Source organism: Sorex fumeus, unplaced genomic scaffold (genome assembly GCF_029834395.1).
Source record: "Sorex fumeus unplaced genomic scaffold, SorFum_2.1 ptg000010l, whole genome shotgun sequence".
NCBI classification, from domain to species: domain Eukaryota; kingdom Metazoa; phylum Chordata; class Mammalia; order Eulipotyphla; family Soricidae; genus Sorex; species Sorex fumeus.
The window spans coordinates 9,946,703-10,090,881 of record NW_026606067.1 but is presented as its reverse complement, the minus strand read 5'-3'; positions in this window follow the sequence as shown (position 1 = coordinate 10,090,881).

Here is a 144,179-nt window from a genome sequence, read left to right as displayed (position 1 = left end):
TTTGTAGGGCCTAGGTCTCTGAGGCATATGTTAATGCAGGAAGAACAGTGGAATCAAAGAGATGTGCTTGTAGCTGGAGGTTCTTTTTCCTCTTAGTTATTTCTTCAGCGCTCTTGAAGGCATTCCAAGCCGCTCTCTTCCTCCTGCATAACTCAGGTGTCAGGTCATTCATCATGTTGATTTCTCGACCTAGGTATATATAACTGTTGCATTTGGAGATGGTGGTTCCGTTGAGAGTGAATGGAATATCAGGAACAAGACTGTTTCTCATGAACATTGTCTTTGTGAGATTCAGTTGTAATCCGATCTTTCCACACTCACGGTCGAAGTTGGTTAGCATTTGTGCTGCTTGGCTGATGTTTGGTGTTATTAAAACAATGTCATTAGCAAAGTGGAGGTGGTGTAGTTGCCAACCATCTATCTTCACTCTCATTCCTTACCATTCCAGTTGTTGCATGATGTTCTTGAGGGTGGCACTGAAGAGTTTCGGTGAAATGGTATCACCCTGCCGAACCCCTCTCTTGACATGGATGATTACTTCTTTGTAGAATGGTGAGATCCTGGTAGTGAACCCATAATAGAGCTCACGGAGGATCCTGATGATCCTCCTGTATTGAGTTCGTACACCCTGATTGGCTAGGGCTTCGATGACCACTTCCATCTCAACAGAATCAAAGGCTTTCTTTAAATCAATGAACGTTAGACACAGCAGCATCTTGAACTCCTGAGAAATCTCAATGAGCTTGGTTATCGTGTGGATATGGTCGATGGTGCTGAATCCTTTTTGGAACCCAGCTTGTTCGCATGGTTGTCCTTCATCTAGTGTTTTGCCAATCCTATTCATGATGACTTGAGTGAACAGTTTGTAGATGACAGATAATAGGCACATTGGGCGATAGTTGCCAATGTCATGGATGTCTCTCTTCTTGTATAGTAGTACAGTCTTGCTGGTTTTCCGTTGGGATGGAACCTTGCATTCAGACAGGTAGCGAGCCAGTGTATTGATGAGTACTGATGGTAAGTTCTTCAGATGTTCAGATGTCTGGGCCAGGTGCTCTTTGTTTCTTTACCGACGAAATGGTGTGTTGGATTTCGGAAGGGTGAACATTGGGAATGACATATCCATCCTGCGGAATTTGGTACGTGGGTAAGTGGACATGGCTATTAAAGAGATCTGAGTAGAAGTCATGAATAGTCTTCTCCATTGCCCTTCTGGAAGATGTGATAGATCCATCAGGATGTCAGAGGGCAGTCATCTTGGTCTTGTAGTTGGTGAAGGACAGGCGGGCATTACGAATGCTTTTCCCGGCTTCTGCCTCATCTACCAGCACTGCTGCTCTCCTGTCTTTGAGGTCATTCTTGATTGCTTTTCTGCACTGTTTTGCCAGCTCGGACATTCGCTTGCGGTTGCCTGAGGCATGTGCCAACCCATGTTGGCGAATAAGTTCAAGAGTGTTTGAAGAAAGGCCTTTTTTTTTGTGGTTATCTCTCTCTTGGCATTCCTTGCACAATCATGGAGGTGCTGAATCATTTGATAGTATTCCTCATCAACGTTGTCAGTGACAGCATCTTCCCATGTTGCCTCAACAGAGCCAAAGAGCTCCTAGTTGGTGCTCATTGTGGGACTTCTCTTCTTAAACTTTGCATTCTTTTCTCCCCGTTCTGTGAGGTAGAATTTTGCATGAAGGAGACAGTGGTCTGATCCCGTTTAGAATTTTGGGACAACAGCAACTTTGGTTAGGCAAAACCGTCGATTGAATATGATGTGGTTTATTTCATTGTGGAACCATCCACCGGGAGACTCCCATGTCCAACATTTAGATTCAGCCTTTTGGAACTGTGAGTTACCATGGATGGTCTTGGTTGACATGATGAACTCAGACAGTCTGTCACCCTGTTCATTCTATTCTAGGCCATGGGTCCTGATGTGGAGTTCGTCGGCTGATCTTCTTGGTCCTATCTTGGCATTAAAATCACCAACAATGATCTTGTAGAAGGTGTGGTCTTCTTTATAGAACTGCTCCAGCTCCATGTAGAACTTCTCAATTTCTCCTTCACCATAATTGGATGTTGGTGCATAGACAACAAAGAGAGACTGCCAGCAGTGAGCCACATCTATTCAAGTGTAATTGTCCGATTTGGGTTGTTAGGCATTCAAATGAATCAATGCTCATGGCTAAGTTTGTGTTGACAAGGATACCGACACCACCGACGTCTCTTTTGTCACATGTTCCAAGGAACAGTTCTTCTCCAGTTTCGAAAATGGCGTGATGTGATTGATGTCTTTTCATTTCAGTCAAACCAATGATGTCTTTTCATTTCAGTCAAACCAATGATGTCATACTTGATCTTTCGTGTTTGTACCATCAAGTCCTCGATGGATGCATCAGATGCCAGCGTACATGCATTGAAGGTACAGACAATCAATTTTGTCTTTCTTCATTTTGGCAGCCTAGTTCAGCCTTGAGATTTTATCTGCCTCTCCTTCCACATCCTTCTCGACTCTGCCATATTCAGGGCAGAGTATAATATATTATATAATATATTATATTATATATAAATATAATATATTTATTATGTTAAATAATTAATTTTCTCATTTTTTCAATGTAGGAGTACTTCTATTTATTCAGCCACTGATTAGCTGATTGAATTGGGCATGAACTCCACCTTACTTTATTTTCATAATTTTATTGATTTTTTCTTCTTATATTTATTTATTGAATCACTGTGGAAAAAGTTACAAAGTTTTCAGGTTTAAGTCTCGGTCATACAATTATCAAATGCCTTTCCCATCACCAGTACTCATTTTTACCACCAAGAACCCCAATATACCCCCCTCTCCCACCCCTCCAGTGTCTGTGAGGCAGATGATTTCTACTTAACTTTACATTGATTACATTCATTATTTTGACAAAAGATGCACCACTATTGTTTAGAATTTCCCCCCCAACAATCAGAATTACTGAAAAGGCATTGTGAAATACTTTGTTTTCTATAGCTGGTTGTGAGAATCATATAATGATTTTGGATTTCTGAAAAGAGCCAGATAATTACGAGATTGGTTTCTGTGTGTTTGGTGTTATGGCTGTGCCGTAGAGCCACTTGTGGGGGGCAACTCGTGAATCAGTAGGGCATGAAGAAAGAGCAGGTACCGCCCACCTTCCCATGAGACTGCAGTTGCCCCATCACCACCGGCTCATACCTGGCTCATACCTGGCTCATCCAATAAGCTCTGAGGCCATGGCCACCTTGCTGCCGGGTGGGGGTGGAGGGGAGGCAGAAGCGAGCAACACCCTTTCCCTCCCCGGGAGGCATGATGCTATAGTTTAAACGCATGGTCCATTCACTTTTCTGCCGCAAGCTGCCAGGCTCTGGATTAAGTCCTTTTGCCTCTGGAGACATGGCCGTGCTGGAGAGCCACTTGTGGCGGGCAACTTGTGACCTTGGTAGGGCATAAAGGACAAGCTGGTACCATCCCCCTTCCCATGAGACTGCAGTTGCCCCATCATCATCGGCTCACACCTGGCTTTCCTATAAGCTCTGAGGTGGTAGCCACCTTGTATGTGATCCAGATTCATTTCTGCCAAAAGCCACTGGGTTTCAAGACTTGTTTCTGAGTCTCTGGGATCATGGCAGTTAATCTGCTTGATCAGGAGCCAGAGAGTCCGCTAGTAGGTGGTGACTCGGGGTCTCATTGGGATGGGGAGGAAAGGGCTGGTTCCACCCCCATCTGGTGAGGCCCTATGTGTCTCGTCACTGTGGGCCCAAACCTGACTGTCCAGTGGCCTCTGGAGGATGGTGGTCACTGGGCCGCTAGGGGAAATAGGCCAAGGCATGAAACCTCCTATTCCCACCTGGAGTGGGCCAGCACTTGTAACCTACTGCAGGAACAGGACGCATTTCTGCCAAGTCTTTGGGTTCCGAGATTTGCTTCTGAGTCTCTGGGATCATGGCCATTAAGCAGTTTGATCAGGAACCAGAGAGGCCATGCCTCCAATTATATAGCTGAGCCAGAGGTGACTTGTGTGTGTGTCTCCCACATACCTAACTTTTGACCGTTTACTTTCTTGGTAAACTTTGCCCCAAGTTTTTGGGGTCTGGCCAAAGGTGCAGCAGCAATTTTGGGGTATCTGAAAGCCTGACAGTGCCATTAGGCTACTGATGCGCTCACCTTACAGGTACAGATTAACCTGCCAGCAGCATCATACCCCTGATTAATTTTCTCATCTACATAAATATTTTCATAATGCAATTGACAGGAAGGTGGCATGTGGGGCCAGTAGGTCAGTTGTCATGATGACTTCCCTGGAAACATGGCTTCAAAGTAAAAGCAAAAATGATTTGGATAAGATGAACAATTGTTCCACCCCCAGACCTCGAAATCAAAGCTTAGGAAAAAAATGCCACAACATTTGGGATTCAACGCCTGTACCTTGTTTCTGTGTCCTGTACTTCAGATTCTCCTGACAGTGTCTAGCCTATATCCCTTCCTGGGTTTTGGTAAGGTCAGGAGCATGCTGAGAATTTTGATGCCACGGACGCCACCTGGAGCTTCAGTATTCCAAGACATTGTCAGGTACCAAAGAGCATATTTTGAGAATTACTTGCTTTTATTTTTGGATTCACCTCTTCCTTGTCACTCTTTTTTTCTTCTTCTACCCAATGATACTATCAAGAGGGAGGATAGGCAAGACACACAACTAGGTTTGCAGAAAAAAGGCTAATCTTGACTCAGCTTAAGAGAATTGCTAAGCAATCAGAAGTTAGCTAATGAGCACAAATAGACCATCTATTCTGAAGATGCAGGAAGGAAAAAAAAAACAACCCTAAAATAAACTCTTGGGGGAGGTGGAGAAAAGAAACAAAAAATTCACACTTCCCCATACTCTTGATTGCCAAAATGTTAAGAAGAAAGTGAATGATTTCTTGAAAAATGGATATTAAGGTTTGAATAAATTTCTTCAAATGGAAGGGAGACTATGGGTTAAACGAAAACCTGGCAAAATATAGAAGATTTCAGGAATACAAGGTTTGTGCTTTATATAAATGTCCCAGTCATCTGAAGCTTCAAACTCAGATACCACTTGACAGAATTTTTTTAATAAGTTTTATTGGATAACTGTGAGATACAGTTATAAATTTTCATGATTACATTTCAGTCATACAATGCTCAAGCACCCATTCCTCCACCAGTGCACATTTTCCACCGCCATTGTTCCCACTGTCCTTCCTATCACCCCTACCCTATCTCACTCCCTGTCTCTGTGGCAGGTATTTCCTTCTTATTCTTTCTCTAATTTATGGCATTATGATTTGCAATACAGATACTAAGAGGCCATCATGGTTGGTCCTTGGTATCTCCCATCCCAAGCGATCCCTCCAATCATCATTTATTTAGTGGTCCCTTCTCCATCCCAACTTTTACACAGCACATAGGCCTGGCTTTCAAACCTTGGCATGATCTTTCTGACCCTTCCTCTACTGTCCTTAGGTGTTAGACTCCTATTATGTTACTTTATATTCCACAAATGAGTATAGTTATTCTATGTCTGTCCTTCTATTTCTGACTCATTTCACTTAGCATGATACTTCCCATCTCCATCCACTGTTATGCAAAGTTCATGATTTCATCTCTTCTAACAGCTACATAGTATTCCATTGTGTAGATATACCAGAGTTTCTTTAATCAGTCATCTGTTCTTGGGCACTCAGGTTTTTTTCCCTGATTCTGGCTATTGTGAAGAATGCTGCAGTAAACATATAAGTGAAGATGTCATTTCTACTGTTTTTTTTTTCATCTATAGAATATATTCCCCATAGTGATATTGCTGGGTCATATAGGAGCTCAATTTATAGTTTTTGGAGGAATGTCAGCAATATTTTCTAAAAAGGCTGGACCAGTTGGTATTCCCACGAACTATGAATGAGATTCCCTTTCTCCCCGCTTCCGAGCCAGCACTGGTTGTTCTTGTTCTTATTGACTTGTGCCAGTTTCTTTGGTGTAAGACTATACCTCATTGTTGTTTTGATTTGCATCTGCCTTATGATTAGTGATGTAGAGCATTTTTTCATGTGCCTTTTGGCCATTTGAATTTCTTTTTAAAGGTAGTTTCTCTTCATTTCTTCTCCCCGTTTTTTGATGGGTTAGAGGTTGTTTTCTTGTAAAGTTCTACCAGTGTCTTGTATATCCTGGATAGTAAGCCCCTATCTGATGAGTATTTTGTAAATAATTTTTTTCCAATTCTGTGGGCTCTTTCTGTATTTTACTCACTGTTTCTTTTCAGGTGCAGAAGCTTCTTAGTTTAATGTAGTCACATTTGTTTATATTTGTTTCCATTTGCTCAGTCAGTGGTGTTTCATTCATGAAGATGCCTTAAACTTCAATATCATGGAGGGTTCTGCCTACATTTTCCTACATGTACCTTTGGATTCAGGTCTTATATTGAGGTCTTTAATCCATTTTGATCTGATTTTTATGCTTAGCATTAGAAAGAAGTCTGAGTTTTCAGTTCATTCTCTTGCATGTAGCTGTCCAGTTTCCCCAGCACCACTTGTTGAAGAGGCTTTCCTTGTTCCACTTCACATTTCTTGCTCCTTTATCAAAGATTAATTGATCGTATACTTGAGAAGCTGTGTCAGAATATTCCACTCTGTTCCATTGGTATATGGGTCTGTTTCTATTTCCAATACCATGCTGTTTTAATTACTACTGCTTTGTAGTAGTTTGAGATTGGGAGAGGTGATGCCGTCCAACTTCTTTTTCACAAGGATTGCATTAGCTATTCATAGGGTTTATTACTTCATATGAATTTCAGGAGTGTTTTGCCTATATCTTTGAAAAATGTCATGGTTATCTTGGATAGGGACTGTATTGAATATGCACAATGCTTCAAGGAATATTGCCATTTTGATTATGTTAATCCTCCTGATTCATGAGCAGGAGATGTGTCTCTATATCATAGTGTCCTCTTATTTTTTGAAGTATTTTATAGTTTTCTTTGTATAGGTCCTTCACCTGTTTAGTTAAGCTGATTCCAAATACTTAATTTTCAGAGGCATTATTGTGAATGGGATTTTTAAAAATATCTCTTCCTTCTTTCTCATTTTTTACATACAGGAAAGCCATGGACTTTTGGGTACTATTTTGTAACCTGTCTCTCTACTCTACAAGCCTATTATTTCTAGGAGCTTTTCTGTTTTTTTCTTTTTCGGTTCTCTAAGTATAGTATCATGTCATCTGCAAATAGTGATAGCTTGACTTCTTCCTTTCCTATCTGGATGCCCTTGATATTCTTTACTTCCCTAAGTGCTATGGCGAGTATTTCCAGTACTATGTTGAATAAAAGTGGCAAGAGTGGGCAAACTTGTCTTGTTCCCAGTCTCAGAGGGAAGGCTCTTAGTTTTTCCCCATTGAGAATAATGCTTGTGGTGGGCTTGTGGTAGATGGCTTTGACTATATTGAGGAATCCTCCTTCACTTCCCATTTTGCTGAGAGTTTTTCTTTATCATAAATGGGAGCTGGATCTTGTCAAATGCCTTCCCTGCATTTATTGATATGATCATATGGCTTTTATCTTTCCTTGCATTTATATGGTGTATTATGTTAATTGACTTACAAATGTTAAACCATCCTTGCATCCCTGGGATGAATCCCACTTCGTCATGGTGTATGACTTTTTGATGCTTTTTGATGAGTTGTTGGGTTGTATTTGCTAGTATTTTGCTGGAGTGATAGCACAGTGGGTAGGGTGTTTGCCTTTCATGCGGCCAACCTGGGTTTGATTCCTCCAACCCTCTTGGAGAGTCCAGCAAGCTGCGAAGAGTATCCCGCCTGCACAGCAGAGCCTGGCAAAGTTACCTCTGGAGTATTCAATATGCCAAAAACAGTAACAATAACGGGCCTCACTTCATGTTCCTGGAGTGAGCAGATGCCATTGGGCTATACTAGCACACAACAGGGACGAATGGAGACGTTACTGGCACCTGCTCGAGCAAATCGATGAGCAAAGGGATGACAAGTGATACAAGTGTGTATTTTGTTGATGATCTTTGCATCTGTTTTCATCAGGAGTATTGACCTGTATTTCTGGGTTTTTTTGTGGTGTCTGTCTGATTTTGGTATATACAATGTTTCTGTTTCTTCAATTTCTTGGAAAATCTTGAAGAGGATTCTGAGTAGGTCCTCTTTGAAGATTTGGAAGAATTCACTAGTGAATCTATCTGGGCCAGGGCTTTTGTATTTTGGGAGACTTTTGATTACTATTTCAATTTCCTCAATAGTGATAGGTCTGTTCAGGTATTCCAAGTCTTCTTGCATCAGCTTTGGGAGATTATAGTAGTCTAGGAATTTAAACATGTCTCCAAGGTTGTCTAGTTTCTTGGCATAAAGCTTTACATGGTAATCTTTGATAATCCTTTGAATTTCTGTGGTTTCTACTGTGATGTCTCCCTTTTCATTTCTGATTCTGTTCATTATGGGTCTTTCTCTTTCCTTGTTAGTCCTGCTAGTGGTTAACCCATCTTGTTTATTTTCTCAAAGAACAAGATCTTGGTTTCACTGTTCTTTTGAATTGATTTTTGGGTTTCCATGTCATTAATTTCTGCTCTAAGTTTTATTATTTCTTTCCTCCTATCTGGTTTGGGCTCCTTTTGTTGGTCATTCTCCAAGATCTTAAGCTGTGAGGTTGTTACTTATGTGGGCTTGCTCTTCCTTCCTGAAGAATTCTTGTAGATCTTTAAACTTTCCTCTTAACACTGCTTTTGCCATGTCCTATAGGTCCTGGTAATTTCTATCTCCATTCTCGTTCATTTCCAGGAATCTTTTCATTTTGTCTTTGATTTCTTTTCTAATTCTTCTTGGCTTCATCCTGATTTTGTCTTGACTTCTGTTGGTTTATTTTGAGTCTCTTTTCCGTTTCTACCATTGTATGAAGAGTCTCTGCACCTCATCTTGGAGCTCGTTGCTGAGGCTTTCCACTGAGTTTTTCATTTTACCTACCAATTTTTTTTTTAGGTCTGTCATTTCTGCTTGTATTTTTGTTTGAATTTTCCTCACCTCTGCTTTCATATCCTCTTGTATTTTGTCAGCAGTTTGTTCCATTGCTTCGTTGAGCTCCTATACATCCTTAAAAGCTCCATTTTAAATTCCTTATCTGAGAGGTTATAGAGTTCATTGTTACTGTTTGATTCATCTGAGTTATCAGCTTCAATCATTAGGCTTGGTGAATTTTTACATTGTTTTCATGGCTTATTAATAGCTGTGTGTGAAGCCTGAGTTAACTATTACCTCAAATGTGGGGTGCACAGAAAATCACTTCTTCACTTGGACATGTCTTAAAGTGTATGCTGGATGGTAAAATGGGGGAGGGGGAAAACTCGCACAACTGATGGAGTAAGTAGGGTCAATGCTGGAGGGGTGGTGACTTGTGGGAGGTGTGTTCTGTTAAGATGATGGGAGGTGCTTGTCTTGGGGTACAGGGCTGGGGTGCAGATGCGGGGAATGGGTCACCAGCCAGGGCGATTCACACACCTGATGAACATAGTAGGGTCTGTGCTGGAGGGTGGTGATTGGTAGGGGTTTGGGTCTGGACAGATGCTGGGAGGATCTTCCCTTGGGTTACAGGGCTGGGGTGCAGATGCGAGGGGTGGAGGGGTGTTGGTCACTGGCCAGGGGAATTCACACACCTCATGGAGGTAGTAGGGTCGGTGCTGGAGGAGCTGTGACTGGCAGGGGGGTGGGGTCCTGCGAGATGCTGGGAGGAGCTTTACTTGGGGTACAGGGCTGGGGTGCAGATGTGGGGTATGGATCACTGGCCAGGGCAATTCACACACCTACTGGAGGAAGTAGGATCCATGTGGAGGGGCGATGACTGGCAGGGGTTGTGTGGGTCATTGACAGAAAATTCTTGTAGTAGAAAATTCTGAAACTCTAAGCCAAGAGGAAAGTCATTCATATGATTGTACTCAACATAAAACTTGACTTTTAGTCTTCCAGGTCTATTGAGCAATTCACTCGGATCAATTTGAAGTCAAAGTTTGAAACTTTTGATACTCATTTATCAAAATTTGGAGGAATGGCACTGATCAGTATTAAGCGCAAACTTTGGAAATAATTTTTCGCGCTTTTCAAATTCCTGTGTGTTGGGGGGGGAGTGGGGTGTGGGTGGAATTCCTGTTGCCTGGTCAGTTTCTAGGCTTTTCCTTTCTGAACAACTTTGATGACAGCTGAGGTAGAATGCTGAGGGAAGGAACAGAGAAGCCCTGGATCTACTTGCATCATTGAGAAGAACCAGACCCTGTAGTGCCCAAGTAGGAAGGAGAGGTTTGGATAGGTCAAAGAGTTTGGGGTTATGAGAGAAGTGGGAGATGGAAAAGGATCTTAAAAAAGTTGTTGTGAGTTTTAAATCAAATTCTCTTTGAAAGACTTAGAGGTAGATCAGTTAGCATTAAAACCCAGTTTCCATATTCTTCTTGCAATTTCTTGTATGTTGTGGAGGGGCCTTGATATTATATTAGGTGCTTCTCCCACCCCCTTCAAGTTTGAGTTATTTCCATTGTGGACTGTAGTAATGAGCATATTTGACAGTGCTGTCACGCTTTTTCTGAAAATTCATCACTAAGTTACTTAAACATCCAGAATGGCCAATGATAATTTGCAAATGATTGCTTCTATCTCCTAGTCCTCCTGGCCATAAACATAGTTAAATGAGGTTAAATGAATTGGCTTTTGTAATTATTTGTTGGATGCTGAGTGGAGGAGAGTGAATTATTTTTGTATCGTTCAGTATCTTACTAGTGTAATTCTATGAATTATATTGAGGGCTAAAAAGCACAGAGGGCGTAAATTTGGGAATATGACTATTACAATTCTGTTCAAGTGTTTTTCTGGGTTCTTCGGGCCTCTGGGCTCTATATTTCTTAGGCTCTGAAAATTATGCACCTTAAGCAATTCTTTGGGAATGTCTGGGCATCAGTCCAGCCACCTGCAGGGCTGGTTCATGCAAAACAGAGAAATGCAGGCGATTTATCTTTGGCACTTTCCTGTTCTGTGCCTCTGGTTTCTTGCTGTGCCTCAACCTTCAAGGATTATCGTGCCATTTGTAAATTGTCCTCCGTGCTCATTAGGGGTGAGTGAATGTGACCCTATAGGAATGGGGTTTCTTCAGAGGGGAGATCCTGTAAGATTAAAAAGCCCTTCCCAAGGACCCTCCTTTTATCCCAGTCTCCCTCCTCTTTCCTTCATGCATGTTCTGTATAATCACCAGGTAATGAGTGCATATTTTCAAGCACTTGGCCAATTCCAGAAATGGTCCTAGGCACTTCCCATGTATTTAAAACTTATTTCACTTCCACATCCACGGCAGACAGGAATTATTATTAACCTCATTTTCTAGCTGGGTTCCCAGGAAGAAGCATGATGCCCTTTCCAGAGGTCCCTCTGTAAGTGATGGCAGTGGAACTGGCCAGGCAGTCTCTCTCCCAGCTTCTGTCAGGCAGTGCAATAGCTTCTCGAGGCTTGCTGTGATGAGTCAAAAGTAACTCATTTCTATGAGACCCTGTCTTAGCTCTTGACAGGCTATTTCCATGTCATCTTTTGCAGAAGAAAGCCTGGAGTCAGCACAAGATGAGATGGATTGGTGCAAGTGGGGCATTCTGATGGGGAGGGCTCTTTATGCAGAGCTTAAGTGCATCACAGAACCCTGGCTTCTTAGCGGCTTTCCCAGCTCTTTTAAAGTGTTACTATTAATGGCATGCAGGCCAGAGGGAAAATTCAGTTGTTCAAAGTTGTTTTGTGTACATACTTTCCTATGTCCAGTTTTGAAATCTCAGTGAAACATCTGAAGTTGTGCTCAAATGTTTATGCAGCAGATGATGAGAATCGCTGCACACAGATCAATATCTATGAGCACAAGGATCAGATGCATTAATTTTTTTTCCAACGTTGCACTTAGAATCACTCAGACAACTATAAAAGAACAAAACAATAAAACCAGCATGGGCCAGAAAGGTAGTACAATGAATAGGACATTTGCTTTGTCTGTGCTCGACCTGGATTCAATCCTCAGGACCCCATATTGTTTCCAAGCCCTGCCAGAAGAGATCCCTGAGTGCAGAGATAGGAGGATTCTGGGTGTAACCCCAAACCGTTCAAAAGCCCACCATGTGTGCATGTGATAGGAAGGCTAAGGAGGCGTTTTTTGGATCTCCTTTTGTTGCTCAAGACAGATTTGGTATGACACACGTGGTTGGCAGAATTTCCTCAGTCCCGGTTTCTGTAGGATTTTGTTTCCTGAAGAATCATAAAAAATCAAACCGTTTGCCTGTGTCCATCAAGAGTTTCTGACTGAATTAGTCACGAGGGGGAAAGAGAGCACAATCATATACTGTGGAATGCTGCTTGCCTAGGGTAGGAAATGGTCTCATTTTTCTATCTGTGTCTTTTCCTCTTAGAGTCCCTTTAATTGATAGTTGTATTTTTTTTAAAAAGTAAAAAAAATAAAAATAAAAATGGGTCATAAGTGCACCCCAGTGTAGAATTAATGATATAATTTTGAATAATGATCAATAATTTTGTACTTATTTTTGCCATTCAAGGCATAGCTAAATGATATTAGAGTAAAAATAAAATTATAGCACAAGCTGTATTAACTAAGAAAACAGATTAGTTTCCATCCTTCTCATTTGGGTTACTTACTTTGAGCCAGACTTTTTGTCTCCCCCATCCCCACCACCTTTTTAGTCCACTGCCTTTCTCTCGCCATCTACTTTTCCTCTCACTCCATTTAACATGTTATTGGTATACAAGAAGCTGACATTAGTGTGATTTCCTCAAGGTCTTAGCCGGGTGCCACTGGACACACTTTGCATTCTTCATCTGCAATAAGGCAGAGCGTGAGCATGAGAGATTGAAAGCAAATTCTGATATGTACCTTCACTTTTGGATTTAATCTGTGCCTGAAGATATTGTGACCTAAATTACAAAATACATTATAGTTTCAGAAGAGGCAGCTGTTCATGCTCACTCGTAGCAGGTTGAAATTGAACTCCATGGAATATGGAACAGGAGAAATTATTTATAATCTGTTTCATTGCCAACCCTTCCTTTGGGCTGAAAGAATATACATTTGTATTCCTGTTAGAGTGTATTTTACGCTTCCATCTTTCACCATCCCTTAGGACAGAGAAAGCATTGGAAGGAAGAAGCAAAGATGTTTGTTAAGTTCCTGGCTTTCAGAAAGAATGAATACTGTAAAAAATATGTTCAATGAATACTGTGAATGTATATTCAATATCCACATATATATGCATCATCCAACAATCCTTTATTAGGGAGCCATTGTGGGGAGTTGGGTCACTTATGATAATGCTCTAGGATCATATGCAGTAGGGTAGACCTGATCTAAGGTAAAAGATTAGATGCCATTATTAGTGTTTCTCCTGCTGTATCTTTAACCAACACCCAGGACTTCTCAGTAAATAACGGGGTACCCCAAATGGAGAGTTCTCCAATCTTGCTGTGTTTATGCAAGAGAACAAGCCAGGTTTGTTAAGATGTCTGGCAAATTTGAAATGAAAGTGGGGGGAAAACCATGTTTCCGTAATTTACCTTTTTTGTGAAAATCAGATTCTAGTTTTACAAAGGTGATTGAATAATTGGGTAATTCAGTAAGTATGCTGACTAGTCTATAAAGAAACTCAATGTTGTACATGCTGTCACCAGTCTGGCCAGAAAAGCAGAATCCAGAGCTTAACCAGGGGGAACCTCAGCTAAAAGGGCAGGGTCAATTGCTTTCCCCCAGTCTGTCAATTGGCTAAAGTACTGAGGGTGGACATCTGAACTGGTTCTAAGTATTCATTCTTAGTTCTATGATTACATATAGTCATTTGGAGAGAAGAGACTTTTTTAACAGCTCTTTATTCTTGATCCATCATGAGATTAATACCCCATTTAGAGAATATTTCTAAGGAAGTAAGGTAGCTTGAGATTTCACCCCTTGTGCAGGCAGGGTCAGAACCCCTGTGTCAGCAGGAAGCAGCTATAGAAGACAGAACTTCGACCATTTTCCCTTTAAAGATTTAAGGTGGTGAAATCTCTAAGGAATACGATTTAGGTATATAGATTAAGGAAGTCCCTCCTTCCCTGAAAAATCCCTTCAATTGCTCTGTTGTGAGTGTGATCCCGCTTTACGAAGGACCTCTGCTTGCTTTAAATTTTTTTTAATAAATCTTATTGGATCACTCTGAGATACAGTTACAAACATTCATGATTATATTTCAATCATACAATGCTCAAGAGCCCATCCATCTACCAGTGCACATTTTCCACCACCATTGTTCCCAGTGTCCCTCCATGCCTCTGTGGCAGGTACTTTCTTCTTACTCTCTCTAATTTTGGGCATTATAATATGCAATACAGAGAGTGAGAGGCCATCATGGTTGGTCCTTGGTCTACTTTTAACACATAACTCTCATCCTGAGAGATCCATCCAATCATCAATTACTTAGTGGTCTGTTCTCCATCCCAACTGCCTTTTCCCCCAGCATGTGGGGCTGGCTTCCAACCGTGGTGTGATCCTCCTGACCCTTACTTCCACTGTCCTTAGGTGTTAGTCTCACAGAAACTGTTTGGAAGTGTTTGTTTCTTCAATTTCTTGGAAAAGCTTGAGAGGATTGGGAGTTGGTCCTCTTTGTAGGGTAGGAAGAATTCACTAGTGAATCCATCTGGGCCAGGGCTTTTGTTTTTGGGGAGATTTTTGATTACTATTTCAATTTCCTTGATAGTAATAGGTCTTTTAAGGTATTCAAAGTCTTCTTGGATCATCTTTGGGAGATTATAGCAATTCAGGAATTCAAACATGTCTTCGAGGTTGTCTAGTTTTATAGCATAAAGCTTTTCAAAGTAATCCCTGATTATCCTTTGAATTTCTGTGGGTTTAGTTGTGATGTCTCCCTTTTTGTTTCTGATTCTGTTTACTATGGGTCTCTCTTTCTCTTTCCTTGTTACTCTTGCTAGTGGTTAACCGATTTTATTTTCTCAAAGAACCAGCTCTTGGTTTCACTAATCTTTTGAATTTTTTTTGACCTCCATGTCATTAATTTCTGCTCTAAGTTTTATTATTTCTTTCCTCCTGTCTGGTTTGGGCTCCTTTTGCTGGTCATTCTCCAAGATTTTAAGCAATGTGGTTAAGTTACTTATGTACTTAATCTTCCTGAGGAATTCTTGTAGAGCAATAAACTTTCCTTTTAACGCTGCTTTTGCTGTGTCTCATAAGTTCTGGTAACTAGTGTCTTCATTCTCTTTCATTTCCAGGAAGCTTTTGATTTTTGTCTTTGATTTCTTTTTTTAATTTACTCACTATTCATTAGTGAGCTCTTTAATTTTCAGGTGTTTGGTTTGAATTTCTGTTTCTGGGTGTGATTCATTTTGATTTTCAGTGCCTCATGTTCTGAAATGATCGTTGATAAAATTTCTATCTCAGTTTTATGGAGGTATATTTCATGGCCCAGTATGTGGTCTATCTTGAAAATGTCCCATGTGCACTTGAAAAGAACGTGTATTCAACTTTTATGAGTTGAAATGTTTTATATATATATATGTATATATATATATATTAGACCCCTGTATTCCATCTCTTCCCTTAGATAAAATATACCCTTGCTGAGCTTGAATCTGGTTGATCTATCAAGAGGTGATAAAACGGTGTTGAAATCTCCAACTATTATTGTGTTTCTATCAATGTCTTTCTTCAAGTCTATGAGCAATTCTTTTAAGTATTTAGCTGGTTCCTTGTTAGGTGCACATACATTAGGAGTTTGAGTTTTTTTCTGGTGTACAGATCTTTTAATCATTAAGCAATGACGTTTACTGTCCCTTATAATCTTCAGTCTAAGTCTATGCGGTCAGATACTAGTATGGCCACTCCCATTTTTTTGAGGGTGTTGTTTGCTTGTAGGATTGTTTTCCATCCTTTCACGTTGAGTCTGTGTTTGCTCTGTCTGTTCAGATGTTTTTCTTTCATTCAGCAGAGTATTGGATTCAATTTTAGAATACATCCTATCACTCTCTTTTAATTGGTGAATTTAGCCTATGACATTGAGAGAAATTATTGTTATGGGCTCTTTTTCCATATTTCTGCCAAAGTTTGGTGTATTTGAGGGGCTTGTCTTATGTTAAAGTCATTCATTTAGTTACTCTTGTAGCCATGATTTTGAGGTTACGAAGTTTCTGAGTTGTTGTTTTTCTGTGAAAGTGTGTGTCAGTCCTGCTATGAATATGAGTCTAGATTGGTAAAGTATTTTAGGTGAGGAATTTATTTCATTGAGATTGTTCACTATATCCCACCACTATCTTCGGGCCCTTAGGGTTTCATTGGATATAGGTATGCTGTGAAACTTAAGGATGCTCCTTTATAAGCAATTTCTTTGATGTTGCTGTTTTCAGAATTTTATCTATTATTTTTCGTCATTCTGATCAGGATGTGTCTTGCATTATTTTTATTTGGATTTGTTTTAGCTGGTACCCTTTGAACCTCCTGAATCTGATTGCATGTGATCTTCAGCTCTGGGAATGTCTGAGCAATGATGTCTTTAACGGTTTCTTCTTCATTAGGGTTTTCTTCCTGTCCCTCTGGGACTTCAGTGATTGTTATGCCATTCCTATTGGCTTCATCCCGATTTTCTCTTGACATCTATTGGTTTATTTTGAGGCTCTTTTCCATTTTCTGCTGTTTGGAGATTCTCTGCATCTCATCTTGGAGCTCACTGATTCTATCCTCAGCAGCTGTTACTCTGTTGCTGAGGCCTTCAGCTGCGATTTTCATTTCACCCACCATTTTTTTCAGGTCTGTCATTTCTCCTTGTATTTTTGTTTGCATTTTCCTCACCTCCACTTTCACATTTTCTAGTATTTTATCAGCAGTTTTTTCCATTGCTGCTTTGAGCTCCTTATGCATTCTTCAGTGCTCCATTTTAAATTCCTTATCTTTGAGCTTGTAGAGGTTGTACTGTTTGATTCATCTGGGCTAGCAACTTCAATCATTAGGCTTGTTGAGTTTCTGAATTATTTTCCATATTGACCTTTGCGTTTTGGAGTTTTTTTTTCTCGTGTTGTATATTTTGGTCCCTTGCAAATGGGCTATCTTTGTGTGTTGCCCTGGCTTTTTTTTTTTTTTGCATTTTGTGTCACACCCGGCAATGCACAGGGGTTACTCCTGGCTCATACACTTAGGAATTACTCCTGGCAGTGCTCAGGGAACCATATGGGATGCTGGGAATCGAACCCGGTTTGGCTGCATGCAAGGCAAACACTCTACCCGTTGTGCTATCACTCCAGTCCCTGCCATGGCTTATTGATAGGTATATATGAGGCCTGGAATAATTAGCATTTCAAATATGTAAAGGCCCTCCCGTTGATCGTCGATTTGCTCGAGCGGGCCCAGTAACGTCTCCATTGGAGACTTTGTTGTTACTGTGTCTGGCATATTGAATACTCTCGGTAGCTTGCCGGGCTCTCCGAGAGGGGCGGAGGAATCGAACTCGGGTCGGCCATGTTGGCCGCTTGTAAGGCGAACGCCCTACCCGCTGTGCTATCGCTCCAGCTGCACTAGCTTCCTCGCAGTTTTTAAGTTGGGGGTTTTATAAGTATGCCAGATGGGTAGATCCGGGAAGTGACTCTAGGGGTCCACACACCTGATGGACAATTTAAGTATGGCACTGACGGGCCGGCAGCTGACAGGGGACTGAGGATCCAGTTGTGATTCTGGGAGAAGCTTGCCTTGGGGTTCATGGCTGGGGTGATGGTTCACCAGCCAGGGTGATTCACACACCTGCTGGAGGAAGTAAGTTTGGCACTGGAGCAGCAGGGACTGACAGGGGGGTTTAGGTCTGGTGAGATGCTGGAAAAAGCTTGCCTTGTAGTACAGGACTGGGGGTCTCTTTTACTTTCCAATAAAATTTTCTACCTTCCAACTCTGAGTCTGAGCATCTTTATGATTCAGCATTTTCATTCTTGAAAATATTGAAGAACCTTGGAACTGTGAACAGACACAGAGACCCGCCATAGCCTCTTCTGCCTTGCCTGCATCACTACCACATATGAATGAGATTAACCAGAATCTTTTACTTTCTCCTCTGGCTTACTTTGCTTCATGTGTTGCCCTTCGGTTCATATATATTGCAAAAGGCCACTCTCTTTGTCTGGGTGCCATGTTCCAATGGACCTGTGCAGTGGGCAGTGTTCAGGACTGCAAATGGGTGGTTGGGACTGTGGCAGGGAATCTGGAAGAAGTTGGGTGACCGCCAGGAGTTCAAGGTCACAAGTGCTCTGCAGTTGCCATTGCTATAAGCTTGAGAGGAGCTGGACTGAAACCAGGACGGAATTGCTGGAGCCTGACAGCAACTGTGGTATGAATCACATGGGCCTGGGAAGTGGCCAAGCCTCATGCTCACAAGTGGCTTCTAATCGTTCTCTCATTCTGTGGCCTACTTGGTACTTGGAGGTTTGCCAATCATGAATGACGGCAGCAGTGCTGGTGCTGAGGTCATGGGAACCTGGGCCAGCACACTGTGGTGTGTCATCCTGGGTGCTTGGCAAGGTCTTTAGTGCCAAGTGTGTACCTGTATGCCCGATCTGAGTATACAGCTCTGGGCTGGGACCTCAAGGTGGAGTTTGTAAGTGACCTGAGCCCACTATTCCCACCAATTGGGAACAGGACTGGGAGGCGGATGCCTGTACTTCCAGCTTGGGAGGGACCAGGATGTGTGTTCACCAGGCCCAGCAGTGGCTCTGCACCAATTGTGTAAAGGCATGTTGTGACCCAGCATGCAAGGGTTCAAGTGCCTGGAAGCATCTGTCCCCAATCTGAGTTCCAGGGCACTAGTTCTTGGCAGCTCCTGGACTTCCGTGGTAGGTGCAGCCCTGGCTATAGCTGGGCAAACCTCTGCTAAGGTGTCCTTAGAAGGAGTGGCCGCTGTCAAGTGCCCCCTTGGGGCTGGCAAAGGTGTTGGGGAGAAGGGAAGAAGAAGTATTCATACTTTGCTTTGGGATATTTCTGACTGCAAAGGTGGATGAGAAGGGGTCAGATCTATTGAATGGTAGAGAGTCATGCTCACTGGCTCTCAACACCTGCCCTCCCCCCAGAACCACTCTTTGTTTGTGGGGCTGGGATACCAGGCATTATAAAATGGCCTTAGACATCTGAAAAATAGCAAGGAAATGTCTTATGCTCTTTTTTTGGTTCCTTTTTCTGAGAACTCAAGGTGTTCACATTAGCACTCATGTCAGCAGGGATGGGGATGTGGAAGGTGACCGAGATAGTATGTCCTGGCATTTCCTGCCCACCTTTTTTCCCTCAACTTTCTTGCCTACCTCTTGAGTTTTGTGATCTATAGGCTAGTGGGCTTGGAAAGCTGTGTGTTCAGCATACAGCGCTCATACCCCAGGGCAAAGTTCCATACCTTAGAAATCTCTTTGTAGTTGCACCTTCTTGCTACATGGTGAGAGCCTGTCTTGGTGAGAGTATTTCTCTGGGTGACTTCTGTTGGATCTTCACAGCGGTAGGGCATTCGCCTTACAAGCGGCCAACAAGGCCGACCCAGGTTCGATTCCTCCGCCCCTCTCGGAGAGCCCGGCAAGCTACCGAGAGTATTCGATATGCCAGACACAGTAACAACAAAGCCTCCAATGGAGACGTTACTGGGCCCGCTCGAGCAAATCGACGATCAACGGGAGGGCCTTTACCTTTTTACCTTTACTTGAGGTTTCAGGCCTGTTTTTGAGTATTGGTGTAAAGATTGTGATCACCAAAAAATGCAAACATGAGTTCATTCTATTTGACCCCATTGGTCCTGTTCTGTAAATTATATTATATATATTAGATTTTTGGGCCACACATGCTTGAGTGCTCAGGTTATACCCACTTCTGTGCTTTGGGCTTGTTGAATGGCACTCAGGGAACTGTGAGGTTCTGGGCATCAACCCAGGCCTCCCAGATATGTAGTCAAATCATTCAAATATTTTTTTTCCAGCCTGTTAAACATTTGATATTGAAAAATTTAATTGGGTGATCCCTGAGCACAGGGTCACGAGTAAGACCTATAAGGGCACAGTTAGGTGTAGCTTAAAATCAAAAAAAGAAAGAAAAACCAAATGAGAACAGACTTTAAAATTCAAGATTTCCCATTATGCTTTTTTATTACAGATTGTGAGTAGTTGTACATTTTAATTTCCTGATAATTTAAAGCAAACTTTAATTTTTTATTAAGCAAAAATTTAAAATGTTGTTACTTGAACTTTTATAGTTTAAGTTTCTGCAGTTCTACAGTTCTTACATACTGGCTGTAGTCATAATGACATGGCTATTTAATCTCATCCCAAAACAAGTAAGACACTTGTTAAAGTTTTTTTTTTACTAAAAACACCTGCTCCTTTTTGTTGGAATGTTGTCAATTTGAAATTCCCGTAAGACTTTGATAGTAAATTAAAAGGACTCTAACAATGAAATTACTAGACAGTTACTGTGTTATGCAGTTAGAGCTAAATAAGTACAGAAATTGGTGTGGGACTAGAAAACAGCATTTCCTTAGTGATACTAATTATATACATAGCTTTTCTGAGCCTGAAATACAGCTTGATTGAACAGACTGAAATGAGGAAAAGTTGTTAGTTTGAGTCTTCTTAAGGCATTATAAAATGGCCATAGGTATTTGAGAAATAACAGATGCATCATGCTCTATGTAAAGGGCTAAATAATATGGGAAACAATTTAGAAGTCCACATGAGTTTTGATTGGGCAAGAGTCCTTTGGGTAAAGACATCTTAACGGGTCATTCTTTTATGTTGGTTGAGTTAAAACATTCTTTTATGTTGGTTGAGTTATCAGAGAGAAAAGCATAAGATTTGCAATTTGAAATGGTAAATATGAATTACATGCAAAATTTTACTTTTGACTAAACAGTTAAAAATGTTGATGCTTAATTGAATTCCATAGTCACTAATGATATTTTAGGTATTTTCTACCTCCTCTGAGTTTGATATAACTGAACCCCAGATTGCTAATTGTAGATTCATAGTTTACCAAAAGAATATACTAGATCCAATTGGGTTCTATTTTCTACTAAACATAATAAATATGTTCTTAATTGCACAATTTTTACAAATGTTAACTGAACCCATTTAATATTTTGTGTTTACAACCAAGAGTGAAAAGCTACATATATGGAATAGAAGACATAGACCATAGAAGATAAATGCAAACCTTATTGTTTAGATAACAGATCTGTAAGAATTGATATGATTTAGTAGCACATCAAGTGATCAAAGCGTAAAAATAATTTTAATTAGTTCGAGATGAAACAATTGACAAAAAATACAGCCAGAACTAGTTAAAGTGCGTGCCTTGCATACAACTCTGATGCCTTGTTCTCTCCTAGGCACCATAGTCCCCAAACACAGCTGAGTGTAACCCTAGATACTTGAATAGTCTGCATAAAGGGCCTAATATTTGAGATAGAAATTTAGAGATAGGATTCTGGGGAGGTAGTACAATGGTTAGGGCACTAACTTCATATACATCTGATCCAGGTTTAATTCCTGGTACCCTTATGGTCCCCTGTGATGTGCCCCCCAAACAAAGTCCAGACACTTTAGAGATAATTGTGTACCCCTTTCTTTAATTTAGAACCTTCCTCTTTATAAAAGCCCTTTATGCAATATTGATTAAATATTGGTCTTAAAATTTTATCTTAAAAGCAAATAGATTTCTGTTTAAATTTTATATGAATATAGATGTAGATTCTGAAGCAGAGATTTGTCACAAAAACATCCTAAATGTTCACTTTTTGGGTACCTACAAAGTCTTCATCTTCAGGGAAATATTTCCTAAGTTGGCTTACTGTTGAAATGATTCACTGTCTCACATTAAAATTTCCTGTTACAATAAAATGGCCTGTTCCATTGAAAAGTGAAGATCACAGGGAGATGATTCTTTCATAATCTCACAGAAGTGATGTAATCATCGCTTTTCTAATTCTGTTCCGCCATAAGCGCCATTAGCCACATTTCATCCTCCCAGACCCCAACCTTAAAATATCCCTCCTATCTCACATCTGCCAGCATCCCTGGGCTTCGGCACCAGCTGCTGTTATGACGGTAAAACCAGACGTTAGGGAGATTTGTTTAGGTCACATAAATAGACCTTTAGCCATCCTTACCCCGGAACAAAATCCAGTAAAAGTTTCCACTCAGTGAGAATCTGTTGTATCAGAGCTTTGATGCCTTCCCCTTGGCATTTCTGTCTAGACATCTCTTCTTATTTTCATTTAACTTTTCTTGCCTCTATCGTGTCAGCAATTACTGACTACTGTTGAGTGAGGGAGGAAAAGGACAAATTCTCAGGGTGAAATAGCTGGATACTTATTCATTTTTTTAAATAAAACTAGCCATTTTTCTTTGTGACAAAAAGGATCTGCCTACCTACAACTGTCATCTCGCACAGGCTGTGTAGAATGAATGAGAGATGCAAAAGCTAGGCAGGGTTGGGGGACAGGTCTGGTTCTCCACTACTGCCCTTTCAAAGGGTTTCTGCAAATTAATTTATAATTTTGATCAGAGAAGAATGTACCTGACACCTGGGTCTCTGGGAGAATATTTTATAAAAATGAGTGAACATATATTTGAGTAGGTAATATAAACCAACTTGACTCAAGTAAATCAAGCAAGAATACTGACGGTTGGATTTATGATGTTTTAGGAGGATTTTTAAGAGCATTTTTTCCCTTATTCCAGTCTTTTAAAAAACATAACCCCATAGATTTAAAGGGATTCAGTGCTGCTTCAAAGGGGGCTGGTGAGTCTGAACTATTAAGGGTCTCTTGGGCACCTAAAGTGCTCAAATCTCTAAGTGACTATGCGAATCAGCAAGATAGATTCCCCTCTCTTCCTTTTATTTCAGTGCTGTGGGATTGGGATCTTGCTGATTTGAGTCCAAAGAAAGAGAAAATGGGAGATGAACCCTGCTTCTGTGTAAAGATGAAAAATATGAAGAGTTGTTAGCCTTTTTTGCCTTGTAGAGCAGGAAACAATTGCAATACTAATAAAGTCCCCTTATTTTTTTCTCTTTTTCTCATACCTGGTGATGCTCAGGGGTTACTCCTGCCTCTGTACTCAGGAATTACTCCTGGTGGTGTGTGTGGGACCATATGGGATGTCGTGGATTGAACCGGGATCAGCTGCATGCAAGGCAAACATCCTATCCACTGCATTATCGCTCTGTCCTATCCCCTTAATGCTTGACTGATTCAAAATACAAGAGAGTTTTGCTACCACTAGGAGTTAGTACCAAACTATGGTCACTAACCTTGGGTGGAGAACCATTTTTGAGTGGAGAGTCTCATGGTGTCAACTTTTAGCTGGGGAAAAACAAAATGTCTTTGCTATGTCTACAAATGATTTGAATCAAAGATTATTCTAATGTGTTTACTTAAGTGATTCTTCTGGATAATACGTATTCTTTCCTGGGTAGAAGTGTTCATTTTGTCAGCTTCTTTTTGCATCTATGAGGTGGGGATACAAGTTATGGAACATCACAGCAAGGTAGGAATGGAGCCCATGGGTAAAATATCTTTGGTTTCTGCTGGTGGATGCCAGAGTATTGCTTTCTATGAGACCAGAGTTGGGGAAATAGCATTACATTTATGGTGCTTGCCTTACACAGTCCCTGGCTGCACATATGGCCCACCAAGCCCCATCATGAGTGATCCCTGAATACATCTGGGTATGTCCTTACCTTCTCAAAAAGAAAAAAAGAACAAATAAAAATATAGAAATACAATGATCTGCCTTTTTTCAGTTGGTTTTACTGGCTGGCTACAGGTTTGAATTTCTTACATAAAGAATAGTCACTGTCTCCTCTTTTTCATCCCAGACCTTGCAGGAGGCCCATTTGGAGGAAGACTCATACTAAACTTAGAACCTCTTACTTAGGAAAATGAAACTGGAGAAAGTGGTCCAAAGCAAAGTTATCCCTGACCATGAGACCCACTATACAAAATATGGTATGTCTTCTAGAGTTGAAAGTTTCAATTCTGTTACTCTCCTTCCCTTAACTTTTTAATGTATGAAATAAGCAATTACATTAGGTGGGTTCACCTATTTGATGCATTAAATTAGGCAAGTAAAACATACACAACTACATCAGATCCCATTCTAATATTGAGAAGATATCAATGGTAAAAAAAGTAACAAATTGTGGAATGGATCCTTGATCATAAAAATACTGATTACACCCAGAGAATAGGGAAGAGAAGGAAAGAGTGGCGGGGAGAAGTAGAAGAGACAGATGAGAAGCAACTCGGGTCAGGTCATGGGAGTCAGGTACAGAGAAGGTGTTCAGGAATGTTAGAATCAAATATCCGAACAAGAGTTAACAACACTGAAATCAAGAGACCCAAATTTCAATTACTGAACTTAGAAAGGTACCTGTCAAGAAGGCAAGATTGAGGGGGCAGAGAATGGAGAGAACCTGGAAAAATTGGTTGAAGGAAGTTGACAATGGTGGTGGGATTGGTGCTGTATTATTTATGTCTAAAACTCATCTATGAATAACTGTAAATTACAGTGCTTTAATTAAAAGAGTGGGAAAGAGTACACTTTACAGAAAATCTTCATGCTTCTGATTTCACAGAATGTACTACTGGCCATGCTTCTGTATTTTTCTTCTTTCAAGTCTTCAGTTTTATCTTAGGCACTGTCATTTTCAGTCTTGATAATGCAGGGTCCTATGCAGAAACTATCACAGTATCAAGCTCTCCATCAGTGTCCACTTTCTCCACCATTTCCCTAATGTCCTCCCACAATCCACCCATCCTTTTCCTCTGCCTGCCCATCCCGTCCTCAGTGATATGCTTCCACTAGAAACCAGGTCTCAATTTCTGTTGTTTTTTGTCATTTGTCATTTCTTACTATGTTTCTTTATATACCACAATGAGGGAGATTATTCTGTATCCATCCCTCTCCTTCTGACTACTCTCAGGTGTTTTTGTGTTCCTAATTTAATGCACCAAATAAGTGAACTCATCTAATGTAACTGCTCATTTTATACATTAAAAAATTAAAAAAGGCAACATAGAAACAAATATTTTCTAACCTAGAAGACACACCATATTTTGTACAGTGGGCCTTGTGGGCAGGGCTGGATGAACTTGGACTAATTTCTCTGGTTTAATTTCCCTGTATAATGGATTCTGAGTTTATTATGAGTCTCCTACTGAATAGCCCTCCTGTGGGGTCTGGAATAAAAAAGAGGAGACAGCGATTATTAGTCATGACTGTCTGTGTATCTAGTCACATACCAGCAAGCTTTCCATATATATTTTTTTAAATTTGTTTTTTGGCCCAACAGTGGTATTCAGGGCTTACTCCTGGTTCTGTGCTCAGGGATGACAATATGGGGCTCCAGAGATTGAACTGGGTCAATAGTGTGCAGGGCAGTGCCATAGCCACTTTACTCTCTGGCCCCATGACTCCAGCCTCTGTCCTTTGCCAAGGCCTTCTTTGGGCATCTGTTCTGGATTGATATCTTCCTTGGATTCTTGTATATTTTCTGATATTTAACATTTTAACAAATAAGAAATTATATATAATATGCATCTTGACCTGTGTTTTTCATGTATGGAATCTTGCTACTTTAGAAACACTTCATCCCAGGATATTATACCTAATAATTCTTCCTGACTTACTAATTTATCAGAGGCCTAGCTGGAAATTTTAATCATACAAAAAATATTAGTTTAAAGTCCCTTTTTCTGGTTATCTGAAAAAATCAACTTGTATGGATATACTAATTTATACGAAGTCAAGGTAGAAACTTATGTAATGTGGTGCTGGAGAGATAGTACAATGGAGAGACCTTACACATCACTAACTTGGAACCCTATGTGGTCCCTCAAGTACCCTATGTGGTCCCTCAAGCTTTGACAGGGGTGATTTCTGAGGACAGAGTCAGGCGCAAACCCAGAGAACTGCCAGGTTTGTCCCATACCCCAACCCAAACAACAACAACAAAAAAGTGTATGTAGCATGTGTGGGTGATATCTGCCTTCAGTCATATATGGAATTAGCTACTAATAGTGATAGCTAATGGAGCTTCCAAAGTTTTAGAATTAGTAGATAATCTTAGCAGACTTCTTCTAATGGTGTCATTTTCTTTGCACTGCTTAAGTGTCTTAAAACTTGTTGTTTTTGTTGCCTCTTGAAAGGTATTTTGTGGAGTTATTCCTAACAAGTTTTGCTTTGAGCAGGGATTTGTCCTTCCTCAATCATCCATCACTAATACATATTTCCTTCTTTGCCCCATCCTGGCTGCCACGTTTATATTCTTACAGCCTCTATCTCTTTTATTTCATGCCTTTGCCTCAGTTTGTGTGCCAGTACAGGAAGCTGGCACTATTTGGTTTCTGTGGCAGACTGCCTTATGGTGTTCCTAAATATTTTTGATTTTTTACTTTCCTGTTTTTCATCACACTTTGTATCTGGAGTATGGGTCTTCCTCCTCCTCTTACCTAGCAACTGTCAAACACTTTTTCAGTCTTCGAGGTGTATCTTAGGAAAACTAGTTTCCTGGACTACTGCTGATTTTTCTGCTGTGTGACCATTCTCACTTTTCTAGGCCTTGTAGTATCACCACTTATTGACCTGAATATTCCTATTTAACATCTTAACTGCCTCTGTGCCAGGTGCCATTTTATATATGTATAAATAAATATCTGTTCACATAAACTGGCAGAGTTAAAATTTGACCAACTGTGATTATTAATTGCAATGTGATTTTGGTGGTCTTCAGTCACCCTGTTGCTCCTATGCGGTGTCATGAAAGTTGGCAATGAAGATGAAGCTGTTTGGTTTATTTCTGAAAGGCACAGTAATTTTTCTTGGACGGACTTTAATTATAATCTTAAAACAAACAATCTCACTTTTGTTTTACCCACAGTGTGGTAACTTTCCTAATTCCTAGACTGGATTTTCTAGAATTCTTTAATTTTCTTGTATACTTGATCTTTTATGGTTTACACAAAATCAGCATTTTACACACACAGTGACAATAGCAGCATTTGTTATGATAGGTAAAATTTTAGTTTAAGGGCTTGGTAACTGTTAGTTTGATTCTGACCAGGTGACAATTTTTTTCTGTAAGAAGATGGAAGCAAAGGAGTTGGGGACATTCTTCTATAACTGTTGCTGACAGTAAAGGGTGATAGAAAGTTTAAAAAAGGTAAATCTGCAGAGAGTTTTCATATTGAATCAAGTATACATACTATATGTATATATCAAAAGCCTAAATACCATAAGCCTGAGGCTCATGCCACAATTATTAAACTAAAGAATGTGTCAGGGGGTATGGTGCTGCCAGCAGGTCAATCTGTATCTGTGAGGCGAGTGCATCAGCAGCCTGATGGCACTGTCAGGCTTTCAGATACCCCAAAATTGCTGCTGTGCCTTTGGCCAGACCCCAAAAACTTGGGTCCAAGTTTACTAAGAAAGTAAACGCCAAAAGTTAAGTGGGAGACACACCTACAAACCACCTCCAGCTCAGCTATATAAATGGAGGCATGGCCTCTCTGGTTCCTGATCAAACTGCTTAATGGCCATGATCCTAGAGACTCAGAAGCGAATCTCGGAACCCAAAGGCTTTTGGCAGAAATGCATCCTGTTCCTGCAGTAGGTTACTGGCACTGGGACAATCCAGGTGGGAATAGGTTTCGTGCATTAGCCTGTTCTCCCTGGCGGCCCAGTGACCGCCATCCTCCAGAGACCACAGGACAGTCAGGTTTGGGCCTGCAGTGATGAGACATGTGGGGCCTCACCAGTTGGGGGTGGAACCGGCCCTTTTCCTCCCCATCCCAATGAGACCCGGAGTCGCTGCCTACAAACGGCTTCTCTGGCTCTTTATCAAGCAGATTAACGGCCATGATCCCAGAGACTCAGAAATAAATCTCGAAACCCAGTGGCTTTTGGCAGAAATGCATCTGGACTGCATACAAGGTGGCTGCTGCCTCAGAGCTTATTGGAAAGCCAGGTATGAGCCAGTGGTGACGAGGCAACTGCAGTCTCATGGGAAGGGGGGGGCGGTACCAGCTCGTCCTTCACAACCTACCGAGGTCATGGGTTGCCCTCCATGAGCACAGCCATAACACCAGATGCACAGAAACCAATCTCATATTTATCTGGCTCTTTGCAGAAATCCAAAATTGCGAGGCCGCTATTACGGCCATTAAACAATAATGGTGCATCTTTTGTTGAAATAATGAATGTAATCAATGTAGAAAATAGTTAAGTGGAAATCATCTGCCTCACAGGCATTGGGAGGGATGGGAAGAGGTGTATATTGGGGTTCTTGGTGGTGAAAAATGAGTACTGGTGAAGGGAGAGGTGTTTGATTATTGTGTCACCTAGACTTAAACCTGAAAGCTTAGTAACTTTCCCCACAGTGATTCAGTAAATAAATATAAGAAGGAAAAAAAAAAGAATGTGTCCCAAGATAGGCTTGAGTGGGAGAGAACAGGGATCCTGTGGGTGTGTGACTGGGCATTGGTGGTGTCACTGGAGTTGGAGCATTGTATGTCTGAAATTCTGATTATTGATAGCTTTGTAACTAACTATGTCTAAATAAAAAAACTTAAATACATATCAACATAACAAATAACTAATATAAAAAGCAAAAAAATTTAAATAAAGATTTAAACTTACAATAAAACAAAACAATTACTAGCATCATTGCAACATAAGAACTTGGAACTCATTTCTGGAGGAAATCTGATTCACTAAGGCTCATGGGTCTTCTGAGACCTCAAACATGAATGAATAATCATTAAATTTGTAATATAATTTTTATGTAAAAATTCAAGGAAATTGCATTAAGTAATAACTTTAAGTCATTTTTGCCTAATTTCGTTTGTGGAGAGTGTGTGAAGGGTCAGCTGAAGATCCAGAAGATTGAGTTGACCTGACCCTCATTGGGCACCTGGGTCCAACCTTGCATCACATAAAAGTGCGAATGAGCCCCATGTGGCAGTGTTCAGGGGTCCTGTTTGCTTTTCTGCATTCCTTCCAGGTCCCAAAAAGTCTTTTACTCATAATTTTTTAAAGAAACTTTAGCTTTTTTCACTTTACTTTCCTGTTCATATTACCTCCTCTCTCTAAGTCCACCCCCAAGATTCACAAAGCACTTTAGTAGTTCTCAGTTCAGATGTGTGTGTGTGTGTGTGTGTGTGTGTGTGTGTATAAAAATGATGCCAGCAAATGCTTTGATGCTTAAACCCTACTTACCTTTTGGCACCATTCCAAGGCTTATGTAGCTTTTAGGGCCTATTTTCACCTTAAGATTTATAATTTGGTCGTGTGTATTTGTTTTCCTCAAAATCCAGTCTGGTAGACATTAAATCCCCATATGGTGAGACTGTAACAATGAAAAATAAACATCAGTGATGTTTTCCTTGTAGTTATTGATGAAGGACTAATCATCAAAGTGTGACTTCAGGAAGCTTGATAAATTGGATTGTCATTAAATCACCTCTTTAGAAGGAATCTGTTCCTTCTGAAGGAAAGTTGAGACTAGGGGCAACAGCATTGGTTATGACAGGTAAGTTTTATTTAAGGGCTTGGTAACTGTTAATTTGTTTCTGGCCAGGTGACATTTGTTATATAAGATGATGGAAGCAAAGGAGTTGGGACATTCTTTTTTATAACTGCTGATCACAGTGAAAGGTCATAGAGAGTTTAAAAAGGTAAATCTGCAGAGAGCCTGTATATTGAATCAAGTATACAATTCTAATACATTGAACTCGATAGATGGACCCATTTAATTCAGAAACCCTTTTGCTTCCTGATTGTTGGGCAGTATTCACCAACAGTGCTAATAAAGCCCAGGGAAGAACTAAACACTGTGTGTCTGGAGCATTGAATTTTTTTTTCATTTTGGGTCACCCCCGCCAATGCACGGGGGTTACTCCTGGCTCTGCACTCAGGAATTACTCCTGGTAGTGCTTGGGGGGACCATATGAGATACTGGGAATCAAACCTGGTTAGCCGCATGCAAGGCAAATACACTACTCGCTGTGCTATGACTTCAGCCCCTGGAGCATTGAATTTTTGATCTGGCTGTGGATGGCCCTTTGTAGATACAGGAAGATGTGAGAATTGAGAAACAGATACAGCAAGTCTGTTTGCCTCCAGACTCAACCCTTGGTTCAGTGCTTCTCCATGAGTGGAGAAAACGCACATTAGAATCATCTCCAGTTTGTTTCGTCTGTATTCCTGGGCCAACCTGGAGTGCACTGAACTACAGTCTGTGGGATTTATGATCGAAGACAGTCAGAAGTAAGAAAGAGGAACACAACCACTGTTTAGCTTCCATTTGAAGAGAGGATCCTGACTCCTCCAAGGGCAAGAGAGAGGAATTCAGTCTTAAATCTATCAGGTGTAAAAATTGTTAGGAATAACCCAAGCCATTTAACGGTTTACATGGTTAGGAGCTAGAACTTATTTATTTTAGTATTCACTTGATCAAGTATTATTTGACCAAAGAAGTACAGGTCACACTCTGTGGTAGGCCTCTGTGGGTGAGGGACTTTGTGAAGGTTCTAGAACAGTCTAGAAAGTCTATCATAGTTTTGCCTAACCATGGTTAGGGACACTGTATGGCATGGAGAATATGGAGCTATGATTAGGTGTCATTTTGAGCCCTGACTTAATCACTTACTAGACTTAGATACTGAACCTATGTGTGGCTTGTGTTTCAGTAAACTGTGGGTGATAAATTTCTCTGAGAATTGAGATATGTTTAAAGAAGCTTCATATTAAGCCCTGAATCTTTGGAAAGGAGTGCAAAAGACTAGGAAATTATGATAGTGTAAGACTTGTCATGAGCCTGATACGCATTGGTGAACACAACGGTGAGAATACTGTTGGCAGCCCCTGACTGGCCCTTAGTCTAGCATTTCTGCTCAGGTTAATATCCTGAACAAACTGCTTCTACTTCATTGAAACAGTGCTAAGGCCAGCAGGTGGTCAGCTAGGAGAGTGAATCCCTGAGTATTCATTTTGAGCTCAATTCAGAAGGGTATGCTTTAGTGAGTCACATGAGCCATACTACCTTCTTAGAGGATTCTCCTATCACTTGACAAAAAGCATTCTCTGAACACTGGGCAGTTCCTCAGATTCCATTTTTCCTGACATACTGCCATAGACACATCCTCTGATGTTCCCAGTATGACATGAAGTAAATCTCAGAGTTACAGAAGAATACGAGGTACATTACACTGACATGTTTTCCACTCTGTTAGCATAGTATATATTACTAGTATGCTTTTGTATTTCTCATGTTAGACATTGATAGACATTTATAGATTTCTGTGTTGCTTTTGGGACATACTTGGCACTACTTAGGGATCGCTCCTAGACCTGCACTCAGGGATTACTCTTTGTGGGATTTAGATTGGATGGGATGCCAGGGATTAGACCCAGGTTGGTCACTTGCAAGGTAAGTGCCCTACCTCCTCTACTACTGCATTGACCCCAACTCTCACTAAAAAGCTCTCACTAAAAGAGCTATTTTTTAAAAAGAACTAACTGGTAGTTTTACTGGTAGTTTTCTATCATTTCTAAGTTAGAAATTAGCTTTTCTTTTCTCTCTACTTTGTTTATTCTTCTTGATTTTCCAAGTTTAACACTTGTTTTAGATTTTAACCTTTTTAGTTTTCTATATTGCTCTAAATTTTGCTTTATGTATCATGATTTCAAATTCTAGTGCTTTTCTTTTCATCCAGTCTTAAAATTTCAATTTTATTTTTGTCTTTTTAATGAATATTTTTAGCTTAGCAGTATTCATCATTTAAATTATTATTTTATGATTTTGATTTTTAATTTTGCCTTTTGACTAGATTGTGCTCTGTAAGCCATTTTTGATTGCATATGATTTTTAAAGACTTGCTGGTCACATCCATTGTCAAAATTTGAGAGCACTGCATTTGTCTTGAAGACAATGCAAATTCTTTATTGTAAATACACATATACAATTTTCAAATGATAAAAACCATGAATTATTATTTAAAAACCTTTAGTATTGATTTTTCTGTTTATTTTGTTAACCTGAGAAGTCTAATATCTCTCAATAATTGGAGAACTATCAGACTATCTACAATTTTGACAAATTTTTACTTTAGATGCCTTATTTTTTTTTCATTTTTGTTTTTCCAGAAAATGAGACCTGCATGTCATGTGCTAATGTTGCCCAATGGTATCTGCTTTCTAGGAACACGAAGAGCCTCAAACTGATAGTTCAGGGTCTTGACAAAGAAGTCTGACCATCTCATAGGTAAGGGGCCACACGATCATTTGATGTCCCGTGGAATCCAGTCAGTAATGGCTCTAGTCCAGCGGTCGTCTCCAAATCTCATATGTCCAGCCCATCTGATTTTCAATGCCTTGATAAATGAGACAGCATCCCTGATTCTTACCTGTCAATGGAGGTTGGAACTCTGGATTCTTTGTCTCATTTGAGTGAAGCGTGATACTTCAAGCTTAGCTCTTTCAATTCCTCTTTGGGAGCCCCAAATAGCATTCTCATCCTGTTTTTGTAGGGCTCAGGTCTCTGAGGTGTATGTTAATGCAGAAAGAACAGTGGAATCGAAGAGATGTGCCCAGAGCCGGAGGTTTTTTGTTCTCTTAGCCATTTCTTTGATGTTCTTGAAGGCGTTCCAAGCTGATCTCTTCCTCCTGTGCAACTCAGGTGCCAGGTCATTTGTCATGTTGACTTCTCGACCTAGGTACACATAACTGTTGCATTCAGAGATGTTCATCCCATTGAGGGTGAATGGAATGTCAGGAACGAGACTGTTTCTCATAAACATTGTCTTTGTGAGATTCAGCTGTAGTCTGACCTTTCCACACTCATGGTCAAAATCAGCCAGCATTTGTGCCACTTGGCTGATGTTTGATGTTATAAGAACGATGTCATCAGCGAAGCAGAAGTGGTGTGGTTGCCGACTGTCTATTTTCACTCCTATTTTTTCCCATTCCAGTCATCGCATGATGTTCTCAAGGGTGGCACTGAAGAGTTTTGGTGAAATGGTATCACCCTGCTGAACCCCTCTCTTGACATCACCTCCCTTTAGAATGGTGAGATCCTGGTAGTGAATCCGCAATACAACTTATGGAGGATCCTGATATTTTGACATTGAACGCCTGGCAAGCTCCCCGTGACGTATTCAGTATGCCAAACACAGTAATAACAATCCTCAAAATGGAGACGTTACTGGACCTGCTTGAGCAAATGGATGAACAATGGGAGGATAGTGTTTGCTTTGTTTGTTTGAGTCCTGCCAGGAATGATCCCTGAGCACAGAGCCAGGAATAAGCCCTGAACACCTGGTGTGGCTCCAAAAATTTAGATAGAATTTTGTGCTTCCACATTCAGATTAACTTTTGATAACTCTTACTCTTATACTTTTACTCAAGAAGTATATGTTCTTAATTTATCAAGCTTATAAAATTTATCCCTCCAAACTAGCCTATCTGCCTTTTTAAATTTAGATCTTGCTCTTCCTTTATGCCTGATTTGAATCTTTTATTATTTTTTTTCTTTTTGTTCTTCCCATAAGATATTGTAATGTGGATATCATCCAGGCAATTTTGTTTTGATTTATTCATTTATATTAAGGTAAAGGCCCTCCCCTTGATCGTCAATTTGCTCGAGCGGGCCCAGTAACGTCTCCATTGGAGACTTTGGTGTTACTGTGTCTGGCATATCGAATACTCTCGGTAGCTTGCCGGGCTCTCCGAGAGGGGCGGAGGAATCGAACTCGGGTCGGCCATGTTGGCCGCTTGTAAGGCGAACGCCCTACCCGCTGTGCTATTCTAACATTCGATTTATATACCAATTTATTCTTCATTCCCTCATACATCTTAGACGTCTTTAGTTTGCATTTGTGAGTTTTTTTTTTTTGCAGAGAGCTATTGGTAGTCAACATTTGGGGCCCTTGAAGCAGTAAGGTGCTTCTGCTTAAATCCTGTTTGGTCTCTTTGTTTTGGCTAAGACTTTTGTTTGTTGTTGTTATTAAACTGAAAATTCAGTTTGAACTTGTAATGTGTTTGAGATTCACATTTTCTCTTTGATGACAAGGTTAGCCTCTGAAAATTTTTTTCCCCATAGTAACTCAATATATTTGCTGTATTGATGATAAGAAAAAAGATATCCCTTAAAATATCCAGGAACATGGCCGACCCGAGTTCGATTCCTCCACCCCTCTCGGAGAGCCCGGCAAGCTACCGAGAGTATTGGATATGCCAGACACAGTAACAACAAAGTCTCCAATGGAGACGTTACTGGGCCCGCTCGAGCAAATCGATGATCAACGGGAGGGCCTTTACCTTTACCTTATGTGTGTGTGTGTGTGTGTGTGTGTGTGTGTGTGGTGTGTGCGTGCACATGCATGCTATTTACTCTCTCCTATTTATTCTATCACTGCTCTGATCTTAATTTTTCCCAACTCCAGATAGAAGGGGTTGGTCTTTATAGTGAGAGCTATTCAAATTCTGAAAATAATTCCCTGATTTCCTCTTACAATGCTCCTTAGAGGTAAAATTCAACCAACTCACCTGCCTGCCAGTACTTAACTGCTCCTTCTAGTCTCACCAACCTTTGCATTTCATGCAGTAGTGTTTCTAAAATGATTTTTTACCACTGATAAGTTTTTAATTACACAATTATTTGCTTGGAATACCCTTCCTGCTCCTTTGCATTTGCTAAGTCTCATGGTAAGTCTCTTCATCAAGCATTCTGTTGAGATGATCTATTTGCATGTCCTTTTCTCCCTCCAGACAACAAGCTATACTAACACCAAAATTGTTCCTTTTGTATATCCAATCTTTAATGCATTCCAGAAATAGCTAATTGCTTAATTCTTCACATAGCTCTAAATAGAATCTTAAGACTCAAATATTATCACCAACAGAATCTTCAAATTTATTCATAGGTACCATCAAAAGATGAAAATTTGTGCTCACTGAGGATATTACACAAAATGTGCTTTAGAGGCAGTGGCAGAGGATGATTTTAAAGAATTTTTAATACTGTTTGCATTGTTATAGTAAGCACCCTCACATGACAAATTTGAACAAGTAAACAACCATTTAGTTATGTTGATAAAAGACAATAAAGATTTTGTTTTAATATTCAATTTAAAAAACATGTTGCCTTTGTTTGGAGTGCATGAACAATGTAGTTTAAATGAATGTGGCTATCAGGGAGAAAACAGTAATGATTTAAAAAAGTAGTGAATAATTAACATAATGAAAACTATACATTTCCTTTAGGTCATAATCATAGTCTAAGATTCCTTGTCAATCTTTCTTCCCTTCTGTCCTTTTTTTGTTCTTTGTAATTAGTCCTTTTTTTCTCATATATTTGTATTATAGTTGTATGCACATATACATTTGTAAATGGATACACATAAAGATAACCATCCACACAGGATAAATAATTATCTCCTATTCAAAGGTCTTGTAGGTCTCACATCTGGGCAGGTGTGACACTCCCTCCAGCATTTGGTAAGACAGGTTGTATTTAAGAGGACAGGCCCATCTGCAGCATGTTATTAAATGAAGATTTGAACCAGTGAGGATGTAAATCATGCAGCAAATTGTGCATCATTAATCCTTGAAGCCTTTTGGAGGGAGGAGGATAAAATCTTTACCTCCTACCAAGCGCACTGTAAAAATGTGCACATTTTTTTTTGATCTATGTTGTGGTAAATCACACAGGACCCCCAAACTCTTATAAATTAAACAAAAGCATTTCCGAGGCTGGACTTAATGATAGCATAAGACGTAATTAGTTTGCTTTTACATTTAGCCACAGTACATAAATTTGATGGTAGATGACATGGTTCTCAATTATCTAGAGAAAGGAAGCAGGGGCGATTATTTGGTGAAAGTAAAATTCTCACACACCTGTTTTTTTTGCTGACTTCTAGAATCTTCCCCTGTTGCGAGTTCCTGGATGTTGCCAGGGTTGTGGGTTTCCAGATTTGGTTGCCAGATTTGTGGGTTTCTGCTGAATGTTGATTGGGAGGGCATGTTGAGATCAAATGATAGACTCTTGGACAGGGTGGGGGTGCATTTGTATTATTTTTTTTCCACATCCGGAGAACACAAACTCTCAGGCATTTATTGTCTAGTTCCCTTCTGGGTTCACTATGAATACAAACACCTTTGGCCATCAGCAATTCAGGCTGACCATCTCAGCCCTTTCCAACCCCTCACCCCAACTACCCACAACCAATGAAACAAAGCAGGAACACAGTGAAGGGGGGGTGGCGGGAGAGGAGGTGGGGAGCCAGGGCACAGTGCCTGAGGCAGATGGCTAGAAAGACATACCAGTTACTTCCTTATACCCTTTGTAAAGTTTGTCAATTGATAAGATCCCAATTTCCACTGAAAAGCATCTATAGGAAGAGCCTTACTGGTAGCTTCCTTGCATCCTTTGTGACTTTTGCCAATTGATAAGAAATTCAGTTGACCAGAGAGCCTTTAAAAGGGGTTACACAAAACTCCCCTTTAACTTAGTCCTGTACTAAGTTCTTTCCCACTTGGGAAGCTCTTTTTCCTTTCTACTTCCCAAAAAAAAAGTTTCTACTTTCCAACTCTGAATCTGAGCATCGTTATCACTCAATATTTTCATTCTTGAAAATATTGAAGTGAAGAACCTGGCAATCGCAGACACAAAGATTCCCCCTCCCCGCCCCCACCCCCCCCCCCCCACACACCACTCTGCCTGATCTGTGTCAATAGTGAGAAAAAATATCACTTCTTTGGTTATTTTATGTCAGTCAAACAAACTGTAAAGGAAACAGTTCTCTCTTTTAAACCTGTTAACTTGTGGCATTGATTAGAATTGATAACATTTTTTTTTTTTTTGCAAAAGATACCCCCTGTACATGATCCCTTGTTATAAAGCTATCATATTAAGCAAAGCACTTGAACTCAAGGAAAACTTTGAAACCTCTCATTGACTTCAGATCTGTTGAAGAAATAAACACTGGTGCTTCAGTTTCCTTAAACATGAGCTTTTCATTTTTAGTGTATTTAAAATTTTTATGGCATTCTGTTCAGGGATCTGAATAAACTCTCCTCAAATGAGAAAGCTGAAATGCAAATGGTAATTGCAAATTTTCTTTGAACAGAAAATAAAGCACGTGCACTTTGAGGAAAGCATGTTAAGCAAAGCAAATCCCATGCTTTTCTGCACGGACACGGGCTGGCTGAGCTGGCAGTAGAGTGTCTGCTACATGGTGGGGTGATCCTTGGAGCCCATGATGAGGAGACAGTTTTTCTGAGCCACATCACAGCATTTAATGCTGGAGGACCTGGGCACCCAGAGCTGCATGGTCCCTGCAGGCAAGTGGTAGATATGGAGCAGGTTATCCACCTCCACACTCACCTGCCACTGGTCCAAGATGATATGCACCCCACTGTCTGTTTCAAGCCCCCAGTGTGGGATGATATGCACCCCACTGTCTGTTTCCAGCCCCCAGTGTGGGATGCAGCCACTGCTGGCTGCCACCCAGACCCACCAGTTTGAAGTCCTCCTAGGGGTGGGAGACAGAACCATTATCTGAGAACCAAACTGGTATTCTTGGGACTTGCTGGGGCTCTACAGGTTCCAGCACTGCAGGGACCAGCACTCCAGATTTCCTGCCCAAACCAACTGTTCCGTCACCACTATCTTGGTGGCTGGGCTGTGGGGGCTCACCAGGTTCCTGACCTCTTGCCCATTCTGCAGGTCCCAGATCCTGATACTGCCAGGTCTTCCTGGTAGGAGAGGCCTTGCTCTTCATGGACCAGGTGGGCACCTTCAGGGCCACCCTCTCAGGTTGTTGCCAGACTTCAGCAAGTTTGTGCTCTCTGCTGTCAGGTGACAGGTGCCATATGATTTTCTGGGACCTTGTTCTCCACTGCCTGGCTTCCAGGCTCCACACCTTGATGCCATCCCTGCTACAGATGAGTGCATGGTGCATGAAGTCATGGTCAGCCCAAGTGTCCTGTGTTTCAGCTTCCAAATCTTCTCCAGCTTCTAGGGCATTTGTCCTTTGTGGACAATGAGGACAGAGCATTGGCCTTTCCCACACGTCGTGGGCGTCTTCCGGCATATGGACTTCAGGAAGTGTTTGGGTGTGCTCCCAGGTGCAGGGTCCTTTGCAGGAACTCTGGGTGGAGCTGGGCAGGATAGGGGCGTGTTGCTGCATGGCTCTTACCCTGAGCAGGAGGGTCCAGGGGCTTGGCCTTTGTTCCATTGGGAGACATGCCAGGCGCCTGTTCTGACACAGAGGAGGGGCTGTCTTCTGGCAAATCCCCGTTAGAAATTTCAGCAACATTTGGCAGCGGTTGCTCCTTTACCTCAGGCTTCGCCTCAGGCGACTGGGGGTTCACAGCCCCAACCTTTCTGGATCGGCGTATGTCTACATATTGGCAAAAGGTATTCAAGATTTGCACAAAGTTTTCTGCCTGTGAATAATAGTCATCCAGGCCCTGTAGAAACTTCTGGAGAAAGTTCTCAATCTCCTGGATCTCTAGGATCAACCAGGAGAACTTTTTTTGTTCACTTCACAATGAACTCCTACTTCGGGTTTGCCATATTAGTGCCAGGTAGAACTGTCATTTTGGAGTGCTCTGGTAGCCCCCGCGAGGTCACCTTTGTGGCAGGAGTCTTTACCTTTCTGCGTGCAGGGCCAGGAGAGAGCCCCAAACTTTCTGAGCATGCAGGCCCCAGGAGGGGCCAGGAGGGAGTGGCCAGGGTCTGGAAGTTCAGGCTCAAAGGTGGCTCCTCCTCTAGTAGTGCTGTTTAAAGTGCCTGGACCAGGCCACAGTCATGCCCAGTAAACAGAGGTTGGTTATTTTGGGGCTCAGCTGTGGCTCAAGTGGTAGAACATTCGCCTTGCACAAGTAAAGCCCTGGATTTGAGTCCAGAACCATAAGGCCCTCTGAGTCCTGCTGGATGGAACCCTAGTGGCTCTTGAGCAGTACCTGGTCTGGCCACTTCAGGGGCGCTTCACTCCTCCACCCCCTACCACTCCACCCAAACATAATTAAATGTCGGGTGCTTGTGCACCAAGGGTAACCTGCACAGGCAATTTTCCCCTTGTGATATAGTCGTGGTTTTGTGCAGCAGGGTCTTTGGGTGGGTGGGTGAGTTTGGAGATCAAATGCAAACAGCAGTGTGAACCCCACAGCCATCATCTTCTGCCCAAAGGGACCAAACTTGGAGATGAAATAATGAGCCATTGGGAAGCTCAGCCAAGGGAGTGGGATCAAATTCTTCCTGTGGAAAGTGATGTTTCCTGTAAGTTATTAACGTTTTGAGACTCTTACACTTTTTTTTTTTGAGATGGGCTTATTTAAAAATCTATGGGGTAAAATAATTAGCTTAAAGTGCTGACAGATTAAAAATCAGTGAGAAATACTGGGTTCCTTAAGGATTCCTTCCCTCTGCCCCACCCCCCACTCCTTCAAGAATCTGATTTTCTTGTTTATCTTTGTCTTTTGCTAAAGAAGAGAACCCTTTGAGAGCACACTTTTGAGGTCTTAATCCACACTTTCCAGTTTATCTCTTACATTCCAAACAAACACCTTAAAAAGGATCCCTTTCAGTCCTGGAGCGCTCCATGCTAAGCTTAGGTCTCAGCGGCTAATTAGCTTCCCATCTGGAGGGATTGCCAGTGTTCACCAGCTACTGAATATTTATTAAAGGATTTGTAAAGAACAAGTTAGTGTCTGAAAGCTGAAGCCATGGAAGTGTTACAGGGAAGAGCATATATTGGTCCATCCCAAACCCGCCTTGGTGGGGCTGCCATGAAACTTAGCCAGCATCGTGATGAGGGGCCGTGCCCCTTCCATCTCTCAGTGCTGCTTCTCATATCCACGTCTTCACTGACTCCTGCATGTCAGTCTGCACCTTGGCAGTTCTCTGCCAGCTCTTGTGTTCTCGACTCTCTGATGTGGACATCTGGTTGCTGGCTCTCTGGGGCCAGGAAAGTGTCCTTCCAGCCTGTGTTTTAGAATGCCCCAGAGATGATTTGGTCCCATTCACCACACATGGGCGTACTATTTCACACCTTGCTACTGCATGGCATTGCTTTGGCCTGCTCTCTCCCCTCCCCTCCCTCCTTCTTTCTCTTCCCTTCCCCTTGCTCTCTCTCCTCCCCTTCCCTCCCCCTATTCACTTCCCTCCCCTCCCTTTCCCTGCTCCATCTGCTGACTCCACCCCTGTCTTCCATCTGCCATCTCCCCCCTCTGTCTGCCGACTCTCCTCTTCCTGTGATTGCTCCTTCCATCTCTGCTTCTCCTAGGCCCGCATTTCACACTGTTGCTTTGCCAGAAGCCCTGTCTCCTGTGCCAGTCCATCCAGTATATCCCCGCGCTGATGCTCTGCAGCTGCCTCCTCAGCATGTGGTGGCTTCAGCCTCAGTGCCAGGGCCACCCCTGTCCAGGCCCCGTCCTGTGCTGTCTCCCCACCCTGCCTCTGGTCCAGGCACACTCTTATTTGTCAGCTGAAAGCTAAAACTTCAGGGAGGCAGAGTTCCACCAATCCTCCTTGTGGGGTCAACTCTGCTTTCTCATCTGTGTGGAGTGTGGAGGAATTAGACGGGCACACAGGAGGGGCTTTAGGAATCCTGAGAAAATTGGAGTTCTGGGTTATTGGGAGGAAGGCAAGTCCAGATGAACGTGCCACATGCCAAGGTGCGGGGAAGTCCTTATCATCATGGGGCAGGGGCACGGGACCAGGAGAGGCTGGGGAATGGTTTGGGAAAACTAAGTTTTGGTTTGGGGGCCACAACTGGCAATGCTCCTGTCCTGATGGTGCTTGGGAATTATGGGATTCCAGGAATTAAATGGGTATTGGCAGCATGCAAGACAAGAATTCTACCTGCTGTGCTAACTCCAAGTCCAGTCTGAGCAAATGTTTAGGTCAAGTTCCCAATTTATGTTGCAAGAGGGAATCCAGAGAGAGGAACAAGTGGGTAGAATTGTGTTTAAACCTGATATATAAGATGAGCAATGGGACTTAGGGGTGAGTTTCTCTCTTGAATGAAGCCAGAGATTTGGAGAGCAACTAGATTGAAGGTACAGTAAAAGCTTGGAGACAGAGAAATGACTACTTTCATCAAAAGTGGGTGAGATGATCAGTTTAGAGAGAATAAAATGAGAAACTCCGAGGAGTGAACTAGAATCATATTTATGTGTAATACGTGTGGGTATGAGGAAATGACAGAAAGAAAAATGAGAACAAATGCCATAGAAGTTATTAGCGGAAGTTTCAAAGGCAGGGTGTGATCATTTCGTGATCAGGGTATCAAATCATGTGTAGACATCAGGAGCAATGGAAACTGCATTGGATAATTAAAATGTCACAATTCATTTTGAAATTAATAGTACTAAAGAGTAGAAACAAAGCCTATCACAGTTGAAGATCCTAATTGATACAAGGGCAAGTTGAACCCATTCACGAGTAATTTACTATTCTTTCAAAAATGTTTGAAATATCAAAGATTATAGTCACCCATGAATTCAAAGATTCAGGCAGCAAAATTTATTGAAGTTTTATTTATAAAAGAGAAAAATTACATACCTAATGTCATGGATTTGATGAATTATCCTGTGCAAATAAACAAAATGCAAACATTTAAGGATGGAGATTTACTTTTAGGAAATGCTTTTTTTTTTCTTCTCCTAATTTCCTATCGTGATACATAGTTACTACTTTTGTAATACAAAATAGGAATGTATACCAAAATTAATGACAAAAGAATTTAAAGAGAAGAAACTCTATTTAAGTTAAATTCTTTGACACTTGGGCCTGTGAGATTGAGCATGGAGCTGGTCAGGAAATGTAAGGAGAAATAAAATATAGGAGAGGAATAACTTGACGCAAGAATTTAAAAAAAATGTAAACAGGGCAGGGATAGATGGGGATTTAATTTAAGAAAGAAGTGAGGGGCTGCAGAGATAGTACATCAGCCTTGTGTGACTGATCTGGATTCAATCCTTGGTACCACATGGTACCCCAAGTCATACCTGGGATAATCCCTGAGCACTACTGGTGTGACCCCCAAATTAAAACAAAAATTTTGGAACCTAGAAATTCAGTAAAGAGGGAAGAAAATCTTGAGTAGTGTCTGTAATCCAGCTGACAGAAATATTGTTTCAGACTCTGTTAGTAGGGTTAGTGTTAACCTTGCTTACGTCAGCTTTCATATCCATAAAAAGTGAAAGAACATTTCTGCAATAATCATGATTAATACTGCACTGCTATTGATTGAGTCAGTGTTTGAGAATATAAAGTTCATTGACAAAGCTTGGTGGAAGCAGAGATAGTTACTCTTGTGCAAAAACTATGGGTGTCATCACAAAATACCTTTTCCAGGATATAAACACATCTGTCTTGGTGGCAGGTGGTTTATTTGGCCACTGAGTTCTTCAGATTTCTCACAGCCTTTAAACTCAAACTTGGTTGAGTTTTTCCCTGATCACTTCTGACTTCACACACAGACTTGCAGTATTTTTATTGGCATGAATTAAAGGGGTGGGTTTGCCTTTTGAAACCAGGAAGAACTGTTAGGAAGAAGTTTCTCTGCCTTTCATTCAGGGATGTGAATTCTGAACATCAGCCGAAGGCATTTTCAATTTTTCTGGATTCTATGGGGAAAAAATTAAGTCGATCTAAATATGATAGGAAGTTAATCAGCTGCTGGGACACATTTTCATTTCCTCTCCATTGGTGATGTACCGAATTACCTTGGAAGAATTACTGCATTATAGACGAGCTAAGACTGATAGTCTGAGGTCCATTCTGTGTTGCAAATGGAAAGGGGGCAAAGAAGGAAGCATAAAGATTAAAGAGGCGAGGGAATGACTTTTCTCATCCTGCCAAATGGCTGTTTATATTGGGTGATACTGTAAGGCTTGTAGGTTTGGCTTGAAAGTTCTTCAAATCAGAGGGACCATTTAATAAATAATAGAGGAGAACTGTACAGGCAAGTCATTTATAAAAATGAAAACATTTCATATCTGCTTTCTGCAGAACACCTTTCTCGTTTCTCAGACATAGCTTTTTTTTTTGACTCAGATCAGGGAAATAGGAACTAGCGGAGCTCCACATCACTAAATTAGACAGTAGAAGTGAGGCTGTCAGCTTAGCTTATCCTAAATGCTACAAATGGGTTGTAAAATTAAAATTTGGTTGCAAACAATTCATTTAATACTGTCACTGTCACTGTCCTTCCATTTTTGATGAAAAATTTGGTAGATTGGGCCCAGTAATGTCTCCATGCTCTGGTTTCTCTTCAGATCATATAACTCTTTCATTTATAACAAATGGTTAAAATAAGGAGATGAGACAATAAAAACTAAAACACAAACTCAAACACAGTTCCATGCAACCATTTTTGGTGAATTGGAATGCAGTTTGGTATTGGGGTCTCAACTGTGTCCCTTGGGAGTTCTGCTGGCTTCAATCTCAGGGGTCACTGCTGGTTTTCAGAGAGACACGTGATGCTGGGGATGGAATTGGAGTTGGCCCCCAGCAAGGTTGATCGCCTTCACCTCTGCACTACCTCTTCAGCTCCCAAACAGCCATTTTGAAAATACTTGTTTATATATGATGAACCCTTAAAATGCATTGATGAAGTTGTATGGTGATAATTGCTTCTGTGAGTTTTAGTCAGTTGCTGCCCAGAGAAAATGAACTTTCACATGTTTTCAAATGAGTCTGTGGAACTAAAATCAGCAACCCCTTTTGGCATGGCAGCCTATCTAGAAACACAGCCTGGGGCATTTCCTGCCAACTCTGTGTTTAGCTGGATATAGACTGTTGTGGGAGAAAAGAGCAGTTAAAGGAACTGGATGCAGAAAGGTGCAGTACACAAAGAAGGTAACACTGCAGATTGTGAGCACGTTCAGGGCAGAATAATCTTGAGTACATTGACTTTTCTTGGCTTCTAAAATTGGGCAACCATCTCTGAATTCGTGTTAGAATTTTTGTCATTTCATTGATTTTTCCTTCTGCCCAACCTTCTTTACCTCCTACACATGCACAAACACAATGTTTTAGAGCGAGTTATTATTAGGAAAATTATTTGGTATAATTGCAGAACAGTAGCTGTTATTAAAGATGACATTTTTGGTTGTCATGTTAAGTGTTAAGTGGAATCCATTTCTTACCATGGAGTCCACCAGACTATGTAATTACACTTAACAAATTTTAAGTATAATTAATGTTAACTAGCAATTGATAAGCTGCCATATGTTTAGTTGAATCTTGCTTCCCCTCCAGCCAGGAAATAATGTTTTGGGAGTTTGATCTGCAGTCTTAGAAAAAATTAAAAACATCAGTATTGAATGTGAGGCATATTAATTTGAATGCTATTAGTTTGCAAATTGCAGAGGTAGAGCTTACCTGGTAGATGCTGAAGTTAGACTTACTCATTAGTATGGTACGTTCATCACTCTCAGTTTGAAAATCCGTTCATGGGAGCTTCAGGCTTTGTCCCTAGCGTGTGGCCAGAGGCTTAGTCTCTTCACATCTGTGAGTGGTAGATTGAATTTTAGCTCAGCTATTTTGACTTGAATATTCATCCGTGGCTGGCTTGCACTGGCTTGTGAAAGCTGCTTGAGGAGTTTCTCTCCCTAGTTCCATGCTTAGTGATGTCATGTCAGTAAGTTGAATTTGGGCACAGTGGGGATATTTACACCACCGAAATGATCAAATCTTACAAATCAGTGCTGCCCAATCACCCTTGCCCCACCCCCTGCACAGCAAGCTAATTTATACACAACCTTTTGTATTTGTGAGCTTATCCATAATTAAATGTTCAAATTATAATCAACAAAGAAACAGGCAAAAGGAAACTGACTCAAACCTGAAGTTTCATGGCATTGTTGTTTACCAGTACTGATGTAGCTGTGAGTTGAATTTTTCCTTTACGTGACATTGAGTTTTATGATCACAGCTTCAGTGTGTCAAAAGTGTACTTAATAGGCAAGGGTTTGTCTGTTCAGGTGATATTTTCACTAGGGATTGTTTGCTTGCAAAAGAAATTAATACTCTTTCTGACTTATAAGAGGAAAATCTGTTGGAGAATAAGAGACGGGGGGATGGGGTAGAAGCTTTAAGAGGATCAGGTCCATATGTACTCTAAATATGCAGGATAGAGTATGAGGGTAGCTGTGGATATAAAGGGAATAGCTTATTCCTCAAATCCTTCTGATGTGCTGTTCTAGCTCACTCTTCCACAGGGTGTGTTTTCCAGACAAGTGCTCATCTATTAAGATCAAGATGATCCTTCTATATCTCTTTGTTTCTGACTGTGCTCTGGGCTTATTCCTGGCTCTGCTATGGTATCATTGCTGGCAGGACTCAGGATACCATATGTAGAGTCAGGGATTGAACTAGGTTGGCCACATGCAAGGCAAACAGATGAATCCCTCTCCAGTCCTGCATTATTATTTTATTCTCTTTCGGTTATATCTGGTAGTGCTGCTGTGGATGGGAGGGGGGTTTCTAATACTAGGGATTTCAACCAGTCAGTGATTTAAGCACTGTACTATCTCTCTGGCCCCTTCTTGTTGATTGACCTTCTCTGTTTATTCACCAGAAGTCACATGACCCACTCACAATGTCATCTGCGATCTAAACTATGAATGTTTCTGCCCAAAGTGGTCCCTGGATCTCTCTATATTGAAATTCTTGTGTGATTTGGTTAATGCAGACCAGCTTAAAGCTGGGTCTTGGGTCTCAGGGATCCTGTGAGAGAGATCCATTCAGACACCCACAGTCACACTTTTAGCAAGATTTGACAGTGACAATGGTTTGCAGAGTCAGGGTCAGGGTTGAGATAGATATTCCAGATGTGTTCATTTTAAATTTTAACTAATATTCTTACTAGAATCATTGCAATTCTAATTTCTCAGAGAAAACCAATGGATTGGTGTGTTGTAGTTCTTTCTATATTTTGAAACCTATCCAAGTATGAAATGTGTAGTAACCAATGCCGCTTTGCATTCTCTCCAACAAATGATGAAATGATTTACTTTTATTATCATTACACATTAGGAAATCCTTCCCTTTATTGTTTTCAAAATGCCTTTTATATTCTGGCATTGCAAAGTGACCTAATTAACTGAAAAACTATATAATCAGCTCTTTAAAAATCCATAAAGAACGATATAATAAACATGGTAACCCAAGACATAATAAAATCTAAATTAATAATGCAGAGCAGTGGGCGACATCTAATAATAATTACTAGTTTAAAAATAGAAATCTCCCATTCCTGGTACTAACACATTGTTGTTTCAAATAATTTCTTCCTTTCTTTGACTGATGGAGCCCAGTATGAATTTCTCCATTAAAGTAAATTGACAATCTGTCCAAACTGTTGAAAGGTTCTCAGTTTTTGTCATCGACATTATGAAAACACCATTTTCTTCTCCTGTTGGAACTCTGTGTGGAGCATCACAAAATGGCTCAGGAGACTGTTTGCAGGTGCTGCCAGAGGAGCTGTTGCAAGCAGGAGACCAGTGAGTCAGTTGAGTTTCATTAGAGCTTTAGTTCAGAATAAATGTCTCTTAATCATTGGATCTTGTTATTTTTTTTCTTTTTTGGGTTACACCTGGCGATGCACAGGGGTTACTCCTGGCTCTGCACTCAGGAATTACCCCTGGCAGTGCTCAGGGGACCATATGGGATGCTGGGAATCGAACCCACGTCAGTCTCATACAAGGCAAATGCCCTACCCAGTGTTCTATTGCTCCAGCCCCAGATTTTTTTAAAATATAGATTCCCCAAACAGAAAAAAAGTCCCCCAAAATACAAACAAAACTAACCATTGGAAATAATCTGTGGTTCAAGAAGCAATGCTGAGAGAGCTGGCTGAATGGCAGATTCCAGGGCTGGCCCATTGCAGCACCTGGTGAGTGCCCCTGGGTTCCCAAATGCAAGTGGACCTGAGATGAAGTGGGCCCTGGCACAGGCTGTTGGCTTCCTGTCCCCCTCATGTACATGTCATTATGCCTGAGGGAGCATCTTGATGTCTCTGCTCCTTCAAGCCAAGGACAGCTATTCCTTGGCTTGAAGGAGTAGATGAGGTTTCCTCAAGCCACGTGCTCCCTCCACAGGGAAACATGAAATGATGGTGATGATGTTTGACTTGTACCTTCTCCCTCTAGGAGAAGGGCTTGGAGCCTGGCATTGAGGGAGCGAGGAGAGGGGAGAGAAGCTGCCAGGCAGCGCAGTGGAGCAAGCCTCATGTGTCCCAAGGGGATGTTGATATGCATTTTCCAGAGATGGCTTTTAGCTAGGATGACACAGATGGCTGCCTTGTGCCCTTGGCATGCTCCTCCTGTCACACTCCTGGGAATTCAGTGCTCAGGTGCCAGGTGGTGACGGCAGAGATTTCTTCTCCTGACCCAATGTTGGGGGGATGGGTGGGTTGCAGAAGGGTGTGGTGTTTGCTGCTGTGGAGAAGAGGTTTGCCTTTGAGCTGAAGGAACACTGTTCATCGTTATTTCTCATTATCATCTTGAAGTTACCACTAATTGAAACCTGTGTAAAGAAACTGTGGAAGTGTGATTCGTGAGATAGAAAGAAAAGGTCTCAAAATAGAATCTTTCCCTCTGTTGGCTTCTTGCAAAGAGAGAAACACAATGAAAGTGCTTTTCAATTTCTGTTTCTTCCCTCGGAAGTAGTCAAACACATAACCCTGTGACAGTCTGGATTGTGAATCTCTGTGTCCCTTACATGTGCCTTAGAACATGTGTCAAGAAGGTGGAAAGAGTAAAGGAACCACTGGCTGGCCTGGTGAGAGAAAAGGAAGCATGTGCAGTGTGCTGAAATTTGTGTGGTGGGAGTTGAGGTGCCAACCTGGAGTTCATGGGGGAAGACGCTCCCACTTCGTCAGGGCTAGTGTCCCTGAGGCAGTGGTACCTCAGCCGAAACTAGGATGCTTCCTCAGTGAGCTGAAGAAGATAGTTTCTCTCTGAAAGAGCATGTGTGAAATTTGGAGCAAGGAAGTAAAGCATGGAGAATTGCTGGCAATCAGCCCACATGGGGAAGTATGAGAGAGACACAAGAAGCTGTTGGAGGACCCCTGAAAAGGGAATCCCCAGGATGCGCAGAACCACTGAAAGAATCTCACAAGGGATATGGCAAACCAGATTTTTCTTCAGAATGTCATTCTGAGTGCCTGGCAGGAGTCAGAGCAGCTGCTTGGGTGTCTGAGGGAGAGCATGCCAGGGGTTGGGCCAGGTAACTGTGACAGCCATGAGGAGGCAGACAGACATTTTTATCTAGGCAGAATTCACATAACTCAGTGATGCAGCAGGTAGGAAGACAGACCACATAGTCATTTTCTAGTGAGGCCCATAGCTGGAGAGAAGGAAAGAAGTTGGCAGGATTGTTCCTTGTATTATCTGAGCCCAGTGCAGTGGTGAGATCATTTTAGACATGTTCTGATTTCTTGTGGAGACTTAATGAATCATGTCGACCAAGACCATCCATGGTAACTCACAGTTCCAGAAGGCCAAATCTAAATGTTGGACATGGGAGTCTCCCGGTGGACGGTTCCACAACAAAATAGACCACATCATATTTAATCAACAGTTTTGCCTGACCGATGTCGCTGTTGTCCCAAAATTCCAAATGGAATTGGACCACCGTCTCCTTCGTGCAAAATTCTCAAAATTCTACTTCACAGAGCTGGGAGAAAGGGCTTCAAAGTTTAAGAAGAGAACTCCCAGAATGAACACCAACTGGGAGCTCTTTGGCACTATTACTGCAACATGGGAAGATGCCGTTGTTGACAACATCGATGAGGAATACGATCAACTGGTTCAGCACCTCCATGATTGTGTGAGGAATGCCAAGAGAGAGATAGACACAGAAAAATGCCTGTCTTTGAAAACTCTTGAGCTTATTCGCCAACGTGGTTTGGCACATGCCTCAGGCAACCGCAAGCAAACGTCCAAGCTTGCAAAGCAGTACAGAGATGCGATCAAGGAAGACCTCAAAGAGAGAAGAGCAGAAGTGCTGGTAGATGTGGCAGAAGCCAGGAAAAGTATTCGTAATGCCTGCCTGTCCTTTGCCAACTACAAGACCAAGATGACTGCCCTCCAATGTCCTGATGGATTTATCACATCTTCCAGAAGGGCAATGGGGAAGATTATCCATGACTTCTACTCAGATCTCTTCGATAGCCATGTCCAGCTGCCCACATACCAAATTCCACAGGATCGATATGTAGTTCCCAATGTTCTCCCTTCTGAAATCTGACACACCATTTCATTGATTAAGCACTCGGCCCAGACAAGGACAGACCTGAACACCTGAAGAACCTGCCATCAGCACTCATCAATACACTGGCTCGGCTCTTAACATGCTACCTGTCTGAACGCAAGGTTCCGTCCCAATGGAAAACTCGCAGGACTGTACTACTGTACAAGAAGGGAGACATCCACGACATTGGCAACTGTTGCCCAATCTGCCTGTTGTCTGTCATCTACAAGCTGTTCACAAGAGTCATCCTGAATAGGATTGGCAGAGCACTAGATGAAGGACAACCATGCGAGCAAGTTGGGTGTGGCAAAGGATTCAACATCATAGACCATATCCACACAATAACCAAGCTCATTGAGGTTTCTCGGGAGTTCAAGATGCCACTCTGTCTAATGTTCATTGATTTAAAGAAGGCCTTTGATTCTGTTGAGATGGAAGCGGTCATTGAAGCCCTAGCCAATCAGGGCATTCAAACTCAATACATCAGGATCCTCCGTGAGCTGTATTACGGATTCACTACCAGGATCTCACCATTCTACAAAGAAGTAATCATTGATGTCAAGAGAGGGGTTCAGCAGGGTGATACCATTTCACCGAAACTCTTTAGTACCACCCTCGAGAACATTGTGCGACGACTGGAATGGGGAGGAATGGGAGTGAAGATAGACGGTTGGCAACTACACCACCTCCGCTTTGCTGATGACATTGTTCTAATAACACCAAAAATTAGTCAAGCAGCACAAATGCTGGCCGACTTCAACCGTGAGTGTGGAAAGGTCGGACTACAGCTGAATCTTACAAAGACAATGTTTATGAGAAACAGCCTTGTCCCTGATGCTCCATTCGCTCTCAATGGAACGGACATCTCTGAATGCAACAGTTATGTGTACCTAGGTCGGGAAATCAACGTGATGAATGACCTGGCACCTGAGTTGTGCAGGAGGAAGAGAGCGGCTTGGAACGCCTTCAAGAGCGTCAAAGCAATAGCTAAGAGGACGAAGAATCTCCAGCTCCGGGCACATCTCTTCGATTTCACTGTTCTTCTTGCATTAACATACTCCTCAGAGACCAGGGCCCTACATAAACAGGATGAGAACGCTATTCTGGTCTCCCAAAGAGGAATTGAAAGAACTATGCTTGGAGTATCACGTTTCACTCAAATGAGAGAAAGAATTCGGAGTTCCGACCTCAGTCGACGATCAAGAATCAGGGACGCTGACTCATTTGCCAAGGCGTCAAAAATCAGATGGACTGGATACATAATGAGATTTGGAGACAACCACTGGACTAGAGCCGTTACCAACTGGATTCCATGGGATGTCAAACGATTGCATGGCCGCCCACCTACCAGATGGTCAGACTTCTTCATCAAGATCCTGAACGATCGGTTTGAGGCTCTTCGTGTTCCTAGAATGAACAGACGCCATTGGGCTACACTAGCACGCGGCAGGGTCAAATGGAGACGTTACTGGCACCCACTCGAGCAAATCAACGATTAATGGGAAGTCAAGTGATCATGTGAACATGGTCCTTTATGTATTTTACATTACCTGTATGTCTCACCTTTATATCATCTCTATTGGTGCTTATTTTTTATTGAAGTAACTTTGACTTATAAATTGCTAGAAAATTCAGATATACAGACACCTATACCATTTTATGCTCATCACCTAAGGCCTCATTTCCTTGTGCTGCTGTACAGTGGATCCCTTCTGCCTGATTTATGTACTTCACCTCCTTCTTCCCTTCTAATATCTGATTTTATTCTTTATTTAAAAAATTCTACCACATATGCATGAAATAATGTATTTTACCCCATCTGTCTAACTCAGTTCCCTAAACTTAATACCCTCTTGGCCCATCCAGGATTTCTTTATAGTGGCATAATATTTCACTGGGCATACACTGTATCTTCTTTTTCCACTCATCTATTGTTGTGTACTTGGGTTGTCTCCAGCTCTTGGGTGTTGTGTCTAATGCTACAGTGAATGTGGGGTGTGTATGTGTGTGTGTATGTGTGTATTTGCGTACATTGTTTTTGAATTATTTTGTGTGCAGAACTTGGATAACTGCATCATAAGAAATTTCTAGTAGTATTTTTGAGGAATGATCACATTAAGTTTTATGAGGACTGTACCAGTTTAGGCTCATGTAAAAGCATCTGAAATGTAAGAAACTTCCTTTCTTGGAGAATCCTTTTTAACTTGTTGTCTTTTGCTTTTTTTGATGAGTCATTCTCATAAATCAGTGTTACAGCTCTGCATTTCCCTAATGATAATTGCAGAACCCTTTGCCAGGGTGTAGGCCTGTTGGAGAGATAAGGAAGCTGCTCTTACGTAATTTGATCAAGGTCATGTAAGTGGTTGGTGCTGGAGCTGAGAATGAAGTTCACAAATACTGTTACAGGTTTTCTTCTTTCCACTGCAGCTATGTTCTTACAAACAGTTCATGTTTTTAAGGACCCAGTATAAGACCAAATCCCTGAAAATATTAGTAGGAATCATATCTTTTGGTCTTGAAATCACCAACCAAATAGATATTGCAATATTCCCCAATATATCACTGTCACTGTCATCCTGTTGGTCATCGATTGCCTCGAGCAGGCCTCAGTAATGTCTCCTTCGTCCTAGCCCTGAGATTTTAAAGAGTGCCACATTCGAGGCTCTTTCAGGGTCAGGAAAATGAGACCCATCATATATAGATTATGATATTACCCCCAATATATAGATTATGCAAAAAAACGGGTCAAAGAACATTCATTTCCTGCTCAGGTATCTATAGTGTTAGAAGTTTCTGGTGTTCTGATATTCTAAACTTGGTCTCAACAACTACCTACGCAGTATAATATCCAGTAAAGGGATTTTACTTACTTAAATGTGAATTGTAACAAGAGTGATTTTTGTCCTAAATCAACGAAATAAGCTGTGTGTTTGAATATGTGGGGGTGTTTGTTCCAGAGACATATGAGTAGAATCTTGAAGTGTAACTCTCAAGAGTCCACCTTATTTTCCTCTGGCAGGAGGGAATCTCTTGGTAGTTATATGTAGTGGTTCTTCTTCCCTTTACCATTTCTTCTTATTTGTATCCCTATTGAGTCCATACAAATATAAATTGATGTGTTGATTTACTTATAAACACCATCCACACTGTTAGTCTCTGGTGTATGCCAATCAGTTATTGAAAAATCTACTCTTTTTGAGTGTTGGGATGCTGGTGGCCCTCAGGGGTTGTACAAGGTTCTTTGCACTGAGGGTTACTTCTAGTGGTGTTGGGATGGGCTACATGATGTAGAAGATTGAACCTTGGCCCCATCTATGCAAAGCATGTGAGCAGTCTGTTGAGCTAGCCCAGCTGAAATAGTTACTTTATAACTCCTGAGTATGAGAAGGAAGAATCATCACTAACTCCTCTGCCATATCTGGCTAATTTTCCTCTTTGTTTTCTGGTTGTCCTATTATTTCTCTTTTATTTTCACACTGGAAAAGCAAATTATAAATTCTTTAGTAAGTTCATTGGAAATACCAGCATTGAATTAGCAATATCTTCATTTTAGCCCAAGTGAAAGCAATGTAGAATGAAAATTTGAAGGGGAAAACATTAAATATAAATATATTTTCCATCTTTTAATTATCCCTCTTTTTTAAATCTATCTTTAACACACAAACAGCCATACTCATTGGAAGTGTTTTACTCTAGAAGCTACTTTTTAGGAGTGTGAAAAATTGCTGAAGCAAGAGAAAAACTTTAGCAAATCTATGCTCTGATTAATGTCACAAATGATGGGTTACATTTCTTTTTAAAGGAATAGTGAGAATCTCAAGTGAACCAGTTAGAAACTCATAGCTTCTTTGTTTTGCAGAGAAAAGAAACATTTTTTTTAATGTCCACATGTATGATCATTTACTTTCCCTCTTTGTAATTACTGACATTAAGAACATCCTTAAATGATGTAAAAATTGAGACTTGCTTTATATTAGCATTGAAGGAATAATGTGTGTAAATCCAAAAATTTGGACTACTATAATACAGTGATGCATGTTGTTGCTTGTTATTTAAGAATATATAATGCAATCTTTTCACAGGGGAGAAAAATTTTTTCTCAATTTATCAACAGTTTTCTTATTTGACTATGAATTTAAACATGGAGAAGAAATGAGTAGCTTTTGCAAGAGTTGCAGAAATTGTTTCGTAAAGCTCAGAATAATTGTGGTTTGCTGGTTACTAATGCTAAACCTGTGTTTCCTAAAACAATGGGTTTACCACAAATTTCAAGGATCCTCACAACCAGAGAAAGTTTTTTATTTTCCAGTTTGGATTTTGACTTCTATTTTTTTGCTGAGCAGAGCTTTCTGAATATCGGAATTATAGCTGTACTAGGAAGGAAAACAAATTTCTTCTCCTGAATGTGCAGTAAGAATCAACCACAAAGAGAAAACATCAATCAAGTATTAAGCCATTAAACTATACCTAATAGGCATTTATTCAATGGGCCTTATGAATGCAAGTTGTGCCCCATTTAAAATCTAACTAAAATGATTGCACATTTCATTAGTGAAGATAATTACCAATTTGTTTCTTCCTTAAAAATATCATGTATGTATGAAAAATACTGCTGAAAGGTAAATAGTATTACCTTCAGAATATAAAGTAAAGGTAAAGGTAAAGGCCCTCCCATTGATCGTCGATTTGCTCGAGTGGGCCCAGTAACGTCTCCATTGGAGACTTTGTTGTTACTGTGTTTGGCATATCAAATACTCTCGGTAGCTTGCCGGGCTCTCCAAGAGGGGTGGAGGAATCGAACTCAGGTTGGCCATGTTAGCCGCTTGTAAGGCGAACGCCCTACCACTGTGCTATCAAAGTAAAGATGGCTTATTTGAATAAGCTCTGTAATGTAACATATTTTTCACTATTATAATCATTAGATCAGAAAAATAAAGAATATGCTACAATTCAGTGAAAAATTATGTACCCTACTTCTAAAAGCTTTGAATGTTTTTACTCTTCATTTCTTAATGTTAAAGCAAACTGGAAGTCAAATGACATGAATGAGGGCATAAAGTTTCTTCATTTGCCAGAAATAATACATATTAAATCCCTAAAACTAGCTGAATAATGAGAAGGACCAGAGTTTTTAAGGTTTGCCAAAATTGCTTGTGAAAATTGAATAAATAGCTAAATCAATTTGAGCTCCAGTGGTTTCTTCCTTATGTATTTTAAGCTCTTTCAGCTTAAAACAATATCATTCTTTTATAAAAGACTTATATTTCTTTTTCTTTATTTTTGCTTTAGTTTGAAAGCAGTGTTTCTCAACCATTGTCTGACTGTCATGCTCTTCCCACCTTGTTTTCAGCCTGTGACCCACTGTCCTATAAGTAAACCTCTTGGTCTTGTCCTATGCCTACTCCCCCCCCCCCCCCATAACCACTAGTAGGACTTTCACCTGTGACTTCCTTGGAATATCTTGGGAGCCTACATGGGTCCCATATAGAGCCTGCTCCCCTCCTCATCCCAGATACACTGTTCTAAAGTCATGCATAGACCAGGCTTACACTCACTGGCTTTTATTTTCTTGTATGAAAGGCAATATCAATTTTCAAACTAGATGACATTTGTATAACAGGCTGGTAGGAGGGAATTGCTCTAATCTGCGTATAATTCCATTTGCTTTTTAATAACTAAATGTGATTATCTCCATGTGCCTATTGTATGTCTGTAATAAAGCTATGTAGTAAGATAAAATGCTGAGTGATAACTAACTGAACAGTCCCTTACAGTGCACATGTGCTGAGGCGGGAAGTAGTAATCAAGTGTAACCCTGTCATTAAGCCATGTGGTGGCTGGAAAAACCCAATTTAGCCTATCACCAGCAAACCTCAAAACAAAAACAAAAACAAAACATAAAAATAAACAACCCAGAAGCTTTTCACAGAATTAGAAATGTCACCAGGATTCAGAAAGTGGAGCAAATATTTTAGGAGCCCGGACTAGTCTATAGTATTTAAAAAGTTATTTTAAATTAAATTTTTAGGTTTTAATTAAAGCATTGTATGTAATGTGCAAAGTTATTCATAGTTGAATTTTAGGCATACTAGGTTTCAGCATCAATCCTGCCACCAGTGTCAAATTCCCTCTCCCATTGTCCCCAGGTTCCCTCCCATACCCCACTCCCCACAGCCTACCTCCTTGATGGTATATTCTTTATAATCATCCCCAGTTCTTGATCTTTCCAAAATTCCTAGGCTACAACCTGTCTGAGTAAGAAGTGTTGTTTCAACTAAGTCCCAAGTCCCTTTTATTTTCTCTATGATGCAGTACTATTTTATGTGGGGTCCTCCAATTTTTCTGCATGCAAGCCATTCATTGGACCAGCCAACATGTCAATGAGAATAGCTTTAAACAGTGTATTTTTGACACAGCTTTTTCCAGGTATTATTGAAACACAACATTATTAATGCCAGGTATCCAATATATGATTTGACTTTCGTATCCAATACGAAATAGTCAAAAGTCTATTTGTGTCATAGCCTCCAAAACGTCAATACCATATTGATCAGAACATCCCTGTTGTATTATAGCCATCGACTGACTTTGTAAGTGTAATGTCGTACCTATTGGTCCCATTCAACCATTTTGTCTATCCACTAACATTTGATGTCTTTGATAACCACTGATGTTTTATGTTCCTGATTTTAGTTTTATTATTTAAGATGTTTATAAGTGAAATTATCTGAAATTTGTCTTCTGACTTATTTCACTTGGCATAATAACCTCATAGTTTACCCATAATTTACCTTTGTGGATGTAAATGACATGATTTCATTCATTTTATGTTGTGAGTAGTGTTCTCTGTTATGTATTCCACATGTTCTTCATCCATACATCAGTGAATAATTAGATTATTTACATACAATGTAGGGGGAGCCTGGCAAGCTACCCATGATGTATTCAATATGCCAGACACAGTAACAACAAGTCTCACAATGGAGACATTACTGGTCCCGCTGGAGCAAATCGATGAACAACGGGAGGACAGTGACACTGACATACATTGGATATTAAAATGTTTCAGTGAACTTATGTGTAAATACATTTTCTGTCTAGTATTTTGTCATATTTGTTTTAAAGCCCAGAAGTGGAATTTCTGGATCACATAGGTTTATTATTTTAAGGACTCTCCATTTTTGACCACAGTGGCTAGCAAGAGGATTCTATTTTCTCTGCAGCATTGCAACAACTTTTTTACTAACCATTTGTCCCCCTCCCACCCGGGCATTTGCTCATTTGTTTGTGTTTGGGTCACACACATTGGTGCTCTGGTCCTAATTCTGGCTCTGTGCTCAGAGATCATTCCCTGGCAGCACTTGGGGAATCATATGTAGTGATGGGGATCAAAACAGAATTGACTTTATGCAAAGCAAGCACCTTAACTCTTGTACTATCTCCCCAGAACTGATAATAACTTGTTATAGGAGTGAGGCAATAATTCATTTTGGTTTGTATTTACATTTACATAATAATGAAGTTGATCATTCTGCCATATGTTTCTTTTAGTCAGATCTATAATCTCATCAAAAAGAATAAAACAGGAGTAGCTTTAGTCAAGAAACCATGAGTCATACAGTAAAAAGCAGTAAGACTGAAAGAAATTGAAGGCAGTGAAATTGAAAGACTTTCCAAGCTCCTACTTTACAGGTGTTAATGCTAAAATCTGTTACTAAAATCAGTCTATCAATTAAATTCAATCTTTATAGAAATTCCAGTGTCATTTTTCCCCCACAGATATAGAACATAAAAATCCCAAATTTGAATGGAAGCACAAAAGATCCAACACCATTGCAGAACAAAGCCTAAAACATCATATGTCCCAAGTTGGAACTACAGAACAAAGCTTTTATAATCAAGAAAGGTGATATTAGTGTAAAGTCAGACATAGAGGAAGTTAAAGAGAACAGAAACTGAGCTCCGGTTTTCAGTGGGAAGCTTACCATGGCAGGGGGATGGAAAGGGTTAATTTAGGAGTTGAGGGAGATGGACAGTGGGACAGAGGTGTAGGGAAGCAGATATTCTGGTAGAAGGGATGGTGCCAGAACATTTTATGCATGAAGCCATACCGTTAATGCTATGTAAATCATTGTGTCTCAACTAACATTTGAAACAGAAAATACACAGATCAATAGAACAGCAGAGCCCTAAGAAATAGTCTTAATCATGCCTTTTTTTAAAAAAAAAACTTATCATAAAGGAGACAAGAAAATAAAAGAGTCTTTGTAACTAATGTAATGGGAAAAGTGGGCAGCCATATGCAAAGAAATAATACTGGAGCCCAATCTTACAAACTGAACAAAAATTAGCTCAATTTTGGACACAGAATTGAACTTGATACGTAAACCATCATAGGAAAACATAGGCAAAAACTTCATTGACATTGGTCTTAGTTATGGCTCTTGATTTTTATGCCAGAGGCAAGAGTAGCAAAAACAGCAGGACTTCATCAAATGGAAACATACACAGTGAGGGGGACCATTGATCAAAAGGCATCCTAGGAATGTGAGATGATAGCTACAAATTATTTATCTGATGAATTGTTATGGTACTATTAAGAAACAATATTCTCTTTGTGGATAGACCATAACAGGAAGGCAGGGCTGTCTGGGGGTGGGTGGGAGTCATTCAAACCACTGGTAACCATAATGATGAATTTGCATTTATAAATGTTAAATACACGGGAATTAATTCTTGACAAAAAGTTTCAGGATTGGATTAGCTCAGGAATGGACTGTGGGGTAATTGGAAATTTGTGAGACATGCTCCAACATGTGAATAGAGGTAGAGGAAAGGCACATCTGAGAACATTTTCCTTAGAAAAAAATAATGTAGCAAATATAGATGGTAGCACACAAAAGAAGGTCTTTCTTGTTAAAATTAAAAGATATATTTACTCTTGTGAAAACTGTCTTTGAAGACTTCAATGCATAGAAGTGGTTGTAGAATACGTGCCTGGAAGTATATACATAAGTCCAATAACAAATTTTGTGTACAGTTCTGAATTGGAAGTGATTATGGAGAAAATCCAAAGATCAAACAGTAAGTGTAAAGTGTTCTTTTTGTAAACCTGCAGTTTTTTTAAAAAAAATGCTAGTTACCTGTAAAGTTTTATTTAAATTTTAATTGAATATTGACAAAAAATGTTAACATGCTTTTAGTCATATAGTACTAAAAACTGCAGGTAGTTACAAGTCTTTTCTAGTAATATTTTATCTTTATTTCCATTATAATATCATTTTCACATTTTGCATGCTTGGGCCTGGCCTTCTCCCCGATCGATCTGTAAGATGCCTTGAATGGCTTGGAGTAAAAGTACTTAATTAATATTGGAAGAGCTCTAAAGATAACCAAACTATATATTTTCTTTTTTGCTCATTCTAGAACTCTAAGGTTCTTATAGTTTTAGTTAAATGACTACCATGAGATATAAACTCTCAATTTCTATTTTTACTACAGTTTCCTTAAGGTTAATAAACAATTTTTCCCCACTGTTGTAACACTGGTTTATGATATCATTTCTTTAAGGTATATAATTTTGCACCTTTTCAAAATGTCTATTGCCACATGAGAATCACAACAAAAGTGCCCAGATTCTGTCACAGACTATTGGACAACTCGGTACTCTCAAGTCACTCCTTATGCCCATATGTGCATCTGCTCTCCTCAGGTCTGTCCGGAGTCTATGGCTTTTATTTTGTTTCTTTGTTTTTTTTTTTATTTATGAGTTCAGACTATTGTTTAGCGAATTTATTGATATACTTTGTATGTGTGTGTGTGTGTGTGTGTGTGTGTGTGTGTGAATTCTGGTTGCCAGGCAGTTTGTCTCTAATATTTTCTTCCCTGGTAACTGTTGCTGTCTTTTGTGACTTAAGCTTATAGTCTACTGAAGTAGACTATATTTGAAAGTAAGTGTTAGAGGCCCAGAAGTGAAAGGTGATTGGGACTGTAGTCCCAGGTGGTGCTGTTGGAATATGCATCTGAGGCAGTAGGAATCAGTGTGTGACTGCCAGGCAGTATGGAAGCAAAGCAGGTAGGGGGAACACTTTCTAACTGGCCATGCTTTGGGAGATTTGGGGAGTGTTTGCCAGTGAACTGGCTCAGACTGTCAGGTGCCTAGTCTAGCTGCCTTAAGTAAGCACTCTAAGTTGTTGTTTCTGAGCACTCAATGAGCTCATTTACCTGGTAGGTAGCTGGAGCTACCACTATGGGTTTCCTTTCAGGTCTGCTATTATGGAGAGTGAGGTATAATATGGTCTTAATCTGTGTTGAAACCAATGGAGTTGCAAGAAGGCACCAAGATTGAATCTGTTAGTGACTCAGGCCCCTGTTTATACCTGTATTTTCCTGCTTATCTTTACAGTGGCATAATGATAGGATCACAGGATTTGTAGTACTGAATGTTTGATAACTGCCCCCCTAGGATTAAGTTCCCTAATATTGATATTTTCCCCATCCCCATTTTTTTGAGGCCCCCTGATTTTCAATACTATTAACGACAGTTTCATGTCTGCAACATTCCAACAGCACTCTTATCACCAGTGCCGATCTCACTCCACCAATCTAATGACTGCTTGTTCTGTGAAGGGGTTCTATAGGAGGGGGCCATGGCTCTGTTCCATATCTGTCTTAGCACTCTCTTGCCCCTTATCATGGAAGCTCTTACACTCTGGTTTTTGGGTCAGCTCCTGCATAGATTAATTTAAAAGTTGTCATCATCTTACCGTGATCAAGGAGTTAAATACAAGTTCTTCCCACCAATCATCTTGGCTCCCTCTCCCTTTAAAAACTTGAACCTAGTTTTGACAGTTTTTTTTTTCTCATGAATATTTTGCATCCATAATCAGTAGCATATCAATCGTTGAACAATGTATAAAGCTAATTAACCTGTCAGAATATTGTTTCTTGATGATGATTTTGTGAATTAACCTATTCAGAATATTGTTTCTTGATATTAACTTCTGTGTTCAGACACTTAACATGAAAGAACATAAATCAGCCATTGTCTGGAGCAATCCTTTGGACATATGTGCTAGAGGTTCTCGGAGCTTATATAGAAATGTACCCTTTAAATTAATTTAATGATGATTTTAATGTAAATAAGTGTAAGCTCTGAAAACACATACACATAATAATGATGGTAAAAATAAAAGTAATTTGGAGCTGTTGAATTTGGAGATTTAAGAGCCCATCAATGGAAAATTTGAAACACATTAGCAAAAGTAGTAAAAGAAATTAAGATTTGGATAATTTAGTCAACTTATTAAACTTTAGTTATTGTGATGATTTTCTTCTGAATATATAAGAGTAAGAATTAGACTGAGTTTTTTGTTTGTTTTGGGTCAACAACCAGCAGTGCTCAGGAGTTACTCCTGGATCTGCACTTAGGGATCACTCCTGTCAGTGCTCATGCGACCATATGGGATGCTGGGGATTGAACTCTGGTTGGTTGCATGCAAGGCGAATGCCATTCCCACTCTAATGTTGATCTGACTCTTAGAATGGGATGTTTAAATATTTGACGAAATGATTCAAAAATAACTGTGGCCTTAACATGCTGTAACCTAATATATTGAGAAAATAATCTAAGTAGTAAACCCTTGTGTTATTTTCTAACTTTGGGCTTTTGGAAATAGAAATAGGGAGATGGTATGCTTTCTGTAAGGACACAAAGGAAATAATTCAAAATTAAAAAGTAATGTTCTTGACCAATTTCTAAAATTAAAATTAAACTTGGACTTTCAATTTAGAACACTCTTAATAGGAGGCAAAAATATCATGGGAAACTTGTTATAATAAAGGCCCCACCCCTAAGGAGGCAAACCAGGCAGTAGAATTAAATTACATGGCACATGCTTGTGGAGTCAAATGTTTCTCCCTTTGATTGAGTGTGTGTAAGGAGAGCAGACTTGATTTCAAATGAAGGAAACTCAACGTAGCTACTAGTCTCAGATTCCTACATCAACTTTTGGCAGTTAGGAAGGATCCAGTAAATATTCGTTGAGGAATTGAAAACTACATATATTTTCTTATTTTCTTTTAAAACTGATTGTGCATTTGTTATACAAGAATTCTGATGTCATTAGGGATATTTGTCAAGTTGCATACGTCTTGATTTCCTAGTTTATTTTATGGAGTTTCTAAATGAAAATAACATATATGGTGGTCAATATTTGCTGAAAACAATGGAACACTTTCAGTGGAATTAGTGTTAAAGATGGGTTCCTTAAGGGGCGGGAACAAGAAACATGATGGCTAGCAAGTTCTTGGAGCTATGGACTGTGAACCAACAAGTTCTGGGTGGTGTTCTGCAAGCAAGTGATTAGACTTCAATGGATTCAATGGATTACTTAGAAACTGGTGTTTGATTCTCCTATGATATTTTAACTTTCAGGGAGTGGTTTTCAAATCTTTAGAAGTCAATTTCTAAAGGTACTCTGGAAACCTGCATTCCTCTTATTTCTTTACAAGTTTAGTACTTCAAATTTCCTTTATAAATTGGACAGAAGATACAAGGGCCAGGAAGATTGCTCCATAACTGGAAGCCTGCCTCATGAGCAAAGGGGAGAAGGCAGCTGGAATAGAGAAGGGATCACTAAGAAAATGATGGTTGAAGGAATTGGTCTGGAGGAGAGATGTGTGCTGGAAATAGATAATGAACATCAAACATGATGACCTCTCAGTATCTGTATTGCAAACCATAATGTCCAAAAGTAGAGAGAGAGTGTGGGGAGTATTGTCTGCCATGGAGGCAGTGAGGTGTGTGTGTGTGAAAGGGGAGGCATACTAGGGTATTGGAGGTGAGGAATGTGCGCTGGTGGAGGGATGGGTATTTGATCATTGTGTGATTGTAACCCAAACATGAAAGCTTGTAACTATCTCATGGTGATTCAATACAAATAAATAAAAATTGAATAGTTGCAAAAGTCATAACATTCATACTATCAATGTTGTCATTTATGAAAAAATTATTTTTTTACTCTTGTGCATATTCAATGTTACTTATATGCTTGACTTAATTCCTGTCTTGATTCAGTGGAGCAGAAAATACATGGGTTCAGCACTTGCTTTGTATCCTGCAGACCCTGGTTTGAATCTCTGGCATCACATATTCCCCTAATTTTCCTTGCACCACCACACCACCATGAGTCTCTCCTGAGCAAGCTGGGTTCACCCCCAAAATGAAATAAAAAGCTATTAAACGTTTTTTAAGTGATTATGAGCAATTTAAGTTGAGCATAAAAATCTTTACTTGTCCCCATTTCACAATGAGTTTGTAAACTTTCTTCATATTATTTTTATGTTACTTTGGTCTAAGGCATATATCAATAACTTCAAAATTTATTAGTAAAGTCTTCAGCTGCCTAAAATTAGACAAGGCGCTAATAGTTACTAGTACATAAATTGTTAAAACGCATAAATGTAAATTTGATTTAGCTATTAGAATAAAAGTTATTTAAGATGTTTTTATAAGTTATAATTAATTTTTTAATAATTTTATCATTGACCATAATAAATCAAGGGAAATCTTAAAATCCTTGGAATCCTGATTTTTACTTTATTACTGAGATAAGTGCCTAAAAACTGTTAATGTGTGTGTGTACTATAGGTACCACACCCACCACCACAGAGTGTAAATCTCTCCCACTGTCCTTTATATTTTTAAGGATGTACATGCTTGGAACCAGGGACATGTACATTTTTCTCCTGGTGATGTCATTCTCTTCTTTGATTCTTTTTAAGTTACATGCTCAAAATTACATAGTCATTCATCCATAAAATAGATATTTAGCAACTTGTCAACTGACAACCCTGATTGAATCCTCCTCTGATTTGTTTTCAAGCAAAACATTCAAACATACCTGACTAGCAAGACATTATCTGTCAATAAAATGGTTTACATTCTCTATTTCTTTTTTAGGCACTGTGTTAACTAAACTAATGCTGCAGTCTCATGCATAAGACATTCCAGCACCACATTATTTCCATTTGTTTGGAACCTCAAAAGTTTTTACATATCAGGGTGTCACTATTCTTGTCTTTTGTAAAATAAGGGAAGTATAATCATAAAAGAGAATGCACGAGTTGATTCTAAATGGCACTCTTGGCTCAAAGTGTGCAGGCAATTCAGTTTTAAGGAGCACAGACACAGGCTTAGGCAGGTTTGGAAATTGATTTCCTTAAGAATCACCATCCCCACAAATTATTTGGAATGCCATAGTGTGTCCCAGGGGCATTTGTTCCTAAAGTTTAATGGCCACTGCCTGAAGGCATCAGGAAAAAAAGGACAACTCAATTCAATTATATACAACTAATATAAAGTACCAGGTATGGTTCAGTCTTTTATTCATATCACCAATCCCATTATATTTAATGTTATAACTTGAATAAGGCACATTTCACTTTCTTTATGAATGTCCCCTTGTGCCTCTTATAAGAAGCAAAATATTTTCAATGGATCAATAGACTACATGGCAAGTATAATACATATCCAAAGGCATTATAGTTACACATTCAATAAATGTGCTGTGAACACGCTGGAGTCATCCTGTGGCTCTAAATTAAACAGCTCCATTTATAAGATGAAGACTGCTATAAAATGGCATTTCCTATAGGAAAAGAATGATAAGATTCTAGGAGTTCTGATGTGAGAGCAGGAATAAAATGGAATATGTTTTTTACCTCTGGAGAGGTCTCCAGGATATTGCAGCATCTTGCAGATAATGGCAAACATCCTCAGATATTGAAATAATTTCCTGTTGAAGGTCTGAGGACTGTTAAGTGTAGTTAATCTGGACCAATACTTCTGATAATGGTTTGCTATGCAAGTTTCCAGTAAAGCAAAAAGGTCAGAAGTTAGTTTCTTCAGTTGATTATATTTGACTTTTGGACCATTCTTAGCAATGAAAAAAAGTTATAATTACTTTGCATTCAAAATACATAGGCACCCTACCCCACCATATCCATGTCACAATTCGATAAGTGGGAGTATATGCTTAAATTTAGTTCACATGAATTAATTTGCAGCAGGTGTATCTGACATGAAAGAACAACAATTTCTCCATCTGTCTGAGCATGTTTTAAAGTGATCTCCCAAAGAGCCTGTCTTTAAGACTTTTCAAGATTGCTTATTGTTACATTTCTATGAATTTGCAATCTTTTGGTGAGCTTCTTGAAATCAGGTGAAACCTAAATGGGCGTTTCTTTGGAACTATTTGTTCCATTGGGTTAGTTACATCTATGGCTTCATGGTCACCCACCAGCATTAGGAAGAAATTGAATGCTCTCCAGGTTTTCCTTCAGAATGATCCACTTTGATGTGACCATGGTGGATGAGGAAAGAAGGGACCACTACCAGAAACTAGCTACTTACAACTTTGTTTTGAGGCCACACCCAGTGGTGCTCAGGGATCACCCCTGGCTCTTCACTTAAGAATTACTTCTAGCAGGGCTCAGGGAACCATACAGGATGCCAGGGATCAAACCTGGGTCAGGCATGTGCAAGACAATCACCTTCCCTGCTGTACTGTCTCTCTGACCCGACCACAAATTATCCAAAGACCTTCCTGGCAGATCCAAGACTTACCTGGAATTTCCAGGAATATGTAGAGACAATGGAGAAAGGGGCAGTGGGTCGGGTCCTTTTGAAATCAAGAATTGTAAAACTGGAGGAATGCTGTTATTATCGACAGCTTTCTGACTCGGTGATGATCCTTACTCCAGTGTCGTTGGGTTCAAGCCACTGTGAGCTTCTCATCCAGAGTTCAGGGACAGGAGCTACAGGTACTCTTGGCATATGATCCAGCTGTATAGAGTGGTAGATGCTCTTGCAGCTGGCAGGCAAGCATTAATGCCTCTCCCACCACAGCAGGTGCTCCCTGAGCAGGGTCTATGTCATTGCAAAATAGGGCTTGTTCCCATGTAGGTGGGTCCCAGAGTGATGTATGAAAGGTTGGCTCACAAAACTACAGTTAATTGTGATGTCCAGGTATCTCACCCCTGCATGATGTCACTCACCTTGTTCTTCAGGCTGTCTACTCCCATGTGCGGAGCTCTGGCGTTTGTGCAAAGTCTGAGGTCTATGACTGCCCCCGAGACCCTATGTTCCATTGCTACCACTTGCCTCTCGGAGTCGGTCCCCAGGATTCCTTGAGTTATCTCTCATGGTCCGCAGGCCAACAGCTATTCATCGTTTTGGTTGTACTTTCTTTTATCAGCCATGTGCACATGCTACTTTGCTCCTGCCTGCCTGGGTACAGGTGAGGGGTCAGTTAGGCTGTGGTATCTGTGTACAGGCCTATGGTCAAATGAGAAGTTACCTAGCTGGTGGCTTCCTTTCATATCTCACTAATTCTCACCCCCAGACATGCCTATGGGCTGGTTTGACTGGCTACCTCTTGGGTGGCTGAGATTTAAAAGGGCCTTTTAAATGAACTAGATGACCTGCCACCCCTCTCTGCCTTAGGTTCCACATTAACAGTGTGGAGTATCTCTGGGACTTGGAGAAGCTTTGTTCCCGCCTTGTACTCCAGGATATTAAACGCTCCTGAACTCTCAAAATTGTTTTTGGAGACTTTGGATATGTATCTGATTATCTATCAGCTACAAGGAATTTGTAATAATCATAGCTTTTTCACTGTGTCTCCTGAGGGACCAAAATGTCAGTTTTCTGATGTGACATTCATTAGCAGGTGGAGGTGTTAAATAGATTTGATATATTTGCACACAGTCACATTAGATTTGTTTTCCTTCATATTATCTAAAGTTAATCTGTGTTTTTCTAGCAATTGATTTCCTGCGAGGTGTTACTATCTTTTCATTTGTACCCAACTCACAAACTGGAGACATTTTACCAGTGAACAGGACTAATTTTTTTCTGGCCACTTAACTTGACCCTCATTTGCTAGTGACCTAGAGATTTCTGGTCTTGGGGAAATGGTCAAATTAGTTTGATTATTGCCCATTAATTGGTGAAGGCTAAAGTGGAATACTTTAGGGGAAGTAGATTACTTTTTCTTCTCTCCATTTCACTTAGTTTTCCTTGTGCTATGATTTGGAACCTGCCTATGGCAGATTTAGTCTTGCCTTTAACACCTTCAGATGATCTGTTTTAGGTTAAATATGGGTTTGTTGATTTTTTTTTTTTGCTTTTTTTGTGTCTCACCTGGAGATTCTCAGGGGTTACTCCTGGCTCTGCACTCAGAATTTACTCCTGGCAGTGCTTGTGGACCATATGGGATGCTGGGAATCGAACCTGGGTCGGCCAAGTGCAAGGCAAATGCCCTACCCGCTGTACTATCTATCCAGCCCCTGGGTTTGTTGATTCTTGAACTAGTTTACTTGCTGCTACAAAGTTGAATCTATCAAGTATATGGAACATTTTGCTCTAGGTACTGCCATAATTCATCAAGTAATTTCTATGTGAAGACCTCTTAAGAGGCATTTTTTTCTCATTTAACTGGTAAGACACTGTAAACTTAAGTAGTTATGATGTTAACGCTAGGCAGTTGGTCTTCAAAGCTTCTGTTGTTTAGTTCACACTGTGCTATATTGCCTACTTGGCTTTCAAGTAGACAAAGGAAGTTAATTATGCAGTTTATTTTAACTGTTCTATTTTAGTACTTAAGCTCAAGATAATAACTGGAAACTTTACCAGTTTCTGCTATGATATATCAAAAGCTTAACAGTCACTTCTGGGAACTGGGAACATTAAGTTCTCTTAGAGTCATCAGAGCGATGAAGTACAAATCCAGTCTACTGCCATAAAATATGGAATGATGAATTAGAATCACAGTTGAGAACATTTTCTCTGGAGCAGAAGCTGATGGAGTCATAAACTGGTGAGAGTACTTCAGTAGTAATTGTAGCAAATGGTATTCAAATTGAGTATGAATTAGGATGAGAATGACACATCTATGGCAACCATAGTCTTGACTCCCACAGTGTTTTGAAGGATAGGTTAGTCATTTCTTATCAATTTAAATCTTACCTTATTGACAGTTGTGCTTCTAGATACTTATCCAATTGGTTTGAAAACTTACATCTATAAAAAAAATCCATATATCCCAAATATAGACACAACTAACATGTCTCTCAGTAGGCGAATGAATAAATATACTGTGATATCCTACCAAGTGGAATTCCATTTTATGAGATATCATTTTAAAGAGGTATAATAAGAGGAATTGAGCTGTCAAGGCACGTAAGAGATAATGTGGAATCTTTTGTGTATCCCTGTGTGTGGCAGAATAAAAGAAACCCAGATTAAAAGACTACACACTAATTTCATTTTTGATATTTTTAGTGACATAGAACTCTAGAGAAGATTCATACTAGGATTCATGCCTATATTCATACCAAAGGTTTTTTTAGATATTTTGAGGGAGCTTAAAAAGGGAAGAGTTAAAAAGATAAAGCACAATATAGACTTGACACTTGAAACTTCAATTTGACACTGCAATAAAAAACATACCAATGTTTGTGTTTCTTAAATCTCACAGCCATTTTTGTGGTTATTTTAATAATATTGTTAAAATTGTGTTCCAATTAACTTACAATATCAAGGAATTTTAGGGGCTTTGCTTCTCATTCTTGTGCATGAATAATTCTCACCAGCACCAAAGTGTCTGGGCCAACCCACCACCAACAGCCCCTATATTCCTGCCTTCTCCTTCCTGCTCTCTATAAAAACCACCAGTTTTCAGTGAGTGTGCTGTTAGTTTTTGCTCTTTGCTTTACTTATTTTTCTAACATATTTCTGTGATGCTATCAGGTAATTGTATTTCACTTCATTACTTGTTTCACTTAGCATAATCACATAATTATTTGTCTATGTTGTCCCAAAAGGTGCACTTTCATCTTTTGAAATGGCAGAGTGTTTTTTTTTACTTTCTTAATTATTCATCTTTTAAAAATTTTATTGAGTCACTGTGAGATAGTTACAAGCTTTTATGTTTGGGTTACAATCACACAATGATTAAACACCCATCCCTCCACCAGTGAACATTCCCCACCACCAATATCCCCAATATACCCCCTTTCTTCCTCCCCCCCACTGCCTCCATGGCAGACAATATTCCCCATACTCTCTCTCTACTTTTGGACATTATGGTTTGCAATACAGACACTGAGCGATTATCATGTTTGGACCTTAATCTACTTTCTGCACACATCTCCCATCCCAATCGGTTCCTCTAGCCATCATTTTCTTAGTGATCCCTTCTCTATTCCAGCTGCCTTCTCCCCTTTGCTCATGAGGCAGGCTTCCAGCTATGGAGCAATCTACCTGTCCTGTGTATCTACTATACTTAAGCCTCAGCCTCATGTTATGTTGTTTTATACTCCACAAATGAGTGCAGTCCTTCTATGTCTGTCCCTCTTTCTGAGCAGAGTGGTTTTTACAGTGAATCTTTTTACCACAGATCCATTATCCAGCTGATGGGTGCTTAGGTTGATTCCATGTTTTGGTTACTGTGAATAATGTTGCTGTGAACACAGGTGATGCTAATATTCTTTTATACTAGTATTTTCATATATCCCAGATAAATGCCTAGGGGAGAAATTGTGGCTTCATACAGAATTTCCATTCTCCTCTCTGAAGGAAAGCTCCACAGCATCAATCTCCCTTAGTTGCAGTAGCAATTTACATTCTTAGCAGCAGTTTACTAGAGTTCCTTTTTTTCACTTGTTTTCACTACTTGTTTCTAATATTTTTGATAGACTATTTTTTATAATGGCTTTTATTATCATTTTTCTAATTGTAAGTGAGGAACCTTTTCATAGGTCTGTACACCTTTTCTGTCATCTTTTGCAAAGTTCCCAGGTTTTCTTTTATTTATATTTTGATTGGTTTGCCTATTTTTATTGAGATATGTGGGATCTTAATAAAATTCTGGATATTGATTTCTTTCCAAATATATAATGTTCAAATAGTGTCTCCAGTTGCTAGGTAATCTGTTTGCTTTCTGTTATAATTTTCCTTTGATCTGTAAATTCTTTTTAATTTGAAGTAGTCCCATTTGTTTTCCTTTGTTTTTTCCCCTTTGTCATGGCAGTTGAGTTTCCAAATACATCTGAGATTTTGAGGTCCTGGAGAGAATGAAAACCCATTGAATATAGTAGTCATATATGAAATTCCATGTATATAAACTTAGAATATTGTTTAAAGAACTGGGGGATTTCCAAGAAAGGATATAGACTTTAACATAACGATATGATTACATTGAAAATATATGAAAAATTTTCACTGAAGTTTGTGTGGGGAATGTAATTGACTTAAGTAACCTAAATAATTTTAGTATAGATGACAAAGTTGAAAGGAACAATGTAGAAACATTTGTAGTTAATAAAATTTATTTTTAATAAGGATATATGTGTGAACTCCAAATATTGCTGTATACATGCATGAGAGTTGAATAGTTCAATAGTAGATGGTGATATTTGAGTTTTTCATTGTGGTGAGAAACTATTATATAAGGGCAAATAAATGAAATAAGTGTTAATTGATAGGAATTAGAGGCATTGATTTGTATGTATTCTTAGTTTTACATGTATAAACATGGTTACATACTTTTTATATGGTGATGTATTTAGATAATAAACACACATTTCCCTGTTTTATCAACTAGGTGAACCTCAAATTAATGATACATCAGGGGCAACCAGCATAGAAAGTGTTTAGTAGATCTTAGTTCCTAATAACATTTTCTTATTGTTGTTGTTTAGTGGAACCAGGCCTCCCTGGAGGATTGTCTAATTTCAAAGTAGGGCATGAAATATATAAGATGAATTTTGAAGCATCATATGATGCTAGGAAATTCTCAAGTAAGTTCCTCAGTGATGAGAATATTGTCAGAGAACACCAGAGACAACTCAAAGTACTTCTAAGGATCAAAATTGCACAGTTTGAGCAGTGAGATATAGTACTATTGGAAGATAACCCAATGTATAAGATCATCCTCAAGTCCACATTTCTATAGATGTTTAAGTAAATAAACGTAAGGAAGAGGTGATGCAGAAGACTGCCCAACCATTCACGTAGGCTCTTTACTCTCAAATGTGGACTGCTCATGGTAACTTCTGAAGGGTGGACACAGTATGGAAAGAGAGTTCAGAAGAGAGTATACAGCAGGGAAACAGAATAGACACTAGTGGATCAAGGTTATTAACGTGAACATCAACAGTGAAATCCATTTTGATAGTAATTACCCTTAAAGTGTATGAAAAAATGCTTTGTGGTTTTCCTCCAAAGCTAAATATTGAGACTGGTATGGCAAAAACTTAGATGACTCCAAGTGTATAAAAAGTCTGTAAAATAGCTAAATTCCAACTTTGGTTTTGGGGCCACACCCGACCGTACTCAGAGCATCTTCCCAACTCCATGCTGAAGGAGAAGTCTGGGCATGGTGTGCATGTGTGGTGCTGGGGATTGAACCTGAGTTGGCTGTTCCTGCCGTACAGTCTCTCAGGTCCAAACTTGAAACTTCGAATTATCAGGAGCAGAGTGTAGGACACCGTTGCAACCATAAGGAACTCAAGGACATATGCCAGTCACAAGCAATGAGGCATTTTATGTGGGATCCCAGAACAGAAAAGCAAGATAAAGATGAGCCCAAAGAAATCCAATCTAAAATTGGATTTTAGTAGTGATAAATCAGTAATGATTCATTTAATTTTGACAAATATACCTTACGATATGTTAATAAAAGAAACTGGCTGGGGTATATTAGATTATGATTTTTATAACATTTTGCAAATGAGATTGTTCTTAGTTAAGATAGTAGTGGATAAGGCACTTACCTTGCATGTAACCCACCCTGGGTTCTATTCTCAGCACCACATATAGTCCTCTGAGCACTGCCAGGAGTGATCTCTGAATGCAATAGGAGGAAGCCCTGATCATCACTAGATGTATGCCCTCCCCACCCCACCCCAATCCCTTAAAAACCTGATTGTAATTTTTAAGTCTTTTATGGAAATATAGACCTAATTTGTATTAAAAACCATCAGCTATCTTTTCACAATTATGAAGTTAATCAAAGGATGGTTGCTGCTGTGTCAAAACATGGTGTTTTTTCCTCTTAATCCATGTGGAGAGAGAATATAAATTTATTATGAACATATCGTGTTACAAATAAATGCCGTGCAGCTAATCTCCTTAAGGATAATAGAGATGATAGATGCGTACAATAGAGTCTATTGTCTAGTCTCCAAGTTTAACACCGTATTAACTGTTGTGGATAATAGGCACACCAGAAGCAAAGGAGATTAAAGATCTCGGGGAATGATTTCAAATGCCCAGTCCAACTAGATTCTTCTATCAATGACAGGGCTGCTTAGAGGAAACAATCAGATGAAGGGTAACCTTTTTGCCATTAACTCAGAAAATTCTTTGTTATTTGCTTTACTATTTAAGATATTTCTTTGTTCTTTTCTTTGCTTCCTGATATTCCCATTACACACGTTTCGTCTTTTGTTGTCTCATAGTTCTGCAGTTTAAGTTTGGGAAGTTTTTAATGATGTATCTTTAAGCTCCGTGGATATCTTTTTGGCCATGCTCAGTATTGATGAGACTGTCAAAGGCATTAAGTTGTGTTAATGGTTTAGTGTTCCAGCAGTTTATTTTGGTTCTTCCATTTCCAATTTGTTGAAACCTAGCTTTTCTTGATGTTGTCCGCCTTTCTGATGGGGGCCCCAATATTATTGTCATAGATAGTTAAATTCCTGGGCTGATGATTACAGACTTGTTGATCTGAGTCTGATTTTGGTATTTGCTTGGATGTTCTTGTGTATGAAAATGCAGGCCAAAATGTTTTGTAGAATATCAGACATAAAGTATTGGGTATAGACTACTAGTAGAGATATAGGTTTAGTAACACTGTTGCACTGTCCTCCTGTTGTTCATCGATTTGCTCGAGCGGGCCCAATAACGTCTCCATTGTGAGACTTGTTACTGTGTTTGGCATATCGAATACATCACAGGTAGCTAGCCAGGCTTTGCCATGCAGGCAAGATATTCTCGGTAGCTTGCCTGGCCCTCCGAGTGGGGTGGAGGAATTGAACTCAGGTCGGCCGTGTTGACTGCGTGCAAGGCAAACACCCTACCTGCTGTGTTATTGCTCCAGCCCATAGCTTTAAAACGAGACTTCTTTTTCTATCCTACTAATAATTGTTTTCTATAAAATCAAAGTGTGGAACCTTAGTATTCTTTAACTATCTCTTGGACGTATTTGAAATTGTTTAAATAGGGCATTGAGCTTAAATTATTATCCCAAGACCTCCTCAATGGTCTAAGATGTAGGGGCATGGAACCACTTTAAGATTTAATTTTAGTGGTTTATTTTTTAGAGTTTCATTTTAGGTAGTCTGATATACAATACTATTATTGATAGAGTTTCATGAATATACCACCCCGTCCACCAAAGTGTCCCCCCTCAAATATCACCCTCTCCTGACCCAATTCTTAGTGTTTAAGAGAGGTTCGGTTGGATATTTTCTTTAACCACCTTTAAGGATATGGGCATTTGGGGCAGGATACCTACTTTTCCCATGTAAATCTCTTCAGGGAGCTAGAGTTGAATAAGTTGAGTGTTATCCTCCGAGATGGCCATGCTCTGCTGTAATGTTTTACTTTGAGTGCAGGCCTTGTTATGAAGCACAAAGGGCTCAGTAACAGCATTCCCCCTCCTTTCTCTGTTAGGAGCTAGAGGACACCCTCCTTTGGTCTTCAGAGTAAAAAGGGAAGAATAGGGATCCCCTACCTACTACTAGTCCTTTTTGATATTTCAATTTTTCTTCCACTGAACTTCCAAAAGTCTGTGAAATACAGGTAAAGTGTTTTCTTGGATATTGGTTCCAGTTTGGGGGTTTCTATTGCAGTAAGTGGGACTTTAATGTATCTGCTTGATAATCCAATTTGCGGGTACTGTGTTGGCAGGAGTTTGCTCTGTGACCTCAGTTTCCTGATCTAAGAAGAATTGAAGATTTACAGGATTTTTTCTTTGTTAAATTATTGTCTTGTGAGAAAGGAAGTGAAAAACTTCAACGTTCCCTAAGCCTTAGTGTGGGAGCCATAGGGTATCTGTGTGTAGAATGGAAACTGAGAGTCTTGTCTGTTTCCTGAAGGGGGTTCTTTTTGGACCACACCCTGCAGTGCTATGTGGGGTGCCAGGAATCAAACTGGAATTAGCCACGTGTCAGGCATGTGCTTTACCTCCTGTGATATTTCTCTCCACTGCCCTTTAAAATCAGAATTTTACTTAAAAGTAAGGATTTCAGAGTTGGAATTTCCCATTTAAGGAGCATCTTAGAAAAAATCACAGCTTTGTCCCAGGTCTGCTTTGGGTTTCAATGGAATGGGAGCTGTTTTCATGACAATATCTATAATTTCAGTGTGCAGGCAAATAATGTCACATTAGCAAGGTCATTTACCAGAGATAAATCTTTGGCTTTTAAATAGGCTTTAAATTTTAAATGAATCCCTACGTGTGTAGTGGCAATACCTGAACAATGTCTGAAGTAATTATCATGTTATCAGGAAAGTGAATTTGCAGTGGTTTAATGTATTCAGCAACAAAATTAATGCAACAGTAGTTGTCAGATCATTTGAGCAGTGAATTTATGCGAGCAATTTTAATTTAGAGCTCATAATGCAGGCAGTTTTCACCCGGTCATTTACGTTTGACTGATAAGGCGTTGGAAAGAGCATGAACAGTGTCCTATGGAATTTCTTTGATGTACACAAAAATGAATGCTAATAAAGCACCAAGGAAGCAGGACAAAGGGCTGAGTGTACTTGCCACGTGAGGGTTAAACCTAGTAAGCACTTTGTGATAATTAAAAAATATAGTGATAAAATTTTCACTTGTCTCTTACATAATTGTAGCAAATTATTTTGTTCCTGATGAGGGAATTGTAAGGGTTTGTGTCTTAGATGTCCCTGCTTCTCCCAAGTCGGTGACGCAGATGCTGCCATGGAACGTCTTTTTTAGATGTCTTCCTTTTCAGGACACAATTATTTCTGCCTTGAAGGAGGAATTATCTTTTAATGAACGCCATTTAAATTTTTCCTATTTTTATGCTCCTTTCATTGAATAACATAATCTCAGCAAAGACTGACGTGTATTATTTCCCCGTTGCATCTCCAGAAAGAGATGTAATCTTTCCAGATTTATGCTGCTCCTCATTGATTTGCACTCTTCCTCCTCAAGTCCTCATAGGCAAGTGTAATGAAAAATAAAAGCCTGTTTACTCACTTTTCCAGATCATTAATAAAATGTTAAGAGCTGGCTCAACACCAATCCCTGGGTACCAGGTTCCTTCCTCATTATGTGACAGGATGTTATTTATCATTCATGCCCTGTTGTTTGCGTTTCTCTCCACAGTTTTGCAGTCCTTGCAGGAGTCATCCTATCGGAGTCAATTTCCATGAATTTTTAAATGAAGGCTTTGGGCGGCACTATATCAAATGTTTCACTGAAATCTAACACCCCTGATATTCATTTTGTAACCTATAGTCATTAATTTTTAAAACATGTTAACCGATCACATCTATCTAGAATGGCTAACATTATCCCATTCCCCCCCCCCCCCTCTGCTGGTAGGAGATGACATCGAGGAATATCATTTTGGTGGCGTGTTTATTACAAATGATTCTGTGAGGTTATGAAGAGAGTTGCTACGGAAACTTCCAGGTGATTAGTTATAGGACAGTAACTAAATGAAAATCCTTGGAATCAGATATATTCTGTTTCTTTGTATCTGCTCACTGCTCCACAGGTTTACAAAAAGATCAAGTTTTTCACAGTACAGCAAATTAGTTTAGCAAATCATAGTCCATAAACTAGATTTCCATATGCCTGGTAATATGCATATTGTCTTTGGCTTTGCTATAAAGCATAGACATGGTGTCTATGTCTTAACTTTCTCCTAGTGAGGGTAGCGTTGAACTATGCGCCAGAGACATGATGGTTGCCATACCCCATGATGCTTATCATCTGACTCCTTAGGTGAAGGTAAAGGTAAAGGCCCTCCCGTTGATCGTCGATTTGCTCGAGTGGGCCCAGTAACGTCTCCATTGGAGACTTTGTTGTTACTGTGTCTGGCATATCGAATACTCTCGGTAGCTTGCCGGGCTCTCCGAGAGGGGCGGAGGAATCGAACTCGGGTCGGCCATGTTGGCTGCTTGTAAGGCGAATGCCCTACCCGCTGTGCTATCGCTCCAGCCCATCTGACTCCTTAGAGAAGAAAAATACTGTGGATCCCTAATTTACATGAGCATTTATATCAGTATTATAAATTGCACTCAGAAGATTGTGACCAGCTAGTTGCATGATTAGAGACGACCAACCCTTTTTTGTTTTTTGAACTGCAGCTGGTGATACTCAGGGCTTCCTCTTGGGTTGGTCATCTGTGTGCCAAGCAAGTGTCTTACCTGTTGGTTCTGGTCCTGTGACTTCTTTCATAGAGGGCTGTTTCCAAAGTTGTATATCTGGATTGAGTCTGGATTTGTGATCAGCAGTAAGATTCAAGCTTATTAACATGGTAATTCAGTAAGTCTGAGAGGATTTATTTCAATAAGGATATCATGACTATCAAAGTGATAATATTAAGATTCATCCCATATGGGAAGGCATTGGAATAGGTTGCCATCAAATGCTTTTAGGAATATGTGGGAAAGATAGACAGTCATTCAGTGAACTTATTACATGATAGTTACACCCAGCATTTCCTTTTCTGTTGAGGAGAAAGTATCTGTTCTAATATTGCTTATCATAGTTACTGGGGGAGGGAAACTGGTCTTCTGACAGAGAGTGTCAGTTTCCATGCTTTACTGTTTAATAAAGGTTGATCAGAAAGAACATAGGACAGAAGGAGAAGGGACTGAACCAAGCAGAATTATTTGTAAAGAGCACGTGGTTAATGGGAAAGCAAGTCTTTGGAAGTGGTGGGTTGGCATGTCCGAGAGTTGGTTGAAGGCTTGTGAAATAAAGAATGGCAGTGGGAGGTAGGAGTCACTGATAAAGTTATTGTCTGTTGTGAAGCCTCTGGGCATTTCTGAGAATTGAATTCATGACAGGGTTTTAAGTTGAAGGGTGACCTGATATGACTTGAATTTGTTTTCAACAGGAGTGCCCTGGCAACTGTGTGGGGAATAATGACAAGGACCATTATATGTCATTACACTTCAGAGTTTCTTCCAGTGGTTTTGTCCTCTTCCTACCCCCACTACCAAATGGTGACATGATGAAAATTGGCAATGGTGTGGGAAAATTTTGTATGCAATTAAAAAATTCTTCATGGCTGCTGTGACAGATCTTGTCTGAGGTCAGGAATTTACCAAGATGCCCTGAGCCCTGTAATAAAGGACTGGCTATTTCCCGAGAAGGAAAATATGTAGGAAATGAAAGGCATAAACTGTTCATCTTGTTTTTTTAAATTTCCAGTGTAAAAATTTTAATTGGATATTTTTCTTGACCAATGGGATGGAGGGCTGGCTTCAGGGGACAGATGTCAGCTGGGATTCAACATGGTAGCAACCATTCACAAGATGGAAGGTGTATAGTATAGATCATTCCACCAGGCTATTGTGAATGTGGGAGTTGAGTTTCTTCATAAGACTGTATTATTACTTTTTGTACTCAAGAGAATGTGTGTGTGCACATATGTGTTTTTATTTGGACTTGCCACAATACTGTGTGCCAGAGATTAGTTTTTCAGCGAATCTGTTTAGCTCATTGTAAACATTGAAAATTTTCATGATGGTGACTCCTAGTCAATTTTCTTTGCTTTCTGCCTATAATCAGTAGTTCAGAGGGAAAGAGTAGAGACACTGCTCTTGGACTTTGGGGAGTTGTTCTTCTTTTAGAGTAGGAGTTATGGCCCCCTCAGCTTAAAGAGATCCAAAGAAAGTACTGATCTATGTCTCCCACCTGTATATGATTTTATAGAGTGAGCTGAGACTGATGACATGCATTAATATTATTTTTAGCAGCTTGATGGTAGCACTATTTATATATATAAAGAGGCACAAATATTTAATGAGGTCGTTTTGACTTTGAACTTGTGAGGTCACCTTTGATAAAATTGCTATCATCAACTAATACACTCATATAAAAACTCCTTCCAAAGTTTACTTGTGTCACTTTTCCTTTTTGTCCCAAGACTAACATGAGACCTACTGTCTTCCACAAATCTTGACGTATGCAACACTTTATAGAGTGCGGGCTCTATGTTGTTTGTTTGAAATGTATTCATCTAGTGTAGTAAAATTTGTTGAAGATTACATTTTTTGACATGCCTTACATAAAGCATAATCATATAAAAAGCATTGCTTAATCTCATTTTAATAAAAATAATGAGAAAAATGCCATCTTTTTATTTACCTTTATCTTTGAAGCAGAAACCCAGTAGCCATGGGCAGCTACAAAAGAGAGGATGAATGGATTCAAGGTATCTGAGACTATCCAACTTGTTTTTCCTCTCTGAGCCTCCTTCCTCATCTTTGGTCTAGAGAATAATTGGGTTTTATTAAGCAGTCAGTTCATAGAATCCCTAACTGCTCATCATTTGTAAAATGTATTACTTTCAGTGAGGCTCCAGCAAGGGCAAAAACTGTTCTGCAGTGCAACATGCTTCTCTGGTCAGTGGTTGTGGTTTGACCTTAGGGGTTCTCCATGAGAAATGCCTTTCAATAAGAATAGACCAAATTCCAAAATGAAAAAGCCACATTTCACTGATGTTGCATTAGATAGCGTGTGTTGGTAATGACTTCCTGGAGAGCACTTTTGTTTGCTTATTTTTGTTTTTAAATTACAGATCATTAAGAATCCACTTGCTCTCAATATGTGTTTCACTCGAAAATTTCTAATCTACGTATAGGGAATACAAGTTCTAAAGAACTGAAAAATTGTCAGCTTTGCTAAGAAGAAAGCTGTAATTCTTTTCCAAATTTTAGAAATGAGAATGTGAATTTGGTATAAAGGGGTTTCGACTGAGCTTCTCTGGAAGGGAAAGCCAGAGAATGGATCTGAGGTCAGGCAGGCCTCTGCCGACCTCCAAATACTTCTTTCGTGCTTCTCCCATAGATGGGAAAAGTTATCCCGTTCCTTGGCGATATTGTACATGTAGTGACACAGACATGAGAGACACTTCATTTAGCCTCACCTGCCTTTCCCAAGAGCTGAAGGGCTGGGTTGTTCTCAAGACAGGCTGCTAGTTCTTGCCCCTGAGTTCTCACATGGATAGATTTAGGACAGAACCCTCACCTTCTAGACTTGGAGGTAAAATTGTGGGAGGTCAGGAGGAATGTCGAGGGAGTGGGAAACATGGGGGAGGGGGGATCAGAGTCATGTCATCCTGAGTATTCCGGTGGCCTGTCCAGCTCTAATGGTCTATCAGGCAAGATAAAAAATGGTGAGATGTGTATGTGCATGTACATTTGCACTCTCCAAGTTTAGAGCTCTGCCTCATTACAGCTGTGCCCACTGGGTTCTTGAGAATGGTGTTTGAATGGCAATTCCCTAAGACTATGCTTTGCTTCCTTCATCCTCCTTGAGAAAATGAGGTTACTGGTTTTAATTTGTTTGATTTTGTATTTAGACTTGGCTGATGTGAGTAAAGTGTAGCAAGTCAAATTTGACATCATGATATTTTGGATTTGAAAGCAATCGAGAAATGGGTAGAAATATGAATATAGTCCACTCAGAAAGAGTTGATTTAGTCTGGGCTGATATGTAGTTTTATACAAGACTGGTTACCAAAAAGGTATTTTGGACTAACAAAATGAATGAAAACATGAAGAAGAACTCCTCACAGAAGTGGGGTTCTTGTAAAGTCAGCGTGCTCACACTTTAGTGTTGGATCAGCCCATGGTCTGCATGTGTAGGCTCTGAAAACACATCTGTCTAGATTAATTTAGTATCTTTGCTTCTACTTTCTAGCTGTGGAGTCTTAAAAAAATATAGTACCTTTCAGGGCTTACAAATTTCCCACCTGGTGGGACCAGAGCAATAGTCCAGCGGGGAGGGCTTTGCCATGCATATGGCCAATCTGGGTTCAATCCCTGGCATCCTATATGGTCTTCTGAGCACTGTCAGGAGTAATTCCTGAGTGCTGAGCCAGGAATAACCCCTGAGTATCTCTGAGTGACCCAGACAGTGAAAAAAAAAAAAAAAGAAGTGAGCCTTATCTCAGCTGGTATGTGAGCACCATGGCTGTTGTGCAGTCCCTGGTCATTACAACAATTTTTCCACCTGGATTTCATCTCATCCCATTGGTGTGGTCATTCTCTAAGCTAATGCATGTAGTTATGTGACAGTAGCAGCTTTCATGTTCAACACCTGGTGGCATTCTACTGGGAGCAGGCTCTCGCTGAATCTCTGAAGATTTTCAGGCAGTATCCGTCTCCCAAATGCTGAATACCAAGTGACTTTATTGAAAAGATACAAAAGAGATACCTGACAGGAGCCTGAATGGGCAGCTGGGGGGCCAGGGTGCTTAATTACTCCTTTTGTTGGGATATTTGATTTCAGGAGTGGGTAGTAGGCAGTTTCCCTGGAAACTGAAGCTGCTTAACCTGGCACTGTTTGTTCACTCCTGTTATGTCTTGTAAGATTGAAACTACTTGTCAGGATTTTGCAGGGTGGTACAGATAGCCAGCCTAGAGATAGGTCATTGAAGCTCCACGCTGCCTTGTGCATTATCAATTTCACTGTGGAGTTGGGATTGGCCAGGAGAGAAGAGGCTGAGGGTCTTCACTCAGCCGACTTAGAGGAACTTGGCATTTTTGTTGGAACCAGAAATCAAGGCCTTTCCATGCCAAGCTGCTGGCTGATTTTTCAGTGGAACAAACTTCTATGGCCGGATGACTGTTTTCTGACTCTGTCAGTGGGAACAAAGAGAAAATCCACAAAGAGACCCACCTACATAGGGAGGTTTAGCATTTAATACAGGAGTGTCAGTAAGGAGAGAATTATTCAATCAATGGTGCGCAGAAACTGACCACTTCAAACTGTAGAAACTCCCTAATTAAAGAAAAAAGGCCAATTTTTACATTTTATTTAGATAGTAAAAATGAAGACATTCCATTCTAACAAGAATGAATAGCTAATGAATATGAGTGACAAATTCAATCCTAGATATTTATCAAACATCTATAAAAGTATATGCCCACTTGTACATAAAAATTTTTCACTTTAATTCTTAATAATCCAAAGAGGAAATAGCACAATGTTCACCAGCAGGTGGATGAATTACTTATAATATGCCCCAATATGAAATGTTACAACATTAAAAGGAATAAAATACTGAGCATACAATAACATAATGAATCCCAAAAACATTTTTTCAAAGTGAAATGTGCCAGGGACAGAATGCCATATATCTGATTCCATTGACGTGAAAACCTAGAAAAAGGTAAAGTAGAGGAGTGCTAAAAGGGAACTTTGGGGAGTAACTGAAATATTTTATATCTTGGCTATGCTGTTCATTGAATGTATCAGTCAAAATTTATAGAATTGGGTACTTAAAATCAGGCAATTGTACACAAATCACACCCAGTCAAACTGATTGTACTTTAAAAATAAAATTAAACTATAAAATATAGTGGCTATTTAAATACAAACATGTCCTCTTTTAAGATCCTTGCCCCTCAAGGGAAGTTGATGATGTTCTCCTTTTTGACTCTGGGCTTTGTCATTGCTTGGTCAGTGCAAAATTACCTTAAGGAACCAGCAGCTTGTCATTCCTCCTTTGAGGAACTTCCTTGAGCCACAAAGAGAGATCTTGACCAGAAGACACCTGAGTGAAGAAGCTGTTAAGATGCCTCCCATTCCACACAAGGACTTATAATCATAGGAGACATCCTCAGTGAGAACAGTCAAAGATGAGTCTCCAGAACTATGAGAGGCAGCTATAAGATGATACTTTGCTACAATTTTTTTATTATAATTTTTGGGAGATGAAAGAATTTATTACTTAAGATCCCCAAACTAGAACTAAGTATGCAAAAATAAACTTTGCACAGTAAGATTTTTTTTTTACTGGGAGCAGATTTTCTGTGCATGGCACAAGATGTGTAAGTTTTGAAGACAAAGATAATTATATTAATGCACACTAAGTATTTTTCATATTTTTGGGGAGAGGACCACACCCAACAGTGGTCAGAAATTACTCCTGGCTCTGGCTCTGCACTCAAGAGATCACTTCTGGAGGGTCTGGAGAACCATATGGAAAAACAGGGGTGTGGGGACCATGCCTGAGTCAGCAATGCACAGATCAAGTGCTGTACCCACTGTACTATCTCTTGTCCCAATAAATAAATTTCTTTTGTAAGGAAAAGTGTCAGACGCCAAATGAAAGCTCTAACTGGGAGAAATGTTTGCCATACAGAGAGCACAATATTACTTTGCTATGCCTTTCTGTGGACATTTACAAACCAAAAGGGTTTACTAGCAACACTTAAGAAAATGAACATAGAACACAAAGGACAAGTAAAAAATGAACACTATAATTTCAGATAGAATTGAACTCCCACTTGCCAGCTATGCACTCTAGCTATTGAACTAAAATATGATCATTTTTATAATAAGGTGAATACAATGCAATGATGCTATGTACCACCGTCTCACCCATAAAACAGACAAAGGTAAGATTGTCCAAATATTAGGGTTGTTGCACATATTCTTCAGTTCTTTCTTTCTTTCTTTCTTTCTTTCTTTCTTTCTTTCTTTCTTAATGTGGGAATATCGCTAATTATTCAGCCATTGATTAGGCTGATTGAATGGGGCATGAACTCCACCTTACTTTTTTTTTCTTTTTTATAAATTTATTTATTAAATCACCGTGAGAGCAGTTACAAAGCTTTCAGGTTTAAGTCTCAGTCATACAGTGATGAAACACCCGTCACTTCACTAGTGCCTATTTTCCACCACCAAAACCTCCAATATGCCTCCCATTCCACATCCTCCCCCTACATGTGGGGTAGATGATTTACACATTACTCTCTCTCTACTTTGATTACATTCAATATTTTGACATCATGATCACGATCACGACCATCCTGTTATTCATCAATTGCCTCGAGCAGGCCCCAGTAACGTCTCCTTCGTCCTATCCCTGAGATTTTTTAAAAAGAGCCATATTCAAGGCTCTTTCAGAGTTACGAGAATGAGGCCCATCATTGTTACTGGTATTTGGCATATTGGGTACACCACGGGGAGTTTGCCAGATTCTGCCATGTGGGAAGACTACATTCGGTAGCCTGCCAGTTTTGACAGTCTACCTTTATGGCATTTTTTAAAAAATCTCAGGGCTAGGATGAAGGAGGGGCCTGCTCAAGGCAATCAACGAATAACAGGATGGTTTTGATAGTGATCATGATGTCAAAATATTGAATGTAACCAAAGTAGAGAGAGAGTAATGTGGAAATCATCTACCCCACATGTAGGGGGAGGATGTGGAATAGGGGGTATATTGGGGGTTTGGGTGGTGGAAAATAGGCACTGGTGAAGGGACGGGTGTTTTATCACTGTATCATCCGTCCCTTCACCAGTGCCTATTTTTTTTTGATTTTGACATCAGACCCACCATAATTATTACCCCAACACTCAGATCTGCCAAAAAGGCAACCGTAAACAGTTTGTTTTCTATTGCTACTTATGGATAACATATGATGTTGCGTGGCCACAGTAGTGGCCACATAATTTTGGAATTCTGAAATTTAACAATTAAATCTGGAGGGATTTCTGCCCAAACCTGATGGGTTCCAAGATTTGTTCTTGAGTCTCTGGGATCATGGCCAGTAAGCAGCATGATATGGAGCCAAAGAGACTGTTTGTGGGCAGTGACCCAGGGTTTTGTTGGGGCGGGGAGGAAAGGGCTGGCTCCACCCCATCCAGTGAGGCCCCATATGTCTCATCACTGCGGGCCCAAACCTGACTGTCCAGTGGCCTCTGGAAGATGGTGGCCACCAAGCTGCCAGGGGGAACAGGCCAAGGCACAAAACCTACTCCCACCTGGGGTGGCCTGGCACCGATAACCTACTGCTGGGCCTGGATGAATTTCTGCCAAAAGCCGCTGGGTTCCAAGATTTGTTTCTGAGTCTCTTGGATCATGGCTGTTAAGCAGCTTGATCAGGAGCCAGAGAGGCTGTTCAAGGGTGGCAACTTGGGATCTCATTGGTGGGGGGAGGAAAAGGCCAGCTCCACCCCCATCCTGTGAGGTCGTGTGTGTCTCATCACTGCAGGCCCAAACCTAACTGTCCAATGGCCTCTGGAGGATGCTGGCTACCGACCTGACAGGGTGGAGCATTGGAGGGACAGCACCCTTTCCCACCTGGTGTGGCCCAACACTGGTAACCTATTGCGGGGGCCAGACACATTTCTGCCAAAAGCTGCTGGGTTCCGAGATTTGTTTCTGAGTCTCTGGTATCATGGCTGTTACACAGTTGATTAGGAACCAGAGAGGCTTTGCCTACAATTATATAGCTGAGCTGGAGGTGGTTTGTGAGTGTGTTTCCCACATACCTAACTTTTGGCTATTTAGTTTCTTGGTGAACTTGGCTCCAAGTTGTTAGGGTCTGGCCAAAGGCACAGCAGCAATTTGAGGGTATCTAGAAGTCTGAAGGCACTATCAGACTGCTGATGCACTCGCCTCACAGGTAACTCAGTTTTTTCTTGATGACTATAAATTGGCTCAAACTATTTGGAAAACAATTTAATCTTTGCTCTCAAAATTTAGAATTCCAAAACATTTTTTGGGGGCGTGAGTAAATAGAATGGTTTCACTAAATAGGCTTATTTTCAATGAATACATGGATTAGGGATTGTGTGTCATGTGGTGACTCTATGGTCATGCATGCACACTCTTAGCAATGCTGTAGGATTTCAAGGATTTCTGTGATATATTTGCATGCAGTATTGGTTAATTGATGGTGAGATGCTAGAGGCTAGTTGTGGTATAGAGTTCACTGAATGATTAAATCAAGTATGAGTACTGACTTCATTTTAGGGTTTCCTCATCATATAAAGCTTTTATTCCTTACAACCAATCCTATTAGAGTTTTAGTTTATTTTATATCATCAAGGAAACTTTTTAAATGATGTCTATAATCTCAGGAAGCAGCTCCATCAATTTCTGCAATTTGGAAGCTTTGCATTTTTAAGTTGAAAGGGGCACAGTAATATATTACTCCTTTGTGTTTGGAGAAACAAGGAGAAATCACAAATAATTTAAGAATATGTATTAATATTTCAGATCAACATCCTTCATGGTACAATTTCTTCATGTTTTTCAATAAATGATATGTATAAAAAGTCATATTGAAATTTTATTTCTGTAATTGAAATTTTGATAGTGGTTGTTAAAGAAACTTTGGTATATATCTCACGAATCTTCTTCATAAGAGGGACAATGGTGTTACGCTGAGGTATGTCCTATATTTTTTTGAAACAAAAGCTAATATTGGTAACATGTCAGGTCTAAAAAATTACTTTTCTTAATTAAATTGAAGAAGGCAATCAGGAAAAGTATATCTGAAATATGCTTAGCAAAATGGAATTATGTGTACTTCTGAAGTATTTCTTAAGGCTCTTGGTAGTACCTGTGTTCACCTTTGACAAGTTTTTTCCAGTTCCATTCTACAACATGTTCTCTCCTCTATTGCTCTGAGCAAATGCTGCTCTTCCTATTTTTCACCAAAGAAGCAACTCCTTCCCATTAGCCAGTGACCATGTCTACTGTTACTTTTTCTGCAACATCATCATCATTTAGTTACACAGATTGTTTTCAGAAAGTAAAACATAAACCCCTTAAATGCAAATAACACTTGACCAATAATGTTCTCTTACAAAATTTCAAAATCATCACTACTCTTCTGTTCAAATATGCCTTCCTTAGATCTTGGCTCTGACATTAGCCATCCCTGATATAGCCTGATGCTACACAGCACTGGGCTATTTCCTTCTCTGCCCCTTGATTAGTCACTGGCACACAAGCTTGCTGTAATGTCTGGATTATGTGGGTTATAATAAAAATATCTTGATCAAAAGGGGTTTTTTTGATCCTCATAATAGTAATGGGAAACCAATTATATATATGTGTGTATATATATATATATATATATATTTAAATCGGAAAGTTCCCAATTAAGGAAACTAATAACTAACCTGAGCATTATGAATTCTGTTATCAGACAAGAATCTGTGTTGAGGAAATAAATTTAGCTAAGAATTCAGAAATAGAAAAGCCTACAATGGCAGAGAAAGCTATAAACTTTCAAGTTTTTCTTTTTGAGGCCAGAGAGATAATATAGAGGTTAAGATGCTTGCCTTGCACACAGCTACCCTATATTTGATCCCTGGCACTGCATACGGTCTTTTGAGCACCACCAGAAGTGACCCCTGAGTAAAAAGCCACCAATAAGCCCCGAGCAGAACTAGGTATGGCCTAAAAACCAAAATAAAATAAAGCCGGTCCTTATGGTTTGCAGCTGAGAAGCCTCGCAAAGCAATCAGATCATACAGGATAACAATATAATTTATTGTCCAAACTAGAATACTTTTTGAGATTGGGATTTTATTAATAAGTACACTAGGATAGTAGGCATAAATTAGGACTTCGCTAGACAAACCAGTACCAGATAAATATACAGTTACCATAAATTAGGTTGATGACAGAACTAGAAAACAGCAAGAATCTGTTTTGCCTTAAGCGAAGGTAAGAGAAATTTTTCAGAGCAAATAGGGAAGAGAAATGAAAGCAATGACAGGCAATTATAGTCATACCTTATTGATTATGCTTTATATTTCCAAGATGGTGTTTTTAATAAGATCTCCACCTGCAAAAATATTGATTCACTAGAGGCTCAGGTAATACTTTTCAGTAATAAAGTATTTTTAATTGAGATGTGATATATGCATTTTAAGTAATAAAGTATTTTTAATTGAGATGTGACATATACATTTTAAACATGATGCTTTTGTGTACTTAATTGACTAAGTGTAATATATCTTATAGTGCAAATAGTCAAATTATGTCTCTTATATGCCCTGTGACTTAAAATATTTGTGTGACTTTTTGCACTTTTTATTGCGAATATTGGTCTGGAACCAAGCATGTGTTATTTATTTGGTAAGCCTGGGTAACGAAAGGTAAGTAACCCAACCCAACACCTGGAGTTCTCAAACCTCTGAGAAGACTTTGTCAAGTGAAGATATTGGCAATACAATATCTACAATATCTACAATATCAAATGTAGATATTGGCATCACCTACATGTTAGTAAAGGAAGTTGGGGTATTTAGACACCAACTTTAGTATCATTGAGACAGCTGCTGGAGGTGGTGGTACATTTGTGGCAGCTTCTCGTGGCTCTCAGAAAAGCTCTCAAACTCAATGCCATGGGCTCTGGAGGCCGGAAGTTCATTAGAAGGGCAACCCTACCCTCCACTCCACCAAATACATTTCTTTATGGTCTTTTGTGGTCATGAAGGCTAGTTCTAGTTTGGGTAAAAACATATATCAGGCAAAGTGATCTCTGCTCATTATTTTTAATGTATTCATATTCCTGTGAGGAATCAGTCTGTACTTGTTGCATAGAAATTGGTCCCAGTATGAGGAGAGCTTAAAATAGATGTGTAAAAATTAAAAAAATATTTCCAACCATTTTATTTTTTAATATTACCATTTTGAAACTGTAAGACAGTCTTCCTGGTAATTCTTCAGTTGCAAAAAGTATATTTGGAACAAAATGGCTACAGATTGTGTCAAAACAAAACAAGACAGCTGTTAAACTTTCTATAATTTGGTGGTCATTATGTGGCAGATGAGGGGGTTATTCTATATTTCCAAATGTAAAATTTAACTCAGAGACAACTGTGGTTGGAATATTTCTCAACTCATCAAACTGTGGACCCTAAATGTCCAGAATTATTTTGTGTGTCAGTTATATCTTAGAGTAAATAAGGTAAACATTAAGAACATGGTATCGGTTCTGGCAAGGTTTAGGGGAAATATTCCTTGGAAGAAACTATCCAGCATGCTGATAATATATGTTAACAGTGAACCCGGTCTTAGTCAGCTCTGGGACAGATTTGATGTGAACTGGAGTCAGACACATAAACAGATCCAGGAGAGTACAAATGTGAATCAAGGGAAGACCTGAGATTTATGACATCTGAATCCAGTCTGATAACCAGATATTGTGGAACAGGTAAAAGGGGTTAAAATAATTGTACAGAGAGAAGTCAATGCCAGGGATACACACCACTTGTAGAACATCTAATGTTCAGAGTTTCATATTCATAGTTACATGTAGGTAGTTACAAACTCTGAACTAGGATTGAGTTTGTCTTTTTACCAAGACAAAGAATTGGGGAAAAAAGAGCAACTCCCGGGTTTGGAGGTATAGAAAGATGTTATTTGGAGCTTGGTCCAAGAACGGCACTTGGAAAAATTTTCTAAGCAAGATTTGTGTTCATTGATCTGCTAGAGATCCAGAGACCTGCACTGTAAACTCTCAGATGTTGGAGCAAGAGCACTGAAGAGCTGATGTTTACTTCGCTTAGATCTTTGTATTCACAGCAAAGACTACATTTATGAACTACACTTTCCAGTGGAGTCTGCAAGAGGAACATAACAGCTAAGAGGTAGGTTCCTTATTTATACTTGATTCTAGGATAATTGCTTCAAGTACTGCTCAAAAAGTTTTCATGGATCTCTATTCCTGAGAGATGCACTATAAAATGAGACTTTTTTTTTTTTGTCTATAATTGATCTGGGAAAAGACACTCGTCTTATCCCCTTGGTGAAGAGTCAGCAAATGTAAAAACTCTCAGAATTCCCTTAGTAAAGAAAGATTTCTCTCTCTGATACCTATGACTATCCCTGGAAAGCAAACTTCAGTCGAATACACATGGTGAATGACTGGATTGGAGGGCCCACTCCATCAGTTTTCCCAGACTGGCAGTAGCTTTGTAAAGCTTTGTACAATTTAATTGGGTAAAGACTAGAAACACTCATCAATTACATCATACAGAAATCGAGGAGTGGTAAGAGTCTATTGAGAGAGACAGTCAGAATCTGGTTCAACATAGCCTTTATCTTAATGACATACTTCAAAGCTTTCAAAGGTAGAAATGAATAGGGTGTCTTGGCTTGCTTGCCTTATTAATAGAAATCAGAGATTACAAGTTTCTAACTTGATTGCTTCAGTGTGTGTGCAGCTAGGAGATGAGCAGGCACAGAAGGGACTCATTTCAACATTTTAATCTCTACTTATAACCACTCTTACTATAGATGGAGCCGAATCCTTAAGGAGATGATGACCAAACTGGGGCCTGTGTTGAGGGTGGGGATAGCTTGGAAGACTGGATCAGAGAGCATCTTCAAATACAATTAAACCTTTAAAATTGTAGGGACCAAAGACATAGTACTGCGCGCTAACCAATTGCGCCACTGGAGCTCCAATATATTATAGTAGGGCTGGAGCGATAGCACAGCAGTAGGGCGTTTGCCTTGCATGCAGCCAACATGGCCGACCCGAGTTTGATTCCTCCGCCCCTCTCGGAGAGCCCAGCAAGCTACCGAGAGTATCTCGCCCACACGGCAGAGCCTGGCAAGCTCCCTGTGATGTATTCAATATGCCAAACACAGTAACAACAAAGTCTCCAATGGAGACATTACTGGGCCCACTCGAGCAAATCGATGAACAATGGGAGGGCCTTCCTTCCAAAGACATAGTACAGGAGGTAAGGTGATTGCTTTGCATATAGCTATCCCAAATCTGATCTCTGACACATGCTATGGTGGTTTCCTGAGTACTGACAAGGGTTTTTCCTGAGTAGAGCCTGGAATAGCCCCTGAGCACTTCTGGAAGTGGGCCACGTCATCCCTACCCCTGGAAACCACTTAAAATCATATTATCAGATACTAAAGCACTATGCTTATAGCAATAATGTAATATTTGTATAGGATGTTGCTATTAAATTCATGTGTTTTTGTTATTTAAATGGTTGTAATCAATGTTTCCTAGAAAGGTACAAATGAAAGAACTGATCCATGAATCACAGGTGTACCATGTGAAATATAAATTGTCATGGTATTGACTGAATTTACTAACATTTTCTTATAAATTGTACTTAGAGTACTATTCTACTTCAATTTATCTGAATTTCATAAATAAATATGAAAATGACCTTCTGGAAAATTTTATATTTACTCCAGAAGGCATCAGGGAAGTACATATTATGAATTTTGTATGTACACGTATCCATTTATTTGTAAAGTGAAAATTATATTAAAATCATTCTTGACTTGGAAGAATTCTATTTGGATTACATATAAATGATTTAATTCAATGTTTAAGTATTTCTGTTAGTCATAGTATAGCCTGATTTTAAGAAAAGTATAGTTATGTTGGGACCATATATCTGTGAATTAGGTTAAGGTATGTAGATAGAGATCTAAATTCTGTAAGATAATATGTAGATTTCATAAAATAAGAATCTTATTAGGGCATTTAGAGTATTATTATTTTCTAATAACAGCTCTTCACCAATATACATATTTGAAATTAACCATTAAATGAATCCATTGAGCTGAGGTTCCTATATTTGCTATGATTTCAAAAATATTCATGAGAAAGTAGTCGACTTTTGTGCTAGCATCTAAGCTGTAATTCAAGGAAATTGTTCTGTAATTCAGAAGTCATCTCTGCTTTAAACACACTTGCAAAATATGTATTAAAATGACTATCTCTAAAATCTGGAGACTAAATGCTTCCAAGGTTTGCAGAATTCATAATGTCTTTTTATGTGCTTCCATTCTTTATGTCCTTTCATTTTTCACCACAAACAGACAAACTAGACCACTCTACTATTATAGAATAAAATAAAGGGATTTGGAGTCATAAAACATTTTTAGAGAAGAATTTTAGAGCTTTCAGCACATGTTAATTAACTGTACCTCCTACTAGCTCTGTGAGTAGTCACAGTAAGTATATCATAATACCCATTTTATGGGGAATAAAATTGAATAAACAATTGAAAGAAAATAGAGCCAGTATGTAGTCCCATCTAACTATAAATATTGTCAGAGACACATGGAATACAGTTGGGCTTTTTAAGAGCCTCATGCTCTACCAGCTGAGCTAGCTGGGCACTATAAGCTGGGCTTTTAAAACTATACCAAATACTTCTGCGGAGTGGAGGGAGAGGCGGCATCAGTTAAATTGTCTTAGTAAAATTCACGCACTAAACATTTTGTTGAGTGCCTATCATTGGTAAAGACAGGAGATAAAATTAGGAATTTTCACAAGTGGAAAAACTAAGATGTTAGATGTGGTAAGCTTTACATTGCAGTACAGAACAAAGTACAGTATAGAAAAAAGTGGAAGTACTGGAGTTAGGGGAAGGCACATGAGCTAAGAGAATAAAAGAGGGTTTAGTTATTAGGAGGATGAATGAGAAACAGGAAAGAAATGCAAGATTTTATAATGCTTGTAGATTGGGAGACAAATGGTAATTGTCAATTTTATAAATTGATCTGTAGGTTGAATGCAGTCATAATTGATCTGTAGATTGAGCTATAGATCTAATACAATCTATCGATTGAAAACAATCATATTAGAAATCTTTGCAGGATTTTATGTATGTGAGAACTGACAAGATACTTTCGTAATTTTAGGAAAATTCAAAGAACAAGTAGACAAAATTTAAAAGTAGTTTTGTGGAAATAAGACTGGATTATTTATACCAGCAGGTCTCAAAGACAATGTCAGGATATTTAAGACAGTAGAACTTTCTTTCTTTTGAGGAGAAAGCCTAGAAATAAACACCTGGGCACATGAACTTATTTTATGGTTACACTGGAGCTGATGTATTTGTGGTTGGAGGGATAGATTTTTTTTTCTCCAGCAAATAATGCTCTATCATCTAAATATCCACATGAAGCAACAATTTTAACCATTCATAAAAATTAATTCCAGATAGATTTTGAATGTGAAAGGTAAAACTATAAATCTATTTTAAAAAAGACATCAAAAAGGATTTCTATGACTTTGAACTTTATAAAAATTTCTTAAATAGAAAAATGGAAAAATATATAGAGAAAAATTAGACTGTGTTACAATGGAGTACTATGTAGCTGTTAGAAAAGATGAAGTCATGAAATTTACATACAAGTGGTACTACATGGAAAGTATCATGCTAAGCGAAATGAGTCAGAAAGAGAGGGATAGACATAGAAAGATTGCATTCATCTGGGGAACATAAAGTAACAAAATAGAAGATTAATACCCAAGAATAGCCGAGATCAGTACCAGGAGGATTACTCCACGGCTTAGAGGCCAGCCGGGCATTCTAGGGGAAAGGGCAGCTCAAATAGAGAAGGGAGCACCAAATAAAGGGTGTTTTGAGGATCCTCCCAGGAGGGGAGATGCATGTTGAAAGTAGACTATGGACTGAACATGATTACCACTCAATGCCTCTTTTGTAGACCACAACACCCAAAAGGAGAGAACAAAAGGGAATGCCCTGCCACAGAGGCAGGGTGGGATGGGGGGATGGGTGTGGGAGGGATACTGGGATCCATGGTGGTGGAAAATGGGCACTGGTGGAGGGATGGGTATTTGATCATTGTATAATCGAAACCCACGCACAAAAATTTGTAAATCTACAACTATACCTCATGGTGTTTCACTAATAAAAAAAAAATTAGACTGTGTTAAAACTGATCACTTCTTTTCCACAAAAGACACTTCATTGAAGGGGAAAATGGTTACAGAATAGGATATATATGGAGCTCCAGTGGTGCAATCAGTTAGCACATGGTACTTATATATAAATATATGTATATATTAATTTGATTTTTATTTTTGGGTCATACCCGGTGGTGCTCGGGACTTACTCTTGACTGTTGTGCCAAAAACATTGTACTAGCACTATTGAAGCTGAATATTCTCTAACTACTTGTTATTAGTAATATGGGTAATTTTTGTGTATTCATTTAAAATTTTATGTACTCAAACAACAAAATATTCTATAGCATGGGGAATGAATGACTGTGCAACACACCACCCTGTCAATGTAACTGTTGTACTTGTGGAGACTATTTGTTCTTGAGAAGAGAAGAGTGAGGAGGAGTATCGGTGTTGGGATTAGAGTGTGTGGGTTGGTTCTGTCATGCTGCTATTTTATTTTGTTCTGTGTTCTGATTGCTTAGGTGGGTTTTATTTGTGAAAATCTGTTAATTGCTATACTTAAAGTGCGTATAATTTTCTCTGTATGTTTTGCTTCAATGAAAAGTTATTGTGGCTCCCAGCATGACAAATGTGGCAGAAGCAAAAAAAGTGCACCCTGAAAAAAAAATACTCTGATGACTTTTTTTTTAAATAGTGGGAGGAGAAAGAGATCCACACCCATGTGTTCATGCATAAGAGGGGCAAATATGATTTGATATTTTTGAACCCTCTATATTTTGAAGTGTACATAGGCAAATACCTAGACACAGAAGGTGCAGTTTGGGTGTTTGATAACATAACTTAGAATTCATACACACAGTCAATAATTGACATAGTTTACTTATTTTGGTCTGAATATTTGTGGCTCCTCAAATCCTGAAGCCCTCACATTTAGTATGCTATTATTTGGCATTGAAGCCTTAAACGGATAATTGGCATAAGACTATCACATGAGGGCGAGGCTTTCCTTGTGGCCTTTTAAGAAGAGGGAGAAGTAGGTATTGCAGCTCTCTTAAGCATGTTCAGCAGAAACCCAACACATATGAGTCTCTAGAGATGTAAATTGCCTGGGGTGTGCAATTTCCAATTGGGTTCATAGTTGTTTTGCTGCAAGGGAGTATAAAGACATCAAATAGCCCTAATCATCTTTGCTTCAGCTAGATGGTCTAAGGATGTTGTGAAACCCACAGGTCTCCTAGGAAACAGACAATGCAGTGGCCCTCTCGAGATTCATTTTTGTCTGTGGACCCTGAACTCACTCAATTCCCTTATCCTGGGGTTTATTAGAAGACTAGTGGGAGTTAGCTGTTTTGACCTACTTAACATCCAGGGATGGAGCAGAACTTATTATTTTCTCATTAAGAGAGACATGAAAGCATTTTAAGGAAGACAGCCTTCTTGGGTTGCATGACATGAGTAATAATTATTTATAATACAATGGCATATAACATTGATTGGATACTATGTGCTTCAATCTCTGTTGTAATTCTTTTATAATTCTACTTCCTAAAGGCTAGTATTAGGCCTGCATCATAGCTGAGATAAATGAAACTAGAGTTATGAAGCAAGTGGTGATGCAATTAATAACTCCTAAAGAGCCTTGAATATAATCTCAGGGCTAGGATGAAGGAGACGTTACTAGGGCCTGCTTGAGGCAATAACTGATAGAGATGGCATAATTATCCTGGTGATATGGCTCCCTATATGTTGTGTGTGTTGAATTTGGGAGGTGCTTTGGCTCTTAGATTCCTGTATCCTCACATTGTCCTCAAAACATGCAGGATAACATCACAGGCACATTTTTATTTATATAAGTTAAATGATGTTTCCTAATAAATTGGAGTAATTTCCTAATAATGTAGGAAAATGAAGGCCATTGTTCAACATATCAAGTTCTAATATGTATATATGTGTGTATATATATATATATATATATATATATATATATATATATATACTTGTTCAGTTTATGTTCACCATGATTTTGGTGAGATTAAAATAGGCTACTGGACTATTGGCCTAATGTGATTGGGAAAGCCAGGATGTTCCTCAGAATTAGGTGATGGAGATTGAGATGTGAGTCCAGAGCACTGGGAAAGGGGAAAATAATTGCACTGCCCGGGAGGCCATGCACCCCCCCTGCAGAGTTGGCCCTCTTAGTGCCCAGGAGAATTAAAGACCCACTTCTGATGCAGTCCTAATGCTTGCTGGGGAATCCCTCTGGCCTGGGTGCTGGGGGCGGGGCACCATAGCCGAGAGGGTGTGGTGTGCTTGAAGTTCTCTGTGTTCATTTTCTGGGCATGCTGCCCTGGAGAAGTTCTATGTTAAAGACCTAGATTATTATTGTTTCTGTGGCCATTTTATATAACTATTGAATGAATAGCCTATACAGCTCTATAATCTCTAATTTTTAAGAATTGTTTTGTGTATGATGAGAATCTCATATTGTTGAGATTGTTGCTTATATGATTGTTTGAATTTCTTATGCCCTGTGAAAATTAAATGAGTTCATTAAATGAAGTAATACCACTTCTTATCTGTCATCCCTCTCTAAGAAAACCATCTTTCCTGTTGCAGATAATAACTTTCCCTTTTAAGAGTTCAATTTTGTCCTTTTTAGTTTTGCTATCAAGAAGTCACTGTTTTTTAAGTTGTGCCCCCTGCTGAATCATTTTGATGGGCTTGGTCCTGGGTTAGCTCACAGACCTGAAAGCCTCATTAGCTCTTGATGGCCTGCTTTCTTGGACTTGGTTACTATCAGCTCCCTATGGGGATTCTAATCACTTTCATCCCTAAAAGCTTGTCTAGTCCTCAGACCCTCCTACTATGCTCTGATTGGCAAGGACTTGCTTCCAAGGCCTGGGGCCCCACACGAATGGTTAACATAACTCAAACTCCCCTTCAGTTGGACTTCACTGTCCATGTTTCTTTCCTTGCTTTGTTTGATCTGCTAGTCCCTCTCTCTCCTCCTTTCTTTCTCATAGATGTTTACAGCTCAATTAGTTAACTAATAATAGTTCAACAGGTTCTTCAAGTCCCTTGAAGCACACTGAATGCAAATCCTGCTAACTCTTCTTCCCAACTCATGGTCCTGTTTCTGGGTTAGCTCACAGACCTGAAAGCCTCTTAGACTCATCCCTTCTACCTTCTTCCTAAAGAAACCCAAATTTACAACAGTTAAGTCAGGTCTCAGTGATTTACAATACTGCTCATGATAGAGTTTTGTGCATACCGTGTTCAATATCACATGTGCTGTTGGTTTCTGCTTCCCTTCACCTTCCCTTTCCTCAGTGACCTCAGGTCAGCTCAGTTTTGCAGCTTAATTGTCATTGTTTGTTGCCTTTGACCACTTATTACAGAACCTCAGTTTTGTGCATGCATTTCTCTTTCTCATGTTTTGGAGGAGATTTGCTTCCTCCCCCTCCCTGACACTGGGGAGCATTTTCTTGCTTTAGTCACATCAGAATGGATCCCGTTTTCCTTGCTAACTTCCATTTAAATCATTGTTCTGTGAAGAAAGAGCATGTGCCCTTGGGAGTTTCTGGAGAAGACTTTGTACTATTAAGAAGGGCCTCGATTTCTTTTGAGTGTCAGTGTATCTGGTGGTGTGGATCAGAATTGTGATGGTACATTTGCTTTGAGGGTTAAACTGGTCTTCAGATTGAGCTAACCCAATGATGGTGAATACCTGATCCTAGATGGCATTAATGTGACCTCTTGGCACCAAAGTATGGAATCATTGTTACTTCAAGCAATAATATCTTTTTTCATCTAAACTACCTGGTTTCTATCACTTGCTCAAAGCTTCTGGTTCCTCATTCCAGTGTTGCTCATATGTTGGCTCCTCATAGGCAAAGCCTAAGAAAAAGAGATTCTATAGTGACTGTAAACATGGGAATCTGGAAAATTTTTGATTCATGACGTAACTTGAAAAAATTTTATAAGGATAAGTTAGAGTGATAAAATAAGGTCAGATGCATTGATTAGGAAGCTATTGTAACAATCTGGGTAGAAAGTAATGAGAACCATATTTATAGTTCCATCAACTCCCATGCGTTCAGATAGTTCAAAATATGCCATCTAACCTTAAAAAATAACTTTATGTTCCCACTAGTTGCAAGAGGGAGTTCAGGATATTTGAAGGACTTGCAGGCAACAAAGATATATCAATTTATCTTTACTCTTTCTTAGAAATTGGATTATGAAGAATATTTCTAGGGGTCAGAAAGGTGATTGTGGCATGATGGCACTTTCGTCACACATGACTGACACCAGATAGCTACCCAGCAGCACATCACAGGTCCCCGAGCACAGAACCAGGAATAAGTTCTGAGCGTTGCTGGGTATGGTCCAACACATTCTCCCCCCTCCCAAATTTTATAAAATATTTTTACCTATTTGGCATTTGTCATCAATTAAATGATTAAGTGGGATAACTCCATTCCCTATCATTGTGGACAAAGGGAGAGTAACCTCATTATATATGGAAATTAAATGATCTCTATTTAATATGGGAAACCTGGTAACTCAGATAATATTTTCATGCTTTACTTTCCTATGTACAGATTTATTTTCCTGGACTTAGAAAATGGACATGGCTATAAATATTCTTTCCCATATCAGGAAAGAAAACAAATACATGTATTTCAGGTGGCATTTTTTCCTGGTTAGTAGGAAGGAGAAATGTAGAGAGAAAGTACCTAGGTTAAAAAAAATTATCTGTGACAGATAACAGTGAAGTGGTTTAAAAGAACAAGCCCTAACAAATCATAGACTGGAACAACAGAAAAGGAACAAGAAAGAGATAATGACATGCCGCAGAACAGAGGAGAACAAGACTGAGGCTGGCCAACTCATTACAAGTGCAGACATAAAGTCTTGAATGAATACAAGGTCAAAAACAATTGTCACTTAGGACCTCAATTTCAGGAAACAAATCATATGTGGCCCAGAAATTGTCATGAAAGGTTATTCCGTGGCCTCCTATCAGATTTTTTTATTGTGTTTTTTGATTGATTGCCTTGGATGTACAAAACAATAGGAAACCAGGCAAAATTATTGGTCACATATTTAAATATAACACGAATCTGTTTCAACCAGCTTGAGTCCTGTTAACCAAGAAGCGAAGACTTGTAAAACCATCAAAACTTTTTATTTATTCCTCCATTTCCTCTGTAAAAAGGCTTTTTAAAAGTTGTGTAAAGTAAGAGACCTGTGGAAAGGCTAAGAGAAAACTCCAGACAAACCAAGAAAACTCTGCATCTCCCTCCAAACATGTGACCACGAGTTTAATCCCCAGTGCTGCCCACATGACCACATGCAGTCCCACTGTCTTGGCAGCAGACTGTGTGATCTCTGGCATGCCAGGGTCAGATGTGTGCCAGGGTCTGCCACGTGCGAGGTAAATGCCCTACGCACTATAGCATTGCTCTGGTCCAGCATTTTCAATTAATTTCCATGTTGGCTACACCAGTTTATATTCCTACCATCGTTTAAAGGAGTTTCTGTAGCATGGTGTAGCATTCACATTTTTGCCATCATTTGAGCTCTGCATTTAAGTCCTTTGATAAAATGTCAAAGCATTCATAAAGTGCCCTTACATGCGACATGGAATCACTTATGTCCTTATAGGCATATGGGGAGGACCATTGTTACACCTACTGCCAAGTCATCAGCTGATAGTAGATGTGCATGGCGGGAGACCTGATCTTTAATTCAAAGTTCAATTGGTGGGGCAGAGGCATAGAAATGGTCAGCTGACCAGGAAAAAGGAAAGACAAACCAGCTGGACAAACCAGCTGTTTTGTACAGGAAGCACAGGTTTGCCCCAAACCATGAACATGATCTGTGAGATGTTTGTGGATGAAGAGATGAAAGGGCAGAGAGGCAGCTCTCTAAGTAAGAATTCTTAGTTCACTTGAAGGCAGTAAATAGATCCTCTACCAATGCAGGTCCTTTAAAATATTTGACAAGAAGGGACAGAAAGAAAAAAAAAACAGAGCAAGTTTCTGTTTTGCTTTTCATTAGACTAATTACTTGGCTTCCTTTAGGCAAGTCTGGATTCTCTTAATTCCTGGGCTCAGGAGATGGAACTTTTGCTGTGCTCTGCTACCTCCATAACATATTTTTTCTCCTCCTCCATAGTGTGTTTTCCTTCCTTGAAAATTGAGAAGCTTTGTGCCAAGGCTCAATTTCCAACCGGAAATTTATTATTCTCAAAGGGAAGCACTTGTAGGAAGAGAAGCATCATATTAAAAAGCATGGGTATACTTTCCCATTTTGAAACTTACTCCTGAGTCTCAAGAGACAAGACAGAAATTCCCCCGAAGAAAGGACAGAAATGAGGAGGGCTGAAGACGGGGCTCTTTCTCTGCAGGTAACCTCGTTAATGTCCTATCTGTGGAATAAAGTTAAGGTTGACATTTTGTTCTAAATGCTTTTCTTCCAGTGGGTTTCATTTCATTACATGGTTCATTTAGGGCTTCCTAGTCTCACCCAGGAGGCTCCATGGGGACATTATATCTCATGGAGTCAGAGCAAGGCAGTTGTCATCTCTAATAAAAATACCAACAAACCTCATGGGCTCCAGAGTTGAATACACATTCAGTCTTATAATAGCGGTTTTGGTTTTAGATATACCTCATGCCGGCCCATGGTAATGGTAAATAATGGTTGATCCCAAATAGGTAACCTAAGTTTTAAGTACCTGATTTTGGTACTTAACAACATTCGCGAAAAGAGAAGTGGTAGAGTAGAAAGCATGGTGATTCCAGGTTGAGTCCATATGATCTTGGAAAAATGTTTCTGTATTCTTTATCAATTATAAAATGGAGATAAATTCTAAGACTTTGCTTGTTGCTGGTTAGATTATTTATTATATACTGGTTTCTCTGTCCTAGATGCATTTACAATATCAATTCAGTGCATTCTCAAAAAAATCAGAATTTTAACTGTGCTCTTACTCAAATAATCTCTGATGCCTTTAAGAGGATGTAGTAAACTTAAGACATATTTCATTTAACCATTTAAAAAATATCTTGAATTGATCTTTTATTTTTTAGAAAATTAAAAAATATTTAATTGCATAAAGAAGCCATAACTTTTTTTTTTCTTTTTGGGTCACACCCGGCGATGCACAGGGGTTATTCCTGGCTCTGCACTCAGGAATTACTCCTGGTAGTGCTCAGGGGACCATATGGGATGCTGGGAATCGAACTCAGGTCGGCTGCGTGCAAGGCAAATGCCCTACCTGCTGTGTTATTGCTCCATCAGAGTTCTCAGCCAGGGCACCATACCTGAAGTTAACCATTTTTGTTATTGTTGGGGCAAAAATATGGGACTAGTTTTTGAGAGGGCACCCCAGAACAGTGAACCATTTCTTCCAGAGATGGATTACTGATCTGCATCTGACTTGGGAATAGGTCATGCATATGGCTGCAAATTGAAGAGGTTTATTCTACACACCCTCCTGGGAAGAGTGACCTTTGTCATTTTAGATGGTAGAGCATGGGTGTGACCTATCTGCCTGAATATATGGCCGATGTTCTTCAATCTGACAGATCCTTCTCTGTATACTCTACTTGTTTCAGTTGAACTCAGTAAAAGTACTCTTTGTTGATAAAACACCAATTCTTTGCAAAATTTTGAAAGTGAAAAGAAAAAGTCAGGAGGTGCAGTGAGTATAGATGCAGTGAATTCATCAGAATACTACCTGCCTTGAAGAAGAACAATAAAATTGCAGTAACGACATAATAAAAACATTTTCATACACTTAAGGCTGTAGCCAGTGCTTCTTTGATCACTTCTTCTCCAAGTAGTGATTACTCCAGTTCCTTCCATCCATGACTCTGCATTCCTCTGGGGCTCTTGGAGGAAAAGATAATGGGGTTTGTGTGCAAGAGACCTTCAATATCAAATGTGCCAGTGACCTACATCATTCTACCTGTATTTCATTCACTATAACTATGTCACATGAATTATCTAACTCTAAGACGGCTGGGAAATGTAACCCAGCTGTGCTGACAAGGAAAAAAATGGATTGGAGGCCACTTGCTGTAGTGAACTAACTTGAATGCCAGGGAACAAAGGCCTATTTGTCTTGTCAGTTGGATTATATTTCATGCTTTCTACCAAGAGATGAAACATTATCCCCCAGGTCTATATAGTTAATATTTTCCATTGCTTTGCTTTAAGGCCACACCAGGTGGTGTACAGGACTTACTCATGATTCTGTGACCAAGGTCACTTTTGGCGGAGCTCAGGGCACCATGGGAAGACTTGCAAACAGAGTTCAAAAAATGTTGACTAACTCTGAATGAATCAGAGTTGCAGTAGTAGTGATAACTTAGTATCCATCATGTATCAGGGCCAAGAATCAGAGTTTTATGTTATATATTGTGGAGTTGCTTATTACATCATTGAATATAATTTTTGTTACATATATATACCTTCTTTATAAATAAAAATCATAAAGATAGTTGGGGAATAATAAATGAGGTAAAGGTAAAAGGTAAAGGCCCTCCCGTTGATCGTCGATTTGCTCGAGCGGGCCCAGTAATGTCTCCGTTGGAGACTTTGTTGTTACTGTGTCTGGCATATCGAATACTCTCGGTAGCTTGCTGGGCTCTCCGGGAGGGGCGGAGGAATCGAACTCGGGTTGGCCATGTTGGCCGCTTGTAAGGCGAACGCCCTACCCGCTGTGCTATAAATGAGTAAGAGACAAAAACTGAAGATATTTATGTCTTGGCTTTGATTTTCACTGTAGCACTCTCCTCCCATTGTTCATCGATTTGCTCGAGCAGGCACCAATAACGTCTCACAATAAATTGTGAGACTTGTTGTTACTGTTTTAGTCATATCGAATATGTCACGGGTAGCTTGCTAGGCTTTGCCTTGCAGGTAAGATAATCTCAGTAGCTTGCCAGGCTCTCTGAGAGGGGCGAGGAATCAAACCCGGGTTGGCCAGATGCAAGGCAAACACCTTACCCACTGTGCTATTGCTCCAACTCTTGGCTTTAACAATTGACATTAATTTGGTGAATATAATTTGAGAAATGCTCACTGCTTCTGCATACTCCCCAAATGTTCAACTAGCTATGTTTCCCTTTTGCTTCTTCAATTCTGGTAGTCATTGAATGCCCAACTGAAATATCACATAATATAGAATATAAACAACCAGCTCTTGTATATGAACGACCACTTTTATATAATTCTCCCTTCTCAAAATATAGAATTATTATATCTTTAGTTCTGCAAGTGAGAAATAAGTAGAGAATCAACCATTCAGTAGTACATACAGGACATTGATGTAAATTTGACACATTGTGATATTAGTGACAAGGTTTTTGGTAAAGTGTAGCACAAAATAGTTCTATTTTAATAGCAAAGGAAGAGTAAAATATTCCAGGAGCAGTGGGCCTGAATAGAATTCTGAGGACCCTAAAGAAAGAAAGAACACAAAGCGATGAGGTGTCTGCATTGGAATAATGAACAAAATGACTGGGGTTGTCATAGGGAAACTTCACCCATACTTCTATTTAGTCTTGTTTGGAGACTTGAAACAGTATGCATTTCTTTCAGTGATAGAATTCATGTGAAAGTATGATAAATTTCTTGGCTTATGGTTCTCTAGATGGAATGATTCCTGAAGATGTGTATGAGATCTGTTTCTGTCATTTTTGAAAAGTTGGCCCTATGCTAGAATACAAATGGATGTTTCCTGACACACTGTTTATGAAACACAAGCTGGATGGTGTGGTGACATGTTTGGACTTGGGCAGGGTATAAGACTTAGCTGAGCAGGGCTTCATCCTGAAGATATAGGGCTTGGTTAGAATGGGGTGCTCCTTTTGTTTTATGAGTTTTATATTGAGTTCTGAGTGATGCAGAGGTTGAGTCTTGTAGTAGTTATAAATAATGAAAATATTAACTTGGACTGGCTTCAGTACTGATGGAAATGCATTGGTTCTATCACTGTAAGCTCCGGAGCCAGTGCAGATTTCAGACTTGGTTTTCTATAGACTTGGGTGCAATTCCCCTGTGATTGTCTCAGTTCTTCCTTTTGTCATATATCTGCTTAACCCTCATGCTGACATCCCTTATGCTTATCATGGGACTCCTAGCCATGATTAGGACTTCATACTCCTTCCTTCAAATTTGGAGGAAGAAAGACTACTGATTTTTAAACTTGACTGACAAAATTCTTGAACTTTTCTCTTTCTCTCTTAGTCTGATTCCATCACCATCCTTTACAATCAGCCTGTATTCATTTCTCAAGCACTTAACTATGATACATATGAACGAAATAGGATTCTTTGATTTGAATCTTCAGCCATCATGACTGGTACACAATGAGTCAAGAGCAGCTCCTCAAAGAAACTTTCTTAGGTGGAGCCCAGAGTGGGAAATGGATCCAAACACAAAATCAATGAGTGTCCTGTGCACCATGATAGGGTCTGTGACTAAAAAAACCTTCGCTCTGGGTGAGGAAGTGGAACAACTTGAGGCTTTTGTGTCAAGTGGATCTGCTTTCTGACATTGTTTATAGATTCTACTACTTTGCAAACTTGCTTGACTGTTATCATTTATATGGGTTTCTCCTACTAAAAACTCTTACATTTCATTTATAGACATAGTGTTTCTTGGATACACCATTGTCTAATGACAGAAAAAATAGACATTAAGTTAAATGTACTTAACAGTGTGAGACGTATCCTAACATTACAACAGACAAAAAAAATGTTTCTAACAAAGGTGAATCTCAAGAGTGAATATTGACTAAGAGAGTAAAGGTAATACTTGAATTTGAGGTTTTTACTAAGGATCAGAGAAAAGAATACATGGTAGGTAAGAAACTGTTTCATGAGGATCTAATTTCGGCATCATTAATTGGGTAGAGAGTCATTATTTTGGTCTTAGTTTTAGAATTGTCCTCATCTTTCTATGACTCATATCAGATACTTCTGTTCCCACCTAAAATAAAAACAGTGTCTTAGACCAGTTGATCTCCAATGTCTCTTGCCCTAGTTTCATAGTGTGTGATTGTTGGCACTAACTCACATTCCTAGAACTTATATGAATTCTAAGAAGCCTCTGAGATTTCAGGGGCAAATGGTTGAGTGATTGGGTGATGACCTTTTCGTTCAAATTATCCTCAGTATTGGCCCTCAGACCTGAGAAAGCTAAATCATTGCCTTCTGGTTTGCAATATTGCTGGCATCAGGCAACTCACCTTTGAATAAACCAATGTGGAGAGATTCCAGTGCATCTGCCACTCTAATTTATACATTAGAGGATAAGGCTGACCGGAAAGGCCAGGGAAATGACTAAATTTATTCCCATTTGTTCAATTACAGTGTCTTTTTCAGAAAAGTAAATGGTAGCTAAACAGTTGAAGTATTCACCCTCCTTCCTAGAAGAGGTATATGTGGATGATAAAACTAGCAAAATGAAAGTAAACACTGTGATGATGAGCTTAAGCTAACCTCTCAACTTTTTTAGAGGAATGTAAGTTAAAAAGAAGCTGCGAGTCAAAGATAGCTCTAAGGAGAGTCTGCTTTCCTATTCATCATCACAAGTTACATGATTACAAAGACAACTTGTGTGTTCCCCCACCCCCTACTCTGTTCTCATTTTTTAATGCTTAAATGGATCACAGCCTTTCTGCTAAAAATGAGATAAGTTATTGTATTTTATTCCCCCCATTTTCTTTAATGCCTTTCTACCTTCTTATCTTTGCTTAATTTTTTTAAATTACTGAGCTCTCTTTTACAACCATGCAAATGAGTAGTAAGTTAGGTACTTTGGGAAATGGAATTAATATTTTCAGGCCAGTAATCTCTCAAGTATAATCAAGCAGCAAGGATTACACATGATAGAAATTCAAAAAGGCATCAAATAGTTCCCAAAGAACTTAATTCTTCTAGAAAGGGAGAGAAAAAGAGAATCTTAACTCAAAAATGATTCTAGTATTCCACTGTGTAGTTGTACCATTGCTTCTTTAACCAGTCATCTGTTCTCAGGCACTCGGGTTATTTCCAGCTTCTGGCTATTGAAAACAGTGCAATGAACATATAGGTGCAGATGGTGTTTCTGCTGTGTGTTTTTGCACCCAGGGCTATATTCCCAGGGGTGGTATTGCTAGATCATATGGAAACTCAATTTCTAGTTTTCTGAGAAATGACCATATTGTTTTCTAAAAAGGCTAGACCAGTTGGCATTCCCACCAGCAATGAATGAAAGTCGCTTTCTCCCCGCATCCATGCCAGTACTAGTTGATGTTATTTTTTGATGTGTGCTAGTCTCTGTGGTGTAAGGTGATGCCTCATTGTTGTTTTGATTTGCATCTCCCTAATGATAACCAATGTAAAGCATTTTTTTTCATGTGTATTTTGGCCATTTATGTTACTTCTTTGAGGAAGTTTCTATTCATTTCTTTTCACCATTTTTTGATGGAATAGGAAGTTTTTTTCTTATACAATTCTACTAGTGTCTTGTATATCTTGGATATTAACCTCTTACTGATGGGTATTGAGTAAATAACTTTTCCCATTCTGTGGGCTGTTTCTTTATTTTGGTCATCATTTATTTTGAGGTGCAGGAGCTTCTTAGCTTAATATAGTCCCATTTGTTTATCTTTTCTGTCACTTGCTAGGCCAGTAGAGTTTTATCTTTCAAGATACCTTTAGCTTCCCACCACCATGGATCCCAGTATCCCTCCCACCCCCATCCCCCTCCCCATCCCACTCTGCCTCTGTGGTAAGGCATTTCCTTTGTTCTCTCTCTCTTATTGGGTGTTGTGGTTTGCAAAAGAGGCCATAGGTGACAATCATGTTTGGTCTATAGTCTACTTTCAGCATGCTTCTCCCATCCTGGGAGGATCCCTCCCAACACCCTTTATTTTGGTGTTCCCTTCTCTATCTGAACTCACCTAGCATGTGTGGTTCACCTCCAAGCCATGGAGTAAATTCCTGGTACCAATCTCGGCCATTCTTGGGTGTTAGTCTCCTATTTTGTTACTTTATGTTCCCCAGATGAATGCAATTTTTCTATGTCTATCCCTTTCTTTCTGAGTCATTTCGCTTAACATGATACTTTCCATGGGTATTTGATCATTGTATAATTGAAATCCAAGCACAAAAATTTGTAAGTCTACAACTGTACCTTCTGATGTCTCACTAAGAAAAATTTTAAAAAAAAGATACCTTTAGCTTCAATGTCATGGAAGATTTGCTTATAAATGGATGGATATGGAGAGTATCATGCTGAGTGAAATAAGTCAGATGGAGAGGGACAAACATAGAATGACAGCACTCATTTATGGGATATGTATTAAAAAGGGAGCACAAAAAGGGGCTCCCAAAACCATGCCACTGGACTCCACTCCAGGCTGTTTTCACTTGGGGCACCCAAGAGGGGCGTGGGTGAGAGTCCTCCCTGCCCCAAGGAACCTAGCTCTGGCAGCTGATTTCCACTACCCACCCGCTGCCATGCTCCAGGCTACTTTTTGGACACATCATAAGACACTTTCTACCCATTTTCCATAATTACCACACCATGTTTGATGAGGTTCAGACAGCAGGCAACAAATTTAGAGAGAAATATATATATATGCCTCTCAGAGAGCCTGAAAGACTACCAAGAGTGTCCCGTCCACACAGACAGAGCCTGGAAAACTCCTTGTGGTGTGTTCAGTGTGTCAGAAGGAATAACTATATCAGGCCACATTCCCCTGATCCTGAAAGAGCCTCCAATCATTGGGAAGGATGAGTTTGGAGAGGCTGTTAAAATATCAGGACTGGGACATATAGAGATGTTACTGGTGCCCAGTTGAGTAAATTGAGGAACAACGGGATTACAGTGATACACTAATCACCCTCAGGCAGAGTCTCCTGCCCCCGCACCTGTCTGTTCTCACCTGGGCCCTTGGGGAGGGGGGTGGGTTGAGTTTCCCTCCCCACCCCAAGCAAAGCCCTGGCAGCTAAAGACCTATGGAACCCAGTCACAGCCAGGTTTAAGAGCACTCTCTACATGCTGGGATCAGCCTCACACATGAAGGAACCAGCAGAGGAAACCAGGTGTATGGGACCCGGGGCTGAGATCTCCAAGCCTGCTTGGATCGGGACTGGGCCTCCTCCACCCAGACCCCCATCTTCCAGTAGATAGACAGTTACACCCGCCAACTGCCCCTGGCACCATGTAATCCCATCAATGGCCAAGATCCAGAGACTATAAAACCAAGCTCCTGGAAGCACGCAGCCACAGTTGTGGCAGTGCAACGTCTTATTGTCTAGTTCTCCCTCTCAGAGAACCCAGCAGGTTACTGAGAGTATTCTACCTGCATGGCAGAGTCTGGCAAGCTCCCCGTGGCATATTAGATATGCTAAAACCCAGTAACAATGATGGATCTCATTCACCTAACCCTGAAAGAGCCTCCAATGTGGCATTTGCTAAAATCTCAGGGCTAGAACAAATGGAAACATTACTGGTGCCTAAGGAAATCGATGAACAACGGGATGAGTGATACAGTGATACAGTGTATTTAAAAGACATATTGTGAGACTAATATCCAAGGACAGTAGAAAAAAGTGTCAGGAGGATTGGTCCACAGTTGGAAGCCTGCTTCAAGGGCTGAAGGAGAGGGCAGTTAGAAGGAACCATTATGATAATGATAGTTGGAAGGAATTGCTCTGGATGGGAGATGTGTACTGAAAGTGTGTAAAGGACCAGACATGATGGCCTTTCTGCATTGCAAACCATAATGCCTAAAGTAGAGAGAGAAAGATAAAGAACAAAAGTGCCTACCACAGAGGCAGGCTGGGAAGCGGAGGAGGTGGTTGCAGGAGGGATACTGGGGATATTGGTAGTGAAACATGTACACTGGTGAACGAATGGGCGCTGGAACATTGTATGAATGAAATCTGATCATGAAAACTTTGTAACTATCTCATGGTGACTCATTAAAAAATTTAAAATTTTAAAAATTAAAATTACAGAAATGAGAAAAAAATAAAAAATGACTATCAGGCTCTATGCTAGGCCTTTTCACATCAATTTATTTTCACAGTAATATTTTAACATACATTGAAGAATGTCATGGGTATCCTTATATGGATTGCATTGAATTTGTACAGTGCTTTCGGAAGTATTGCCATTTTGATGATGTTGATTCTCCCCATCCATGAACAGGGGATATTTTTCCATTTCCTCGTGTCCTCTTTTATTTCCTGAAGTAGCGTTTTGTAGTTTTCTTTGTACAGGTCCTTTACTTCCTTAGTTAAGCTGATTCCTAGGTACTTGATTTTCTGGGGCACAATTGTGAATGGGATTGTTTTCTTCATGTCACTTTCTTCTCTTTCACTATTTGCATATAAGAAAGCCATGGATTTTTGGGTATTGATTTTATAGCCTGCCACTTTACTATACAAGTCTATTGTTTCTAGGAGTTTCTTGGTTAGAGGTTTTAGGGTTCTCTAAGTATAGTATCATATCATCTGCGAATAGTGAGAGCTTAATTTCTTCTTTCCCTATCTGGATGCCCTTAATATCTTTTTCTTGCCTAATCGCTATTGCAAGTACTTCCAGTACTATATTGAACAGTAGTGGAGAAAGTGGGCATCCTTGTCTCGTCCCTGACCTTAGGGGGAAGGGTCTCAGGTTTTCCCCATTGAGGATGATGTTTGCTGTAGGTTTTTGGTAGATGGCTTTAACTATATTGAGGAAAGTCCCCTCTATTCCCATTTTGGCAAGGGTTTTCATCATGAATGGGTGCTGGATCTTGTCAAATGCTTTCTCTGCATCTATTGATATAAACATATGATTTTTATCTTTTCTTTTGTTGATATGATGGATTATGTTGATTGATTTCCGAATGTTGAACCATCCTTGCATCCCTGGGATGAATCCTACTTGGTCATGATGTATGATCTTTTTGATGAGTTGTTGAATTCTATTGGCTAGTATTTTGTTGAGAATCTTCGCATCCATGTTCATCAGGGATATCGGCCTGTAGTTTTCTTTTCTTGAGGTGTCTTTGTTTCCTTTTGGTATTAGAGAGATATGGGCTTCATAGAAACTGTTTGGGAGAGTTTCTGTTTTTTCAATTTCCTGGAAAAGCTTGAGAAGAACTGGCAATAGGTCCTCTTTAAATGTTTGGAAAAATTCACTAGTAAATCCATCTGGGCCTGGGCTTTTGTTTTTGGGAAGACTTTTGATTACAGTTTCAATTTCCTTGATGTGAATAGATCTATTCAGGTACTCTATATCTTCTTGATTCAGCTTTGGGAGATGATAGGAATCCAGGAATTTATCCATTTCTTCTAGGTTCTCGTGTTTCGTGGCATACAGACTTTCAAAGTAGTCTCTGATGATCTCTTCAATTTTTTTAGTTTCTGTTGTGATATCCCCATTCTTATTTCTGATTCAATTTATTAGGGCTCTCTCTCTCTCTCTCTCTCTGTTTCTTTGTGAGTGTTGCTAGTGGTTTATCTATCTTATTTATTTTCTCGAAGAACCAGCTCTTGGTTTCATTGATCTTTTGGATTGTTTCTTTGTTTTCCATGTCGTTGATTTCTGCTCTAAGTTTTATGATCTCTTTCCTTCTGCTGATTTAGGCTCTTTCTGTTGATCCTTTTCTAAGGTCTTGAGCTGTGAGGTCAAGTTGTTTATGTGCATCGTTTCTACCGACCTAAGATATGCTTGCAGAGCTATAAATTTTCCCCTTAATACAGCTTTCGCTGCATCCCATAAGTTCTGGTAGTTTGTGTCTTCATTCTCATTTGTTTCCAGGTATCTTTTGATTTCGTCCTTGACTTCATTCCTGACCCACTCGTTCAGCATCGAGTTTAATTTCCCGGTGTTTGATTTGGTTCTCCGTGTCTTTGTGTGATTCACTTCTATCCTCAGTGCATCATGGTCTGAAAAGATGGCTGATACTATTTCTATCTTCCTGATTCTGTTGAGGTATGTTTTGTGTCCTAGCACATGGTCTATTTTGGAAAATGTTCTGTGCGCACTGGAGAAGAATGTGTATTCTTTCTTTTTGGGGTGTAAAGCCCTGTATAGGTTCATAAGCCCTTTCTCTTCTATTTCTTCTTTCAAAGCCAATAATTCCTTGCTGGGTTTTGTTCTTGTTGATCTATCCAGAGGTGATAAGGCGATGTTGAAGTCTCCAAGTACTATTGTGTTGCTTGCAATGTCCTCCTTAAAATCTGTTAGCAGTTGTTTTAAATATTTAGCTGTTCCCTCATTAGGTGCGTATACATTTAAGAGTGTGATTTCTTCCTGTTGTACGTATCCCTTGATGAAGAGAAAATAGCCTTCACTGTCCCTTCTAATCTTTTTCAAGGTGAAATTAATGTTGTCGGATACTAGTATGGCCACCCCAGCTTTTTTGAAGGAGCTGTGTGCTTGCAGGATTGTTTTCCATCCTTTGACTTTGAGTCTCTGTTTGCTCTGGCTGTTGAGATGAGTTTCTTGTAGGCAGCAGAATGTTGGGTTCTGTCTCTGTATCCATTTTGCCACTCTGTGTCTCTTAAATGGTGAATTTAGACCGTTGACATTGAGAGAGAGAATGGTTATGGGGTTTTGTGTCATCTTTCTGTAAGGGTCTGTTGTGGTTGGAGGGTTTGTCTGTACTATGTAGCTGTTAGAAAAGATGAAGTTATGAAATTTACATACAAGTGGTACCACATGGAAAGTATCATGTTAAGCGAAATGAGTCAGAAAGAGCGGGATAGACACAGAAAGATTGCATTCATCTGGGGAACATAAAGCAATAAAAAGGGAGACTAACACCCAGGAGTGGCTGAGATTAGTACCAAGAATTTTGTCCCATGACTTGAAGGCCAGCCACACGTGCTAGGTGAAAAGTAAGCTCAGATAGAGAAGAGAGCACCAAATAAAGGGTGTTGTGAGGACCTTCCCAGGGTGGAAGAAGCATGCTAAAAGTAGTCTATAGACCAAACATGATTGCCACTCAATGCCTCTCTTGCAAAACACAGTACCCAAAAGAAGAGAGAGAGAACAAGAGGGAATAACCTGCCACAGAGGCAGGGTGGGACGGAGGGGATGGGGGGGGATGCTGGGACCCGTGGTGGGGGAGGATGGGCACTGGTGGAGGGATGGGTACTTGATCATTGTATAACTGAAACCCAAGCACAAAAATTTATAAGTCTATAACTGTACCTCATGGTGTTTCACTAATAAAAAAATAAAAAAATACATTGAATTACCATTGTTTTTGTGTGAAAAAATGAAATTTGAGATTGGATAATTAAGTTCATGAAACATAAATAAAATAATTGTGACAAACACGGTTGAAAAGGTACTTATATTTTTCTTTTTTTAATTCATTAGCAACTTTTGTTCTTTAATTTTTTTAAATTTAATTTAATTTAATTTTTCATATTGATTCACCATGTGGTACAGTAACAAAACTTTCATGTTTGAGCTTTGATCCAGCACACATCCCTTCACCAGTGCACATTATCTACCACCAAAATCTCCAATATCCCCCTATCCCCCATTCCACACCTTCCCTTGCCTGTGTGGCAGACAATTTGCACAATACTCTCTTTCTTTAGTTACCTTTGATATTTTGAGACCAGACCCACCACCACTCATACCTACCGAAAAGGCAATGCTAGACAATGTGTTTTGTGTTATTTGTCTTGGAGGCAATATAATGTCATATGGCCGCAAGAGCGGCTGTGAACTCTAGGAATTCTAAAATTTTAATAATTAGGGTTTGAAGATATTATTAAAGCAAGTTGCTCGGGTCTGAGATTCGTTTGTGTGTCTCTGGATCCTGGTTGTGTGGGAGCTTAAGTAGACAGTGGCTGGGTGTTGCATCGTCTCAGAGTCCCATTGGGGCTGGGGGAAGGCCCCTGTCCTGTGAGGCCTGCTGGCATTTGGTGCCACCACCGCTCATACCTGGAGCTTATTACAGACTTCTAGAAAATGGCAGTCACCAGAGTTCCTAGGGGTAGGCGGAGGGATGGCACCGACCCCCATCTGGAGCAGCCCAGTGGAACTGGCCTATTGCAAAGTCCAGGGCCATCTGTATCTCTGTAGCAAGTTGCTCAGGTCTGAGGTTCATTTGTGTGTTTCTGGATCCTGGTTGTGTGGGTTATATTTCTCCTTAATGTACTGTAATGTGCTGGATTACTTTTTTCCTTTTTGGGTCACACCCGGCCATGTCCAGGGGTTAGTCCTGGCTTTGCACTCAGGAATTACTCCTGGCGGTGCTCAGGGGACCAAATGGGAAGTTGGGAATCAAACCCGGGTTGGCCACGTGCAAGGCAAACTCCTACCCGCTGTGCTGTCACTCTTGCCTAGCAGATTTTTAAGTTCTGCATTGATCATTAAAACATGTTTATTGTATATTTGCTGTGCCAGTTTTCATGCTGTCTCCTCTGTTTATTTTTTTAATATAACAAATCCTTCCTAATGCCGCCTGTAATTTGAAGGTTCAGAAATAGAGTTGGCAAGGAAACATTCTCTACTTTGTTTCTCTACCTTATAGCCAGAAGCTTTTTCCAGAACCAGAGGAAACTGTGATTATGTATCTCTTCTGTGTCAAACGTTTTAGTGGATTCCTCTTCCCATAGCAACATGTCACCTGGTCCTTGACTGCTCCCCAGCTCTCCCAGTTCTCTGTTCTGCCCCATCCTTCTGTTCACCCTCTTTGCCAGGCTAACACCTATTTGGAAATTCTCATGGCATTTTGGTCTAACTCCAGAGCTCTTATTAGTGCTTTAGGGTAATCATCTCTGCAGCAGGTGGATCTATCCAGGGCTATTTTCTTTATCCTAAACCTAATGATCCTACTACACTTAAATAGGAGATCAAAACTGTAAATGTGTCCATTGAAAAGCAGAGAAGGGTCTTGGGAGAATTTCTAGAATTTGATCACACAGCCTTGACTGTTAGTCTCTACAACCTGCAGGCAGGTATCCTTAAAGATCTAAGAAACAGAGCAGACTGATACAGTGAGTTGAGCATCCAGTCTATGTGGTAATGTGAGAAATGTTTGGCTTATAAGTTAAGAGAATTAAGTGCTAGTATGAGTTAACATACATTTGTCTCTAAGTTTTTGGGAGAAAAGTCCTCTTTTGGTCTTGCAGATTAGAAATGACTGTTCTTCCTAAAGTCATGGCTTCCCAGGAAACTTTCAATATGGCAAAAAAAGGATAAAAAAATATGTGTATTACTCACTACAGGTTGAGCCAGCAGAGACGTCTCTGCAGATGAGCCTGAATACAGTCTTCACTAGAGAGGGCCCCAGAGGGGATTAAGAACATTTAAAAGTCTATCCATGTGGTCCAGGAGGACATAAATAGGGTGGAGAGGATTCTAGGCAAGGCACAGGAATGTTGGCTCAGAGGGAAACCTTGAATGTGTCAGCTGAAGACCAGATGATAGACAGACCTGCCTCCGTGGATTGCTACCCAGGAGAGGACGGACTGCCAGCTGTGGAATATGCATAGTCCTATGGCCAGGGCAAACACACCTGCATGGAATGATGAGACATCACAGAGATGGAAGGGCTAGAAGGGTAGGCAAGCATATTCTGCTGCTCTCACCCCTGCTTCACAGGGCAGGAAAAGGAAGATTTTTTTCCACTTGGTTGAGTATAGCCTTTGGGAGACTAGGGTTTTCTGAATGTGACTGGAAAAAATTTCTCTTTCTCAGGAAAATTCAAAGCCAAGGCAGAAATCATATACTTAAAGGAAAAGTTAAAATAAAAATTGTACACCCAAGTTAATGCTTAGAGAAAAGTTTCACCTTCTAAAACCTTTCTGTTTTTTCCCCAAGCATATTTAATAATAAAATGATCATGCAGTTTAAGTTTTGTATAAAATCCATGTGGCTAGAATACTTTGCCCTTCTCCAATTCCCCAAGGAAATACAATTTGCCTCGGGTTCCCAGAACCAGTAAATCCTGAGGTGGTGACTGCCTTCTCCCATTATACCAATAAGACAATGGGGACTGCATAATTCATGTGCAGGAAGGTATTCAGCTCTGCAAAGTAAATTGCTCATAGAAAAGGAAAAACACCACTTTTTATTATTTTCCATATAACCTGGTATTATTGCTCTGAAGATAAACTGCTTCAAATTCCAATTTACCAAACCAGAATACTCTAATAAAAGCAAAATCTGTCAGGTGGCCAGATTTAGCCTTTTCATTACTTTGAATCACTGGCAAATACAAAAAAATTCTAATATAGTAATATTTTCATTTCACATTCTGTTCCGAACTGTAACCAGGGAAAAGTACAAGGTTCCTAGATCCAATTTTGCTGTTTGGAATGTCGTCTGTTCAGTTGCTTATCAGTGACTTAAAAAATGTTTCCACAAAACATATATGACCTTTTTAGAGTACAGTTGAGATTTCTGATATTTTGCTGGCTTTTATTTCAACATATCTATGCTTCTTCAAGGAATAAGATATTTTCTGAGGTTGTTTGGTAAAAACAGACACATTATTTTTCATGCCAGAGTACTGATTTTGTCTCATTCACTTTAACAATTTGTATAATGAATACATACTACTAAATAAAAATAAGTTTTTCCCATGTTTTTCTCTCTTTCCACATCAAAAGTTGATTTCCTTTAGCATTTCAAAATGACTAAACATTCTCTCTTTTGTACTCCTTATAGAAGAAAAGTTGTATAAATTAGTTTTAACCAACACTGAAGGGTTCTTTATTTTAGAATAGATTGGATAGGCTTGCCTCTTCAACCAGCAATGAGGAAAACCATTAATAAATGATAATGAAATATTGGGTTCCCAGGTAAATGAATCTTTAATATTCCTCAAACATTTCCATCCTAAGCCTCATTTTCCTTGAGGGTCTCTATTGATCAAGCTAACAGGACAATTTCCAAATAGTTATTATACAGATGTACTGTCAGATTTGGCATGTTGGTTCTTACAGATTGATCTCTATCTTTATTTCAGGAGACCCACTGTGGAAAGATCAAAATGACTTACTCGGTTAAGTTGCCTGGAGAAAGGGACCAATTGAGATTAATTTAGAAGAATTTTGATTTTTAATTTTTTTGTCCTACTGCATAAGTAATAGCTATTTTCTACTTAAAATACTTGAGTAAAGCAATTTAAGTAAATATAATATGTCTTAATGAAGCTAATGGTTAGCACATTGTTTAGTAATGATTATACTACATATATTATAAATGAAAGGTTAACTGCAATACCACTTTATATGGGATTATATACAAATTGTCAGTAGTAATGTTAGATAAAATCAAATTTGTCCTTGAAAATCCTTGGTATCTTTTATTTTTTAGTCTAGGTATCTTCCTTGTGGTCTTGCTCATGTGTCTATTGCCTTCATATCTACATTGAAATATCAATATACCACTCAATAATGTTTAAAGAGAATTCTGACCTTCCAATTTTGTTTCACTGTTCCACATGAGCCTTTCCAGACTTCTTTATGACAACTCCATTCTCTTTCTGACTGCTCAGAAAAAACACTTGAGTCTCCACTTATTTCCATTTGTCTCTCTCAAACTTAATAGCTTTTAAATATAGTTCCATTTTTGTATTTTGACTTTTGCTTCCCTTGCCATTGGAGTCAAGTCCCCAAATATAAAATATTTCTCTAAGACGCATATGAAGGTATAGCATATTATTCTCTTTCTTTTTCTCTTTTTTTTTATCATATTGATGTATCTCAATTTATAACGCTTATTTATAATTTGTTTATATTTTTTTGTTTTGTGTCCATACCTGGCGATGCCCAGGGGTTACTTCTGGCTCTGCATTCAGAAATTACTCCTGACAGTGCTTGGGAATCTAAATGGGATGCCAGGGATCAAACCCCTGTCAGCTGTGTACAAGGAGAGTGGCCTTCCCACTGTACTATAATCTCTTCAGCTCCCTGTTACATGTAATTTTTATGACTACATAATTCCAAGGCCACATCCCTCCTAGAGTTCCCATTTCTCATCACCAGTGTCTCAGGAGCTCCCTCCAATCTACCCCCATGTTATGGTTCTAAACCATACATGTCATGTGATTCTGCAAATCTTGGTGGCATATTCTTCATTCTCTAGAACTTGACCTCTCCTCAGATAACCCTGGTGGATCATTTCTTACTGTAATTATTGCAATGGTTTCATTATTGCTCTGATAAAACTCTTTAAACTCTTGAGTTTAGTTTTAGCACTGAGTATGAAATGATGCCTTTCAGACAAGTCAGATCATGTCGTGCACTGTATAAAACTGTCTAGCCCTTCTCCGGTTCTCTCAAAACAATTTTTTTTTGTGAGCTCCAAGACCCCACGTAGCTTTTTAGAATCAGAGGGATGGTAATGGGTGGGAAAGGGCAGAATCTTTTCTATCAGATTCAGAGAAACAGGCAATGTGAGAAAGGAAACAATTACCCAAGATATGCAAGCAAGGGCAGGTTCCTGCCAGGGAAAGAATTTGAAGTGGTTGGACGCGTGTTCTTCCTGGGAACAACAGCCACTGCCAATGAAAGGTCTGCAAAAGGAGCAGGTGCTATTGATTTTGTTCAAATGAAAAGTTTAATTGGACTTGAGTTTAGTCACGAAAGGAGTAATGGTTTATGCTGGAATGTTGAGTGTTGATCGAGCTTAAACCAAGGGTTTGAAAGAATTCTTCAAAGGTGAGAATCTATTCCATTTGGAGTTCAGAGTATGCCTTTTCTCGGAATAATGATCTTCTGTTCAGGCTTCAGAAGATGACTATAGGAGCTTTTAATTTTTTGAGTCTGTTTAGTTTTGTCTCTTTTATCATCCATATACTCAGCTGAAACACCATACCTGCATTTAACAGAATCACTCTATGACATCAGTACTTAGGAAAATATCATCTTACTGGTAGATGTAATTAAGTTCAAAGAGATATTTTTTGTGGTAATACTTTTGAATGAAAAACATATTCAGGACTTTAAAAAATAAGATTATATTCTAAGTATAAGTAAGACAAATGTACCATATTGCATATTTATAAGGACATTAGTGCTTTGGAAACAACATTTTCTTTTCATGTTATAATGCTTTTGTACATGAAAGAAAAATTTTTTTTTAATTTCCTCACCAGAAAACTACTTTTTACGGAAGTTAATCAAGTCATGAATTTTCCACAAAGTATGACACCAGGTTTTTAAAAATTATGTCCACAGTGTCCACCGGCAATATGTAATTTATTATATATTAGAATTATTAAATGTTTCATCTTTTTGCATAAAATAGCCCAAATAGGTAAGCAGAGTCATGAAGGAGTAATGAAAGTTTCTTAAAGGAATCCGGATTTATTAAATGAGAGATTGTCAATAGAACAGTCAGATCAGTGCGTGTGTTTTGGCAAACAAAAAATGACTCATAATAAGGCATGCCATTTATGTTGTTGGATCTTATAACAACAATCCTTATGAGGATATATAATATACCTATTCCCTGCCATGTTAGCACACTCTGAGTCTAAGCTGCATGAGCTTGTTTAGGGGTTCAGTATCTGAAACTACTAACTCACATAGCAACCAGGTTGTAATCTTGGTTCTGTGAACATAACATTCTTCTCAAGATAACTTCATAATCAGATAATTATATATTTAAATATAATTCCCCAACACAGTATTATTGTATCTGTGTTGGACATTATGGGAGAGAACTCCATCTGAGTACTCGTGAATGGAGGTAGATCATATTCTTCAACTTTCTAATTATGGTCCTTCACCTGAAATACACGTGAGATCTCTTCCCTTGGCTCATCAGGGCCCTTAATTGGTGTGGTGATCTCAGTTGTTTATGGCACTAGTCTCTCACTTCCCAGTCCAATTGCGGTGAGGTGGGTTAATCTGATTCATTTTGGCCATTAGATGGAGGGTAGCAGTGCTATTACTTGAACTCATCTTCAGGATTCAGGTTATGAAGAACCTCAAAATACAATCTGTAATTATTTTTATAAGTGGCTTTTCGACTTTGCTTTTGATTTTCATAGACAATAGTTAATTATCACATATAATGCAATGAGTCAAATATCCAGAAAACTATTCTAAGGTCAGCGATGCTTCCTCTGGACTGGATACAAGGAAGACTGTGAAACTTCAGGATGTCCAAGCTCCAGGAGGAACTAATGAAACTAGAATCTCTAGGGAGGAGACACACAATACATTTTGGAGGAGGATAAATGCCAAAGTCTTCCTTTTGGTCTGTGTAAAACTGTATATCAGAAAGGATACACAAGTCTTTTCTATCTGCATAAAACAAGTGTATTTTGGAAAAGGGCAGATAAACATAAAAATATTTTGTTTTCACTTATATAATAACTTACTGTTGATTTATGGGGTAGATAGAATGTCCTTTCTAATGACCAAATTTCCTTGTAAGACTTAACTGACTTTCTACTTATTACTTAAGAGAAGAATGTAGTACCTTTAGGGAAATCTTTAAAATTCCAGGACTCCTTAATATTTCAAGAACTGGATTAGGATTTTCTTAAATTTTGATCCATTGATACATTTCCTTAAGACCTTCCCTACATGGGGAAAAAAAGAAAGCCATGTGGGAGCTGACATTCAGATAAAATCACTACATGTGTTTGTTTGAAGGTAATTATTGAAGTAAACACAGTTGACATTATTCCAGTGTGCCAGGTGCAGGATATATGTATGTACTAATGTGTATGCCTTGGGAACAGAAATATGCCTTCGGTGTATTATACAGTCTGTAAAGAAATGTACTTGATATTTACATACTGAAGGGTTTTTTTTTTTTTGGTTAAAGCTTGTGCCTCTTCATGAAGTTCCTTACAGCCTAGATTTGTGTGCATTAATGAATTCCTTCTGTGGCTCTGAAAGAAAACCTGACCTCCTCTTATTATTTTGAGAACAGAGTGAAGTAAATAAATGTACAGATGTACATGTAAAACATGTTTTGTAGCTATGTATGTCACATGTTAGGGTGTATACACTCTAGTAAGTTCTCTGAGGCAATTGTCTTTGTTAGCTTTGATAGCTTCATAGTTCTAAATATGTTAGCTTTGATAGCTTCATAGTTCTAAATATCCCCCTAAACAAATATTTTCAAGGACTAAATTATAGACAGCAGAGCTAGAATGGTTGCACCTGAACCCCAGCCCTAAAACCCCACAACTCACTAGTTAAGTGTTTTGGAGTAAGATTTAGGAAAGATCCCGAGTCTCATTTATCCATAAAGTTGGGGGTTGTTGTTAGGATATTCACTTCATAGGATTGTTGTGGCCTAAATGAGGTCACAGGTGTGTAGGAGAGATTCTGAAATGAGATAATACTAAACAAACTTATTCTACTGTTGTGAAACTGTCTAAAATACAATATATTGTATTCTTCTTGTATATAAAAATGTCTAGTTAAAACCTATAGGTAGGCCAGAGAAAGACAGTCAATGCACAGGTTTCCTTTGTTCTTAAAGCACATTTGTCACATGCACTCACTGGCCTGGAGGTCCATGCATTTGTTCTGTGGTTTTGGCCTCTGGGTTCTTACATTGTGACATATCCAACTGAAGTCTCTCCAGTGGTCTCTGGGAAATGACTCCTGCTTAGTCATATTCCTGGGGACTTCAGCATTCCTGGTGGCTTTACTGCATGACTGCAGCTGGTGGCAGTTGAGAATTCATAGCATAATCTGTTTGCATTCTTTTATTTTCCTTCCTGTGGTTACGTGTTTGTACCCACAAATTCTGTGAAATGAGTAGAAAGCACATTTCTTTGTTTGGCTTGAGAAGCCGACTCCACACTTTCCTTGTGACCTTCACGTGCTGAGGTTTTGTTTCTGCATTGATGCTGAGAGTTAATAAGGTGAAAGGAGCATCAAATAGGCATCCCCCTTCTTTTTTCTTTTACTTCAAAATCTCCCACTTTACAAAATGTGCATTTCTCATTCACTCACAGACCATATAGCAACCAACTGTCCAGGGAGAAGGTAGATTTAAGGCACTCAGACACCAAATATCATAATTGAATCAAAACAACTATATTAAAATTCTGGGCGAAACGGCAGATGGTTAAAGAAATTGAAGGCTAAGAATTATTTAACTCTTGTAGCAATAGTACAGTGGGTAGGGTGTCTGCCTTGCATACAGCCAACCCGGCTTTGATCCCTGGTATCCCATATAGTGCCCCAAGCAACCATTACCCAGGAGTGATCCCTGAGTGCAGAGTCAAGAGTAAGCCCTGAGTAAGCCACTACTGGATGTGACCCCAAAGCTGAAAAAAACAAAAACAAAAGTCCTTTAAGAATTATTCACCTCTCTCAGTGACCTCTAAGTAAGCCTCCCCTTTTGGGTTAAAAAAAAAAAACAGTGCTCAAGATGATGATTCTTCTGCTTTCAAATGATGTATCTTCTGGAATTTAAAAAATGTATTTATAAGGTTTAAACAAATAGAATAGCTTCTGTGTATCAGTGTGGAAAGTTTTAGTTAAATGTAATCTAACTAGAAGACTTTCCTTTCTTATCCGTCATTTGATGTACTGGCAGCTGTAAGGAGTCATCTACTAATCTTGTCACTTGACACTAAGAATTTGGGTGTTTCTGCCTGACTTCACAGTACCAGAAATAGACCAGTTATCTCCTAATGGGTGTTTTGGCATCAGTGCTGCATTTTGTGAATTTGAGTCAATTAGAATTTCTTTTGTAACTTGCTCATACAAAGTAGAAGAAAGTTATCAAATATGGAGATTAATTATGAGTAACCCAAGGTTGTTTCATTCAAACTCAGTGAGAATTTTGATGCAGAAGCAGTACAGCATGCAAAAGCTGCTTCATGTGATGCTTTAGAAATAGCTGAATGGAAAGAGAAACCACAGTTGTTTTCAGTTGGAAAAATTCTGCCATTTCAAACTTTTCTCTGGTGTAAAATAGTATCAAATAGTTGCATGAATAAAGTGTTAATGACTAGTCCTTGAAACACTGATATTATAACACATATCATAGGTTTATTTTGGTCCATACCTAGAGCTGCTCAGAGGTTCATGGCTCTGAGTTCAGGAGTGACCCCCAATGGTGCTGACGGGGATATATAGTATCAATCTCATATATATGCAGTATCTGAGATTGAACTGGAGTCAGCTGCATACAAGGCAAGCCTTGTCTCTTGTACTGTTTCTTTTTTTTTCCTTTTTGGGTCACACCTAGCAGTTCACAGGGGTTACTCCAGGCTCTGCACTCAGAAATTACTCTTGGCAGTGCTCGGGGGACCATATAGAATGCTAAAAATGAAACCCGGGTTGACTGCATGCAAGGCAAATGCCCTACCCGCTGTACTATCGCTCCATCCCCTCTGTACTATTTCTTTGGCCCCATATGATCTCTTTTTTAAAAAATAAGTTTCCACAAACGTTCTTGTAAACTGGAATCCTCAGATTATTATTCCTTTTATAAAACGGTAGCACTGTAGCACTGTCCTCCCGTTGTTCATCGACTTTGCTCGAGCAGGCACCAGTAATGTCTCCATTGTGAGACTTGTTGTTATTGTTTTTGGCAAATCAAATATACCACGGTGAGCTTGCCAGGCTCTGCTGTGCAGGCAGGGATACTCTGGATAGCTTGCCGGGTTCTCCAAGAGGGATGGAGGAATCAAACCCAGGTCGGCTGTGTGCAAGGAAAACGTCCTACCTGCTGTGCTATCACTCCACCTTATAAAACTACCAGTGACATTTTAAACATGTCATGAATATAAGTTTAGAAAAGAGTTGCCTATATATCCATTGTGTGTAGAGGCCTGGAAGCTGCAGAAGGCTTCTAGATCCATGCTATTTTCCATGATCACCTTTAATAACTCTCTGCAAATAAAGTGGGTCTAGGAAAAGGTTATAGATCATGGAGAAGCAATTCTCTGTTGGAGCTCTTGTGTTTTTTCATGGCTCTCAGAGTTAGGCACTGACTGTTTTCATTTTCAACTGTTTTTCAATATTTGTATAGTCAACAGCTGTGGTTGATGCAGATAGTTTTCCCCCTGGAGCAAAAGGCAGGCATGATCACTGATCCTGCTGGCACAAAGGCTAAGCATCCTTATTGCCCATTATATATGGTTCATTAGCCTCAGTGTTCTGAGCACAGTGTACCATGTGTGTGGATGTCATCTGAGTCCCTTTTCTGTAGGAACTGAAACTTGGGGAGCCAGCACAAATGCTGACATTCTGGCCACTGCTGCTGCCTTCTGAGAAGTTGTCCTTGTTTCTGAGCCAGAAGTCTGGCATCCTCCCTCCAACCATGGAACTAATATAATGTAGCCTGACTTCTGAGTTTAGAAGTAGGATAGGTCCAAAGGGATAGTATAGTGGGTAAGAGGTTTTCCTTGCAAGCAGCCAACCTGGCTTCCATCTCAGAAAACCCATATGGTTCCTTGAGATGCCAAGAGTGATCCCTGAGCACTGCTGGGTGTGGCCCAAGGACAAAAAGAAAGTAGTAGAAAGTCTCAAACCCTTCAGGTCTCCATTAAAAAAAGAAACCCTGGTCTTGTACCTCTAAAGTCTAGTATTTAAATTTAGCTTTCATAGATTTGAGTTTGAGATTAGCCATTTGTTCCCATTAAGTTATTTATCCAGCTACAAAATATAGCAATGCCTATCTCATGGCCTCGCTGGAGAGCTAAATGAAATCAAACATGCACAAAAACTTTGTGTCAGGCAATTTTCTCTATGCAAATTCATTTATATACTCTGTAGTGTATATTAACTTTTTTGTTGTGCTGTCTTTGACGTTAGAAATGAGTCTAATCTATTATCAGGAGATGCATATCATACTTTGAAAGTTAGAAAAATGAAACAGAATACTTTGTCTTTCAGTTTGAGCTGGAAAATGGTGATGAAGTAATATTAAAATAATCAGACTTCAGGTAAAGATAAAGTAAAAGGTAAAGACCCTCCCGTTGATTGTCGATTTGCTCGAGCGGGCCCAGTAACGTTTCCATTGGAGACTTTGTTGTTACTGTGTCTGGCATATCGAATACTCTCGGTAGCTTGCCGGGCTCTCCGAGAGGGGCGGAGGAATCAAACTCGGGTAGGCCATGTTGGCTGCTTGTAAGGCGAATGCCCTACCCACTGTGCTATCCTCCCAGCCCCTTCAGGAAATAATCACAGTTCTTGCATAGAAACCCATACTTGTTTATATCTATGGAACATTATTTCTTTCATCTCCTTTTCATAAGTTCATCACTGAGTTATTCATGTTAAACATTTTATTGAAAAACAAAAATGCATATTGAGGGAAACTTAATTATATGATGGTCTAGTATTTTTTGGAGCCACTACCAGCAATGGTAGGGGCCTGGGTCTGGTCCAAGTAACACTTAGTCCAGTGTTAAAGGTCTGTGACAGTTCCCTGCTTCAGCCTGGCCGTGCTTAAGGTGCCATGTGCTGCGCTATCAAACCGAGAGCCTTGCCTTCACTAGGCATATGCTCTGCTACTTGACTAATCTTCCTGCCACTTATCTTACATATAATATGCACTGATCACATATAAAAGTATTCCGGGTATGGGGAAATAGCATTTGTGATGAGTACATGCCTCACCTGGGCAGAGACGTGAGCTCAATCTCTTGCACCCCATGCTCCCCCAGCACCACCAGTGAGAGTGCAGGAGTGGATGCCAGGGTTCAGACACTTCTGCGTGTGGCCACTATTATTTATAGAATGATAAGAGTAACTGTTGAAAACAGGAAACTGGACTGGATGCAAAGTTCAGTCTGCAATCCCTTGGAAGGAGATGAAACTCAGTTAACAGGTGCCCCTTCTGGTGTTCTGTTTTGCCTAACATTACCTTGGCCCTGGGGAGTTGTCTACCTTCCAACTTTCAGACGGATGATGGAAGGGAGGGTGTAGTGAGTCTGAAAGCAAGATGGGACCCGAGCAGATATGATGGACTCCAGGGACACTTGGTTCATTTCCATCTATGGATGTCCTCTCAATATTGAAAAGACAACAAGATTCCTAATAGCAAACATCATTCCTAGGTTTTCTCCCTTTATCTTCTTGACATATAGATTAAATTGGATTATCAGCTTGTTTCTCCTCTAGGGATTTCTGAGAGTAGAGCACAGTGAGTCACCCCAAAGCAGGCACATGTACCATTTTCTCTCTAGCAATTAAAAGGGAAAAGAGAGTAAGCCACTTTTTGGGAACTTGAGTACTGTGTTTAGGAATAAGCCTGATGTCATAGTCAAAAGTTATGAAATATATAATCTGTATCATCTGACTTCATCATAGAAATAGTCCAGTAAGTTATGGTTTTTTTTTTTATTATTGAATCACTGTGGGAAAGGTTACAAAGCTTTCAGGTTTATGTCTCAGTCATGAAAATATCAAACACATTTCCCTTTACCAATACTTATTTTTTACCATGAAGAACCCCAATAAAACCCCACCCCCCACCCCTCCCCGTCCCTGTGAGGCAGATGAATTCTAGTTAACACTCTATCTGCTTTGATTACATTCATTGTTTCAATAAAAGATTCACCACTATTATTTAGAGTTTACCCCCCCCCCCCCCAAATCAGACATGCTGAAAAAGCATTGTGAAGTGATTTGCTTTCTACAGCTGGGTTCAAGAATTAAATGTTGGTTTTGGATTTCTGCTATTTTACCTATTGACCCTGGAAGTATTTCTACTGAAAGTCAGATAGTTAAGAAATTGGTTTCTGTGTTCTGGAGTCGTGGCCGTGCTGGAGAGCCGCTCGCGGGGGGCAACCGGTGGCCTCGGTAGGGCGTGAAGGGCGGAGCGAAACGCCCCCCTTCCCATGAGGTTTTAGTCGCCCCCACACTCCCGGCTCATACCTGCTGTCCACAAGGCTCCCATGTGGCCGCCATCTTTCTTTCCAGAGAGGAGAGGGCGAATGGGGCAACACCCTTTCCCCTCCGGCAGACTTGATGGGCTGGATCAACGCATAGTCCGTTCACTTTTCTGCTCCAAGCTGTTGGGTTCTGCATTAAGTCCTTGTGCTTCTGGGGCCATGGCCGTGCTGGAGAGCCGCTCGTGGGGGGCGACTGGTGACCTCGGTAGGGCGTGAAGGACGGACCGGAACGCCCCCCGACCCATGAGGTTTTAGTCGCCCCCACTCCCCCGGCTCATACCTGCTGTCCACTAGGCTCCCGTGTGGCCGCCATCTTTCTTTCCAGAGGGAGGAGGGCGGAAGGGAGCAACACCCTTTCCCCTCTGGGCAGAAATGATTGCCTGGATTAACGCATAGTCCTTTCACTTTTCTGCTCCAAGCTGCTGGGTTCTGCATTAGGTCATTGTGCTTCTGGGGCTGTGGCCGTGCTGGAGAGCCGCTCGTGGGGGCAACTGGTGGCCTCGGTAGGGCGTGAAGGGTGGAGCGAAACGCCCCCCTTCCCATGAGGTTTTAGTCGCCCCCACACTCCCGGCTCATACCTGCTGTCCACAAGGCTCCCATGTGGCCGCCATCTTTCTTTCCAGAGAGGAGAGGGCGAATGGGGCAACACCCTTTCCCCTCCGGCAGACTTGATGGGCTGGATCAACGCATAGTCCGTTCACTTTTCTGCTCCAAGCTGTTGGGTTCTGCATTAAGTCCTTGTGCTTCTGGGGCCATGGCTGTGCTGGAGAGCTGCTTGTGGGGGGCAACTGGTGACCTCGGTAGGGCGTGAAGGACGGACTGGAACGCCCCCCTTCCCATGAGGTTTTAGTCGCCCCCACACCCCTGGCTCATACCTGCTGTCCACAAGGCTCCCATGTGGCCGCCATCTTTCTTTCCAGAGGGAGGAGGGCGGAAGGGAGCAACACCCTTTCCCCTCTGGGCAGAAATGATTGCCTGGATTAACGCATAGTCCTTTCACTTTTCTGCTCCAAGCTGCTGGGTTCTGCATTAAGCCCTTGTGCTTCTGGGGCTGTGGCCGTGCTGGAGAGCCGCTTGTGGGGGGCAACTGGTGACCTCGGTAGGGCGTGAAGGACGGACCGGAACGCCCCCCTTCCCATGAGGTTTTAGTCGCCCCCACACCCCCGGCTCATACCTGCTGTCCACAAGGCTCCCATGCGGCCGCCATCCTTCTTTCCGGAGAAGAGAGGGCGAATGGGGCAACACCCTTTCCCCTCCGGCAGACTTGATGGCCTGGATTAACGCATAGTCCTTTCACTTTTCTGCTCCAAGCTGCCGGGTTCTGCATTAAGTCCTTGTGCTTCTGGGACTGTGGCCGTGCTGGGGAGCCGCTTGTGGGGGGCAACTGTTGACCTCGGTAGGGCGTGAAGGACGGACCGGAACGCCCCCCTTCTCGTGAGGTTTTAGTCGCCCCCACACCTCCGGCTCATACCTGCTGTCCACAAGGCTCCCATGCGGCCGCCATCCTTCTTTCCAGAGAAGAGAGGGCGAATGGGGCAACACCCTTTCCCCTCTGGGCAGAAATGATAGCCTGGGTTAACTCATCGTCCGTTCACTTTTCTGCTCTAAGCTGCTGGGTTCTGCATTAAGTCCTTGTGTTTCTGGGGCTGTGGCCGTGCTCCAAACTTAACTCTGATTTTCAGGGAGAAAGATTGGGTGGTTTACTTCTCATTGATCACTTTGTATATAGAGAGATGTTGCGCGGCAGCGTAAGCGGCCGCGCGGTTTTGAGAAAAAGTCCTCGTTCCCGCATACTCGAGCTGTGTTTGTAGAGGCTTCTGGTCACCGGGGTTCCATCTGGGGGAGGCGGGATGCGGCACCTACTCCATCTGGAACTTGCCGGTGATCTCGGCTCTTTTTGGAACCTGTTTTTTCTTTTTTTTTTTCCTCCGGGATCCCGCACCCTCCATGTGTTCCTTCTCTTATGCTGAACGCTTCAAAGATGGCCCAGTAAGTTATGTTTTATTGCTTACAAATAAATTAGAACGTAGAGTAAATATATTTTTCAAATTCACATAGCATTTAAGATCAGTCAAATACTATGGTAGTGTTTGGAATAAAAATTTTTGGCCACTTAGAATGAAGATCTGAACCCAGGTCTCAATGCACAGGGAATTTCTATACATGATTTGGATTCCTCTGGCCCTCAATTCCTTTACCCATGTATGTGTTATTCCCATGTTAGAGAGCTGAACTTCTGAAGCCCTATCTTTGAGTGGTTAATTTCTTCCAAATTAATGACTGGCCTGGCAGAAACATGCAACTCATTATTGCAGAGGGGCAGATGCATAATGTCTCAAATGGACCAGAGGGAACTTTCTTCAGATGGTACTGGAATGTATTGTAAGTAAACATAGCCAACCTGAGTTGGATTCTTCCGCCCCTCTTAGAGAGCCCGGCAAGCTACTGAGAGTATCTCACCCACACGGCAAAGCCTGGCAAGCTCCCCGTGATGTTTTCGATATGCCAAACACAGTAACAAGTCTCACAATGTTACTGGGTCCACTTGAGCAAATCGATGAACAACAGGACAGTGACTTGATTCTTTAAATTCTGTCTACATACATTACTTAACGCACCCGTTTACTCACTTGAGTTAGCTAAAATGGAGCATCTATCAATAGGGGCCTTTTCAATAATTAGTATCAATGAGATGGAGAAGAGGGTGACTTGGGAGCCCTTAATGAATATAGAAAATGCACATATATGAGATCTGCCCAGGTCTAATTTCAGATGAGATTAGCTTCGGGAGGGTGTCTTAAAGCCTTTGCACCTTCTTTTAAGGGCCTCATTCTCTTCAAGAATTGCTGGCATGATTCTTTTCCTTTTACTCTTTTCCAAATCCCCTCCCTCCCACCATTCCAAACAAACAAATGTGGGTCCATTTTGTACCATAAGCACTTCTTTCCATGTTCCACACCTCTTATGTTTCCAACAGAAAAATCTTAGGCCACTTTGACCTCTTTTCTCTACATTTTTTAAAAAGAATAGCAAAATAGTTTCGAGTATAAACTATTTTGGCAGGTAGTAGGTTATGTCTCTTTGTGTATACCTGTGTGTAGGAAGGCAGTGGGTGGAAGAAAAATAGCAGTTTACAAATCTTGAAAATCTGTTCTGTAAAGTGCTTGACAGTGTAATTTGAGTGTTCTCAAAAATAAGTGCTTCCCAGTGGGTTGGAAGTGGCCCTTCCTAGCCTGCTAGGAATTTATTATTTTAACTTTCTTTTTTCATTAATCACGTAAACCAGATATTTATTTATAAAGGATAAATAATGTGCTTATAAACATTTATAATTATAATGCTTTTCTCCATTCATTCCATATAATTGATGACCACAACTGTGTTTGTTTTTTTAAATGCATGTTTTATTTTTTACATGTCTTTTTAACAGTCATTAATAAAAGCAAGCAGTTTGCAAAAATATAACTTACAACCAATAATTAAATGTTTTTTAATAACTGGGGCTGGAAAAACAGCTCAGAGGGCTGGCATGCATCTTTTGCATATAGGAGTGTTGGGTTCCATTCATGATAACATATGGTCCCCCAAGCTGCTTGTGGTTCACCTTACTGTCCCTCCCCAAATGTTTATCCCATTTATTTTTATATTTTTTTTCCAAAAAGTAAGTTTCAATAATTCAATTCTAGGATGATTCAACCCTGGGATACAGTTACCCTATGGGTGTGATAAGTAGGTTTTGTACCTTTGAACTTTGCTTTCTCCCCCCCAAAACCCCCACACCCCAGCCCTCACCTTTTTTTTGGGGGGACATACCCAGGGTTGCTCAAGGCTTACTCCTAGCTCTGCACTCTGGGATTACTCCTGGTGGGGCTCAGGTGACCTTATCAAGTGCCAGGGATTGATCTGTGGTTGGCTGCATGCAAGGCAAGTGCCCTATGCACTGTACTATCATTCTGATGACCCACCCCCTCCCACCACCAATTTTTTGGTTTGTTTTCAAACTATTTTTAGTGTGACAAACACACATGGAGAAGTGATGTGTATTTTAGGCAGGTGGATGTCTTATTGATTATTGAAATGAGGATGGCTGCTGAGGTGGTTGCCTTCATTCATGCTGCCTACTGCATCTTTGGTAGATATATTGGTGGGTACATTTGGGTAAATGGCTTTCTGTCATTAACATATTAGTTGTTTACTATGACCCTAATGGTCATCTCTAAGATTTTCATTAGAAGAATTATGTCTTAGTGAGGTAGTGTTTTTCTTTCTTTTTTTTTTTTTGATTTTTGGGTCACACCTGGTGATGCACAGGGGTTACTCCTGGCTCTGTGTTCAGTAATTAACCTCAGGGGACCATATGGGATGCTGTGAATTGAACCCGGGTTGGCTGCGTGCAAGGCAAACACCCTACCCGCTGTGCTATTACTCCAGCCCCTTAGTGAGGTAGTTTTAAGAGTGACTGTTTATATGCTTTTGGGTAATTATGTTATCATACCACACATACCACAATTCTGCCACAGACCACAGGGCATTTGGAATCCCATTGGACCCAACCCCTTCCTTTCATCTTCTTGGTAACCTTGATTAGACTCTGGAGGTTTAAAATAATTATTTTTGCCTCTGTAATCACACCCAGTTGTTTCTCAAGGCTTACTCTTGGCTCTGTACTCCAGGATCACTCCTGGTGGACCATATGGGGAAAAAGGTTTTAACCCAGCAGCCACATGCAGCAGCACAGCAGCTACCTGCTGTATTAACACTTGGTCTGTCTAAGGGTTTATTCTTTGGACATTGTCTGTTTCTTTATGTGCCACATCTGAATGAGTTCTTCTGGTGCCTGTTTTTTTTCTTCCTGACCAACTTTGTTTAGCATGAGATCCTGTAGTTCCTTCCATCCACGAGGTAGCAAAAGGCAAGACACCATCTTTTCCTTACGTTCATTTTCTTCTCCACCACTTCATTTCCCACCTTGTCTGCTATGTCAATGCCTGTCATTCTCTATCAGGTCACATGAGCTAATTATAAGAAATGAGTTTGCTAGCATGTTTGCCATTTGGTTGTGTTCCATTTGGTCTTCTAGAACCCAATTTCAAAAGGTCAAAGAATGTTATGTTTCCTTCTATATCGGCTGGGTAGTAACATAAGAAAAATTTGGTATATAGTCACCGTCACTGTCCTCCTGTTGTTCATCAATTTGCTTGAGAAGGCCCAGTAACATTGTGAGACTTGTTACTGTGTTTGGCATATTGAATACGTCACAGGGAGCTTGCCAGTCTTTGCTGTTTGGGCAAGATACTCCCAGTTGTTTGCTGGGCTCTCCGAGAGGGGTAGAGGAATCAAACTCGGGTAGGCCATGTTGGCTGCATGCAAGGCAAATACCCTACCCGCTGTGCTATTGCTCCAGCCCATGGTATATAGTAACAATTCAAATACATAGAGGCAGAAAATAGACATGAGATAGTCATTAAGTCTAAATTATTTGCAAGTTTATTGCTTTCATTTTATATCAAGAAGTTCTCCCTTTTAACAATGTATGTGTTGGTTTTCCTAGTTTTTTCTGCTAGTGAGAAAAATTTCCTTTTTCTTTGTGGATGACCTTTTTAACACTTCATATTCTTTTAAAAAATCTTTTGGAGGTATTAGTGGAATAAATTTAGAGGATACCCAGCAAGCTTAGCTATTAAAACAGGAGCCAATTCTGCAGTTTGTGAAAAGGAATAACACAGAAATGATCCTTGTTGACTAGGCCCTGAACTCGATGTAGAAGTCATCTAGTTACTAATGGAATGAATAAGATAAAGAGATAAAGGACTGGGCAAGGGGAGAACTTAGGGTTGTAATGAGATATGTTGAATATCCAGTTGTACTTACTGCTTTGACAAATCAATTAAAGGTGGTCTTTCCAGAGGCCTCTCATTTTTGTAAGGGTTCAGGCTTATCTTGGAAAAGGTAATATTAATGAGTGTTTTCAGTATACCTGCACAGGGAATATCATTTTTGGCGGCAAAGATAATTCTCAGTCACTTAACTAACTGCCAATAAAAGTGTCTCGATTCCTAGATTAAAATGTGCATAACATTAAATGAGGATGGAGAAAAATAATCTCACTGTTTTCCTCAAGAGGCTGGTTAGTTGAATGCTTGCCTAGGAAGGTGGGGTGGGGGTGGGTGTCAGTGGTGAAGAGGGAAGTAGAACTCACTGTTCATGCCATCAGCTAAACTCCGCAGCCAGATTCTATGCATGGCCAGTTATCAACTCTGGCATGTAATTCCATAAGCTTCTCTTTTTGGTTCCCTATAAAATGGAGACAATAATGACGATTTTCATACAGATTATTTTGAATATTAAGTGGACTTGTCTAGACTTATCAGTTTATAAATATAACAACTATATGCAGTAAGTCCTAAGATGTTCTTAAAAACTGATGCAAAATGACATTTTGAGTGCAGGCAATTGAAAAGTATGGTTTTTTTCAAAATTAGGCAGGATTATTGTGCACTTGAAATATTTAATATTATCAGAAGATCTGTTGTATATATGTATAAAAAATAAGTTCACAGCTGTGGATAGATACTATATGTATATGTCTAAGGACAAAAATCTTAGAGCTTCAGAGCTTTACCCTCCCCCAGCTTGAAGTCTGGCCCCCCCAAAAAAGGGAAGGCTGAACCCTCAGCATTTCATCCCTGGAACTACCCCTCACAGCATCCCTTTAAAACCTATTTCCCCAAACCCATGCAGACTCTTCATTTATATCCTGCATTGGAAGTACCAGTGAATCCACTCCATAACTCACTGTAACATACAAAGAGAGCCTAACTTCAGGGATGTACACAACAGCATACAAAAAACAACTTCAAACTCCTAAGTCACAATGGTAAAACAACAGAGAAACTCACCAGGCTTAGGGAGTGAAGCCCAGGTGAACAAAACAGTAATAATGAACTGTATAACCTCTTGGATAAAGAATTTAGAATGGAGTTGTGAAGGATACATAAGGAGCCCAAAGAAGCAATCGTACACACTGCCAGTAAAAATATAAGAGCTTTAGAATGGTTGACTTTTTTGTAATTTTTGGGTCTTTTGGTCAATCACCTTAAAAAAGAAATAAATACTTGACTATTTCTGTTGAAGCAGTGTGATTCTTCAGCAGTGACTCAGTGAAATGTTTACATTGTTCTCTGAAGTCTGAAGAAGTAAGACTTATAATTTGTCTTTGATTTAGAGATGAATAAATCAAATCTGGAGAGACAGTTCTGGAACTATGGCAGAAGGGAGCAGGAATTGTTGAAGTTGCACTTCAAGGTTGTTGCTCTTTAAGACAATGCATTTTAGTCATTTCTGGTGCTGTAGCAGAGGGAAACTACCATTTTGAATTGTATTCTTTTCATTCAAGATTCATGTGTCAAAATAAATTTTGGATATGTTAATGAACAGAATGCAGGAGAACAAATGCTTATTCTTAAAGCTGTTTTTTTTTATTTTCAGCTTCAAAATGTTAAGTTGGTATGACTTTATGTTTTTGGTTTTGGTCACACCTAGTGGTGCTCGGGCTTACTCCTGGGTCTGTGCTCAGGAATCATTCCTGGTGGAGTCGGGAGACCATATAGAGTGCCAGGAATCAAATCCATCAACTGCAAAGCAACTTGTGGGTTGTAGCTTAAAAACTGATTATACATAATGCACTCAACTCTCAGAGTGCAGGTCCCTGTCTGAGTGTTGAATATAATTAGCCTAATAAAACTGATAATTCAGCCTACCCTACTTTGGATGTGCTCAGAACTCTTATATTCACATATTGTCTGGTAAAAACCATAACCATAGTGTGGTCCATTTTATGGTAAAGAGCTGAATATCTCTTTGACTGTATTGGAGTTTAGACTGAGGGTGAAAAGAGTAATGTGGCATAGATTCTCACTTTTATTCTAGACAGCTGAAAGCATACTGGGTCTGAAAAAAGTTGGAAGTGTTGGGCTAAAGTGAATTCCTTGGTGATGGAGATCAGCTTTCCCTTTCTGGTGAGGTTTCTGCCCAGAGAACTATGAAGTGTTGGCCATTTATCCTCAGAATCACATGACTTATGGAAAGCTACAGCTTGCTTGTAATCCCCATTTTCACAAATGATCTGCCAGAGATGCTTGTATGTCATAACTGCTATATATTTTGTTGTTGTTGGTTTTTATTTTTAGACCACAATGTAGTCCCAGGGTGAGCTGTGTACAAGGCAAGCTGTTTGTTCTGCTTTATCTTGGATCTTTCGTTTTGTTTGGTGGCCACACCTGGCTGTGTTCAGCCTTCTGGCTCTGTCCTCTGTGCTTACTTCCAGCAGTTGTTGGAATACCATATACAGTGCTGGGACTGAAATGGGGTAAGCCACATGCAAGGCAAGAACCTAACTCCCTGTATTATCTATCTGGCCTATGTACCACTTATCTGCAACTTCTATCCATGTGCATTTAAATTGTGTATCTTCTTTAAAGTTAGTTTTATTTTGGGGGATATAGTTGTCATATATCATTGTGTTAGAGTTACATAACATTTGGTCATTGAATTTATTGAGAAATGACCAGTTTGCAATTAATCCACAACATATTTTGATCCCCCAAACTCAAAGAAGGGTTTTGTCTTCCATACCTTGTCTCTTACATTCTTTTATCAATGTCTCTCACAGAGAAAGAACAATTTGCATTATATTATGTCTTTTATATTATGTGTGTGTGTATATATATATACACACACACATAAGAACACACACTTATGTATGTATATCCACACTATGTGAAATCCAGATCTGTTTCAACATATATGCATTTTTATAATCTTCAGAAGTTCTAATAGGTTCTAATAAAAATACAGTAATATAATGTTTGGTAGGTCCAGGCAGTATCTCAAACATGTAACAGAGAATACATGTGAATCAGCTAGTGGACATACACTTGCAAGGTTTGTTAGCCAGACAAGGATGTTTGACGGTATTCAGTTTATTGTATTCAACAGATGAATGTTATCTAAACCTGTTTATATGTTTCAGTAAACCAGATGTGCCAAGATCTTAGGACTCTTACAGGATGAGAATAAAGCATTTTGTGCATGGAAGATATGAAGAGCCATTATCAAGCATTGTCAGCTTGATCATATTAGCATTCCTAGCTTTTATAAATCTGTGGGGGGAAAAAGGAGAGAGCATTTCACATTCATCTTATTTCACAATTAAAATGTAGTGCTGCTTGGGTGGGGCATCCATGTGACTTTTTTTGTTGTTGTTCAAATTTCTTTACATTCTGCACTAAGCTCTGATCAACACCAATTTCTTTCTCTCTGGAAACAGAAAGAGGTCACCATAAACATGACCGTCAAGGACTGACAGAACAGATTTATTGTGCACGTTAGATTGTGTTGAATTGTTCTCCCCTTACATTTTACCTCAGTTGCTGAATTTTTTTCTTTCCTGAAATATATATTCTTTTCCTGAAAAAGAAATTGCAAACATGAAACACACAGCTTATTCCAAGAACTTTCAGAAGATGTAAGTCAGCTAAAATAGGAACATAGAATTTACTATTAGAGGATCAAGAGTGATTGATAATGAAAAAATAATCAAAATGGGAAAAATAAATAAAAATGGGAATTTACTAATGTATGTGCCTTATAGGAATTCATTTGTTTTAATGTGTTTTTTTCCCCCAATGAAACTGGATCTGTGCATCAAAAGTCAAATGAAAACTAAAACACTTTAATATACAGGTCAAGAGAAAATAACACCACCCCTCTAAAAAAAATTTATTGCCTAAAAATTAATTCATTAATTCAGGTTAATTATTTTCCCGACCTAAATCTTCCAGAAAATAACTTTAATTATCCAGTTAACCTTGCACGTGAAACAAAGTTTAAGCAAGGTAAAACCAGAATAATTAATTTTTTTAAGTGTAAACTCAGCGTGCTTATTGACATCATGGGACTGAAAACGCTAAGATGACTTCTCAACTATAATAAATTCTGACCCTTTCCTAAAACTAGACCATAGGTGTGACATCATATAATGGCCAGGGAGTGAAGGGGGGGATGCAGGTCACTTCTGCCCTGCCTTAGAACTCCCCCTTCCCCTTCAGTGCTGAGTGGGGAGCCTCATAGAGTGCTGTCATCTCCCAATTATGGTAACAATATACCAAAAGCTGTGTGCCCAGGAGAACAAACGGACTTTGATTCTAAGTTCAGTCAAGAGATTGAAAGTCAGAAACTGAGACTCAATCAGGATCATGTCACTAAGACTGTAGACCCATTCATTGCTCCTTGCTTCTGACCAGACCTATCAGTTCTCAGTATTCTGTATCTTGCAGGTAGTTAATTCTGGTCTTATCCTATGACTCTTCATACAACTGTCTGTTTATGGGGACATTCCCCGTTCTGGATTAAAGACTTGCCATCATTTAGCAGGACATTTTATTAACTGATTAAATGCAGCAACCCCTTTCCCATTAAAGAGTTAACATTTTAAGTTATTTGAAGCTGAGGACTCAACTTTCTTGGATAAGATTCAACCTAGACCAAGTGTGCATTTGTGTTAGCAGGAGGATATCTCTTGACTACCCACTTCAGAATTCAACGAAGATTTCACTTTGACATATTCACTAAGCATTTTTTGTGTCTTCACAATTCCAACCTACTGATTGTCTTGGCAGCACCATTTACACCCATTAACCTGAAAATCTTCCCTCCTTTCACTGCTTGGCAACATCCCCTGCTATGCAGAACTAGTAATTATCAAAATGATCAGAAATTTTGGGCTGTCATAATGACTAATTATGTCCTACCCTCAGTTCTGTCAAGGTTTATCTAGTGAAATAAACCCATATTCCTCTTTGACTTCCCCATTTTGATATGCTGTGGTCTTATCAGGGGTCTAACATTTATTTTTAATTTTTACTAGATTTCCTGAAGTAACTTTATCCACCTGTATGCTTTCAACTGCCATTTGATTACCAATAACTGTATACTAATAATTACATGCCTATCTGTCTGAGATCTTTTACTTTAGTTGCCTATTGGAAACTTCCATGTGTAAATCACCCAGACACCAGAACTTTTTCCATTATTCCAAATTTATAATGTTTCCCTCAGAGATAGAAATTTAGTTACTAGCCTAGCTTCTGATTTCTCTTTTCCTTGTCTGTATGCAGTTGATAATTATTATCTCTTTAGCTTTTTAAACATTTTTTCACCTTGAACTCATAGATATTTTTCTGGTCATGTCCCCTGAATTGTTGCAACCATGCAGAACTGTGTACTGTTCCCTGATGCCATCAGCTGTTTCATGCTCTGATACCTGTAACCCCTGAAAATTGCTCTTCTAGGAATAGACTCAGTATGTCTTGTTGTGCTAACATAAGTCCTTTAAAGTTGTCTTCAGGTGGTTCCATTTCATAGAACTCTTCATATCTGAAACAGATCTTCAAGGTCTGGAATATTTGAAGTCATTTTAAGCAGTTTTATTTTCATTAATTAATATAAATATTTGAATTGTCACCCCAACCATTGCAGAATTAAATAGAAAAAATTCTTACATTAATAGTTCATCTGTCCCACTAATATTGTTATTCAGTCAGCATTTCTATTCAGCAGCTATAAAAGGCACTTGGTCTCAAAACCATCACTTATTCTGAGACAGTTTTATTTCAAATGAGAAAGTAATGCACCGAATGGTAAACAATGGGGTTAATGTTAGGTGTCTTAGACCTGAACAGCAAATCACCTAATCAATCACAGATTTTTGACTGTCATAATGGGTGGATTACCTGGGTGAAATACTGCATGATGAGAAAGAGTCCTGTTATGTGGACTATCTGACCTCTGTGTCATCAATTGTCCAACAGTCTGATTGATACTCTGTGACTGGTCTAAACTATCTGGACAAATGATCAATTTTTCTGTCATGTCTAATCCTGTCCATATCGTAATGCAAGCTAGCGCTTAGATGGCATTATATTTTGTTCCCCACGACTGGTAAGCAAGGTCACTGTAATTGGTGATACATAGAGCCTTTTCTCATGTGAATAGTGGGATTCAGATTTGGATTTAAACAATGCCTTAAAATGGGACTCACTTTCTTTAATCACTACTTGCTGTTAAGTCACTGCTTCTCTACAGCAGTACTTGCAAACCCTGTTCTTTACCATTGCAGCTTCCTCTTCACTAACTTTTTAATCATAATTTTGAAAATTGTCAATGTTTTGCCACCTGCTAAAATTTGACTTTTTCTTCTCATCCTGCATGACATTCTAGGGAGTCAGTGTTAAGTTTTTCAGTAAAGATGCTGCAGCTTGAGAGTGGGCGATGCAATAAGAATCATGGTGTTGGACCCGAGAGCTTGTGTAACAAGCTGAATGCAGGCTTTGCATGCTGCAGGTCCGGGATCTATTGTTGGTATCACAAGATCCCCTGAGCTCCTCCAGGAATGACCCCTTAGTGCTCTGCAGAGAGTAGTCCCTGCATACCATTTTTTGCCCCCAAACAAACTCATGGTGTATGTGTCACCTTTGCAAGTAATATTTAGATATGACCCCTGGTCTTTTGATAATAGATAAATTGATTATAGATGCTAATAGGAAGAAAAGCCTTAGGTTTTGACTAACTTAAGTGTTACCTACCAGGTGACTTGTTTGGTTTTTGCTTTGCTTAGTTTTGGGGATTACCAAGCGTGGTGCTCAGGGGCCAAGGGGTCCTGCCTGTGGCTCTCAGTCAGTCTGGCCTTGAGGGCTGCATCTTGCAATGCATAAGACACCATGCATGTGTTGCCAGGGTTCTGTGGTCATGTTGGGGAACAGTTTTTTCCCAGCATGCCCAGACACATTACACACCCTGTCCACGTAGATGTGGGGCAAAGAATGACGATGGGCAGAGAAACCACTCTGGGAGACAGTTGATGGCCGCTCACTTTATTTCCAAATGTAAACACACTTTATAGGGGGGTGGGTCTCGGCTTAAGAGGATGGTCCAGTCACATAAAGTTTAGCATTACTGACCTATCACCTTTCCAACTCTGCTTTGCCCCAGCCCAATCCCAAATAGGGCTAAATAGGAATGAAACTCAGGTGACAATTCTTGGGGGATGAAACTCAACACTGTGGTTGTAAAATGTGCCCAGACACTCCCTACTGGGATTCTATGCAGGGACAGATCTCATCTGCTCTGGTACCTGTTGCCATGCTCCACATAGTCAGATTTCTTTAAAGTCAGAAGATTACAATGCTTTGGAAATGGAAGCATTTTGAGGTGTTACCTCAAGCTCGGGCTGGAGCGATGGCACAGCGGTAGGGCGTTTGCCTTACAAGCGGCCAACATGGCCGACCTGAGTTCGATTCCTCTGCTCCTCTTGGAGAGGCTGGCAAGCTACCAAGAGTATTTCGCCCACACGGCAGAGCCTGGCAAGCTACCCGTGACGTATTTGATATGCCAAACACAGTAACAAGTCTCATGATGGAGACGTTACTGGGCCTGCTTGAGTAAATCAATGAACAACGGGAGGACCGTGACCGTGACCTCAAGCTCATTTCACCCACCAGAAATGGAAGGTATGGTGATACTAATGGAAATGTATAGTTGGTTCCATGCTTCCGCATGGATCTACCACAAGACTGATGCTCCATAATTGTTAGATAAATCACTGCAGATAAAATTTTGATTGACATAAATATCATCATGAGAGATACCACTTATTATCTCAAATTTTTCATTAAAATTACATTTATTTAAATTTAAATTTCATTAAAAAATTTATTTAAATTTAAATTTCATTTAAAAGGCAAATATTTTTGAAATACAACTTAAATTTTTATTGAATTAGCATATTTAAAACTAGAATCACCATGAGATACAAATTTAACAAAGTTGTTTATGATTGTAAACGTCATATAATGTTCCAACACCCTTCCCTTCACCAGTGTACATTTCCTGCCACCAATGTCCCCAGTTTCCCTCCCACCACCACCCCCCTCCCTCTCAGCCTACCTCTGTGGCAGGAACTTTTCTTTATCTCTCAAACTAATTCTCCCCTTTCTTTTGGGCATCATGGTTTACAATACAGATACGGAAAGGTTATCATGTTTATTCCTTTACCTAACACTCAGTTCTTGTACAGAGTGATCATTCCAGCTACCACTGTCATAGTGAACTTCTCTATCTTTACTGCCCTCCCCAAACTTTGCCACTTGTAGCAAGTTCTAACCACATGCCAGTCTTCCTGGCCCTTGTTTCTGCTATACTTGGGAATTAGTCTCCTACTGTGAGTTTTATATTCCACAGATGAATGCAATCATTCTATGTCTGTCCCTCTTCTGACTCATTTCACTCAGCATGATTCTCTCCATGTCCATTCATTTATACACAAGTTTCAGGACTTCAGTTTTCCTGGTGACTGCATAATATTCCATTGTGTAGATGTACCATAGTTTCTTTATCCAGTCATTTGTGCTCAGGTACTTGGGTTGCTGCCAGATTCTGGCTATTGTGAATAGTGCTGCAATGAACATAGGAATTCAGATGAATTTTCTGCAGGATGTTTTTGGGTCCCTCTGGTATACTCCCTGAAGTGGTATTTCTGAGTGGTATGGAAGCTCAATTTCTAGCTCTTTCGGAATACCTATATTGTTTTCCAAAGAAGGCTGAGCCGGTCGGCATTCCTGCCAACGTAGAATGAGTCCCTTTCTCCCTGCATTGGTGTCAGCACTAGTTGTTCTTGTTCTTTTTGATATGTGCCAGTCTCTGTGGTGTGAGATGCTATTTTATTGTTGTTTTGATTTGCATCTCCCTGAAGATTAGTGATGTAGAACATTTTTTCATGTGCCTTTTGGTCATTTATATTTCTTCTTTGAGGAAGTTTTTGTTCATTTTTTTCTCACCATATTTTGATGCAGTTTAATATTTTTTCATAATTAGCATTTCATTATACATGTTTTTGGTGTGAATCATTAAAAAACATTCATATAGACTACATTTAGTTTATCTAGTTCTAGTCACCATACAGTTAATTTCTTTTGCCTAATTTTCCTGTCCCCGTACCTCCTTCTTTTCCATTACCACAAATTATAGCATGTTTTTGTTTTAATTTATGTATATTGTTGAAATAGCTTTACCCATATATTTTAATAATCTTTCCATTTATGGAATTAAATATACTTAATATATTTTGAATCTTAATTTGGCAAATTTCACTTAAAGTAAATGCTAGTGGTGTAACATTAAAGTGCCTTTATAAAAGCATATATTTTTGGTTGTAAAATCTCAATTGCATTTGTTTTGACAACAGATGGTCCAATTCTGTGTTAAAATGCCCTCCTAGTGCTACAAGTTCAGTGACTTTTAATGCTACCTTTTTGGGCCTCTGAGCTGCATTTGTGCCAATGTGCTGTAGAATCGCAAGTAACACATTCACCATTCCTTAAGCTCTCACAGTGTTAAGCAATCAAGTCTTTGAGATTTTTCTTAGGAAACTGGACTGGAGTGTAGCAGGTCAGAGATGGAGTTGATGTTGGTGTTGGTAAGGAAAAATAATTTTACTATATCTATACTCTTGGTAGATAAAAAGGGGGGCAAAGCGATCAGAAGAGACCAAAGTCAGGAAAGAAAATCTGGGTTGATGAAAGGGTTGAGTTAGATGCAAAAACGAAGTCCCCCTCGCAAATAGAGCCCCAATTATTGTTGTGATATATGGAAAATCTGGAGCTTTGCGACCTCAGATGCTCATAGTTTCTTTGTTATGTATGGGGTGAATATCTTCAGAAAGCTCCACAAAATGACAGTGTTTTTTAGTTACAGTCCTTGGATTATAAATCCTCATGTTCAGAATTTACTAAATAACAAGAGTTTTTCTTTCCCCTGGATCTCTATCGCTACCTCATACCCAAGAATTGAATTTCATTTAATTTAAAATTCCAAAATGATTTTGTAAACTATCCTTTTTAGAGGGGAAAAAGTGCCCCCAAATTTTAATATAACCTGACCACATGCATTGATCTCTATTTTTAGACAGAATGAAAGAACTCAGATTGCTTCATTTTATTTTTAAGAAATGTTAGCTACCTTTTAACAATGTGGTAGCATAGTTATAGTGCTTTGTGAACCAAATTAAGGATTTTCCTTTTTATAAAGTTGATGGGCACTAATATATACTAGGCATTTTTCTGGGTGTTCAATAACTATATAAAATGTTTAGAAAAGGACAAAATTGTGCTTTGCTGATTCTCTTAAAACATCAGTCTCTAAAGTCTTTAATCTTGTGGAACCCTTGAAAATCCTCAGACATTCATTTTCGGGGCTAGGGAGACAGTCAAAGGAGACTGAGTTCTGTGTTGGTGTGTACAAGGCCTAAAGTTTGATCCCTGTTGCAGCTAACCCTTTCTTCCTGTTATTCCCAGCATGACCAGGTAATAGGCCTGGAGATTCTTGGTTTCTCAGAGCACTGCTTGGAAGATTTCCAGAGAATTTCATTTGTGCCTGTAATTATTTGAAATATACACTGGTACAAAATTCATTGAAAATTTACAAAAGAATTCTTTACCAAACAACTTACTTTTTTTTTTTGAGGGGGGCTGTGTGTGAAAATTTGAGCAGGAACACCGTGAGACCTGTTTTTCCAGATAAATATTAATCTAACACAGTGCTTCAGTGTTGAAGTAGTTGCTGGCTCTTTGCAACTGCTTCATAGTGACAGTCATTGGGCATACAGTCCTTATTCCATAGATGTTAAAAAATCACTAAGATTCCATGTCTTCAGACATTTATTATAGGCACGTGCTTTGTAGACCTGATTCTCACATATTTATAGACATACTAAATATATATGCCTGAATGACAGGAACTGGATGAGAGGTGAGTGAGTTGCTTTAAACTTCATTAATAATGAAATAGTTTCTCCGTGAAAAGAGCAGCACATTCATATTTTATGCTAAATATAGATCTTCTGTGGTGCTGTGTTGGAGCTCCTGAAAGTTGGCCCAGATCAGCTGGAAGAAGATGATAAGCTTTCAGGAATTGCTGGAGCTTTATGTTGAGTATAAGCATTCTTAGCACTAAGAAACTTAGAATTCAATTTATGAAAACAAGAGTAATATTAGAAACATATGCTTCCTAGTTCTTTGGCTACATTTTTTTTTTCTCTGTGCGATTAGTTTACTTACATACGTTGCACTGTTATGAAGGAGAGGCAGGCGTGTCCTACTAAGTACTTCCTTCCGACCCTGCATATGGGGAGAGCAGGTTGATAGATTGGGATCAGTATAGGAAGTGTTTGCACCTCAAAAATAGGTGGGTGAACACATCAGTTCCCCTCCATGGCAGTGGTGGACTATCTGCCAGCATGTGTATGCCTCACATACTCTTTTTTTGTTTCAAAGGGTAGAATCCCAACCTCATTAACATTCACTGTCTCTTGGCCCAAATTTGTCATTTCTCACCTGGTAGAACTTGACTGAAGCAGATGGCAAGTCTGTGAACTAATTAATCACTGTTATTGGAGTTGTATTTTATGTTTAAGGGAGCTAATGTAGGACACAGGTGAAACTAGAATGTCCCAAGTCAAGCCACAAACATACTGATTTGGCCTTGTCGAAAGTCATGGCCATGGAGTAAGTGAATAAACTCAGAATTACAATGGATTTAGGAAAGCTTATTTATTATCCTGTCAGTTGTGAAGTTTCTCCTAAGGACATGGGTGAAATGAATATTCATCACAGATAAATATGCATTGAATGGTTGTCTCTGGTGTTTTGTCATTATGAGAGCAAGTGAAGTGTATTCCATCGATAAGTAGACATTTGGGGGACAAATGCATATATCAGGTCATTGCATATACAATATCATAGACCTTAAGTATGCACATGTCAGCAAGAACTAGGTATTTATTAAATATATGTCAACTATGTATATATATGCTTGTACACATATTTGGAGATACTAAAATTTTCTTATCAATTACACCTGAATCTCATATTTTTCTTAATTTTCCTGGATTTAAATTCTTTGATACTTTGATATACATGTAAAATACATATGTGTTCTTGTATATATATATATTTGTATATATTAAGACATTTTCATATTGCTTCAAGCTGACTCTCATATTTTATTCTTAAGTGTAACTGTATTAAATTCTTGGTATATTATTTCACACCTAAAAGGTTCTGATGATTTTCTTAATGGTGGGACCAAGATGAGAAGGTTAAGTGATTTTTGACTCCTGACAACAAATCACATATAAGGTAAAGGTAAAGGTAAAGGTAAAGGCCCTCCTGTTGATCGTCGATTTGCTCGAGCGGGCCCAGTAACGTCTCCATTGGAGACTTTGTTGTTACTGTGTCTGGCATATCGAATACTCTCGGTAGCTTGCCGGGCTCTCCGAGAGGGGCGGAGGAATCGAACTCGGGTCGGCCATGTTGGCCGCTTGTAAGGCGAACGCCCTACCCACTGTGCTATCGCTCCAGCCCTATCACATATAAAATAAACACAAAAAGAAAATAAACTGATACTAAAAAATTGTGAAATTATAGGCCATAGTGATGGTCACGGTCCTCCCGTTGTTCATCGATTTGCTCGAGCGGGTCCAGTAACATCTCCATCGTGAGACTTTGTTGTTACTGTTTTTGGCATATCAAATGTGTCACGAGTAGCTTGCTAGGCTCTGCTGTGCGGGCGAGATATTCTCGGTAGCTTGCCAGGCTCTTCGAGAGGGGCGGAGGAATCGAACTTGGGTCGGCCATGTTGGCTGCATGCAAGGCAAACGCCCTACCCACTCTGCTATCGCTCCAGCCGTGAAATTACAATTAGTTGAAAAAAAAATCTTTTCAGAATCACTGGCTATCTTTGGTCCATAGAGAAAAATCTATAAAACTGGACGTGCTGGTCTGTAAGATAGAAGCAGGGCTCATGTTCATGTCTCACAGGTGTTGCTTGTTCCCTGGAATTCCCTTGACTGTAAAAACTCTAGTCACGTCAGACTAGCTTTGTTTTTTACCTGGTCCTTTCTTCCCTCTGGTAGCTGACAGTTTCTCTTGAGCATTTTTCTATAGGAACTTGTAAGTAAATAGTGATATGCCCACACATAATAGCAGCTGCTTGTCATACGTCAGGAAAGAACTAGGACTACTTCTGAGTTCAGTTCTGTAGGCCATTTTCTCTAATCCTTCTTGAGCCGCTGTTTCCTGTCCCCCAAACTCCCTCCCCCCAAATGTAGATAAAGACTGCTCTTCACTTCCCACATGCATGATGAGATGACATGATTCTGGAATCACTGGCTCTTATTTGTATTGCAAGTAAGATATAAATGAATATTCTGAGATCTAGCCAGGTGCTGGAATAAACCCCACTTGGGTACCAGTATATCAGAATTCACTGATATTTGGGACCAGTGGGTAAGGTGCTTATCTTGCACGCAGCTGGCTGGTTGTTAAGTGGTCACTCATTAAGAGCTCATTGGCCGACGGAGAGATGTACAGACAGGAGAGATTTTTCAAGGTTTTATTCACACACACGGAAACTCACTCATACAAGCGACTCAGCACAGAGGGTTCCGAAGCTGGAACCACTCCCTGGGCTTGGTACCCTGAACACTGGTGGACTCTCTTCTTACACATTTTACTTCTAAGGCAAATGAAATGTGTGTCATATCCCTAATTTTTCCATCTAGGCAAAGTTAGATATACAGAAGTAAGCCAAGTGGTTAATTGACTAATCCTGCCTATTCACTGCAAATTGCAAATTAAGTATTGTTTCAATCCACGTCATAGGGCTGAGATTAATCAAATATCTAGATGTCTTGAGGCAGTTACCTCCTTACCTCTGGTTTAATACAGGAATCTGCAAGTCACTTGCCTTGGGATTTTTCCTCACTTAATTTCTAAATTCAACACCTTTAGGACCAAAATGGGGTCCTAGTTTCAAAACGGAGCCTCAGTGGCCCTGTTATCTTTCAGTTTTGATCCCAACACCCCATTCAGTCCTCTGAAATGCTGACAGATGTCATATCTGAACTATGAGCATCACTGGCTGTGGCTCAAGTCCTACCTCACCCCCAAGAAAAATCCCCATTGACAATTAAGTTTCTCTGAAAGAAATTGAGTTAATTAAGACCCCCCATCCCCCATTAAATGAAAGACATGGTTTTGTTGCTATTAGGACAAAGCAAATACCAAAATAAAAAAAAAAA